We start from the raw sequence: 144179 nt of genomic DNA on the forward strand, positions 1-144179 counted from the left end.
GATGTTATTTCTGAAGTACATCCAAAAATGAAGAGGACCAATACTCCGCTGTCCACAATATTGTGACCTAGCCGACGGTCGTGGTACTGTTGGATCGGGCATTTATGAAAGAAAAGAAATAGCATGTAGACTCAAGCTGTTATTAGCCGAATTGCTCCAGATAACAACTAACTCTCTCAATCCTGCTCCTCTTTTTTGTCACTGGACAACAAACATTATAGTACAAAAAAATCTTCACTTTTGCAAGCATTGCCCAGATGAGTACTGCAAATTTCAAGCCAAAGTGAGCAGTTGGCACACTTGCGTAAAATAGCTTGCTGGTCAATTAAGTGACAGAATGTTGAGCACTTTACTAGTGTTCACGTTAGCATTAGCACCTAGCTTTGTGCTCCACAGGTAAACTCCTTCGATCGCCTCAACGAGATTCCGGTGCACAGGGTTTTCACCATCTGGGACATTATCAGACATGCGTGGTGTTATAAACAATCAGACGTGTACTTCTTTTTTACTTTTCTGTATTTACAGTTGAGCACTGTGCACAGTGATTCAATGTGACATCATGACTTGGGCTTTGTGACCTTCCAATGTCTTCTGCAATGCACCGCATTATGTGAGTGCTGCCCAGTGTCCAAAATGAGACGCTACAGCGCCAGCACAAGACTGCACTTCTCACAAAGAAATTGTACAACCGCAAATCGTCATTGGGGCATTTTCCTTCTCCTGAATATTTGTTTCATTGTATTGTTTTTCATTGTATTTCATCCCATGACATTTATACAAAATATGTATTTTATGAACGAATAGAAAAAAGACCGGGTGGCTCGGTGGAAGAGTGGGGAGCACGTCCGCCTCACATTTCGGGGTACCGAGTTCAATTCCAACTGACTCCGGTCTTTCTGAGTGGAGTTTGCATGTTCTCCCCGAGCCCACATGGGTTTTCTTCGGCCACTCCAGCTTCCTCCCACACTCCAAAAACATGCATGGCAGGTGTATTGGACACATTAAATTGTCCTTAGGTGTGATTGAGTGCGTAAATGGTTGTTCGTCCCTGTGTGTGCAACTGGCTGGCAACCGGTTCAGGGTGCCCCCTGCCTACTGACCGAAGTCAGTTGGGATAGGAGAGGTGAGTTAGTTGAGGTGTGAGATAGGTGTGTGCTTGTGAGGATAAGCGGCTATTGAAAATGGATTGATTGATTCATGGCTGGAAAAAAAATCATGGAAAATTCAATTCATTTCATGTAATTAAAGGAAAAATGCAATATACTGGGGTACCGGGGACCAAAAATAAGTTATTTTAAGGTACCTATTTTTGTTTTATTTTATTTCTAACAATATATTTACAGTTGATTCCCTATATTCGCAAGAAATTGGGACCAGGCCGGTGAACATTGAAAAAAATCGACGTATTATTGACACTAACTGTTTATTAAGATGTCCGGCCCGCTTGAGGATAGATTTTCATCCATGAGACCTGTTAGCTAATATGAGTTTGACACCCCTGACTATATATACCGTAAAAAAGGGGACTATAATAATATTGCATTCAATGAATTGCTGCACGCTGTTGTCATATTTATGAATGATATATGATGGCATTCACCACACAGGTCCATGGAATTCAAACTCTGTCTGCCTCCACCTTCACCAAATTGACCAAAATCACACTACAACCCGTGCCTATAGTTCGACGCAACTCCAGCAGACATAGGCAGCCAAAACCTTTCATACACTCTTCTATCATCTCTATTTTGTCTTTGCTGGTACTCATTACCAAAAAAGCCAAAGAATAAGCCAAACATCGACTTCTACGGTAACGTCAAATTATTCAACATCAGACATTCACCTTGCAACTAAACTGCAAATATTCAAGTAGTCTCAATTCTTGTTGCCAGAGACAGTCGTAACTAGCAATAAATTAAAAAAACAAAACAAAAAACTCTGGGAATTTACAGCGGTACACACACCTGACGGCGAGGGTTTCAAAGTCATCCCACACAGTAAAAGTGTATGTACGGTATGTGTGATTAAATGGTTGGCAGTGACCTTAGCACGGTTCTGAATGGAGTAAGCAATACAGGAAATGGAAGTTTGTTTTCAGTGATTACATATTACATTCCCACTCAAAGGTAAACATTTGCAATGCCGCTTAAATTACGCATTTGTCGTAATCTAAAATATCATCTTGAAGTCAGACTCTACTACTTTGCATGAAGTTTCAAGGAAATGTTCTTCTGCTGTCAACACAAATGACTTGATTAAGCAGATCTTGTTTTTCCTACGATGTGTGATGAATGAATACATGAATTCACATGAGCATGTCTTCTCCGACCATGTGTGCTTTTTAGACAGTTCAAATGCACACGCTCGATGTCCCGTGATGATAATAGCATTTTACCAAGTCAAATGTTCAACATTTCCGGGCACATCCTTCAGTAGCTCCTCAGATTTATTATGTGCTGCAGACATACTATGTCAAACATGCTCAATCCGGACCACAGGACGCCAACTGGAAACATATTGCGTGTAATGATTTTTGATGAATGCATTCATAAATAAACAACCAGACAGACAAACAACCCCGCTGACAAAATAAAATATTTAAAATGTCTATTAAGTCGGGCAAACATAATCCATCACGCATGATTTAGCGAGCTATCATCATACAATTATAGATTTCAGCCAAGAATACATGAAGATGACAATATGATAGACATATTTACATATTGTGTAGTGCTGTCAATGTTATTTCACATGGCAAAGAGAAACAGATTTTTTTTTTCTGCATTTTATGTGCCAAATGGTGGCCAGTGAACATTGTTCCTACGCAGCAAAAGTTCTCTGTGGTTTAAACCCACTGTCAAAACTACACAAGTTATGTTAATAGGAATTTTTACATTGCCTACACACAGGATAAGGGTTACATTGCAGATGAGTTTTCTTAATGATATTATCCAGTCAAATACATATTCATAAGCCTGGCATTATACTGAAAAATACTGCCATCTTGGCTCCAAATGATAAGTGTGTTCCTGAACAGTTTGAGAGCGCTGTTGAGTTGAGAAGGATATTTGTCAAAGGATGCAACAGGAAGCAGTTGAATCAGCTATGAGGATGATGAGATTAATAATGATCACTTGATGAACTCTCATTTACAGCAATTAATAGATTGCATGCTAATCCCTCCTAATGCATTACTGTAATTTGATAGTGATGCTCCCACCAACACCCCTTATAAATTTTTGTTATAGGGCCTGCATTGAAATAAAGTGGTAGAAATAAATAGTTATTGCAGGTTGTGTCAGTATAATGCACACATTCATTATAAAAATAAATTAATTCAACAAATGGTATAATCCAATGTTGTTTTTGTGTGAAGTTTTTCTTATATCGTTTGGACCAATGATAATGGAATTGTACTGGCGCAAATAAATAAAAAATCCTTTTCTGGCATTTATATAGCCACTAAAAGTAAGAAAAAAATTGATAGTTGTTGCTCAAGTTTCTTAGCTATTAAAAAGCACTTCAGTTTGTAATATGTACATCACACATTATAATAAACTAAAGCTGATAATACATTATTTAACATTATTATCAATTCAGTCATCTTTCCATCTGAATAATTTTTGTTCCAGTCTAGAAGGTTTTTGCTAAATTCCATTGGTGACTTGTGCCTGACCCGATTTAGGGTTTTGTTGAGAAGCGAGACGTTGGTCAACCTATTTTTGCTTTGACTTAGGACTTCAAAAGTGAGAAAAAAGTGCTCCACCATGGCAGGTGTCTCAACTAACTTTACACCAAGCTGTAGTTTTGCATGTATTTTTATAAAATACCCATATAGCTAGAAAATGGATGGATAGCTGGATGGATGGATGAAACACCTAAAATCAACCTTCTTAACCTATTAAAAACTGATTAACATCTTTTGCTATCTGGCTTTATAAATACAAATATATTGATAAAGAGCATCTGTGTCATGGTGTTGTAACATGATATTGTAACTGTGGTATTAGAGTGCTTAATTTATTTTTAATGGTCATTACTGTTTGTTTGTTTTTTTTTACATTTTTTAAAAAATATGATATTTATAGTGTACTTGTGTTTTTCTTTTTTTGGGGGGTGGGGGGGGGGGGGGCTGATATGGATTAAAAGCATTCCATTCACATCAATGAGACAATTAGAGGTTCTGGGTGACAAGGGTGGTCACAGAATTAAATTTGCATCTCAAGACAATGTTGCATTTGTAAGCTCTTATAATGAGTGTTAGTCATTCACAGAAAAGAAGTGAATGGTCTGGGAAAGCCAGAGGGGCTTCAAGCCTCCAAAGCTGTCTTCCACCTGCGATTTAATGTAGTAGATGTCAATTAAGCATGTTATATATGTGACATTAATTACTCCGCACGAGATGAAAGTGCTGCCTCGGCGCTCGCCATTTATTTTCATGTTGATTAAATTGAAGGTCAGGTGGTATTGGATTACAAAAATGATGAGCCTCTTCTTCTTCTTGCTGGGGAAGGACATTTGAGTAGGACTTTAAAAAAAATTGAATGAAATCCAATAATGCTAGTTAATTACCGGTAGTTACTTTACCCCCTATGGCATACAAATTAAAATATGAATCTTATTGTGTCAAAACATTTTGATTTAAGCGTCCCTCCAAGTATCCTTTTCTATCCCACTTATCCTTGTTGTGATGCCCGCCAGTTTTATCTGACACACCTCAGTGAGTGCCAGACAATTTCAACTGATGTCAATAATTTTATTCTGAATCAAAATTTTAAAATACGTTGTTTTTGTTTCCCTGTGAGTGGCGAGGGCCTTATTATCAGTTGTGCAATGCCAGTGAAGAGACATTTTGGCTTTTCTTTTGTGTTGGCCTTTGTGTTGTACATTCAGTGTGTCAGTACATTGTATTTCAAGACAGGTCTGAAAGCACACATTTTGCAAAGGTCATACAAAAGTCATCCCAGCAGCTGTAGGTTTCAAATTGTTAAATATGTTTGAACATTAGTGACCTCATAGCTCAACGCCCGATAAATGTTATTTATTTGCCCGTCATTACAGCCTATGCCGTGGTGATAAAAATGAGATAGGTACTTTTGGTGTTTATAGGGCTGCACGCTCTTATCTTGTTGTATGCGGCAACTCTTGTAATTCTGTCATCATTCACATGGAAACAATGAAGCCCCCAGCAAGGACCACTCTAAATGCCTCTCACCCTGAGAAAAAATTTATAGGTTGTCTCAAAACTGAAAAAGAAGAATGTCCGATCAGGAGGAACACACTGCAATGATAGAAAAGATGATTTTGTGGTTGTGTGAAAAAGCTTTTTGTTCTCTTTCTTCACATTAATCAATGGTCTTCAAGAATGTTGAAATCTGAAGCCTTTGTTGTTGGGGTCGGAGGACTTTGGAGACTGTCCGAGCTGAGTTTGGGCAAAGAGCAATCTATTGCAGGCGACACGCACACAAAACACAAAAACACAGATGGACGATTCATAACTCGATTTACTTAATCAACATTACCATTTTAGACTCTGAAGTCAGTTGGGGTAGACTCCATCTCCCTGCGAAACTAACGATGACAGGCGTAATAGAAAATGGATGGATGGAAAACCTTGAGCAAAAAAAAAAAAAATGGGCCAAGATGGAAGAGACCAGACAAACAGCATTGCTGAACAACGACATTTTTTAAAGAGCTCTGTGATGTGACAACTTAAAGCGACTACACTATTACAGTACTTGTATTTGCACTTTTGTCACGATTAACTATGAAAAAGGTTTCTTAAAACATGACTTGTTCAGTAGCTAATCCTTTTATGATGGTACAAATTTGACCCTTGAAACAAGTGGATTCATACGGTTGTGTTGTCATAACTAATAGTGGCCAATGGCTTACATTAACCATTTTTATTTCCTTTTTATTCTATATTTAATACATCTTGCACCACACAGTATTTCAGTTTGTTTGTTTTTTTAATGGAAAATCTAAATGACTAAAATGGTGGTATTTACTTGTATTTACTGTGTGTCCCCTGTGAAAGGCATTACATGTAGTTTTTGTATGATTTCCTTCTGAAGTCTGTTTGTTGGTAGCTTAAGTGTCTAATGTGAGTTTGTGCATAAAAGAACATGAGGCATGATTTAGACATTTTTTCTGCAGTTAGATATGTCTAGCCACTGCAAAAAGTGCCAATGAAACGCTTGTAAATGTTTAATATTTAACGTTGTAAATATTTTTCTTACCTGTACAGTGAATCATCTGTTCGAAAATGTCTCTATATTCTATATTAAAGGTACAAATTAAAGGCAATGTTTTATTGCACAGCAGCCAGCAAAAATAAATAGCCCTATATGCCTATAAATCACATGCACTTAATTGTTTGATTTCCCAGGCGCTGGCAGCAGATCTCTGGAAGAATTATGGGGAATAAATTGCATGAACACACAATCACGGCTTTTTGAGAAAGTAATGTAATACTGTAGCGGCTCGGTGGATGATTGGTTAGTATGTCTGCCTCCCAGTTAAGGGAACTTAGTACAATTCCAGCTGGCTCTGGGCATCCTGTGTGGAGTTTGCATGTTCTCCCCGAGCCCGCGTGGGTTCTCTCCAGGCACTCCGGCGTCTTTCCGGTCTCGAAAAACATGCATGGCAGGTGTATTGGACAGACTACGTTGCCCTTATGCGTGTTTGGGTGTGTGAATGGTTGTTTGTCCCGGTGTGCTCTGCAATTGGCTGGCAACCAGCTCAGGGTATCCCCCACTTACTACTCAAAGTCAAATGGAATGGGCAGTGACATGTTATGTGAGGATAAGTCAAAAAATGGATGGTTGTACAGTAATACTGTACATTGCAAAGGCTGAATCCACCGCATTTTAACATGGATCACCTTAAAATCATTCTTTATTTTTAAAACCAAAAATGCTATGGAAATAATTGATCACATACATCCTTCACTATAATATGAAATACTCAGAGACGTATTGCAGCCACATACTTTCCAGAGCTCTTTTTATTCAAAATGTATTATGGATGTCCATCCATCTATCCATTTTCTGTAACCACTTACCCACATCAGGGTTGCTGGTGCCATTCCCAGTTGTGTCTGGCAGGAGACAGGGGACACCCCGAACTGGTTGCCAGCCAATTGCAGGGTACACAGGGACGAACAACTATTCATGCACCCAATCACAACTAAGGACAATTTGTACCTCTCCAACACCTCCCCGTGTCACCTGTGTGAGAGAAAATGCACGCCGACCTTAACTTTGGTATTGTTTCCAAAGTTGAGGAAGCAAGATTTTGCACCGAGTCGGTCAAGTAAACAGCAATGTTGAATTTATTTTCTACAATATTTTGATGTTGAAAAGTGGCCAGCATGTGTGTTTGGGAGCACCCAGCAGGACATTCAATGTCCGTAGTAAATAATTCACCCACTGGTGGAACTATTGTTATGAATACAGAGCTCCCACGGGGACTGATTACATAAGAGGAACACATGATAGTTAGTGGGGTCTATTGACGCTGTTTTGCATTTTAATGTTAGTAAAACGCCTTTTTTTTTGGCCCCGTGCTTCACACTGTTGGAATAAGCTTTATCAGCCACGAGCCCCATGAGGATTCAAGAGTGTTACTGTCATATACATAGTACACGGTGAAATTCTTTTTCCATGCCCGTCCCCGAGCAGGCTTACAATCCACATAATAGAACAAATAATAAAGTAGGCGATTAAAAAAAAAACTGTAATAGGGCAATAAGGGGAGTGATCATGAGGCACTAATAAAGGAACAAACTCACATACTGTATATACCATCACACGTATATATGAGGATGATAGTGCGAAATATCATGGCATGCAAAATATTATATAGATGGCAGCTTTCCTGCTCTGTGTAAGGTGCCTGTGTGCATGCGGTAAAGTGACAGGTGATAAGGCAAATAAGTGGGTGAGGGATTTGTTCAGAATCCTAATGGCCTGTGGGTAGAAGCTGTGTACCAGTATTAGGCTCCTTTAGCACGTGCCTGATGGCAACCTGTGTCAAACGGGTTGTGTTGTGGGTGAGTCAAGATGGTTGGATGGACACATCTTCTGTTTCTTTTGTGAGTCTTTTGAACCCTACGCTGGGAACAATCTGGGGAGTCTTTCTCCTCTTTCGCCTGTAGTAGACGACATCCATGATCAGATCATATCACACATTTCTATTTTACATCTGTCCATTTCAAATAAGTTCGGGCCCAGAGAAGGCACTGGCATATCTGGATATTGTTGACTTATGGCTTTCGCTTTGTGTGGTAGAGTCATGATTTACACTTGTGGATCTAGCCACAACCTGTGTTAACTGGCGACAGTTTTCTAAAGTGTTCCTGAGCCCATGCAGTAATATCTTTCACAAAGTTATGTAGTTTTTTAATGCAGCGCCACCTCCAGGTCACCGTCATTCAATGTTGGTCGGGTCTTGGTGCTTACACGTAGAAAGTTCTCCACATTCTTTGAATCTTTTCATGATATTATGGACTGTAGATGATAGAATCCCCAAGTTTCTTATAATTACATATAAATAAACATTGTTCTTAAACTCTTTTCATGCAGTTGCTTCATTTTCAAGTGGTGAGCTTCATCCTATCTTTGCTTGTGAAAGACTAAGCCTTTTACAGGGCCTTTTATAGCAAATTATGGCATTCACCTGTGTCCAGTTAACCTATTCACCACTGAAATGTTCAAAAGAGGTGTTCATTGAGGATTTATCAATTTTCTTGTCTTTTGCTGGCCCTGTCCCAACTTCATTGGCATGAATCAATTTCCAAACAAGTGAATATTTGTAAAAAACAAAACAAAAACATAAAGTTTATCATTTCAAACAATAAACATCTTGCCCTTAGTAAATTCAGTTGAATATGGTGCAAACACTGGTAGGTTTCTGTGAATGTAGCAGCTCTTTTGATCTTTTGCAGGGTTTGTTGAAAATGTCTTGCCTCATCTAGAGATCTCTCAGAAACGTGTGGTGACTTTTGGTGACCTTTTAGTGATTGCTGGTGGAGATCAACAAAGTCGTTACCTTCATGGACATTCATGGCCCTTTAGTGGAATAGGGCTTAAAGGTACAGAATGTAAAATTTAGCGAGTTATACATTTTAAAAGCCAACAATAAATGTCATCACAATGCAAATACATGTGTTCTATCACATCAACATTATTTTATAATATAATCCTTGGTCTATATGGAGGCTGTTGTGTTTCTTTTAGCTACGGAAAGCAAAGAAGGAAACCTTTTCGAGTGAAATTCAAATCGTGTTTTGGATTTCGTTTTTTGCCTTGTGTGCAGCTGAATGAGTGTCTGGTTTGTATGCTGATCACTAAAAACAAAAACAAAAAACAGGAAAAAGAAGGTTTGTATGCCAATTGTAATTAAAAGGCGACGGGAGAGAAAAAAGGGGGGGGGGGGGTTTCTGCACGCAGCATGGAAGAAGGTTTCACATCAGGGCACAATGATACGTTTGGGAGTTAAGATGACTACAGTTATTCTACACATGTGAATTCACCTGAATGACTGACTCTTGCTGTGGCTTCCTTGTTTTGTGTCCACGAAAGCCTGGGCTAACTAACCGATGTTGACATATATTTGCTAGATTTTGTCGATTAAATGCTACTGTGCACTGAAACCAATGGCAAATTGTATTTGTATTCACTTGCTCTCGCACTAGCCTGGCATAGGCTTGCAAAAAATCGTTCTCTGAGACACTGTAGTAGTGCATTTGGTTCACCTCTTTGTATATAAGGGTCTTTCCAGAATTGGATTACATTTTGCCTTAAAAGTCTTGAAAAGTAAACCTTCACTTTACTGATTTGCTTTATATTTATTAATAATAAGTAATCATCAAGTTCATCTTACAGTTCAATGGTACGATTTTTATAAATAGATACATTTACTCTAATCTCAGTAACAGCGTTGTTGGTAATAGCGTTGCAAATCAGTGCTAATAATAGGTTTCTCTCAGATTATAAACTACAATATCTGATTAGCTAGCTGCTAACCAAGCGGCCAAAGTTACTGTAAATAAGAAATAAAAAGAAACTTTCTTCTTTTTCTACCATGCTAAAAAGTTTAAGGGTTACATGCAAGTTATTTTTAGTCAAACAGATGTTTCCATGGTTGCAAGGAACAGGAATGAATGAATGAATGAATGAATGAATGAATGAATGAATGAATGAATGAATGAAGGAAATAATACAAAAAAATAAAATAACATTCGCGATTCATCTCATTATGAATTCAATTTGATTCTGTACTTTACAGGGTGTGGGATAAGAGAAAAATGTCCTTTTCAGAGGTACTCCAACCTCATTTAGTCATTTTAAAACAATTTTCAAGTATTCATTTCTTTTAGTTTTTTTTTTTTCTTGATTTTGAGTACAGGGAAAAGAGTCCAACATTCACACAGCAAACCCAGAGAAACCCTAGAACTTTAAGACTTTTGTGAGCGAACTTTGCATGTTACAATCGTTAGCACATTCAACATGGCGTGTCTTTAAATACGCTGTAAAGCCTATGATGAATAGCATAAGGAAGAAAAATGTTTTCCTTTGAGGGTTTACTGGTACTTGTAACAATAGCACTCAAGCATTAGTTTTTAAATGAGTTTTACAGGTGACATGGAAGACACAAAAGGTAGCATAACAAAGAAACCCTGGTTCGCGAAAGCAGGACACAGGGCACCATACTTTCATACTTCACTAACTCTGTTTTCAGCCAACTTTAATCATTTTAATTTCACAGTCAGGAACTCATTATTTTGACCAGGTAGCTTGAAGGAAGTAAATGTTTGAACATTTGAATTCATATAAGAGTGGCTGCAATTCCACTAGTGCGATGAAGAAAATAGGACGTCTTGTCTGTCTTGGGAACTAATTTTGTTGAATTTAAGACTCAGTCATCCTTGAAGAAATACCCTCCGGTGGATGGTCTCATAAAAGTGGCAATCATAAAAGCAGTGACCCATCATAGAATTAAGAGACAGTTCAACACATAACTTCTGCAGACATACAGCGCAAATTGGAATTCATGTGCGGATTAAACAAACAGCATGATACCTACAGCCACATCTTTGTTAACACCGGGATCGTGTAACAATTTTCCAAAACCAGAGCGGTACGGAATGTTCTGCCTTTACAAAGATAATACTGCTCAGTTAGGATTGACAGTCGAAGGAGGTATTAAATGAAAATGTTATTTGGTTTGTGATGAAACACTGTATCATACTGGAGACTCTACCTCATATTTCTTACTCTGGTTGAACTTAATTGAATTAGGAAAACAATTGAACAAATAACAAATGATTACATAGCGCTCTTATTAAATGCAGTACAATTCTACACCAAAGCGGCTCACAACCACAAGACCTTATATGACAACATTTTACAATTTAAAATGAATTCCTCAGTGATTGGCTGCCGACCAAGCCGGGGATTAACAGGTGTGCCCGTCGTCAGCTGGGATAGGCTCCAGCACACCCACGACCTTAATCAGGATAAGCCGTTTAAAGCACAGCAATGCTGTTTTTCAAATCAGTTTACAAATGCTGGTGGGTGATACAAAAGATTAGTTAGGCATACTCTATTTCTTGACTTGCTTGGTGCTGCACATGTAGATGTTTCCCTTTTCTGTTGCACGGTACTAAAAAATGAAAAACTGCTCTTGAAAGTTTTCTCCAGCAAACTTTAGAGCCATTATTGTTGCTGGAATCATTCCATGATCTTTCCTCCAACCTGACCTTCTCTCTAGCAGACACACTTGACACATCATAAAAACAATGCATTGGGTGTACAGCTCATTTATCAACATTGGCCTCAAAATCAGGACTCTTTTGTCAAGGTCTGATAATTATTTTTGTCATAAATTGAACATTAAATTCAACAAGAGAGAGGGTCTGAATCATAGCCTGTGATAATGTGAGTACAGCATTCCGTCTCCCAAGGGAAGCATTCAGTTTGTCTTTACAAAGAAAGACTGCTGGCTTTGGCATCAACACGAGTTACATGGTCTTAATACAACAACTGATGGTAACCTTGGCTAATGATAGTGTAAGGAAATCATAAGAAAGTAGCAATTACCGGAATTCCAAACATCCCCTTACCCAAGTTGTTTTACATCACCCTTCATTAAAAAAAAAGAAAAAGAAAAAAACTGGCAAAGGACTACACAAGCCCACAGGTCACAGAAATGGATGGCATTTCCTGGTAACTCCCATAAAACTCATTTGGGAAAAGGGTAAAAACCTTTAGAAGAGTTTACAGTTGAGGGATCCCAAATCCAGCATGGGCTGGCTGCAATGGGTGCCAAGCAGACCATTTTGATTATGTGAAAAAAAACAAAAAAAAAACGCTAGTCAATGGACGTGACATGGCATTCCTTTTTATTGTGTGAAGCAGCGCAGGTACGAGAATCCAGCTCATCCTAGTCGTTAGGTCATTCCAGGTCAATAAAAAAAAAAAAAAAATCATCTGAAGCAACAGTGATTGCACCATTATGCACTGTTGAGGGAGGGAACGTAAGTGACTCCTAGCTAATCAAGGCGTTTCCCCTTATTAGTCAATTTAAATTCAACGCAAAGAGAAGCACGCATGGTCTGCATGGCGGAAGGACTCGCTGGAGTTCACATTTGTGGAGGTCTGACTCTGTCTGTGCGCCTCATCAAATCCGCCAGAAATGCCAGAGATACCACTTAGACCTGCTTATAGTGACTTTAAAATCGAGTACGTTATCAAACTGCCAGATGTGACAATGAAAACCATCAAAATTCAAATCTATTCTAATCTGTAAATACGACTTCATGAACTAAACTTGCTCAGAAAAACATTTTTATGCCGAGCGCGGTCTACTTTCTGTCACTAAATTGTCAGCTGCATCGAGAGTGCGCCAGCTTTTCGTGCTGGAATGCCCAGCAAGGTTTGACACAGTCCTGGCACAAATATAAAGATGCGCCCGTATTTACTCTGATTACACGGGCACCTGCCTGTCAATGACGCTAGGGCCTCAGGTGTACAAGTGCACAGAGGACTTTCTTGACACTGCTCTTGTCCTTTTAGCCCTCTGAGCCATTAAAAGACAAGTCTGTTGTAAGGCTTAAGATGGACATAAGGTAACACTAACTATCAGTCTAGAAAGGCCATGAAATATTTTCTGGGTAACAAGCGAAAAGCTGAAACCACCTTGTACCCTTTAACTGTGCCGTTGAGGCTATTGCAATAATACAAAGATAATACGAAGATGCATTTCTTTCTTCCTGCAAAGATTCGGTGTACCACATGCACCATTGTCATATTCATGCATATACTACAACGTATTCCGCCACAAATGTCTATGAAACACAATGTCTATGAAACACAATGTCTACCTGTGCCAAAATCGAATTTACCACAATTGCGTTACGCCACTGGTATCAATAATTCAACGTTGTTCCAACAGGCACAATTTTAAATCGATTTTAAGCCACCAAACTGTCAAGTGTAGTGGGGAAACACCCTCAGATGGTCACATGGCGTAGTATGGTCAGACAATGACAAATTTGTGTGATCATCTACTCTGATAATGTAATATAAATAATGTCTGCGACATGGCATAGCTATCACAGCAAATTTGTTGCTTTCCTGCTCATTTATTGGGATGAAACATGAATGAGATATAAATCAAGGAATATGAAGCATGAAACCTGCAGATGAAAACAACGGTGTTGAACCATAAAAATGTCTTTGAAATTTTATTTTCACCACTAAACCACACCAAATGGCAAATTATGATTTAATTGACAGAGAAAATCTTAAATCAAATGTCCCATTGTGTTGAAAAAAATACATACATACATGTAGCAACAGTAAAACAAGCAAACTTTGGAAGTTGATGCCTCAGGAAATGAATTGTAGGCCTGATAGAAAAAAAATGATAGAAAAAAAGTGCTTAAAAAATTGGGCACTTTTGCCCAGTTTCATCTGTTGAAGTCAAACCTGCACCGGATTCAAAAGTATTTAAAGTTCCGATGATGTTCTTACCTGCTGTTGGAATTTACTTCCCAGTGGCCATTCAACGTTTCAGGTCAATATCTTGTTCCTCAGGTACTGGTTGTTCGGACTCCTTAAGAGATGAATGTGCCAAAACCGTTTGCGTTTTGCTATGGAATTAGGGCGTTCAACTCGGCAACATTAAAACAGTTGTAACCTAGTCAATTTTCTATCTACCTTCATGTATTATGTGCTATTTTAAAGGGAGTATAGAAAACATCTAAAATTGGAACTATATCAATATCTCACTTCTGGTATGTGGAGACATAAGCCTGATTTTGTGAAAACGTATCACGTCCTTTTTTTATATTTTAAAAATGAGGAGAACCATCGTTAAAGTCCTGCATGTTTCATTATTTAGGTCTAATAATTTTTAGTTTTAAATCGGATTTGTCACATATTTGAATTATGATTAATTATGATTCATCAGTTCACCCCAAAATATTATTATATAATTTTCCTCCAAGTTTGGTGAGTACCTGTTACAGTATGTGTCAATTATTTTTACATTTGTTGTTGCTTCATTACTAGCGTTCTTGCTAGCGGCTGCATCAAAAACGTGTTTTTGGCTTAGACAGCACGAGACCAAATATGAATTCAATTAGGAGACGAATGCTAGAATATTATTTAAAATGTCTTGTCCATTTAATTAGGATAAGATAATTAAAAAACATAGCTACAGTTTTTTTTTTTTCCTTCCATTATTCCTTCGGGGTAAATTGTTTCCAAAACATCAGTAACAAAGCATCAGGCAGGGTGACTATAATAACTTTATTACTGGAACCTGATGAGAATCCAATTTTTACGTTCACATATTAAAAAGCAATTGTAGGCTGTCTAGTGTGTTAAAATGTGTTCCTCTTCCATGAACGAGTTCTAATATTTCTATGCAACATTAGAGTTCACAGTTGAAAATGTAATTTCATGTGAATGGGGACATTGTTTAGGAGGCAGAGTGCAATACACTATATAGCACATTATCATGAAAAGACATTGACTGTAAGACCTACAGTACCGCTAGGAAGTTCATTAAAAGTTATAAATAGCTATTGATATTTTTTACCTCATTTCATCCATTTTCTGAACCGCTCATGCTCACTGGGGTCGCAGGTTTTAACTTCATATAATGGCGAATAAAGCAATGGCAGTAAAACCTTCTGCTGCATCTTTAATGGGATGTCATCTGTGCCATATTGGCTTCATTACACCTTCTAAATTAGGTGCTAACTTTCGAAAAACAGAAGGACGGCGTTGCACGGATGTTCTGCTCGAAAAAGAATGTGCAGTGACAGATGTAAATCAAAATTTCATGCCTGCCAAGCGAGCGCTGGCCCCTCACAGTTTGACTTTACAGGAACATAGAGAAACCCAATCATGTTTCTGGACGTTTGCCGGCAGGGTTTTTGCAATTCTGTTTTTTTCCCCGTCCTCTGCTTGTTTTTGCTGTCTGCTCTAAGACCGCCTCCATCAACTCGAGGACATTCTCCATTTCAAGTAGCTGACAACATATAGACTTTTTTCCCCCCTTGATTTTGCACATAGAGCGTGGCTGTATTTGTACCTTGTTGTTTCTCAGTCAATACTGTGCACTGCTGCAATATTTCACCCAAACAAATAACCCCAATAATGGGCTGCAAGATGCAGACCACAACTCTCTAATCAGCATTCTTCTCTTGGCTAAACACAGCACAAAAACATGGGAAAATTGCTTTTCATCAGTCATTATATGACAAATCAGGGAGTAATTACGATATCTGTCAAACTTGGATCAACAAATCATTTGTACTGTTCCTGGTTTTTTCATTGTGTTTTGCATTTGGAAATGTTCCCAGTGGTCCCATTGGAGAGAAACGTCATAGTGAATGCGAACATCAATCAATCAACAAGCATCATCAATCAAAACAAGCATTTGGACTTGTCAGAAATGCTGTAGCATCTTCACAAGCAAAATGAAAAATAAGTACTACCTGAGAGCAAATACAAGGCAATGACAATGACATGCATGACAGCTGGGATGAAACAACATCTGTAGTCAACTGATTAATGGTATAGGTCGTGGCTCATGCTCAGGGAAAAAAAAATATCACCTTTTTATAGATTTCAAATGCGAGCGCGTCAGTTAATCCTGTCTGACTCAACACATGCCCAGGTGTCCCCTGTGCAGTTTATCTTCGGCGTTCAAGGAAACACTGAAAGATGGCAGTAGAAGGAAAGCAGAGGAAGACGGCAGATGATGGCTGATAATGTTTTCCTAATAGCGTAACAGACTTGACCCACACTTACCACAGTCCCCATAGGGCTTGCCTCAATTCTCCTTTTCCTATTTTGGTTTTATTTTGGGAGTCTTTTTTTTAGGTGTAGAACTGTAGACTCCTGTCTAAATAAACCAGTTTGTTTCAACACCAGTGACCCACATTCAGTTAATACTGTTGTCAGAGCTATTAAAGTCAAAAGGGAAGTCACAAAAGAGGATGGAAAATGGGAAAATATGCCATCAATTTTATATGCGCCTTCACATCCCGTGAAATGTGTAACTCTGCAGAAATAAATCCTGTTTCTTTTCCCCTCCTTAACTCACATTTTCCCCATTGGTTTTTCCTTTAATTACAGTCAATGCTTCGTAACCATATTTCCCAGCATGTTTTCCAGACAAACAATCCATCTTAAATATCGCATTTGTCATAACAAATACACAACGGATTTATGATCAATGGCACGCTGTTATGAGTTCCAGTACAGGAGCCGATGATCATCATGTTTTCGATGACGCTGTCAAGACTTTTCAACATGTGTATTATTGGAGTTGAAGTCGGTAATTGCGTTGCACAGTATTGCATCATACAAAGTAATATTTTGGTGACTGAAATTGTAAAAACCGTTTCAGTTTGATTCCACCAACGTAACCTGATAACATTTCAAAACATTTAAGGGTCTTCGAACAAAATATTTACATGAGCTTGTATCAATAATTGCATCATAAATAAAGGGTGAGCCGGGATGCAGCTTTAAAATTGATCATTCACTTTGGATAAATGAGCATCATCCAAACTGAATGGGCATTGATATTTGTAACTGATATGACTGCACTGCTATGACAAAGGGTGAAATAGCTAACTATTAAACCTGACAATATTTATCTGCCTGAACACATTGATTGGGTAATAAACTCATCCTTTTTGGCACAAACTGTACTTATACTGGAGAGAAATGTTTCCCTACTTCTTCATATTACACATAGTACTTTATATAATTAACACGATATAAATGGGCAAGTAAAAAAAAAAAGAAGAAAAAACTGTCCCTTACTTTACAGATGACATACTGTACAGTGTGTAACAAATGGGGCAAGGTATCAGCAGAGCTGATTTGTGGTCAGTTTGTAGATTGGGTCATGCCCAAGTAACCTGGCAGACGCCGCCATGCCACGGCTCCCGTGTCAGTCACAGTAATAATGAGCTCCAAAAATATCTCTGTGCTCTGCTCTGTCCACGCAGATATATTTGACTCGCTTCCCCAACATTTCCTTCAATGCAGTGGAGAGGAACGTTTCATGAAGCCGTTTGTTCTAAAATCACCGATCTGATGACAAATTCGCCCCAAAACGTCACTGCTCGTCTCATAAAGACAGGTGAAACGCTACACTTCACATTCTATCGATCCCGAAATGGTGCACGTGCACGGCCTTGCCTCATTCGCCAGCGAATCCATGGTCTCCGAGTTTGAATGGTAGCTCAGATAGTACTCTTGCAACTGCGAGTTAAGGTCCTGCTCCTGCTTCCGGGTCTTTTTCCTGCGCTTGTGTTTGACTGAATGCTGCTGCAGTTGCCTCATGGTGTTGGGGTAGTGCCTCCATGAGACATAAATAACCAGGAGGATCAATGAGACTGACAAAAACAGGGCTACTGTGCCTGCGATGATTTTATGGAAAGCCATATGTTCAAAGGGTATCTGTGGGAAGGAGGAAGTAAACGGGTCGGGTGACGGAGGCGGAGAGGAGCTGACGGCTGCCGGCTTCACAGTCTGCCTGTCTGTCTTTTCGGGCCAGATGGCTAAAGGCGGTAAGGTCTGCTCAGGGGACTCACTCGCGGCCGGCTGCGTGTCATCGTGGAAGAGAAGGTGGTGAGACGTGGCGTTTGCCAAGGGGCTTGAAGTCAATGCAACCGGAGCAGTGGTACCATTCACATTAGACAAACAGGTGGAAGAATTCCCCACAACGTCCACAACCCTCTCTCCCTGCGCAGACTTGGGACTGCTGCATATCATGCTGATGTCTTTGGCATCCTTCAAGGTTCTGAGCCACATCATGAGCGGGCAGATGCTGGGTCTGCAGTCCCAGGCGTTCCCGGCCAGGCCGATGGTGGTCACCGAAGTCCACGCCGCCACGGCTTCCACGGACACGCTCCTGAGCTTGTTGGATTCCAAATTGAGCGTTTGTAAGTTTGGCATCGATTGAAAAACCAAGGGATCCAACGCTTGGATTTCATTCCCCGAAAGGTCCAGTTTCTGCAATTTAAGCCAGGTCCAAGGTACGCCTTGACTGACGGCTCGTATGCGGTTCCATTGCAAATAAAGAGCCTGCAGGTTGGTGAGGCGAGGAAAAATGTAGAAATTAATCCGAGAAAATTGATTGTGCTCCAGATGAAGCTCTTTGAGCCGAAACAGTCCCAAAAAGGTTGTGCGGGTGAGGCTCCGCAGCCGGTTGTATCCCAAATCCAGAAACTCAAGACTACGGCATTCCAGGAAGGTACGGACTATAATCTGTTTTAGCCCATTGGATCGCAGGTGGAGATTCTGGAGCTTGCGCAGGCCAAACAAATGCGCTGGCTGCAGAGACTGGAGCTTGTTGTAGGATAGATCCAAATTCCGCAGGTTCGGAATGGCGCTGAACGTGTTGTTGTGCAGGTGGGTTATTTTATTGGAGCTGATAATGAGTTCTTTCAGCCGCCTCACACCGTGGAAGGCTAGAACGTCCACGGCACTGATGGAATTGTGGTCCAAGTAGAGCCAGACGAGCTGATTCAGATGCGCAAACTGGTAGGGCATCAGCACCAGCAGATCGTTATAGCGCAGCGACAGGCCTTGACATCCCGCGGTGATGTTTTCCGGAATGTCTCGGAAAATGCCTGATTCGCAGTAGACCAGCTTGCCTTCGCAGCGACAACTCGTAGGGCACATCCTCTCCCCCTTGCTGAGCAGCAGCCAGAAAGCCGCCTGCACCACAACACATGAAAACCTCCGGCCCAACATCGCAGAACCTGTTGGGGGAGTAAAGTGGGGCACGAGCAATCAAAACAGAGCCATGCTTTTAGAGAATTTGTGCTCAAAGACATTTAAATAAGTAAAGACAAGAACTTCTTTATCCTTTAAACGTCGGATGTTGAAGTGAAAAAACGTGTGATGTGCAGACCTGCTTCATGAAGAATTGATCACAGCGGTAACTATTTTGAGGTAGCTTACGGTGGCAGAGCAACATCATTAAAATCAATAGCAGTCATGGTTGATTTACCGGAGAATAAAATGTCACTCAGCAAAATCCACGTCAAAATAGTTCGAAGAACTGTCGGCAAGTAAAATGCACATAAAAGGTGTTCACTTACCCATGGTTTCTGAGGGAAGGAGTAATGCTGTGAAATATATGGATGAAGAGCATATTAATCTGTGCGCAGATGTGGAGAAAACGCAGCTCGAAGAGGATGGGACACACTCAGCACCACCTGTGTCTCCGCACACACAAAGACAAACACAGCGGGAAGTTTTATTCCACCGCGCTGCGTCGGAAATTTTCAAACGCGCAAAGGGACACTCTCGCTGGCCTGGTGTGTTGTTGGCCGCCGCTTGCTCTGCCTTCTGTGTGCGGCGCAATCATCATGTGGCGCGCCGATGGAGGGGCGTGCAGGACCATTTCTCTCTCTCTCTCTCTCTCTCTCTCTCTCTCTCTCGCTTTCTCTCTCTCTCTCTGTATAAAAATGTCACAAATATATACAGCAAACGCCCCCACTAAAGAAAAAAACATTCTACCCCACACTCGCTGCAGTGTCTGTAAATAAGATCATTATCAATAAAACATGTCAGAGTATACCAAAAATGGTGTACTTTTTAACATTAACAAAAGAAAAAAGCAACAACAAATGTTCAGTTTTCATGGGTGTATATACTGTAGGTTTGATGTTAGTCTGAAAGAAAAAAAATAACTTAGTGCATCAAAGTGCCTGAAATAAGAAAAACAATTTTTGAACTAGAAACAAACTGATCCATTTGAGGTTGAAAGAAAATACTGAATCATTAAATAACAATAGACGTAAATGGATCAAGAACATTAACATAGGAGCACCAAATTCGCAAACAACCTGAAGAAAAAAGCTAAACACATTTTGGTGACCGTTTTCTATATTGCATTAATATTTAATCTAACTCAGAAAAAAAAAAACCTTGTTGACAGCAATTTAAAAAAATGTATAAGAGATTTAGGGCTACTGATTTACTGTCATTTGGATCTGAAAGATTTCTGGTCACATCTGACCCTATTTATTTATTTTATCATTTACATATGCATTACTGTGCCACACAGGCCATTTTTCGGAGCTTTTAAACATCAATAAACCATTAAAACTTGTCATTAAATGTGATGTTGTCAAATCTTAAACAAATAAATAATATTTTAAAATCAATATCCACGAAATTTTATGAAGTCCAAAATACAAATCGCAGTGTAAGATGAGAAAAGTATCATTTTATTTATTTACTATTAATTGAATATGAACATAATAAAATGACACAAACATATTAAAAATGAAACAATAAATAAAGTAAAGGCTTGCACTCACCAAAACAAACGGCAGTCACAATCGATCAGTCTTCAATAACTCACAATTTTTCTTGACCTCCTCATGCCCTCTTTCTCTTGGCACTGAGCTGTACAGTGCATCCACTCCGATGTTTTCGAAAGCTTTTTTAAAAGCACCGTAGCGCATTGAGGAGCTCTCTTTACCTTCGAACTGAGATATACAATGCTGTATATCCACTTGGGTGTTCCAAGAAGTTTTTAAAAGCACCGTAGCGTGTGTCCAGCCGTACTTTGGTGTCTCATTGCTGCCTTGGTTAAACAGTTGAAGTTTGCAAATCCAGTGTAGCGCCAAACACCAAATCGATCCTTTGCTAACAAAAGGCATTCCCAGCAGAACTATTTGCCCGGGTTAGCGTCCCTGGTAGCCCAGTCGGAAAAATGGCCAAGTCAGGACAGGTTTGTTAAGAGCTACGCTACGCTTTTAATGCAATCAGCCAAAGCCAACACCGCGTAGCTTGGTTGTTTAGCGTTGCACCGCCTTCCTGCAGTGAGCATCCACTCACGTCAAAGTGAGGCCTCTAGATGGCGATCTAATGACTCGATTGGGTATTGCAGCTGTCTATTAAAAATATGGGCCCGTTTACATGTGTTTGCACATGACACAGAAGGCCCACATTTGTTGAAGCGAAGGCCCAAGCGCCTCCAGGAGCAGGCAGATTACATACAGCCCCAGTGACAGAATTTAGCTGAAATCTAATTGGCAAAAAAACTCCAATCTAAAATTACAACACAAGGAGGAGTGTAACCAAATGGAGGTAACATGACATGAAAAAAACAGAATATGGAGAATAATTTTATCATTTAAAATTATATAGTAGTAAAAATGAATGTAAAAAGGAAATTTACTGTCATTATAGTTATTTTAATTATTATAGTTTATTGTAGTTGTGATAATTATGTTATGTTATGTTATGTTAGGCCAGCAGAGAAGGCCTTGCTGGCCCTGACGGCCCACAACTGATACGTATATATATATATATATATATATATATATATATATATATATATATATATATATATATATATATATATATATATATATATATATATATATATATATATATATATATATATGACTTCTATTTGCAAAGACAGACAGCATCATACAATTAATAGGGAAATCGACATGAAATTGTCCTTGATTGAAGTTTAACCGCTGCCTATCTTGAGTGTATAGACCTAACCTTTTGTAGTCAGGAACCCCTTTTGGAATGTAAATTTTCCAAGCACCACCGTTGCAAATGTTTACGCAAACAAAACCAACAACAAAAAAATAATTTAAGCCAAACATAAGTGCCCTTTTTATTCTCCAATATATTCAGTTTGACAACAATATATTTGTAACTTTTCAGCGATACCAAAGTTTAGATAATAAATTGCAAATTGCACACCTTCTTTTAACAAAGTGGGTCAATTTCTCCCTAAAAGGTTGCTGCCAATTATTTAGTCAAAACCAGCATTTAAAAAAAAAAAAAAAGCCACTTTGCTGGCTTCAGTGCCTCGTTAGCAAGCAAGCGTAAACACTACAAATTTAAAAATTATTACATATATCAAACTAGTTGAATTGGTTGCCATAGTAAAGAGTCATGAATACTTTGACAATTCAGTATAAAATGAAATGAACACAAAAATATATTTTTTTCATGAGTAAGCTATTGTCTTCCGAGGCGTCTATAGGTGTACCTAGGTGTACCTAGGCGTAGGTAGCAAGACAGTGCATTATCAACAGTGGCCAGAGGCAGAAGCCAAATAAGGCACAAATCCGTAACTGTTAAAAAAATCAACTAAATCAGCTCCAAAACACGCAAATTATTTCACGGACCCCTTGCAGACAGGCCACGGACCACCATGGGTCCGCTGACCCCATTCTAGCAGGAGTGTTGGTTAAGAGAATTTGTTGAAGAAGAGAATGGGTGATGAGCAATTTCCTACAGCAAAAAGTCATTAAGGAAACAAAGGCTTGCACTAAGATGCAGCTTCCTCCCAGCTCGACCAGACCAAAAACAGAACCTTGATTGAGTTCAAATACCGACCACAGTCTCCAGGCTTCAGCTCCAAACAAAATTCAAAGCTTGTGACCTGCAAACACCTACACACACCTACAGGTCCAATTATTAATTCAGTGTACACTATCCACACGTGATCAAACATCAAAAAGACAAATACCAAAAAACACAGGCACAATTAAAATTATCAGTGCCTCACCGCTCAATGTTCAATATGTACAATATAAAAATATACTATTTGTTATAGTAAAGGATTCACCACAGTGAATCCAGATGGTAATGCATGATCACATAAAGAAGTCCCAATAATCAAATTTTACTTGCATTTGCACAAGACGATTTTTTTTTAAACAGTATTTAATGAAGTCAGAAGAAAGTGTGTTAAGTTAGTAATACACTCAAATTCTTCGCTAAGTGGGCAACTTCATAATCTGAAATGCACCAATTATCTGCAACCCTTATGAATTATTAATGACAAAATTGTGTGGCAGTTTGCTGTATCCACTTAAATGTGATGCTGACAACACATCCATCAGGCTGCACTTTGAGGCATCAGGAAAAGCCATAAATACACAATCATTTAAGCCTGAAGAGACGGGAACCCTGGGAATGGAATCAATTTTAAGAGGCAAGTGAGAGTGAATTTGTACTAATCTCATGTTTATTTTTCCATACTTGGCTCATTTTGCTTGAAGCTACAGTTGGGAGTACAACGGGTAGCTGTGTGCTTGTATTTGTACGATGTGGTAACAGCGACACCTTGTGTGCACGGATAAAATGTTCTGCTGAGCTGAACTAGTAAATCAGAGACCCCTGTTCTAAAGCATTGAGACCTGAATTGGCGATTGTACGAAATGAGAGAACAATGTAGTTTTGTTCGTATCGGGAGTTGCGATTCAATTCATTAATGCAGCATATTTGGAGAGTAAGTCCTGCAATGTCCGTGTTTTACCAAAAAAAACAAAAAACAACAACATTCAAAACTGTGCTGAACCATTAACATGTATTTCCCTTATGTGGGTAAATGCATTTTAGATTTAATATCCAAGATTTAAAAAAATCTAGTCACCACTAGGCTTCAATAACTGGCAAATTGTGGTTTTATTGACACAAAATTTTAGTTTTGAGATGAAGGCCAAAGAACCGTTTTCGCCCAATTTCATCGGTTGCTGTTAAACAGTCAGATTTGAAAGTGGTTTTCAAAGGATTTTCAAAGGACTTGGCAACGTTCAAATTTCTGTATCTTGGTACATTTTTGGAGCTCCCTCCATGTTTGATTTATCATTTGGAAGACACTTAAGAGTAGAATTAGAGTATATCATTATCACATGTTTTATTATTAGAGACATAAGCCTGATTTGGATAGGGCTGATTGAATGGAATGTGATCAGAGAAGTACTGTAGCTGGGGGAAAGTGAACTGGCTGAAAGTGACAGACAAAGACATATTTTTCAGCTGGGAATGTCTGAACGAGCGTGTCTTACCTTGATATTCTTATACTGCTGTTAAATACATACAGCAAGACCCACCACCAGCTGAAAGCTTAGAAATTCTTGGAGCCTTCCAACAATTTCCTAAACAGATGAATACAAAGTATAAACTGTGAGAATCAGTTTCAGTTGCATTGGTATGTAATTTGCTGATTGTTGTTATTGTTGTACAGATACCGGTAATGCCTGGCCCTATATAACTGAAATTGATGCTGTGCTTTTGCAATTTGGTACATTACTATACATAATTATATGGCGATCGAGCTTTGTGTTTTTCCACTTTTGGTTATCGGCAACTTGACAGCTGCATTTGGCTCGTTGTGCTCATTGTGTGTGACTTATTGCTTATAAAACTGGTGCTATATTCCATCCCATTTTAGCAGCATTTTGCTTTTATTCGCGCATATGTATAGCAGTATGAGGGTTTACCTCAAGACATTAGCTGTTGGCTAACTTCAGGTTTGTCGGCTAGTGCTCATGGAACCAAAACATAAGTAGCTTTCAATTTAGTATTGTTTAATCACACTAAGAAATTGCAGTCTGTAAAAAAAAAATAAAAATCACCTGTATCATTACTACTACTACACCTACACTATCTTAAAACTAAAAAAAACAACAAGAAAATAATCTGCTCACAAAAAAATCACTGCACACGAGCCCAAGCCATGAATTTGTCCATGGAGGTCTCCACAGGAGCTGTTACTTTTTGTTCCTTTTTTTTTTTTTTTAAAGACATTTCTTCTTGGGCCCTGGTGCATAACTTTGTATCTTAGGAATCCGAGAGGAACAACTTTCTTTTTCATCCCTTGTCATATATGTTCTAACAGGAAATGACCCTGCAAGACCAAGCAATTTTAAGAGTAAACCAATGAAATGCAATTCAGTGTAAGCAGTTGAACGCACTCCTTCCAAGATGGCTAGTGAAAAAAAAAATGCGCGGAAGGGATGAAGGACTGGATGTAATGTTGAATGGATGGATGGACAACATTGACCTTAAATTGCCTGTATACTTCTTTGTAAGAACAGTTCGAAGAAGGCCATTTTTGTGCCCCATATGCATGTTCAGAATGAACTTGAGAACCCCAACTTAAACCCCTTCAAAACTGCAACAAAAGGGGTGAGAAATCTGACCTACAGTATGTCGTATTGTATAAATGCATAAAAATGTTCAGCATGTTTGCTTCCTGTAGGTGTTCTGATGCATGTGTCCATCATGTGCGAATGCATTTTTTGGAATAGTCTTTCAACCATTGAAAACCACTGTGGGAGGCAATCTAAGATCAATCCTTATATCCTTTGATGCTTAAAGAAGGTGCTCCTTTGTGAATGTCCAAGCAGAAGGATTCTGTATTACTTCAAAAAAAAAAGCTTTCATGATCTTTTTTTTTTTTTAATCGATGGCATCTCATCTTTTGTGTGAAAACATCCAAAATTAACTGAGTGCGTGCACATCAGAGACTGCTGTGGGGAATTTACAATGCAATCATCTTCAGAGAGGTGATAACGGCTATCTATAACTGCCAATAACAGAAGCCTATGAGAGCAAAGGAATGCATGACACATCACACTTCTTTGATATGTAGCACAATTAACCTGTTTCAACCCCATTAAGTGAGATCAGGAGGTGAATTCACCTTTGCTAAATGATGTTAATGTAGACCTTCCCAATGTCACAGAGTGGATAGACAGAAGAAGCACTCAAAAAGTTCATTTTGAATGTGTCTCTGTGCACAGATTTGATTCTGCTGTGCATGGCTATCACAGAGTCAGTGATACCATACAGTATATTATACAATTGAACAGGGACACCACGGACAGTATCCCAGTTGAATAAATTCACACTCTCTGTACTCCTTTGAGGGAGTCTTAAAAAAGCCTTTAGCTGGACAAAATGTATTAATTTAAAAGATATTTATGTCTTCTTGTTTGTAGTCAAGTGTTAAATAAGTATTGAAGCCTTGATAAATATTTCAGCCGTCTTCCTTCTAAAAAGATCAACAATGACAGGAATAGCGTTTAGTCATGTTTTTTTATTCCTCCTCTTTCCTTCTTTGCAGACGACTCTCCTGCGTGCATTGAATGCCCTAACCAAGAACAAATGTTCATACAAAACAGGCAGCAGCAATATGTTACAAATGTGACCGGTAATGGTCCCGATGAGCGAGGGATTAAGAAACTGGCACACGTTTCATGCTTAGCCCATACTATTAATTTAGCTTCTCACAACTTTATTATTTTTATCTTGTTTGTCATAGATGTTCTGTTATATATTAATATTTCAAATATGGACAATAGCGGCTTGGCGGAGCAGTCGTTAGCACGTCCGCCTCACAGTTTAGGGAGCGGTTCTAGCTGGTGGCGACCTTCCTGTGTGGAGTTTGCATGTTCTCCCTGAGACCGCGGGTTCTCTCCGGGTACTCTGGTTTCCTCCCACACTCCAAAAACCTGCATGGCAGGGATATTGGACATCCTAAATTGTCCTTAGGTGTGATTGGGTGAACGAATGGTTGTTGGTCTCTGTCTGCTCTGCAATTGGCTGGCAACCAGGTGTGGGCCTACTGCCCAAAGCCAACTGGGATAGGTACCAGCAAACCTGTGACCCTTGTGATGAGTGGCTCTAGAAAATGGATGGATGGATCTGGGTGATAGTTTTTGAAATAATATTTTAGTACAGAAATTTTTGTGAAATAACAATGAAACTTTAGTTTAGTTTAGTGGGTTTGAGAATTTGGTAGATGTGTCTCCGCTGGACATTCCTGCCGTGGGTTCCCCCAGGTGATCTGCAAATAACAACTTTTAACTGTGCAGGTGGTTTAATGACGTTCTGGTCTATTTAATGGTAGCAAAGGCATACAGATTTGGCGCTATGCAGAAAAGTGTGGTGAGTGTCACTGTATTTCATTCAGGAATATGAAAAAAATATTGGGAAAAATCCCCCAGAAGCCATTGAAAGAAATGTCATCATTAGCTCAATGACTAGTCTAGAAAAATGCCAAAATAGAGAAAACCTCATCCATGCGCATAAGCACAGCGTGCATTGCGCTTCACTCACGTTGACCATGAAAATAGGGCCCGTGGAATATACCTAACATTCCTTCAATTACCTTATTATTTGTGATACAAAAGTCAAAAAATCATTGATTACCTCTAGAATAATATTACAGTGTAGCACTTCGGTATTGCAACAGTAGTGTTGTCTTTTGCACAATGCAGCCATTTTTATGCAGCATTGTGTGTATAGATATGTCAAATACTAATACATCTAACCGTGCATTTCAAGGGCACAAGGAAGTGTTTATTTAGGACTGTAATAGTTGTTTCACTTTCAATTGAAATGTCAGGGTCACTTGTTTTCATTTCACCACCTTCCAGGGAGGAAGTGTATCATCTCATGCATGCAAAACATGTTTAGTAGAAAACACAAAATTTGGGGATTATCATCTTTTATCCACTGTGGCAAGAAATAAAGATGTCTTTTAACAAATCTTGTGTTTCAATAGTATCTAATCCATATTTCTCTCATTATTTTAATAAAAGCTGAGGTGCCCCCGCGTCTAGTGCCGCCGCGATGTGGTTTCATCAAATAAGATTAAGTGCTAATCATAGACTCCCAAAAATAAAACTGAATACGAGATGTATCCAGGACAGCGTGATATTTCAGCGTTTCATCGTCAAAAAAGCTCAAGAATTGTTCGTGCCATCTCTAGTCAAGCTGGTGTTTGAAGACACATAAAAAGCTTTAAGAAGTTGATCACAGAACTGTGGTCAGATTGGAATCAAGTTGAAGTCATCAAGTCATGGGTTCAGGCGCGATAACGCTTTCTCTGCTCCAGTCAAAAGGAAGTGAACGCAGCAGTCTTTTCCCTCTTATTGTCGTTCGGGGATTAAGGAACAGATGTTTTGGCGCAACCCTCTGTGTGGAAATGCTTACCTGCTGTTCACACATTTTGTAAGTGTAATTCAGTGGATAATTAGTTTACATATTTAGAAACCAGGTTCAGAGTAAATAAGACCCGCTGTTACAATGCCTGCCTTTTTTTTTTTGCTTTAATTATTAGACTATTTATACAAGCGTGCTCCCTGTTTCTGTGGGAGTCATTATTTTGGAAGAAAAAAAAAAAGAAAAGCAGGTCCTCCGTTTCCTCTATTATTCAGGGCTCTGTCAGTCACAGACAGTCATTAAAGTTTCATGGGAAGCAATTTGGTGGCTGAGTTATTTGCAAAGTGAGATGAGTGCACGCGGTGACACTACACCTTTGTTTGTTGTGCCACGAGCTTGTGTTCTCCCCATGATGACAGAAGGCAGCAGTGCTCATCTCTGACAGGGTGAACTTTCCTCTGATAGGCCCTGAAGGGGAATCTTCAAAGACAAACCCAGTGAGGATGGATTAAGCTCAGTTCACGCAAGCCAAAACCTCCAAATAACAATTTCGAGCAAATTAGGTTTGAAATAAGTGTCCTGAATCATCATAACCTTTATCATGGAGTGGTATAAATGTAACTAAACTCTATAGTGCCCTTTAATGATAAAGACAGTCATGCCTTGTCCACATCTGCCATGACTGTACAAAGAACCACTGATTTAAAAGTGGGTCATGACAGATTAGTTCCACAACGTAAATAAGAAGAGATCCAGCGAGAAGCCGGAATTTAAAGGAACTTAGTGGGATGATTGCACGGCAACAGCATGCTTCCATCCGGAAACATGGGATTATCACAGCGAATGATAATCTTGGACTGCTCGCTTCCATATGTCATTTGGAAAATAGAAAACGTATAAAGACCGAAACAACGATTGCTTTGATTTGTGGATAAAGCGGGTGCAAGGCAAGCTTGCGATTGACACACTTGAATTGAAACCGAACACTGCACAGTACATTACATTTTTATACAATGACGCATACAGTATACCTACATTCTCACGCTCAGTTATCATTTACAGCAAGAGCAGAGTTGTGCTGGATTCAGCCATTATCTATGAATAAAAAATTGAATGAATTTGCGGAGTAAATACCAAAACATATTAACACGTAAACATTTCCACCACACTCATTGAATTTCGATTGGTTACAAGTACCTATGGTTCATGTGCCCAGAGTTGGACAACTTACATTTTTTGCAGGCCCGACATTTGTCTCCTTTTTCCGTCATCGTCAGTCCGTCATTGTTTTTCAAGACAGGCGTCAGTCCATCAGTTTTTATGCCCAACTTTTCGCCACCACTAGAGGGCGACATTTGACTTTTTTCTTCTAATCAGTCATTTATCACGCGCTAGTCTACTTCTGTCTGCACTTGCACTAATTCTTTTTTCTGTTTTACTATGCACACTTAAAGTTAACACCATGTCTGTGGTTTTACAGTTACACTTAAGTGTAACACAAAAACAATGCCAGACAAAGGTTTTTAACCCTAGGCTATAATACACCATCATGTTTATTATCCCACACCTGAGGAATGCAGGAGATGAGAGTGCAATGAGCAATCGTGTCCACTGGATGGCATTATCATGTTTTACATGACACTAAATTGTCGTTTCTCATTTATAACTGCCTGTCCTATAACTATAGAAGACGGTTTCATTAACATATGTCTAAATTTGTCTAAATTTCTTGTCACATACACTACAAGTAAAACAAAGTACTGCTGAGTTGGAATTTACGAAAAAAAACAAACATCTAAATGTCTATCCAGATGATTACAACAACGGATGAAAATTGCAGTTCCGATATTTTTCATTCGCAGTTTTTCTAGCATTCCCGTCATTCGTCGGTCCGTCAGCAAAATGGCTTCTGTTGGTGATCGACGGTCAGTGCTGATGAAGTGCCCACCTCTGCATGTACCTATGAAATAACGTATATATATATATATATATATATATATATATATATATATATATATATATATATATATATATATATATATATATATATATATATACAGTATATATATATATATATATATATATATATATATATATATATATATATATATATATATATATATATATATATATATATATATATATATAAGTTTAAAATTAACTTTATTTCACGTTAGTTTTCAACGTAGCTTCCGTCAATTTGTGTGCCTTCTCAGACATCATAAATCAGGTCTTTTTTGGGGTTTGCTGGACAACACATTTCAAAATCATACCATGCATAATGGAGGAACAAAAACATACACACTATAGCACAGGTTTGAAGCACAAAAGTTGCCATAATGCTTCTGTATACAGTGGTAGTGCCATCAACAGAATAGGTGCCCTGAAATAAGATGTGTGTTTGTGTGTGTAGTAACTGAGCTTTCCCATACAGTTAAATAACACATCCAGTAGCGGCAATCTAATCATTGGATGCCTGTGCTATGTTACATACATCACTTTAATTTTTTTGTTTCCACTGACTATGAACTATAGGCAGTTTGAGCGTAAATGTTCATTAATGTTCATTACCAGCAATTATGTTTGCCATTAAGTTATGAAGGGAGAGGGAGTCATTAGAAATGATGACTTTGACCCCGACTCAAATTCCCGTTGAACATTCACTGCAACCTTTGTTTATGCATGATCGATTTTACTGTCAGCAGGTAACAATACACAGTGGAGTGTGTAGGTGTGCTTTGTTAGTTTTTTGCTGCCATGTATGGGTTTTTTTTTTTTTTTTTACGATGATAAAAACCCCTTTTGAGTTTAGCATCTGATGATGATGCAGCAGTTTGAACAGATAAGCCCACTTCACTTTCACAATCTACTTCATCCAGCTATGCAGGGAGATCTCACAGCATTCCCAGACCAGCCGGAATACATTTTGGGGCATGACTTAAATAGAGGGTGGATGCGGAAAAGCTAGCAAATTTCAATTCTCATGTAGGCCGCACCTTTTTGCAAATTTTGCAGATCGGTCTGCACCAAACTGGGCCTTTTGGAATAGTCTTCCTGGTTCAAAGTTACTATTGCTTGGGCAAAATTGAAAACCTGGCATAGCTGGTCCGACATGATTTTGATGAGTTTGGGACGCACACAGACCGCGCTTTGTGAATGTGTTGATTTTCATCACATTTTATTCACTCCTTCCCTTAGGACATGAAATCCTCCTCCTCCTCTCATTCAACCTCTTGATCTGACCGTGGTCATAGGTGCATGGTTTCGACTGCAAGATGTCCACCGGCTCAACGTATCGCCATCTTGTGTCCACAGAATTAACTAAAAACTTCTGCAGATGGTACAATTCAGAGGTGTATCAGAAGTCCAAAGAATGGAAATGGAGTTAGTGTTAGGGTTAAAACACTTGTAAAGTCAACTATATTTGTATAGCCCTGAATCACCACAGTCTCAAAGGGGTTCACAGGTGAAAAAGAAACAAATAGCCCAGGAAAGGAAGGAAAAACTCAAAAGCCCCATCTGGGGAAAATAAGAAACCTTTAGAAGGGACCACAGGTGGGAGGAGCCACCTTCCAGGCTCCCCAGGTTGCACTAGATGCAGAGTGCTAAAAATAACACATTTTGCCAAATTAAGCAGTAAGTGTCCAGTGCAAAGATGCCTTGACGGCACGTGATCGGGTAAGATCCTCCTCACAGTCACAGTGGGTCTTTCCGAACAAAACCCCCATCGATCGATCGGCGTAGGTCCACATGACAGAATTCAATTTGTCTCCAACCATCCAGCATAGAACCAAACCAGTAGAAGTGGGCAGGAAGGAGAAGAAGGAAGCTTCAATTAGACAGACCCATTAACTAAATGCTTGAGTATAGAAATGCGCGCATGTAAAAAGCCAGAGATCCATCTGACATCTTGTAGCATTTTATACCGACAGCAGGCTTTTGATGCAAGACACGGGAAGTCCAGAAAACAATACGTCAACGTAGTCAAGGCGGGTTGTAAAAAACGCATTCATTTGTTTCATCATCGCCAGGAGACAGAATAGGGTACATCTTGGCGATATGAAATTCTCGTGATGTCCTTACCATGCATTTGAAAAGAGAGAGTTGAGTCGAATATCACGGCGAGGTTTTTTGCTGAGCCACTTTGGGCAACAATACAATCATCTAGATTCAATGTGGTCTTAAACACATTCTGATGATGAGCAGGGTCAGTATTACTGGGGTTGAGAATCAGAAAATTGGAAGACATCCATAGTTTAATCTCGGGAAGGCAGACCTCCAGATTACAGCTTTTATTCATTAGTTCATTCTAAAGGCATGTATAGTTGGGTACCATCTGCATAACAATGAAAAGTAATATCATAGTTGCATATAACATGACCAAGCGGGAGCATGTAGATGTTAAACATTAAAGGACCCAGTATTGACCCCTGCGGGACACCACACTTAACGGTAAAGATTCAGAGAGACACCATGAGAGACACGATGCGTCCTTTCCTTGGATTGGAGTGCGCTAAGATTTCTCATTACAATATCTTCCAGGAAGCTCACCAAACAAATACAAACCGAGAGATGTTTAATCAGTAGTCAGTGATTCAGGATATGTTCATTTGATGAGACACCCGCCAGAGGCAGTTCCTCATCCAGCAAGAACAGCGTGATTTGGATTGGAAGCAGTGGTGAGAAAAGGAAAGGGAAAAACATGAACCTACCATGAATGTGATCAATTCCTGTAGCCATGTTTAATGTTTTTTCTCATCTGCCTCCCTGCCTGAACAGCATTTTGACTTCACTTGATTCATTTCTTTTAACGTCTTAATTATTTCATATCAAAAATAAAATAGTTGCTATTGTTAGTTCATGCAAACAACTCTTTCTTTTTAAACCTAAACATTCTTTTTAAAATGGCATACTACACACAGGCAAGCTAGTGGTGAGATTAGAATCAAGAACATCTGAAATCTAAGGCAGACGCATACTCAACAGTCAACCACCACACTATGCAATAAATTCAACATATGAATGAAATAAAAATGCTATAAATACATTTTGACAAAATATACTAACATTTTTTGCTCAAGGAAGAATTAATTTGTGTCTTTTCCCCCTAGCTTTCGTGTGCAAAGAGGTGTGCAATGTTTGAGTCTGTAATATGAACTAAAGACTTACATAAACTTGTTTTTGTATTTTTTTTTGACATTTGGTAAAAGCAAAGCACAATAAATTATAAAATTAAAATAACGTATTACAACAGCTTTAAATATGACGTTGAGATAATTTCTTTTGACTTTCAAAAATGGTTTAGAATGAAGTCAATATTTTCAAGTTAACGGAAAGAATTATTTGATATACAGAATACATTAAATATTGTGCAGAATGAAACACTTGATTTGCATCACCTTGGTAATTAATTTAAAGGTGGCTACACTTGAATGATTTATTTACTGTACCCAAGACACAGCTTAAATATTAAGTGTGATGCATTACAGGTTGTTTCGTTTTGAAAAGTCCATCCAACAATACGTTTTTTTCAGCCAGTTGACTGAACAAGTCGTTAATAATTTGGTTCCTTTGCTATTATATGTATCTATATTAATAATCAGATATCCATCCATCCATTATCTTGACAGCTCATGCTCACAAGGGTCACAGACGTGCCCTGCTATCTTTGGGCAGTAGGCGGTATACCCACTGAGTTGGTTGCACGCCACTCGCAAGGACAAAACAACAATTCACACTCAGAAGCACACCTAAGACAAATTAGAATGCCCAATATACCTACCTTGGATGTTTTTGGAATGTAGGAGGAAACCTGAATACCCGGAGAACATTTCCAGAAGCATGGGGAGCACATGCAAACTCCACACAGGCAGATGCCAGAAGTGGACAAATAACCAATACACTGTGAGGTGGGCGTGCCCCAATGGGTAGATAAACAAAATACATCTAAGTATATATAAGTATATACAGTACATAAAAGTTTCAAAATGAGAGGAGAATTAATTGATTGAAACAGTTGAACACGCATCTATGTATTCGTAAAGTAGCTCGTTTATAGGATGACAATCAATCAACCTGCTTCACAGATTAAAAAACAGATGTGATTCTCCCAGCCAATTAATTAAGATACATGTTGTGATTATTGTAGAATAGTTGGTCAATGACTACTGTGAAATTACAATTAATGTTAGGGGCACCTCCAGAGATTTGAGGCCTTGTGCAAAAATTAAAAGCAAAATCACACCTGTTTTCTGAGGTTAATTGTTTGACATTTGTATCTTTAGATAGTATATTCCGCAACTACAGAAAATACATCATGTAACACCATAAGTTTTATGTTATGCAGCCCAAAACCCCGCCCCCCCAAAAAAAACATCAGTCACCAATGACAATACGCAACTGTATAAAACTAAATAAAACAAAATAATTACAAACCATGTTCCAATGAATTTGCTCTTGATTTGAAAAGAAATGCGTATTGTTCCGGTTAGGGCATTAAAAACAATGAAATTAGAATTGCTAGAGCCTGTTAAAATCTCCCATACCCATAAAAGTTCTTCTCGTATCACCAGGGGTACTCATAACCCTATTTGAAAACATCTGCTCGTGATATCTCAGTCTTACTTCCACTACTACGAGTGTCACATGTGCCCTATTTGAATACAATTAACTCTTACTTGTAAACTATTCGGCGAACTCGTTAGAGTACGTGGGTACACTAGTAGGATATGTATCAGATTCAGTAGCGTCCTGAATCCTACTAGTAACACTAAAACCAAATTGTCCTTTTAGTGAGCAGAAATGTCACAAGTAGATTGCATTTGAAACATTAGTGAGACACAACCGTTGTGTTAGTTTGCTGAGGCGTGTTATTTGTGAGGAAAAAAAAGCGTACTAGTACATGGACCTTAAGTTGGATAAATTGGACAGACAATCAATCAAGACATTCATGTGTGGAAATGAACAGTGACCAGCAGGGGGCACTTGAGGGCTAAATATTGTGCACGAGTTTGCTCCGCGGGGATCTCCGCCGACACGATTCCTGTTGCTACTCAACTGATTCATTCTTGATGACACGGTCATCGGCTCTGATCCGCGCCGGGCTGCGTTTTGACGCTGGTTGTGGCTCAGCTCAACTTGTCCGGCTGGGAACACACTTAATTCTAACGCCTTGCGTTTCACTCGTGCAGTCACCAATTTGTGTTGTGCGACATAATTAAGCCAGATTCAACAATTGGCCGCCGGATGTTGAACCATCTCCTTCCCCGAGCCTGGCAAGGCTTCGGGTTTCGGCGCTCCAGGGGCTCTGCAACGTGGCCGTCACAAGTGGGAAACATCCAGATCGTCTTTTGCGGTAACCTAGCAAAGTAAAGTCTCACTTCTTCTGGAGCCGCTGACAGGTGTGCGTCTGCAAAAGTGCGTTTTTGCTGGCTTCGTGGAACATGTGGAGCTCGGACGCATGCAACAGAAAGCTGTAACATGAGGAGGAGCCGACACCGCGCAAGTATGGGTATGTGCGCTGTCCTTGTAAGCTACTTGTTACATCCGTTTTATTTTAACTTCATGATGCTGGTATATTTTTTGCACTCACTGAGGCATCCCTGACTGATGAGGGGGATTAGAATTTTGGGACATGCTGAGGTTTGCCACTCCACAGGCGTTTGAGTGATAACATGTTTTGTTTTTTCCTCGCTTTAGAAAACGACTGTTGCACGCATTTGCAATCAAAAGAAGAAAAAAAAACAATAATTTATATCCTCTCTCGCTCACTGTATGTGTGTGTGTGTGTGTGTATATATATATATATATATATATATATATATATATATATATATATATATATATATATATATATATATATATATACACACACACATACAGAGAGCGAGAGAGGATATAAATTATAGTTTTTTCTTCTTTTGATTGCAAATGCATATATATATATATATATATATATATATATATATATATATATATATATATATATATATATATATATATATATATATATATATATATATATATAGGGCCCTTTCACTTTTTGGTGCGTGACTTTTCCCAAATCAATCTCCGTGTTTGTGTGTGTGCATCTGTGTGTATGTGTGGTATGTGTGTGCAGGACTTCCTGTGCTTTGCAGATGGCTGGTATTCATAGCGGTGGTGCCCGCATGGCTGCTGGCTGCTCCGAACCCCACACGTGAGCGTCCCTGCCCACAGAGCTGCAGGTGTGATGGCAAAATAATCTACTGTGAATCCAATGCTTTCCGCGACGTGCCTAGCAACGTGTCAGTGGGGACACAAGGCCTCTCGCTGCGTTACAACAACCTGATGAACCTGAGAGCCCACCAGTTTGCGGGCCTGGCTCAACTGGTTTGGCTGTACCTCGATCACAACTACATTGGCGCTGTGGACGGCCAAGCGTTCCACGGCATACGCAGACTAAAAGAACTGATTCTCAGCTCAAATAAGATCACGCTGCTCAAGAACAACACTTTTCATGATGTTCCCAACTTGCGAAATCTTGACCTCTCCTACAATAAACTGCAGGTACTCCAGCCAAATCAATTTGTGGGCCTACGGAAGTTGCTGAGTTTACACCTGAGGTCAAATTCCTTAAAAGGTGTCCCGATGCGTGTTTTCCTTGAATGCCGCAACCTGGAATTCCTAGACCTTGGCTACAACAGACTACGGAGCCTGACTCGCAACGCCTTTGCCGGACTCTTTAAGCTCATTGAGCTACATTTGGAACACAACCAGTTTTCCAAGATCAACTTTGCTCATTTCCCCCGCCTGACTAATCTGAGGGCGCTCTATTTGCAATGGAACCGCATCAAACTGCTCACCCAAGGCCTGTCGTGGATGTGGACCTCCCTGCAAAAGCTAGACCTGTCCGGAAACGAGCTGCAGACGTTGGATCCAAGCACGTTTCAATGCCTGCCCAACCTCCAGACCCTCAACTTGGACTCCAACAAACTGAACAACGTGTCTCAGCAGACTGTTGAGACTTGGATCTCGCTCACCACCATCAGTCTGGCTGGTAATCTCTGGCACTGTAACCCCAACATATGCCCCCTGGTGGACTGGCTGAAGGCCTTCAAGGGAAACAAGGAGTCCATGATGATCTGCACAGGGCCGAAAGAGGCACAAGGAGAGAAAGTCACCGACGTGGTGGAAACGTATAATATTTGCACAGTAACGCCAAGCCCCATTACCTCTACAAGGGCGCCTCTCACTTCTGCATTTCAAACAGAACCGCTCCCCCTTCCCACCCAGCCTGAAGTGGACAAGAAGCCGGCGGAGAACAGGACAGCCTCTCCCACCCCTTCCCAGGCCTCTCCCACCGTTCCTTTACCAGACTCTGAGTATGTGTCCTTCCATAAGATTATTGCTGGGACCGTGGCCCTCCTCCTCTCCGTGGCCATAATCCTGCTTGTTATCTATGTTTCGTGGAAGCGCTACCCGAGCAGCATCAAGCAGCTGCAGCAACGCTCCACGGTCAAAAAACGGCAGAAAAAGGCTCGGGAGACTGAGCGCTCCTTTAATTCGCCACTGCAAGAGTATTACGTGGACTACAAGCCTTCACACTCCGAGACAATGGATGTGCTGGTTAATGGGACAGGACCTTACACATACACCATCTCAGGCTCCAGGGAATGCGAGGTATGACCGTTGCCCTCCAAAAATCCATTTCCACTGCGAGGCATGAGAGGTAAATTTTCTAACAATCTGTGGAGACAAACACCCCTACCCTCCTGCCCTTGTCTGTTTTGGGATAAGGAAGTAAAGGTCAGCGCACTGTGATTTGCTTTGCGATACTTTAAATTCTTCCGAGCAGTGTTTCTGAGTCATGCGGTTTTACTGCGGGAACATAATTTCCTATTAGTTGCAATTCAAGCGGCGGCTCGAGTTCCTGGGCCACACGCAAAGTAAATTATACACAAAGCAGCTTAATCTTTCATTCTTGACATAAAAGGGGCTATTGATGGATCTCGGGCTTGTCAGCCAGTGTGTTATTCATTCCCAAATGGCTGCTGTCCCCCAATGGAATTATAAAAATCTATGGGATCAAGTCACCGTGCAGGTGGTCCTCTGCTATCCTCTGCGTTTGCTACTTTGGTGGCAAACGCACCCAGCATGTAAATCCCCATCTATGTGTTCTGTGGTGTTTCATATGTATATGAGTCCAAAGTGGCGTCCATGAATATAATCACATTTATTTCGAGCATTCCATTCTCCAGCAATGCCTATTGAATTCATGTACTTGTTACAGCACTCATCGTTGGGATTCACTAAATTCAGTCAGTGCATCCCAGTGCACGTCGAGGTCGCAGTCAAATGAGGATGAGCCGTTTGCGTTTCGGACTCAATAGGTGCCCTTGCGTTCTAGTGAAAAACCTGTTTCATTGACGATTTAACTCATCATACACGATGCGCAAGCTAAAACCGGTTGCCCGCAGAGTAGTGTTTATTAACGCTAGGCTCTCTTGTGTGAGTGACTTTAAAACACTGGCACATACGATTGAGACAGAAAGCCTTGGCGGGAAGCACGGATCGATTTGCTCATGCTTAATTAGGCCCTTTTTTTTTTGCATGTGTTGACTTTTTCTACATGTACGACACATTTCTTTTGTCTTACTGCCTATCATCGAGTTGAGTGTGATATAGAGCTACTGTGCAAGGTATGATTGATGTCAACAGGGACTTGGCTGAGCATTGGCTGGACAAATCTTACTCAATCCTTATTTCGAGACACTATCGCAATATATTCAGTAAACAGTGACGTTACATATTGGAGCCTTTAAACCACAATGCAAATGGTGTGATTTAGCTGAGGTGTGCAATGTAGTTTCGGATGTGCAAAAATATAAGTAATTGGATACTTTAAGATTCGAACTAGAACCAATCACATTCAAAAAGAAAACACACACACACACACACACACTAGCTGTCTACTTCGGTAGTCGGACAGTAGCTCAAAATGTACCCATGTGGCACACGTGACAGCTAAAACAATTCAACTGTAATGCAGGTAAAAAAAAAAAAATATGAATAGTAAATATTACTTAGAGTATACAGAAAAGCTGTATAAAAAGCAATTCTGTTTATTTTGAGGGATTTTTTGCAGGTTTTTTTTTTGTTTTGTTTTGTTCTGTTATGTTTTCTCCAAAAGTTAGATCGCTGTCTATAGCCCACTGTAACAGAAGATTTCAGTATACCTTAAGTGATCGACAAGGATAGCTGTGCATTTTGCTTTTTATTTTTATTTTTTGGCATGTTCAAAACGGGGGGTTTCTCCTGTAGTTTGGCAAAGAGCTTTTCCATACGACTCGCCACATCAGCCCATTTGTTGCTGTCAGTAACCATGGATCCAGTCGCAGCTGCTTACTTTGAATTTGTGTAGTATTACAATGGTGTTTATTTGAGCTGCTTCTGTGGTAAGCAAGCTCCTTCTTAAAAAGAATCCAAATGACTCTACCTTGATGAAAGGTGCCGTCAGGTCATTTTTTTAGAGTTAAATTCACAATTCATCTTACTTTCATGCGCTTCTATTTTCACGTCTTGCTTCTGTCCCTGAACTTGCTAGATTTATAAAAATGGATCTGCATACAGAAACGTTACAGATCAGAAATGAGATTGATGCAATTAAAAAAATGTGAAACAATGGCTGTAATTAATTGATTGCAATGATTTTATTTGTTAATCTGAAGGCCTAAAGATTTTAGCAATGTACTAATGTGGTGCTTTTGGATATGGATGTCATCACATGTCAACAAACAATGAATAGCACCAATATTAACGTTGACCACACTCAGGCAAATAACATGATTAGCTTCATGACTGTCATTTTTATGTGTTGCTGGGTTGTTGTCTAATCTGCCTTTTAGCTGTGCATGTGGGTTGTTACATGTGTTCAATATAAAAACACAGTTATATGGGACATGGGGTAGTTGAAAGTGCATGTAAATGATATCACCTCATAAAATGTAGAGCGTTAATCAAAGCATATTCTGCCATGCCTTTTCACAGACACGGTGGCTTCTATTAATATGACAGAGTAGACGTAGGTACACAAGCTGCTAAATCAGCTCCTTGTCAGATATCTGTGGCAACGCATTTCTCAAATACAAGGGATGCTTGGGGTAAAATGGCCAGCTTTTCAATCTTGCAGCTTTCATGTGTGACTGCGGCATGGGAGCATTAAATGGCAGACCTAATGGGGCTCCTGCTCACTAGAATAACTAATAGCCCATCAGAGGTAAGGAGCCGCGACTTCCTTCAGCTTTGTTATTCCTTGCCCTCTACAGCTCAAGGGAGCAACCCAAGCTGTTAAAGATGTAATGGGATTTTTTTTTCTCTGCCAGCGCCACATTTGGCATCAACTATTGGAAATGCACAAGCACACGGAACAGAAAGAGACTGTCTTAACATGGGCAGGTTTGGTGCTAGAAGTACGCTTTCGCCACATAATACTGCATCACCCAGTCCCAGCAAAACCTTCTGATTCCTTTGAGGGATCGGTTCATTGACCTCATCCATTGACCTGTGAGTCACAATGTGAGATATATGATAGCATACAAAGTACGTTCAACGGCTGTGTCCCAATAAAGACCATGAAGGTAGCTCTTCACAAAAACGGAATCACACACAGGCAGCCAAGATGGATGAAAGTGAAAGAGATGTCAAAGTCAGAACCAGCCCCCCCAACACACACACACTTAGCAAACACATAGCTGAGATTTGAAGAGGAAATTATATACACTGAAATCGAAGGCTTTTTTTTCCATGACCAAACCAGTATTTTCATTCAAACGTTGCCATGGAATTGCACCAGCAGGCCGGCCTGCACGCTGAAAGCTTAAACAGAACAATGTGAATCTGATCAACACTTTGAACTGCGCGGGATCAACAGTCTTGCTGAGGCACATCCACTCCCGCACTCACAGTCTAGTTGTTGTCCACCCACAAATCAACCCCTGTGAAGGTAGCGCAGATAATCGAGAGAAATGCCTTAGTCACAGCCTGCCAAGGTGTTTGTTAATGCTTGCTATTTCTTTCCAAGTATACAAAGTGAGACGTGTTCTGCGCAACGATAATTAACGTGAGAGAACAAGCGAGGAATGCCACTGCTGTGAACAAAACCACCGGGAAGCCAATTGGCATTAAAATGAAAGAAAATGAATATGGAAAGAGAAGGGAGTTGTTAACCTTTCAGGTAAAACAAATTCCGCCGTTCTTTCGAAGAGAAACTTTTGGGGGATAGTCTTATTTGCACAGCTTTCTGGTAACATTTTTGGTCTTTGTCATATGTGGGTAGTAACAAGTCCTGGATAGAGTTGACAAAATTGCACTTACCGCATTTCACCGAGTACAAGTCGAACTCTCTTATAAGTCAACCCCACCTTTTTTAACTTCAATTTGGGGGAATTTTACAAAAACATGATTATAAGTCTACTCTTCCAAGGGTAGTCATCTTTGGACCCATCCAATTTGTTTGAAATGGAGGTCTTCGGAGATGGTTTGCCGATCATCTTATGGGATGTTCTTTACCCAAGTGAAAACTGTTGTGAGATCAGAGCGCGGAAGGTTGCCCTTCGCCGTTTCTCCCCCCACATGCCGACACCCATCTCGGTTTCAAGCACGTGTCCGAGGGCTGAAAAAGACAAGTCAAGAAGTCTTTTCCTTTTCATAATGCATGAGTCCTCCCCAAAAATGATCCACGCAGCCTCGTTGTTGACAACAAAGAGGCAATTAGGCGGCACTTGACATTTTTGCGATGTCCAGTGCAAACGCTCTCAAAGGATGCACACTATATCGAATTAGAAGTACGATATATATATATAACCATTTTAAGCCTTGTAAATTACATGATATTATTTCACATTTGAATTCATGTTATTCAAAGATATGAAGAAACCAAATTGTTGCTGTTTTGAGTTATGCGTTCATAAGTCAATCCCCCCAACATGGAGATTGAAAATGAGCAACTCACAGAAATATGGCACGTAAGAATAATAGGACTCAAGAAAAAATATCAACGAGGCCACGGAATTTATTCATCAAAGTCGGTTCGTCACCACATTAGGATAGGGTAATATTGTGGCCTCGACATTTAAAACAACAGCAACACATGCGGTGTAGAACAAATTCAATATTTTCCTTTATTCACCGATATGACTGAATGAAGATGCTTCCTGTTGAACAAGTTCATTGATAAATCATAAGCTTTTTAGTAGCTATGTTTTATGGTACTAAAGTTACACTACAACCAAAGCTATTTTTTGGAGTTCATGCTGTCAGCATCGTGCAATCAGCAACACGCTTTCTCAAATTAGACATGGAACTTTGGGAGGCTGAAATGTCCACATTTGGGTATCGATGATAGTTAAATGTGAAATTTTTCTTTTTGTACACCAAAAGAGTGAACACAATCTTTATGTGAGACCAAAAGTATGTTTCCTCTTGAAACTTAGTATTAGTCACCCTCCATCTAATTCTTTAACTATACTTGTATTTTTTTCAGCATTTATCTGCATCCATCCATTTTCTAGAGCTGCTTTATCCTCACTAGGGTCATAGGCTTGCTGGTGCCTATCCCAGCTGTCTATGAGCAGTAGGCGGGTGACACCCTAAACTGGTTGCCAGCCAATCGCAGGACACAGATAAACGAACAACCATTCACGCTCCCAATTTATTTTGCTGCATTCCACTTTTATTTTTATTTTATCTGTTATTGCTTGTTTGGTCAGTTTATTTTGGTTTGTCTGAGAGACATAACGGGCACTGTCACATGACTATGTTTCACCAATCATAAGCAATGGGCTGATGTGCATTCCTATATTTTACTCTCTTATATAATCTTATTAAAAATAAAGGATAAATCAAATGTTGCTCCACACATATTTAGTATTTAAGTATTTTTTTTTGGACTATTCTTAGGTTACGGTAATCTTATTTGCGTATGACTGTATTTTTGGCTTCTTTGCCCATCTGTAGTCGTTATGTTAGCAAAGACGCAAAGCAAGAAACAAAGTGTAAGGGACAGACTTTTAATTGAATGCACTGTAATTCCTCCCATGTCGCACAACTCAGCCAATGAAAGCGCTACAAGTAAGATGATATTGAATTTTGTTTTAAACAATAAATCTTGTTCAGAACAAGAGTAACTCAGTAACTTGGTTTACTGTATTTAGTTTAGTGTTACACAGATAATTTAAATGCCTCGTTCATGCGCCACTATTAATAAACAGTAATGTTCAAAATGATATATAGTGTTATATAGTGTTTCAAGTTCAGCACGAAATAAAATATTCCGAGTATTATATAAGTTTTTTTTTGTCAATTGGTGATATAGACAATAATGCATAATTTACATGATTTCTCTGACCTCTGTTTAAGAACAACTGAGGTGGACCCCTTTCAATTTTTAGGGAGGACCCTGTGTATATCAACTGGATTGACGTGAAGGCAAACTGATTGTATGGCAAAGAGTTACTCAAAACACAAACTCACTCGACGAGATTACAGGACCATGTGCAGTGAAATGACAAGGCTGTGACAAAATAAAGAGTGATGTCAAAACAAGCCCTGACATGCTCTCCATTGTTTTCCAATCCTCTCACTTTGGTGAGCTTTGATTTATTCGAGACTGCAAGAGGTCCAAGATCCAAGTTCGAAAAGGAAATTGTAGCAGAATAATAGCAACCATTATTTGAATCACCCTAAAAGAATATAATTGTAGGCCGGTTGATGAACCGGTACCGGCGTTTTGCCTCCTTCATTAAATTGTATGGAATCCGGTTTCAGAACAATGGCTAGTTCCATTTGTCAAACATAGCCATTTACCAGTCACTCATTTCCTCCAGCACTATGTCAGCCTATGCAAATGTAACTTGGTATTCGACATTGCAATTTTGCAGACGTCTCAAGCGTGACTGTACGTGCGCGTACCCGTGAGTGTGTATGGTGCGTGATTTTATGGGAACTTGTAATGAGCAGGGAACAAACTCTGATACAATTGGAACACTTTATTTTTTCCCAACCGCAAAACTCGGGTATTTCAGGGAACCTCCGCAATGTGTGCGTTCCATGGGCCAGGAATTAGTTTATTGTTTGGTCCCTGGGCACGAGCTGCAAGCTATGACTGAACTAAAGATCAGTCTTTCTGAAATTTCAACCTTGGCTCGCTGAGACATTTGCTTGTACCCTGCCAATGCAAAAATGCAAGGAATGCAGGCACCCTCATGACTTGGGGAGTTGAAGTTGGTTTTGCTGGTTTGATAGAAGACTTTCTGGAAAAAGGATATGTGCTCTTTTGACATGTCTGTGAGCTAAGGCTGATTGATTTGTCCTAGAAATATAATCTCGGATTTGTATACATATACGTTTACCGCAAAAACCAGATTAACATTTTTAAACTATCATTAGAAAAAGCAAACGATTGAGACTTTATTCAAGATAAATTTAGCTCTTCTGCCCATCTGGGATTTGGTTTACATCCCCTGATAGAAAAGATTTGCCCCCAGCATTTACTTGCATCAAATGTCATTGAAATAATGAGAGTAGAGTTCATACATTTTCTTTACGGGTGATGGAAAAAAAGTAACTTGCTGTCTTTGAAAATTGAGCCCAGTATGATTATTAATCCCAGAGACATTTGTTTTCATTTTAAATCCAATCAATCGCAGGTATTTATTAATATTGTTTTTTTTTGTCATTTTTATGTCTTAGACAAAAGGTGGGCCTAAAAATGTCCCGTTTGCATTAATTCATTTCAATTAGAACGACGTGGAAGTCTGCAAATGGCAAACAATCCATGGCTTATTTGCTTGTTTTTCCTTTCAAAGGTCAGCTGGGCTAGGCTCCAGCTCACCTATCAGCCCACTGATGGCATGCAGTACACAAAATGGATGGATGGAAGTTGCCATGGGTCACGAAAAGATTAAGTTTGACTTTGGGGGTTGGCTATGTATATTTTATTTCGATATCATCTAATGTTTGAGTTAAAAACAATATCATTGGTGTGAAGGCAGAAAAATACCAAAATGATAGGTGAATAATGCTAATTTTTCACTTGCATCTTTGTTGTTGAAATTGCATACTTTTGTTCCCGCCATGTTTCGCTTGTCATGTGGTGATATAAAAATAAAGACACCCATAAAAAACGTTCAAGCGGAAAAGTACAAGATGTTTTGCTCCACAGGGGCTGTTACTCAAGGAAGGACAACATATAAAACAGTAAAAATGTGTTTTCTTTCTTCAATGCAGATTTGAATAAATTTGCATTAGAACTACTGTAGCTTACAGCTCATTGTAGCAGCAGGTCCAATGTTATGAAAGCTACAGTTAGTCTGTTTATTCCCACTTTTAAGTCCGATTCACATCAACTCCCCCTGCATTTATTGGCTCAAAAAACATGTTCCCATGGCAAGATATCTCTCCAGAACAGAATGATGAGGCTTTGATTAAAAATGTTGCAGAGGGAGTCATTAGCAGTAATCAGACATCGGCACCTCACAGACCGCATAGCTGCATCCGAACAATTCCACTCTTGAGCTGTGTATGATTCCGAATATTGTCAGACGTTTCCTTCAGAGGTGTGAAGTCTGCTTTTCTGAGGAGGTGGAATGTATTCAGCAAAGTGAGAGTCTACAGTAAAAGTACAGTGAGCTGTTCAAATTGGAAGTGGGACTGCTTCCTTACTACAGGCTTCACTCACGCAGCTCATGCAGTCAACTAGTATTTTTGTAATGATGTTGGAACTAATAAGGTGGTGATAAACACTACATCTGCCACTAGTAATAAAACATGCAATAAAGTTACTCCATGCTTAAGCTCATAAAAGTGTTGCCGTTCGCTCTAGGTTAGATGTGCTTGTTTACACCGTTGGTTCGATGCGATGCCGTCGGTGTCTCTGACCGATCATTACTCACTCGAGCGGGCGAGCGATTGTCGCAGGTGGATCCACCGAGGACGCGTCTGGCTGCAAAAGGAAAAAAGGAATCAAAGTCATTGCTTTGTTAACCTCCAAACCTCCGTTTGAAATTGAGGTCAGCACTGATTGACAACATCATTAACTCCGCAAAGCAATTGATATTAGACGATTACCTAGTCCTTCACTTAAAGCCAAGATCAAATTAAGCTGTCCGTTCTAAACAAATCATGTGAGTCCGCCGTTTGCGTCGGTGCAAAGTTTTCAAGGCCACATCGCCAAGACACTGGTGAATCAGCTGACACCAATTTTCTGATAATGAAAATGTGACACTCCAGGCAGTGGAAAGAGAGCATTTCAATAATCAACTGGATGATGTGGGCAAAACAGCATCCCTCAAATAAAACATCAAGAGGCTTGAGTTGTAATTTGCCCGCAGAACAACAACTGTGTTCTTATCTGCATGGAACACTGCAATCATCTAGAATTAAAAAAAAAAAAACAAACAAACAAAAAAGCAAATCAGATTTTCATAGTTCAATTTTTTATTTCTTTGGCTTCAGGATAAAAAAACAAAACAAAACAAAAAAAACGATAGTCCAGTGCAATGGGAGTGCAGGATTCACAGCCAATGCGTCTTTAAGCATCAATATCATATATTGATGCTTAAAGACGCAAACACAATTTTAGTGGTATACAGCTCTCCATTTAAATAACTACATTCCCTTTTATTTGTTCCATTATTTTTTTGATGGGGGTGGGCACACGTTGGCTTTACGCCAAATGTTTGCGCAGTCATGTAACCATCCATTTTCTATACTGCTTGACCTCAACAGGGTCTGCTGAAATGGAGCCTATCAAATAAAGGGAACTTGATGTGTTGTTTCTCTTATAAATTATTATAATACAAATTCCTTCAAGGGTAAATATGGTAAAGAACTGCTGCACCTTTTGAGCTGGATGCTGGGGACATTCCTAGCTCAAGAGCACTTCCACTTTGACCAGAGAGCAGAGCAACATCTCCCAACAACTAGTTGACATTTTTACATTTGTTAGCAGCAGGACTCACACCACCAACTCCCATTACAGATGGGCTACTGCCGCCATCTTACAGATCAGTTGGACTGAACTTATGTTGAACGCTGTACAAAGCAGTCAGACTAAAATAGTTGAAGCATAAGGTCAAATGTTTTCACAATTTCCAACAGTCGATGTGGGCAATGAGGTTTTTCTTTGTCATAACTAAAGTTCTAAAAATGTAAAGCATATTTAATTCAAGTTGTCATCAGTCGCATGACTCTCAAGGCCCTATGGCGCGGTCCAGAGTCAAAACCTATCTACACATGTATTATTTGTTTTAAAAGGTTAGGCTAAAGGAGGGTCTGGTAGCTGGCATAGAACGGCTGACGTAGCATCTCAATAAATCCACTGAGGTTATACTTTGGAGTGATGAAGAGCTACATACATGCCAAGAGGTTTCTGATATTTTAGTCAGTCACAGTCAAAGTATTCGAAACACCTCTGATACAGCTGCTTATAATGCCAAGGATAATAGTCCACTCTTTGTAAAGACTCGTTTTTACTAGTGATATTGGCTTGGCATAGACTTGGTTTAGAGCAGTCTTTCTCAAATGGTGGGGTGGGGGTGCAAATACAGGGGTTCCTCGAGTTACGACGTGGATCCCGAATTTCAGTGTAAGTCGATAAATGAATAACAAATAAAATAAATAGAATACTCTATACGTACTGTACTGCAAAGTATTGTCCTAATCTGTCGCTTTTTGCCCCCGTTTCGTCGAATAAACTTTGTTCTTGCACCACATTTTATTTTGTGGAGAACTCTTATTTTGAAGGGCCGGGCAACCGGAAACAGCGCAACGGCCAGGTGCGCGCACGCATCATTCTGTGACAAGACGTGCGGGCGTGCCCGTGGCGAGAATGGCAGAGGGGAGTCAGGGTCAAGCTCAACCGTACCTTTTATTACATCAACAAAACCCAAAAACGGAACATAGCAATCGAACGGTCTCTCTTGCGCGCAACAACTTGTTTGTTGGCCTTTCACCATTTTTAGACCGCTTAATAATATCTAATTGCACTTTCATTGTGACGGCCAGTTCTTTACTGCGAGCGTTGTTAACCTCAAAACATCATAAGTGGAGACTGTCGTAACCCAAGGACCCCTGTAGTTTTCCTTTTATCCATTTTAGACTAACCTGTATAAACGCTGTAAAACGGAAAAAACAGTTGTTGAAGCTTGATTTTTTTTTTTTTTTTCCTTGTTAATGTTAAAAAGGATACAGTTTTATGTATACTTCCAGAATATTTATGGTAGGCGCGAAATGTGTCTTTCCTAGGGGGACTTTGTTAGACATTAAGTTATCTAGGTTGCAAGTATGAACCACTTCTGTAGTACAAATCATGTATGTAATGCACACACTTTGCCGACTTTCAGTGGGCTGTCTGTTGCTCGTCAAAAGGCAGCAGTCAAAAACAATTGACATGGCAATGAGTGTATCCACTTGCCCATAAGAAAGTTCATCTTCAACTTTGTGGCTTTGCAGCACTTTACGCCGCTTGATTTGGCTGTTTGAAGCGCCAATGTCTCATCCACTGAAACATTTCCGGTGTGCAATAACTTCAGAGGAGCACATCTAGTTTTGGTGTCAGGCACGCTGAAAGATTGGCTCGCAGCTTTACAACGCAATTCAACGATCCGTCTTAAAAGAGAAATGCATTATAGAAGAGGCAGTGAAACCAATGTGTCCACTGACAGGGGCCTCAATCGTGTGTAATCCAATTCGCCGCCTTGATACGTGGCGAAGTGAGCGAGGGCTCGTGTGGCTCTCGCACGCTCACGCACTGCTGTGGCGGTCGAAGGCGGCGGGCCCACTTCTCCATCTAGCATCTGTTGAAATGCATTCAGGCAAGCAGCGGGGATCGCTAACTGCGCTCCAAGCAAACGCAGTGATGTTGGGAAATCACACCTGGCACGCTCAGAGGAAGAGTATTAAAGCTTGCATTTCCCCCAGTAAACTACGGACCAAACCAAGCGGTTATCTCTTCAACGAAAAAGTATTTTCAGCAGAATTACGCGGAGTTCCAAAAATGTGGATCCCACATCACGCGGCATGCTGTCACAGCGCACGTATCAGTCAGCAATCATGACCTGCATTTCCCCTGATAATTTTCCTGCTCACTCAGTCACTGATTCTTTAGGCTTAAATGGGATTTGACAGCTTATCTGCCACTTAACGAAAAGTTTGGATTCGCAGACAGAATTATTAATGCAACCTAAAAATACTCTGCATAACAAGATGTTTTGTCCAAATTCATTTTTTAACTCTGCTTGAAGCACTTCCAGCTGTTTCTTCCTTATTATTTCATATCCATATGATTGATTTAATTGGGTTTATTACATTACTATAGCGGAGCTGCTGTTGTTCTGCCTCTCGAGGACCATTCACTCACTGCGGTGGGGCTCTAAAGGTGAGAAAATAAAGTGTAGAACTATTACACCTCACTGCATTAGAAGAGGTTGAGAATTGCACATTTGTCTAGTGCGGTTTTAAGACTATGACTGCTCATGTTGGAACTCAATCTTTTCCCACTCTTAATCACCACTTGTGTCATGTCATCCATAATGGCCGTGCGGGGAAAAGACAAATAAAGACCAACAAGGTTCTACTGGCTGCAGAAAAATAAAATAATAGCAAGATTTGAAAATGTACTGCTTAATACTTAATTCTACTTGGACTTTGCTGGTGGAATTGCATTTACTTTCCCACCCACATTATGTGCCCCTTGTCATTAATAATGTTAAAATACAATAAAAACGCTTATTAAAATGTTCAAGTGAAGGAATAAAGTGTTTTGTTCGAGGAAGGTTATAGCGCAAGAAGTGAGATTAAGCGTAAAATGGCAATTTATTGTAATCACGGGGAAAACACGCAAACGCCACACAGAAACGCCGGAGCTTCCAAAAGCTTAGAACAATGAGGCACTTGAGGCGACAAAAGGAATGCAATGGCACCACCGAACATACACTATTTCAGTTGACATTAACGTCAACATACTAGTGTTGCTTCAAGTTTGCATGAACAGTTAGCTTTCGAGGGTTAATGTTAGCTTTCAAGGGTTAAAAAAAAAAATGCAGCAACCCTGTGACCTCTGTGGAGATAAGCGGCTCTGGAAAATAGATGAATGGATGTAATGTGAAATAAAAGAGCTTATTTTCACACAAAAAACATCAATTAGAATTTTAATAATAGACACTAGAAAATTTATTTAGAAATGGGAACGATTTATTTGATGCCTGTGTCAGTAGAGCCAATAGACATCCCGGACTAACGGGGCAACACCAGAGCCGGGCAAAAAAGATTGGATATTGGCGTGTGCACTTACTGTTCAGCGCTGTTAAATTGTCATACACTGCGACAGGCTGGCAACCAGTCCAGGGTGTACCCCCTACTCCCTGAATACAATTGGGATAGGCACCAGCAAGCCAGACGGACGGAAAATGGATAACTGGATGAAATTGTCATACTAGGTAGAATTTAGCATTAGCTAAAGTAATAACACAGCCACTGGTCACCAGATTGACTAGTGATTCATTTTGTCATAAATAATTTCAGGTGAAAATTTATTGTATATATCATTTCCAGCTAAACTGAAGTGGTGCAGTTTTGAATCGTTAAAATCTGGTCACTGTGAAGGGAATCATATATTAGGTTGTTGTCATTATGTTCTTAGTTCATTGTTACCCATTTATGCAATCCTAGTTCATCTTGACCCTGTCCTTAGATAGAACTGTTGACGCACGAAAGTGTGAGCCGGGACCTTGGCCCAGCTGCCGGTGGCGCCCGGCTGGCTCTTTTGTTGTGTCTTGTAATCTGCTATGCTTCTACTCAATAAAAGCCAGGGGGGGACGGCTGGGCAGTGGAAAACTAGCGTTGGAAGACCCACGAGTTACATTTGCCCAAGCTTTTTCCCTATGCCGGCATAGAAAAGTCAATCTTGGCTGGTCTGAGTTACTCTTTTTGCTGTTTAAGCAGCTAGGCTTGTCCTAGTCTTCTTTTCTGAGATTTCTCTGACAGTCACCTTATTGCGTTCCTATAAGCGTTGTCAATCTGTGCTTCTGCCTTCCTTGCAGACAAGCGATTGGGGTGGCAAGCGTCTCTCTTTTTCTAGTACCAACAAATTAATGAGCAATTAGGAAATTGGTGTTAATTGGACGCTAATGCTCATCTGTGAACCCTGGAAATCTCAGTGCACCACAACTTACTATACTGGCTGACCATATAAAATTGAGAGCCAATAAAAAGTCCATTGCATTATCACTAGTGCAAGAACATTGCATCATCCAGCCAACAAAATACACAAATATCTCCACATTAACAACCTTGCCAAACATGATCATAATATTATATTGGACACTCCAAATTGCGTTCAGGGGTGTTCATGAGTGTGAATGGTTGTTTGTCTCTGTGTGCTTGGTGTTTGGCTGCCAACCAGTTGAGGGTGTACCGCGCCTGGGATGGCAGCTGAAATCGGTTCAAGCATTCCGGCGACCCTTGTAAGGACAAGCGGTTGAAGAAAATGGATGGATAGATGCCGCCCTGAAAAAATTTGGGCTTGACATGCTTGAATTGCTGTGTCAAAGTTGTGCTTTTGCTTCGGAACTTTGATGATCACGTCATTAATGGAGAAACTCAGAGTGGAGGAAGGTTAATTAGCTGCACTGTTTTGTAATAAGGCAGCCTTAAAAACACATTTTCAAAAATAGCAAGATAACAAAACATATTCACAATACTTGCTTGTTGAATTTCACAGTGGTTGGGTAGCAACGCACTCCAGAGACCCTATTATTTGGATACAAAACATTAAAAGTCAACGCTACATTACATGTATTCTATAAAAGATGAATGGCAATATGAAAAGACGCTTCATTAAATATCGCAACAGTTGTATTATTATTATTCTAATAAATAGCTTTATAATATATAACCCTTATTTATGTTTCTTTTCCATGCAGGGCCATGCATACTAGCGCTTCAAAGGTTATCGGCTAAGAAAGGTTTATTTAGAAATATGTGGCAGAAAACCTTTAAACCCTTTTGACAAGATACATTGCACATGGAGAAGACACAACATGCATATCTTAAGACAACAGACCGAATGCTGCAACATCCTTTCATGCAGCTGTTGTCGTGAGGGATAAATCAGACCAGCGCTTCCCTACTCTCTTGTTCGTTTCAAAACAGAATATCTTCAAATGTATACCGCGTGACCAAAATCACATCATGTTAGTCCGGGTTAAATATTTTCACGCACCAAACTCAAATGCGGTGCATCAGTAAGTAATGGAATGATAATTCAGACAAATTGTGCTCATCTAGCACTTGCACAAAGGAAATTAATCTGTGTAAATGTATTAAAAGAGCATTCTAAAGCTCCTCTATATGAAACTTGTCAGAAAATAACTACTGTTATGATTCAACTCTATAAAAACAGAATGAAGTGAACTTAAAGGTTAGCCCACAAGGGCTATAAATCCTTCCCAGTTATGGCAGTCTAAGTGCAGGAACCATGACTTACTGTGACTCTCCAGTGCTTTCTCCTTGTTAATGTGGGTTGGCCAGTTTTACTAATTGCAAATTCGGTGCAGTATTAAGTTAAATGCGTGTGCAAGAGGGGAAACGCAGGGCTCAGGAGCACTGATCTCCACCGATATCAATGAGAGAACAGAGAGAACTAGCTAAAATGAAGGAAGATTTTTTTTTTTTTTTTTTTTTTACCACAGGCAAAGTATCAAAATAGAACCTAGTCATATTCGAAAAAATGTTGAATGGGACTTTTCCTGTTCAATTCAAATTGATGCCAAATTTGTCGCGTGGTTCAAACGTATCTCTTCACCTTGCACACAAAACAGACGTTCCAGCGAACTCGATTCATAGTTGTCTGTCGCCTGTTTTGTGTATGCAGAACAATTTGTTGTTTGTGGATCAAATCTTTTCTTTTTATTCATGTAAACTCTTTTCCTTCCAGGTTGGAAAAAAAAGTAAAGGTTTATGATTGGGAGTGTACAACTCCAATAGTTCACTGTATGATAGCACAAAACATTACAAGAAAAACTGTAGTTGGCTTCCAGCACCTCCTCACCACAGCGAGTCAATTGCATAATTTATTTGGCACAGATTTTGTGCTGGATGCCCTTCCTGACACAAACCTTCTATTTAGCCAGGCTTGTGATCGGTACTGGAAGGATCCGGTGGCTGGGGCTTTGCAGTACTGGCTTGATATCCACTTTTTCTGCAACATTTAGCAGTAGCATACATAATGTCATTTCAACTGAAAGACCTTGATAGAGATACATTGTGATTATTTAGGATCAAATTGGCCGTGCGCTACTATTTTTTCAATGATCAGTTGGTGGAATTTCTGCTAAGTAGAGGAACATGTACAACACTATATAGGAAAATGCTAACTAGCATCATTAAACATGCAGATTTAAAAACAAATCAAAAAATGTCCTCCTTTGAGTTGTCTGTGAGCTGGAGGCCTCTCGGTGACAGGTGGGTGTAATTAATTGGTCTCCAGTCAATCACAAGGCATATGTAGACAAACAATTCAATTTAATGCCTTCAAGAACTACAAAAATGGCAACACTATAAGTTCAGGCTTTGTAATTGCATACATCACTTGCTAATGTTTTAGAATTGAGGTTCTCTAAAGTAGACACCGTTAGCCCACATTTTCAAATGAGAATAGTTTGAATTTCTTGACCTCTTCATGTGTTAGAGACCAGTTTCAAAAGGAAATGTTTACAAATCATATTTGTTGAAATAAAATAAATAGATGTATTTATCTTTTTTTTCTGAAAACGCCAACCATTAAGCAAACAAAATTGTCATAAATTTGGGTTCAGCTGATCATGTCATCTACACTTAATTAAAAGGACAGTGTGTAAGATTTAGAGCGTTTTTCAATATAAGGGAATATATTAATGATCGTAAATTTCAAAATCTTGCAAGAGAATGTGTTTTTAATTACCAACACTATGTTTTAAATATAAGTGGATCAGTGCTAAATACATAATATCTTTCACTACATGATATGTATATATATATATATATATATATATATATATATATATATATATATATATATATATATATATATATGTACAGTTTCTTCACTCAGTTACATAATATCCTCAGAATGTAAGTTTATTCTTTTATTAGTGGTTCATTATTACTGCCTTTTTTGCTCTATTACTGTTTTTTTTTATTGCCTGCCTTATTATTTGCTCGATTATGGAATATAGTTTGCTCGGGAAAGTGAACAGATTATTATTTTATTATTATAGTATTATTATAGTTTTTTTTGTTTGTTTGTTTTTGTTTTTGGTGTGATATGCATTGCACACAGGTGGAGGGGGAATTCATTTAATTAGGGTAACTAATAAGTCAGCTTCCACTCGGAATGCTAATGTAACATTTTCAACCCAAACAAATGCATCAGTCCTACGTTCAGGGGCATTTCTATTTTCATTTTTTTGTCGCAGGGCTACCCAAGAGCCGTGTAATACACTGATCGAGTGTTTCTGTAATAAACATGTAGAATGTACCAGATGTGGCTGGGCAGGCATCAGGCAAATAAGAAGCCTGGGCTCGGTGCTGGCAAAGAAATGAAAATAAATTTGGACCATCATAGACAAAAAACAATAGTGTTTACAGAATGTGAGGCTGCTCATCCAGGCAGAATTAGATGTGCAATGACTGAGCGGAATCTAAACAGACGTCAGATTTCAGGCTTTTGTCTCTTCAACTCTCCATTCCCTTCATACTCCCACTCCATGTTTTAGTGCAGGATGCTTTTTCTCCCTCTCCAATCACAATCTCTTCTAGGTATTTTTCCTGACTAGGAAAAATAAGCAAAACGAAACAAACCAGGTTACAGAGTCTAGATGGGCACGGGGTCAGAAAACTGATGATTGTCTGGTTTTGACCATAAGCACAATGACTGTTGAAGCACTGGACCTTTACATGAGTTTAAAAAAAATAAAATAAAAAGTACTTTGAAAATGACCGCAAAGGGAATAGAAAAATAAGACAGTCTTCCGGGAAATGAGCAATTCACTCTTCTGCCTTATCGAAAAAATAATTAAAAAGAAATAAAACAAGGTAACTGAAATTGAAACTACTGTGTGTAGAATTTGTTGTAATACTGCAGATTTATTGATGGTCTTCAAGTCTAGAACCGCAAAAAAATGGACACCCTTCTCTGATTTTTATATGTTAACAATCAAATACTCAAACATGAAAATTCTCAGTACAATTTAGAGTCACAATGAATTTTCTGGAATAATGACCAGAAGGTCATATTGTGAAGTCATCAGAAAGACAAGAAACACATTTATCCATTCTGGCTGCTTGATAGCCCGTATAGCTAAAGCCACACTAAGTTGACGTCATTTAAAACAGAAGAATGAAAGGTAACAGAGACATGTCTGAACAAATATGCGAGGATTCCACAAAGCATTCCTTGGAGGGATAAATCAGTGGGGGAGATTCTTTCAGAGACAGGGGCACAGACATCTCATCAATTGGAGATCAGTACTCTGTATTGATCCTGCAACTCATGCGTGTTTGACAAGAGTGAGACCTCTGTGCTTTTTTCGGAGCACAGTCAATCCTAATTTCCATAGAGCTCAAAGGTGTGAGCAGAAGCAGCCCCTTGTAAGGCCAGAGAGGACATGTGGTTGCGTTGCTCTTAATGTAGTATTCACCCTGTTTCCCTTTTTCTTGATCTGACCTTTATTTAAATTCCGATCGATCAAGAGCAATGTTAGGTATTGTAGTTTGTCGTATCTGTAAATCGTAACGCCCCGCCAGAGATGTTGTGTCACAAAAGAGACCGGTTTCCCCCGCAGTGCATTTTCTTTCCCGCAATGCATTTGTTATTAGTATTTCTTCATTACCTCATTTTATTTTAGACTGTTTGGTGATACACTTTGAAATGTGTTTTTCCTCTTAGTTTTCGTGCTGCAACCCAATTGAAAAGTGACACGCATTCCTGATGACTATATTTGCCAATGTGCTCATGCAGGGTAAGAATAACAGCAAAGTGAAGGACATTCTCACTATTATATTTTCTCGCAAGGCGTGCAGTTTTTTTCCTCAGTTCAGTTAAGTGGCTGATTCAAAATGAAAGATTATTCACTCATGAACTTCCCTTTCATCTGACTAATTGCATTACAAGGACATTATTTTGTTGGTCATTTTAATATTAACAACAAAATTGTTGAACAGGATGAAAAGCAGCAATAACTGGCCCTCTTTGGATGAGTCAACAGTTCAGTGGTGGGCCGTCAAAGGCAGCAAGGCCTTCTCTGCTGGCCTAACATAACCTGAAATCATTATCTTAACCATAATAATTATAATAACTACAATAAAAGTCCATTTCATTTTAAATTCATTATACTATATATATATATATATATATATATATATATATATATATATATATATATATATATATATATATATATATATATTAGTGGCGAGGCGAAGAAACCACACGTCGCTGTGCTAGTGGAGATCTTTACTCTTCGCATGCCATCACAAAACTGGTACAACAAAGTCCAAAACAGCAAAGACAAAGCCAACAGGTTCAAAGCATCAAAGGATCATAGCGACATGCCTACTGGGTGAGAGACATGGTCCTAGTGTCCGCCACAATATATATATATATATATAATATATATATATATATATATATATAAAATTATTTTCCATATTTTATCATTTTCATGTCATATTATATCCTCCTTTCAGTGTTGTACTTTTAAGTTGGAGTTTTTAGCCAATAAGTATTCAGCTAACTTGTGTCGCCAGGCTGTATGTAATCTGCCTACTCCCGGAGGCGCTAGGGCATTCGCTTCAACAGTTGCGGGCTTCTGCACGAGCGCAGATGGATATGTAAGCGGTTCGTATAACTTACTAGACAGCTGTAATAGCCAACCGACTCATAAGATCGCCATCTAGAGGCTTCACGTTGAAAGTGACGTGAGTGAATGCTCACTGCAGGAAGGCGGTGCAATGCTCACCAAGCGAGCTACACAGTGTTTGCTTTGGCTTTGGTGTAGCTATTAGCTAACCTGTCCCAACCTGGTCATACTTCTGACTTGGCTAGCAGGGGCGTGAGCTATCCCTGGCAAATGGTTCTGCTGGGAATGCCTTTTGTTTGGTGTTTGGATCGATTTGGTGACACCAAAGCGCGTCTGGACACACGCACTACAGTGCTTTTAAAAACTTATGGGGACACCCAAGTGGATATGCAGTATTGTACATCTCAGTTCGAAGGTAAAGTGAGCTCCTCAATGCGCTACGGTGCTTTTTAAAAACTTTTGGGAACACCCGAGTGGATATACTGTACATCTCAGTGCCAAGAGAAAGGGAGCACAAAGAGGTGAAGAAAAATCGATAGATATTGAAAAGACTGTGACCGCCATTCATTTTGGTGAGTGCAAGCCTTTTCTTTATTAATGGTTTTATTTGAATATGTTTGTGTTATTTTATTTTGTTCATATTCAATTAAGAGTAAAGAAATAAAGTGATGTTCTTTTTATATTAAACGGCGATTTGTAATCTGAAGTTTGTAAAATGTTGTGGATATTTATTTAAAAATGTTTTTGTTTGTTTTAAGTTTTGACAGCATCATGTATAGTGACAAGTTTTAATGGCTGATGCGGGTTTATTGACGTTTAAAAGCTCCAGAAAATAGCCTGTGCAGCCGAGTAATGTGCGCGTGGAGAGCCTGACATCACAGAAAGCATACGCATGTGTGAAAGTCACAGACCGCCACTGCAACAGTTTGAACATCGCAATATTGACAGCCATAATTTGAAGTTTCAATACTAATCTTTGAATGTCCCTCCAGATTATGCGACGTGAACATCGATGATGTGAAAAAAATCTCTCGTTTGGCCACGTGTCAGTAATGGCGATGATTTGTCTCATAGCCGCAGATTGTGAGGAGGATCAAGTGTTCACTCGAAAGCTTTGAGCCTGATCTCATTAAGTTAATGTTGCCTAAAAATTTACCAGGCCAAAGATAAATAACTTATAGAGGCAAGACAAAACATTTGATTTCAAAAATATATATATCTTTACCGTAATGTTTACCTTTTATTTAAAGTATTTTTGTTTGAAGAGCTTTGGAACTACTATGGAAATACATTTATTGTTTTGTTGAATCAAAGATAGACCTGTGGATTAAATATATATATATATATATATATATATATATATATATATATATATATATATATATATATATATGGGCCTATTTACTAAATTTTAATCCTGAATCCAAAAATTGTAGCGTGCATTTGCGTTCGGCCCCATGACCTCTGCTCTGTACACCTTAAACAATCGTATCTTCCTTCAGAAGTCATTTCCGTATTCAGTAAATCAAGGACATTTAAAGGAAATTTACTCTCAGTATGACTAAAACTAGCTCGCAAAGTCTTCAGAAGTGTGTTAGACAACAATAGTGAAGACCAAGGAAAGCACCAGACAGGTCAGGGATAAATGTGTGCAGATGTTTAAAGCTGGGTGACGTACCGTATTTCTCAGAGTAAAAGTCGACCTCGCGTCAAGTCAATTGACTTCAAGTGGCTGTGCACTGCACACATCAGGCTTTAATGGAAGCGTAGCAAAAAGAACTCAACTTTATTTACCAGTATATCGCACTTTAAAACTGGCATTGCTGTGTACAAAGTGCTTTACACGAGCTGACAAGCAATAACAAACACAATGAAAACAGTGGCATACTACAAATGAATTTAAACAATCAACAAAAGAATACAAGGTAAATATAGTAAATAATATCATGTAAAAATGGAAAATAAAAACAAGACAAAATGGAATACTCATCACGATACATTGAGCCTCATGCTGAGCTGAAAGAATAGAAATGTGTCTTTAGATGAGTTTTGATGTTGGACATGAGGGGGTTTGCTTGACATTTAATGGAAGGTCATTCCAAAGGGAAGGGGCAGACACGGAAAAGGCGTGATCCCCTCTGAGGCTCCGCTTAGTCCTTTGCACCTTCAGTAGCATCTGGTCTTCAGACTGAAATTAACTCCTAAATCTAAAGGGAGGTAATGTTAAAAAGTGCATAAAAAAGGCAAAACCGCAAAAATGAGAATAAGGTGCTTTGGTCAGATCAGACCAGTTTAATTTTTTGGGGCCGTGGCATCACAAAACCACACCGATTGACCCTGTGGCCATTTTTAGACTTTTTCACCTGTGAAGCCCTTTGAGACTGTGATGATTCCCGGCTATACAAATAGACTTGACTAACAAACATTTGCAAGCCGCTGAGCAAATGAAAAAGCTGCGAAAAGCATGTGGTTTTGTAATTTTACATTCATTCTTTCATTTTTTTTCACCAACTACTTTACAATGGTTCACACATTAACCATTCAGAGGTGCAGCCTAAGGACAAACAAGGATCTGAAAAGAGGTTTCTTTGGTTTCTCACCGTTTTGTTCAATGTAAGTCCAGTATTATTTTAAAGGGGCCGTAACATAGAAAGTCAACTTTTTGGAGCTTTTAACAATGTTCCAACATTAATTTATCACCCTAAATACTTCCAAAGTGTTATTCTCCTTCATTGATGCATTTCTAAGCATTCCTTGTTTATTCTGTGCTCTCACACCGGCCCCACCCCTGCAGATGTAAACGACTTTGAAGTGCATTTCTGACGGCAAGAGCAAGACAGGAGCAATTCGTAATTCCCCTACACATCGCCGCACCTCCAGTGCAAGACAAAATACACGCCGAACATCCATGTCTTATAGTTTCATTTCAGTTCTGAGGAGGAGAGATTTTGCAGATCAGCCAAGTAAACAGTGTTTTATTTCTTAGCCACACTATTTTACTGTATAAATGCTGAAGTTGCCTAAATGTGTGTAATGGAGCACACAGCCGGACAATTAGCGACAGTAGTAAACAATTCACCCGCGGGCGGAACTATTGTTATGAATACTGGGTTCCCACGGGGACTGTTTTAATATGAGGAACATATGATAGTGAGAGTGGAGTATTGATGCCGTTTTGCATTTTGATGTCGGTAAAACACCTGTTCACACTGTTGGAATAGTCTCCATCAGCCGCAAGCCTCGTGAGGATGAGGGCACCCGGTAAGAGGCGCGGTCTCTACTAACGATTCGTTTTACTTCCTGGTTAGGAAAAGGAATTAAATCGGCAATGTGCCAAATGTAATTTATAAGCTCATATCACACTGTGGAAAGAATAAAATACCATGTTGTATGCCCTTTAAGATGGTTAAAAGGTATTTGACCAGTGGTGGGCGGTAGGTTTCTGACCTGGCCCTTCACTGAGCACCCCAACCCACCCCCACCCTGAGCTTGTCATCAGTGCAGGCAGTGCCGGGCAGATTGAGACGGGCAAGAATTACCGTTCACTTTCCTGTCGCTGATTTGAGTGAGAGCTAAACCCACAGTGCTAGCACTAAAATATACAAATTTACCTCGACTCCGTTGCAACGTTCAATTCCAAAGCATAGGTGCAGGGAAAGGTGGCTCGACCAAGTATTAACACATAGGAGTTGACTTCACATGCAAATATTTTCAGAGATGTATTCGCCTAAAATGTTGAAAACCCCGCACGAACCCTAAATCCAATGAAGTTGGGACAAACCAATAAAAACACAATTAAATCATTTGCACGTTCTTTGCTCTACTTTCTATCTACTTTATGTTTAATTGAGTACAGTACAAAGAAAAACATTTCATGTTCACAATGTCATTGTTTTACTGGGGTTATTATATGTACTAATTTTGAACTTAGTTACGTTGTCTTGGCAATAAAAGTAACGGATATATATACAGTATAAAGTCTCTGCACTGATATGCTGGGCCCTATTTTTGTAGCCAGGCATCCATGCTCTCCACATGCAAACTACTGCATTTTCATTTTCATGTTGGCCAAGTCTCGTTGACCGTGTTGGCAACATGTTTCACAATTTGACAGCCCAACGTGTGACTTGTTATTTGTTCCGTCAGACTGAGAACATTATGTATAATTACACAAGCACAGGCACACACACACACTGCACCTGACAATTTGTCGACAGAAAGCACACTAGGCTTTAAACTCGGCAAAAGTAGATCCAAGTTGTGGTGCACGAAGTGTAGTACGATTTTGATGGGTTCAATCCAGGCACAGTCAAGAAGATTCTGCGCTCCACGAATACGTGCGGTGGGTGTCATCAATCTTTGTATGAAATGACGCATGGAACATATTTATTAGTCTCAGCTTTACGTCCATAAATTGTGGTTTTCAAAACACATACTCTACATCATTGTCATTATTTGGTTCTTTTTTAAATTCTCATTTAAAAACTGTGACACATCACAGACAACCCACATTGTTTGGTGTTGACAAGAGGTTGTTGCATCTCACAGCTGCCCACACACACACACACACACACACACACGCACACACACACAGAACAAGCACAGTATGCATTTGAGTCATCTTAACTCAACTTCCAGCTTCATCTATATTTTTTCATCAGTTATCTTGTTTTCTAGGAACTATTTTAATGAATGAGTAGATGGATGCATTGTAAAGGCCCAGATACTGCAGTCAGCACCCTTTTCATTTTTACCGTTTAGGTTTAGCCACTTGAAATATATATTAGAGGTGTTTGTCTGTCTGTGATGTCTAAGAAAATTGATGAAAAGAACAAACAGTGCAAATTATTAGAAGTTCACAACTATTTTGTGGCTCTCATATTCCAAGAGAAGCTCATTTTATAAACAACTTCACAATGAACATTTAATAAATGGAACCCCCTTATTGTTTTCCTGAACATGTTTACACCCACACATACAGTAAATACCTGGTTGATATTAAATGTGTGCTGGATAAACAATAAGCATCACACCCACACAAATCACAAGGTAACATGTTGATGCTGTGACTGCATGCTTAATGCCTGTCCACAGTGATGCCCTGCTTAATACCAATGCCCCTGGGAGCGGCTCCAGTCATGGACATGGATGATGTGGGACAATGACAACATTTATTGTCATTGTCGTAGTCCAAGGTATATGCGCTTATTATTCAATAAAGCACAAGCAAATGGCTACACTGTGGCTGCAAGTGATGCAAAAGCACAATAGAACATGGAAGCATGTCATACAAATGAATTCTGAAAGACTGAAACGGCATCAAAGTATTTGCATTGCATCAAAATGCTTGGCAATACGGTTACTACATAATTCACAACATAACTGCTTGAAAAGCATTTTGAAGAGCAATGAAACTGAAGTAAAACAGTGGACGAATGATATAGCAACGGTCAACAAAATCCAAGCGACTTCAGGCCATATTGTTAGCTCCACTGTCGGGACTGTAGTCATGCAGATCTTTAAAATTAATACACTTCAGACCTCGAACATTTAGGCCCCATGTGAGGTGTTGCGGGAAGTGTGTTTATTGTACTCACCCCACAGCTTCCAGTCATGAATAAAATGAACAGCCATTCTCTAACACAGTATGTTGTGGGTGGGCCTTTGTGAAAGGTGAAGGTTCCTTGCCGAAGCTCAGCTTGGCACTCTGCCTACATGTTTGACCCTTGTGCTGTTTTGTCCAATCCTTTGATCTTTACATCAAAGGGAAATCACTGAAAGAAGACAATATGGAGCTGAAATTTCACCCAGCCGGTGGCAAAATGTCAAATTTCAATATGGCACAACCAGTGTTTCCTCTAAGCTGCGCGCGTGCGCAATTGCGCCCTGCTCGCAATTGCGCACTGCTCACATGTTCTCAGCGCACAAGAAAAGCTATGCTGCGCACGTTTAATGCCATGGTGACACGTGCAATATACATCACACTGCCATGTCTAAAACAATTATTGCTCAAGACATAAAAATAATAATAATAACAAACTTGTTGAAACAAACAATAATAGTTGTGATTTGTTTGGCAACATTGTGCGAGTTGAGATTTCTGGCTGCCTGGTTTACTTGTATGCTTTCCCAGGTTCAAATACAATAAAATATATATATATATATATATATATATATATATATATATATATATATATATATATATATATATATAATCCACAGGTCTATCTTTGATTCAACAAAACAATAAATGTATTTCCATAGTAGTTCCAAAGCTCTTCAAACAAAAATACTTTAAATAAAAGGCAAACATTACGGTAAAGAAACCGTCTTCTCTAATCTCCGATCAATCTCAACTGCCTCTGTGATGCTGGCCCAAGGCTCTTAAAGGGCCAGTATTATGCACCTTTCCGTGTATGTGTGTGTGCGTGTGTGTGTGCGTGTAGTGTAGTGTAATTATAAAATGAAGCCATTTGGTGTGATGCTACACTCATGCTGAAAATGGTATGGCCACTTCCAAACAACATCTGTCTGACATGGATCTTCAGCTTCAGTTGTAATTTAGAAAAAGGATTCCAATCTCTTTGTTTTCACATCATGAATGCTTTTACATCGGAGGCGTTCAATTCCACCCATGACCTGATTTCACAGGATGCATGAGAACATGAATATCGTAAACACTGAATGGCGATGACAGAACAAGAAGTCCAGATTACCACTCTCCAGGCATGGCTCGGTGGTAGAGCGGTCATCTCCCGGCCGAGAGGCTGTAGGTTTGATCTCCAGACCATTGTGACCAAGTTAAAGTGTCCTTGAGAATTTGGCTCCGCTATTGAAGTGAACTAAGTCACTACGTCACTTTTTTGTTCAGTGGTATCATCCGATCTATACAGTTAGTTTTATCCACACTGGGTTTGTGGACCCCGGGAAGAATAGTCCACTGCACGGGTTGAGACTATTGGGGATCCTTCAAAAGTCCAAAAAGTGGGCAAATACCACCAAAGAGTCAGTCAAGTCAAGGTTATTTGTAGGGCTTCACAGGTGAAAAAGGAATGACAGATACTTACTTGATTACCAAACCTTTTTACAATATATTGTGAAAATTTCCAATTACGAGTCAGTCCAAATGGACCAAGACTTTCACATCACACCTTAATTTGTACACTCTGCTATAATTTCTGCGCGGCCACCCTATCAACAAAAGGGAAAATGTATTTCTCTGATTTCTGCAACACTATTCTGTATTTTTGTCCATCATTACTGCTTCTTTTTGCAAACTATGCATACCCTCCACCCTTTCCCCTGTTCATCTGAAGTTCACTTGTTTTTTTTACTATGGTTCTGAGGAAACCATTTAATATCTCTGAGACCCCTGTGGCCAGCATCCATAATCATCTCATTGCCCCATGAAATGAGATCGCTGGCCTTATTTGAACCAAGGTTCACCAGCACCATGCCTCCTGCATGAAGACACAACTGTTACTAAGTGACATCCATTGGTAAGAGGCTTGCAAGCACTGAACACTGAACAAGAATATGAATGCAGTTGTTTTCAATCCAGACCTTTAATAATTTGAAAAGCGGTCTCACTTTAGTACATGCGCAACACAGAAAGTTTAAAGTTGAATGAAATTCTCAAATTTTCTGTGTAATCCTGCTGTTCTTTTGCTTTATTATAATTGACTATTTTCAGCATGATTGCAATGAAAACGGTCAAAACATAGAAACGAAGCCAAAGGTGGCCTGAAAATATTTGTGTACAGTGCTCTACTGTATTTGTATGCCATTTTGCCTTAGAATATGATGTAGACTGGACATTCGCTATTCTGGACATGATTGCTGCAATTAGACTTTGCAAAGAGTTGATGAGAAGTGACTCAGGGAAGCTGCTGTGATGAAAGTGGCTAGAGTCAACTAAAACCCTACAAAACAAACAATGTAATTCTATTAGTGCAGCAACTTTAATCAGCTTTGTCTGCCTAGGACACAAGTTGTTCTTTTTACGGTCTTCCCATTGTCCGGGCTAAAAATAAGGTAGCGGCTTTCAGGCGAGACCTCTTTGGGAGTTAATGTGATTTGTGAATGAAGTAGATTAATAGTCAGCCCTTAATCTGTTATCAGGGCTCTGATGTGTGCATTGTTGGATTATCAAATGAAGCTCACTGAATATTGTAATTATTTAGTATCCCTCAATTTTGCAAGAGCTTTAGGAGATACAGGTGAGGCGTGTCCTAAAAAAATGAAAGAAAACAAAAAACACAGAGAAACTGACACATTCTTCTTTGTCAGATTAACCAAATATTTGCACTGGGACAAAGAACGCGGTTCTACAAGGTGACCTCCGGGGACATGCTGTCAGGCTTCTCAAGGTGATAGCTGAGGCACGAAGCTACCTACATCACGCATTATGACTGGAGTCTGGATAAGAGTCATTTATCTTAATAAAGCGGACCATCAAACTGATGTGGCTACAGAGGAACTAGTTAAGCAGAGGAAGGCACACAAGGAGACAGAAGAGAGGAGCACGCGGGGCCATGGAAGATCATTTTAGCTGAAACCAAAATGCTCATTTGTCCTCCGATTAGAGCACGGCAAGTCTACCTGTAGCCATCACGAGAGAAGAAAAGCCCCAAAGCACATGTTCATTTTCACCCAAATATTGTGCATAACAGAGGCCGGGGGGGTGCATGATTTACAATGTCCTTTATCATTATGTGACATACGGTACTTTCGGAAATGCCATCATCTTCTACTCATCTGCCATGGCAATGATGCATTTCAAGGTGCCGGTGGTTTGTCTATAATAAAAACCGTGTAGTTGGCGCAGGCAGGGAACAAACAAGGACAATAGCATCGCCCACCGTCTAACAATTCATTGTGATGAGGAAATCCAAGGGAAAAAAAATGTTGACAACTAATCTCTTGCGAGCGCCATGCAAAATCACTACAGCGATGACAATGTCTGGCTGAAAGCCACGATGATTAGAATACTGAGTGAGTGATGAGAGATGCATGGCAAAAAAAAAAAAAAAAATGTGCTGGGTGTTACCTGTGGCTCTTCATGCAACCATCTGCTTCATCTCTCATTTTTAAGACAGCTTGACAATGCAGCAGCAAATATAACCCTAAGTGGGTGCAAAGTGGTTTTCTTGTTAGCGCTTCCATTGCAGCTGCTTCACAACAAATCACTTTGAATGTTTGCTAATTTATTCAAGCTGTCATGCTGAAATGACCAAGTCACACAAATGCTTGAAGGAAGTTCGACATGGAAAAAGCCTGGAGCCATCTAATTTTGACCTACTAGTTTACTCAGGGGGGATGGTTGTTTTACGAATGCTTGCTACACTGTCGTGTGTTTAATTCAATTATATTTTCTGCATTTTTAAAAATAAGGTTTGACAATGTGGATGACGTAACTATGTTATATTAAAGTGTTGTCAAAAGAGTTAACAAATTACTTGAATTAATATCAATATTTGATTCATCTTTTTTAATCTCGCCTAAAATAAACATTTTCCTGAACTTGCCTTTCACGAGCCTATCAGGTCATGCCAAACACAATGACAGCCAATCAGTGTCCACTCTCGGGTGTTATTGACCTTTGTTTTCCAACCCTCAACAATTCATGCACAAAATCCTACAAAAACAGATGGAATCAACATACAGAAATCATTGTTAGAGTTTAAAGGACCTAGATCATGTTTTTTTTTTCTACTTTACACAGTTAAATATAGACGTATAAATTACATTCGGCACATTGGCGATTTAATTTCTTATTAAGTATGAGGTAAATGCAACCAATATTGCTAAACAGAAAGCGAAATGTCTTGTTTACTGAAGCCGTAGCCGTCTTACAGTGTGGCTGCCTCGCCTTCTTTATGACGTCGTCCAATGCCAGCCAGCCACAAAACATTCACCCATCTATCCGTCCATCATCTTGACAACGTATTCACACGAGGGTCGTGGGTGGCTGGAGCCTACCCCAGCCAAGTGAAAGAAGGAGTTTTACTGACATTAAAATGCAAAACAGTGTCAAGTGACCGTTCGCACTAAGAGTTGTTTTTCTTATCAAATCGGTCTCGTTAGAAACCCGTATTCATGACAACAGTCCTGTCCGCAGCTGAATTAGTTACTCCTAACATTAATTGTCTGACTGACTTTTCTACGGTAAAATGTTGTGACTAAGAAATGAAACACTGCTGTTTACTTGGCCGACTCGGTGCAAAATGGTGGTCCTGTGACACACAATGTATTGAAGTTATGAATAGTGGATGATTATGTGCAGCGACATAAAAATACGTTGTCATGTAGCACGCTCAACTACTACTGTATAGTCTTTTTGACTACATTTTTTTCCTTCTCCATCAAAGAGCCCCCGTAATAGAAAAGTGGGTTCAGGTTCAGTGGCTTTTGCTTACTGTAGCACTTAGAGTAAACATATGGTTGGCTTCTTGGCCCTTTTAAAGTAAGGCGTGTCCAAAAGAGATCAAACAAATCAGATTCTCCCCCACCCTTGTAGCTCATCGCATCGGCTGTACTGTGTGTCCGAATGTAAGCATGTTGATTCTTCAACTAATCCGATGTTTGAGGGGAGATCAGATTTAGAGCCACACAATGATGTGTGCGCTTGTTAGTGCATGTGTGTCAGTTATCTGGTCAATAGTAAAGATTTGATGTCAGAGAAGACACTTAAATGCAGTGTTCACATAATGAGAGTGTACAACAAATAAAATACACGAATACCCTCAACACACTGTCTTCCACAGCATGAGAGTTAGACATACAGCCCATTCTTTTCAGATATTGCCATGGCAACTGGACTGGAGTGAAAAGCTCGCACTCTGGTGCTGAGAGCTGTGGCTCCACAACATTCGCAGTCTAAACAAGGGGATATCTATGCAGTACGACACTTTAAAATCCTGTAAATTTATACGGAAATGTGCCAGGAATAGTTACAGGTATAACCATCAAAAGTGTACCCTCTAAGATACAGTACATAATAGCATCCTTTTTGCCAAGGAGACACAAGTACTGAAACTATACATAAGTGTGTCTAGAAAATCAGGAGGCAGAGCAGGAGGTTGAAGGGATGAAGATGCTGAGGATCTCTTTGCAAATGTCCCGGATGGAAAGGATCAGGAATGAAAACAGCACACAGGGACAGCACATTTAGAGGTTTGTCAGACTGAGATGCCCAGAGGAGAGATAGTGAATATATTGATAGAAGGATGCTGAGTTTTGAATATCCAGTCAGAAGACTGAAGGGAAAAGCCAAAAATGGAGAAAAAAAAAAGGATAATATTGTTTAAAGACTAAACTCATATAATTAATAGTAAAAACATGTAGACTAAGAAATATATTATACAACTGTTAACTGTTGAAAAAAAACACAAATTTTTAATTTCACTTAGAGATGGAAAAATGTACAAATTATCTCATTTTAAACTATAAATACTGTATAAACATGTATTTGTTTCAGGTGTGTTAACAAGGTAAATGTTGGGCATGTTGATAGTAAGACACGCATGCAGGTATTGGTAAAAAGAGTCTAAAATTTCCGACGACTTGGGCAAGTTGTGGAAAATCGTTTAAACAAAAAAGTAATGATTTTTACTTGTTTTTGTGAAACCCAACCTTTTGGTTCAGAGGCAAATAAAAGGCAGAAGAGGAGAGCCTCTCATCAGAGCGAGATAGAATGCATTGATCTGTCCGCTCTCCTTTCTTCAGAAAGTCAAATGTTCGGACTTCGGTTGTGTTCTGTCGCCTTTTGATAACTCGGGACACCAGGAATTAGGACATAAAGTCACTTCCTTCTTAAATGGACTATCGGGAAAATTATTTATTATGTATTTTGGAGCATTTTGAATACCTTATCCAAGGTGCATGCCAAAGAAAAGGTCATTATCAGTATAACTGTCGTTGCTATTTTCTATACTGCTAATTAGTGACTGAGGGGCTACACCTCTGCAACATTTCTCTACCTTCATAGATAGAGTCTGAAAATCCTCCCTTTCTCAGAGTCCTGTATGTGCATTCTGTATATTGTTAAATTAGTATTATGTGCGTTGTCTTAAATAGAGAACACACAGATAAAACGTAGCATCATGAATCGCTCATCCCTCATATGCGTTCTTTTTTTTAAAAACACTCACACAAAATCAAGTCAATCTGCACATCAACCCTGGTATTAATTTGTTTGGCAGGCAGGCAGTCCTCTAAGGATTTGATCTGACCAGAACGAGAAGGAGAGTGAATATTAACCTGTCTTTGTTTTGTTGTCTAGACTCCCAATGAATGCCTTCAGTATTTATGGCTCAGTGTTTTTATTTTATGGGATGGTTATGGCTGTTTTGCTCTCAGAGCGCTGTCCATTGCTCCTATGTGGAACAAAATGGTTTAATTTGAGTCATGTATTGAGAATCTTAGTTCAAGGTTAAGTAGAGCATATTTGTTGCTGGGGTCCCCAACGACGGTGCCGACGCCCAGTAGCGGGCCATACATCATTAATACTGGTCGCAGTGAAAACTGGAGAAAAAACAAAACAAAACAGAATTTCAATTACATGCAGCTGCCCCACCAGTGATTTGATTCTGAAAAATGGAAAGACGTCATCTCAGCACTTCAATTGCCTCACTCCAGTAAGCCTACCAGCTAAACATACCATCAAAGTGACAAACCTACCAAGCTTCTTTAAAAGTACAGCAAAATAGGAAGAGGCAAATAGCAAGTCTCTTCATCACAGCCAAAGATTTATGAGTCACTCTTTTTAAAGTGGCAACCGGCTTCACATGTCATGTTCTCCTCACCTCCAGATGGGACCATCATGCAGCTCTCCCACTGAATCTCCTTCCTGATGACTTCCATCTACCCATTTGCTAAAGCACTTGTCGTCCTCGGGCCATGAGTGAACTGGCGCCTATGCCGGCCAACTCACAAACTCAAGACGCTTTTCACTGCGCAGGCCCTTGATTGAACACACGTGTGAAAAGCCTAACATCGCCTTTTTAGTAGGTCAGCACACCCCACTATTAGCTTCTCTGCATGACCAATCAACCCACCCTTTATCCAATGCTTACATTCATTGAGTGTAAGTGATTACACATGACTGGAAAGTGAGGCAAAAAGAATGGCATATTGTTTTTGTCGTCTCAGATGCTAAATTACCACATAAACATCACCAAGGGGTTATATTGGGTGTGTGTGCGTGTATGTCAGTGCCCCCCTCAGTTTCGCTCGCAAATTACCGGCAGCACCGTTTTGTGTGTGCACAAAGCGTTATTCAATCCTGTAGCCTCCAAAAGTTTCATAAGTCCATCCGTCACAATTTGGGCGGTTTGTTCGGTACCCAGTTTAGTTCGTCCAAGGAAGTTAGAGGTCAATTCTCCATTATCAGCCATTATCTTTGTCAGTGGTGGGCACTTTGATGCACTTGGGTTTTTTTGATGCACTTTTGTTTTTTTTGTTTTGTCAATTTTAAAAAGTATACAGTTTTAAGTATGCTTATACAATTTTTGTCGATAATAATCTTATTTATGGTCGGCGTGGCAAGAGGGTGTGTGCGCGTGTGTGTGTTTGTGTGGGTTGGGGGGGCACAAAATGTTTTCTCTTTCCTGGGAGCTGGTTAGAAATGTTGCGACCAAAAAACCTCATATTGAAAGTGAAATAAAATCCCCGATAAGCCAAAGCTAAAATTGAATCCTTTATATGCATACATATATTTAACTGTAAAAAGTTTAAATATCACCATACGGGTCCTTTAACATAAATTCTACACTGACCAACACTAGGCAAAACTTCTTTTGTGAAAATAACGGCTCTGCACATCGTCTCAGATATAAAATATTATATACGGCTCTCATGATGATGCTGTGCAGATTCACACTACTACAAACCACCAAAAAAAGTGATCAAATGGTTGTAAACACCTTGCTGACAATATCAATCACTAGTGGTAGTATGACCTTTGTATAGGCGAAAATTTGATAGTGACAAGAAATGTGATGAGAAACCTGTTGAAAAGACCCCCTCTCAGAAAAGCAATTGCAGTCTTTATGAAAACACTTGCATGAACCTAAATAGTGTGCAGATACTGTGATATCTTGCCTGTCTAACATAATATTGACATTATCTCTAAAGCAACCTACCGGCTTAACAATTAACATGAATGGAGGTGATTATACCATACTATATTATCATTAAACATAAGTCTGTCAGTCTAGCACTCATAATTCTTTTGTACCTGCTGTACAGTACTATCTTTGATTTGCTACATTGTACCCATGTGGAACAACTGAGACTGATGAATGAAATGATTAGGCCTTGCAGTGGCAGACTGCTTAGCACGTCTGCCTCACAGCTCAGAGGTCCAGTTTGCCCCGGCCTTCCTGAGTGCGGTTTGCAAGTTTTCCCTGTACTCATGTGAGCCTTCTTTGGGCACGCCAGTCTCCTTCCACATTCTAAAAACACGCATGGTAGGTTTATTGGACTTTACAAATTGCCATTTGGTGTGATTGTGAGTGTTAATGGCTTTTAGTGTCTGTGTGCCCTATGTTTGACTGGCAACCAGTCTAGAGTATCCCCCGCCTACTGCCTGAAGACGGCTGGCATCAGTACCAGCAAGCCAGCAACCTTAGTTATGACAAGCAGCACTGAAAATGGATGGATGGATGGATGGATGGATGGATGGATGGATGGATGGATGGATGGATGGATGGATGTTCTTCTCAGAGTAGGCAGGAGAGGTTGAGTCCTGGTGTACCATATTCTGTGCCACCATTTGTTGAGGCGGCCGACAGATGCTATGGACTTAAAGGGATCAGTGAATGTCATGATGACAAGCCCCAAAGCTGTTGATGAAGGACACCATCAAGACAAAGGAGTCATAATGGGCCTTTTTGATACCGAGTACCCCAAGGGATTCAGCTCTGGCGCTTGCTGAGGCAGAAACTCCGGCGCGTGAGGAGTTTGGTGAGGCCATGAAGAACAACTTTATCTTCTATCTAACTTTATCCAACTCAAACAGCTTTCAAAAATATGTGGTCCAACATCTGGCGTCTCAGGAGGAGGAAGCAGTGTATCGTGGTGATGGGTACTGCTTACTTCAACTTGTGAATCAGTGGGGAGGATGCTTAAGAGAGCTCCTCAGTTCCACCTTCCCATGAGAGCTGAAGTCTGGCGCATAGACACTGGAGGGGATAGTGCCTCTGGACTGGCAGACCAGGGTGCGGGTCCTCCTTTTTGAAGGGCCTGTGTCTGTCGCAGCCTGTCCAGCCATCTCATTCCCCTTCTGTCCAACCACATCAACTGAAACAGCCAATCACCACCGGGTGCAATCAGTTATTGCCCTTCTTCCTGCCAGTCCCCTCCAGATCATTTATTTTCTGCCGGCATGGACTCTGACCTTACCTGCTCCTGACTACCTGAATGCCCACTGCCCTGTTCTGTCTGCCCAGATTCTGATCCTGCATGCACCCGATTACCCAAATGCCTGTTGTCCTGTTCTGCCTGCTTGGATTCTGACCCTGCCTGCACCTGACTATCAGCACACCTGTTGCCCCGGTAAAAAGACTTGCTCTGCCTGATTATTACTCCGCCAGCCCCTGATTGGATTCTCTGCCTCGGCTTGACTTCATCTACCTGTCCCCTGCCTTCCGAATCTCTGTGTACAAGCCATTCGCTGTTGCTAAACCGACCCAGTATTGCTGCTCTTAATAAATGAGCTGTTTTCCACTCTTATTTGGACTTGGGTCTTCTCTCCAATTGTGTTGGTATCATGCAAATTCAAGTGTTTGGAACTTTTACCTATCACCCCCAAAGTGCCTTTTTTTTCTCTTTTCAACCATCTCTGAGCATTCCTGCTCTTTGCGGCACTCTCGGTACCAGCCCTGCCCAATCCGAGAAAACAACAGATTCCTTATATTGTTACGTCAATAAGTGAAAAGTCCAAAGGAAAGGGGTCCAGCAGCCTAAAGGTGAGAAGCTGGGTGTAAGAAAGCTAGGGGAATTACTTCAGGGTATAAATAAAGTCATCAAAATAGTGTAGCATATTTCATAGGATAAATAGCTATTGGGCCAGATGTGATGTATAATCATATACAAACCTATTGTTAAGTGTGTAATGTTTAAAGTTATATGATACAGGCCCTTCAAGCGGGGGGACAGAAAAGGTTTTTCCAACTATAGAGGTATCAAATTCCTTGATAAGGTCTCTTTTGGCATGCTGGAGAGGATGATCCTAGGGAAGTTAAATCTCAGATTGAGAAGGAGCAGTGTGGTTTTTGTCCTGGCCCTGAAACAGTGGACCAGCTCTTCACCCTTGACAAGGTCCTTCAGGGTGTGTGATTGTTTGCCTAACCAATCTTCGTGTGTTTTGCGGACTTATAGAAGGAGCTAGACATTGTTGATTGTAGGTTTACATTTGTCAACTGAGCGTAATAATACTTTGAGTTCCTGAATTTGATTTCATTAGTGTGCAAGATGTGGCCAATGAGTCTAAATTTGGATTATAGAGATTTTAAAGCCAAGAAGTGACATTTCTTTGACCAATTTTCGTGCTGTAATGTAAAAAGTTAAAAAAAAAAAAGCGCAAGAAACTAAGAAAGAAACTAAACATGGGAGGGAGGCTTACACTGTTCATTTTCATTCAAATGGTAATTTTGCTGCAGTATTTTTTTTTTACATCGGCACACACACAAACTATTCATTTTACAGTATGTTAGATGGTTTTATACATTTGTGCATGTGATAAAAACATCTGGCATATGATCAAATTGGATTACTGAAGGTCCCCATGCAAAGGGAAAAAGCCTATGTAGCAGATTTATTTTTCTTGTCATAAAGATTAGCAGAATGGCATCGAGGACATCTGTATTAGTGCTCACAATGCATGTTAGCAAATGAAATCAAAATCTTGCTCAACCAAACATGCATGATGTATGATGAAAACCCAAAACTTCAGTATTGATGAAATATCAAACAATACAAACTCAAAACATATTGTATGGCATTCAATGTGAATTAATCTATACAGCTATCTTCTTTGGCACCGTATCGGGGTGATGCATATCTACATTCCCCAGAAAAAGCCTAGTGTCGATTCATACATAGTCCATCCAGTAAATAAAAGTAAATCTCAGCATGCATTGCTAACACTGATGAGCAGAAAATAGGATGAGCAGCATTAGGCGATGATAAATCCCCACATCTGTGGGATTATGGTTATTTTGACAAATGCTTTAAAAGGAAGATGTAATTACACAGTGAATATTAAAGTCACTAAAAATATATTTGGAACATTATAGCACTTGCTGTATTGCACCGAACAACCTTGTGGTTTCGTCTACACAGTATATTTTGTCAATGATTCCACTTCCTATTCTTACTGAGCCCACAAGGAGTTATTTAACAATTTACAAATGCTAAAATATTGTCTTTCAAGGAAAGCGCAACATCCATAATTCTCCTTTTAAAATGTTCAACGTTATAGAGAAGTGCAATTATAACAGTTTGAAAAGTGTGACTGAAGCTATCATTTTGGGTCGATATGAGGATTCCAAATGATGCATTTGAAATGCTGCTAAAAATTCTGTGTGCACTGCCCTCTTATAATTTCATACAACACCGATATTCATTTTTGTGTGACACCATTTCAAATGAGTTTAAAAGTTCGACATGTTGCCTAAGGCTTATCACCTACCACGATGTCCTTGGGACGGAAGCTGAGATGCACTGTTTTTGTTTATGGGGATGACGCGTGGCCAGGGTGCAAGGTAGTTTCACTTCCTGCACTTTTCTGCTGCAGGCGGAATAAATGAAAATGGCATCTTGTTCTTGGAGATTTGCTAGCAAAATGTCTCATCAATGGAACACAAGATAAGACCGGGAAATTTGGAGAAATATGTGAAGGGCTTCCACTAAGTACTGTAAAACAACTAGAATTAGTATAATGGTGAATTGTATTTTCCTTCCAATGCTTGTCAAAATATGTGCTCATGTGAAACCGGGTACTGGCACAAAAAGGTTGGTGACTGCTATTCAGTGCTGAGAAAGATTAATGACACCATTGGCTCACTTTGTCTACTAAAATACTACGACTAAACAAATTCTGGAATCATTCAAATTCCATTACCTGCGTCTGACTAGTCTTCATAGCATTGCAGTTCAAACAAAAAAAAAAAAAAAAATCACTGAAAGAGGTCAGCACCAACTGTCATAGGGCGCCAAAATGACCCCAAAGCACTGAAATGAGTTGAATGGACTTTTTGTAAAGTGATATTGCAAGACTCTTTCTTGCTACTGTCTCCAAGTCAGCCCTAAAGATGATTTAAGTCCCACTTTGCATTGCTAAATAGGACATGTTTTTCATAAATAATTCGAAACATACCATACCATTAAAGCATTGGTATGATGTATTTGTTAGATAATGATCCTCAACAATTGTTTTAAGGACTCTAGTTCAAGAAAATATTTCTCAAATTCACACTGTGTAGTAAAATATTCAAAGGCTTGAAATAGCACGGATGTTGAGAACCCCAAATATGACGCTCAAATATGCACATGCACGCATGCCAATTTCATCTATCTGTACTCTTAGAATGAACTACGTAGTACTTTTTGCTTAGTAGATGCAATCCTACGCAGAAGTGCCCAGCCGATCATGAGATCAGCTTCCGCTTTTTTTTTTGCATCGGAACTCAGGTTTGTGCCCGCTGAAAACCTCTTACACTACGTAGTTTGGAGGCATTGATTCCTTGGGAGCCTTTTGTGACACTTCATGCTGATGTCAGTAGCAAGTGCCTGCGGGGGTGAGTTGCGTTTGCTAATGACGAGGGAAAGTGATGTTCAAACTCAACGTGTGAAAGCCTTTACTCCCACCATTAATGTGCAGATCAATTTGATCAACAACACGATGGACTAAAATTGAGTTTACATAGAGAAGTAAGGTCCTTTAACAAAAAAATGAATGAATGAGTGAATGAAAGAATAGCTTATTTTAATTTCTGAGAACTTTTTACCTCTAAGAAATCGAAGTCCTTGATCAGTCACTTAGGCTGAAGGGCACATGCAGAAGCAGACTTCGGGTGGGGGAAGAAAAAAAGACATGCATTATAAAATCTTTAAGGAATATAATGGCATTTTACACTCTGAATGTATATAGCAGCACCTGAGAAAGATTTTTGTCTGAAGCTCTCATAAAGAAAAGATGCGTGTGATGCCAGATGTCTTTTTTATTACCTTGGCCACTCGCCAGTGACTCACTATAGAATGACTTAAGACGAACAAAGACTTTTGTTTGATACTGTAGCTACTGCAATCAAGACATTTTATTGAATTCTGTATGTGTGTGTAGTATACACCTATGTCGGGTGGAACCTCTTCAGCTAAAGTTGTGGATGTGATGATTATGCCTCAGGCAAAATTGAATGTGGGCATCTTTAAGCCCTGTGCAACTGTTGGCAGCTGTCCAGGGTGGAACCGAATGACTCACCTCTCTGAAAGGTCCTCCCATAATGGCCAACATTCCCCTATATTCCTAATTAAAACCTAAATGCACACTCTGCCGTCTTGGCCAAAAAGGCTTTTATTCTATTTGTACTAAGATGCACAAGAGTACTGCGGCTCTGTACACACTCGGTCGTCTTCAGACTGACTTGTAGGAAAGGCAAAACAATGTCATTTAGAAATGTGAGTGCATGCAGTATAAAACAACACGCTCCTCAATTTAATTTGACTATTTTCCATATGAAGACGTTTTACTCGTGAGTGGACGCGCTCATATCGAAGCCCTCACCGAAAGGAAAAAAAAGTGTTGATATCGCTGAGGAAAACACAATAGTTATTTCTAAAACACATACACGCATGTGTCGCAAATATAAATGCATCCCAGTCGTCAACCGATTCCCAGCTACTATGTAAGTCAACTGAATTTTTTGACATTACTGAGGCTTTTAGAAAGTCAGTCACCGATTTTTATGCAGTGAATTTACCTGCTCACATTTGGCAAACATCCGTACCCAAGGTGATTTACAAGTTAGAAGAATCACTTGGACTTCTACAAAAGACCCTGCAATATTGAGTACTCTGTCACACAAAGTGCAAAGGGATCAGGTAAAGATGTGAACAGTAAGTGCGAATTGGGCATGTTCCGCAGTTAGACGTGCTCTAAGATATCAAGTGTCAAGAGATCATTGAATATAGAGTACACTCACACTCTTAATAGCATTTGGCGGCTTGACTGCTGTTGTGCTTTCATTTCTGGCGTCGGTGCCATCCCTCAACTTTTTCCTCTGGACAGTGTCATTGGCGAGGCCATAGCACGTTAAGTGTTACTTTATTGAATCAATTAAAAAAATTAGTTACATTTTTTAATTAAGAAAAAAACTGCACAATGCTAAACAGATGGAAGCACTATAGGTTCAAACGTTTGGTGGTAGAAATAGTGTATTATATGTCACTTTAACTTTAGCATACAAACACACAGGGAAGCACATAACTGGTACACAAGTACGCGTGTGACAGAAATCGCTGATGTGTAACATCTTGTGCTTCACCTTTGCGCACCTGACTTTCATCCATGACAACCGAGCCTGAACTGAACCAATGTTTTTTCTTTTTTCTTCAGAAAAGTCACAATGTGCCGTGGCTTGGAGCACACTTAAATGGTGTCCTCAGCTAGCAGACAAAACCGGTGCGTTTGATACAAGATCGTAAATTTGCAGTTGTCCTTTATTTGACAAATATAAAAAGAGCACGTGAATGTGGCACTATGTTATGGCTAATAAACAAGCTAATCGAGAAGCAATAGCTAATTGCCCCTTGCTAGGTGGCGAGATGCACTGCTGGAACAACGCGAGCTCTATGTAATAGTTTTCTCCTTGTCTTTCATAATAAAGCCAAGCATGCATCTCATGGCTTCCTATCCTGAGGATATTTGTTTGTTTACTGAAGCTCAAACTCACTGTCGGCGCTGCGTATCATTCTTGTGATGGTGTGAAGGAGACCGTTCATGTTGTCACGCTGCAGTGACAGAGAATTTTCTTCTGATTTCCTTGGAATAGTTAAACTGGGTCCCGAATAAAGTGCGCAAAGCATAACTGAGAGACCTGTGAAACATTTTGAGGACGCAATAATAATAACACTACGTCGCTGTGTGCACACAGACAGTGCACTTAATGTAAGCGCGACACTGAGAATGACATTGAAGCAAACTTTTTAATATAAGAAAGGGTGCGGACCAAACAAACATTATGTCGTGGTAGCTGTCGTGTCTCCTCCGCCTTACCGTTTTTGTTTTTGTCTGCAGTAGTGAAGACCGTCATTACAAGAGGGCGGAGCAACCAGCTGCGCACAACTTCCATTTGTCATCAAGGGCTTTTTAATTGCGTCCGGAACAGGGGAACATTGCCATTATATTATTATATTATTGTATACGCCAGATTCCACACCAATGGCTATGTTCTTCAGTGCTCTTTTTTTCCCTCTCAATTTGTCAGACTTTGCTATTACGAGTTATGGTCTTTGTTTGCACTTTTACAGTCTGAGTAGTTTTCGTGTGTGTTTGAGTTGTTACTTTGCGTCGTTCTCCGATTTGGATCCGCTCGCCTCTTTCGGGTGAGATCTGTTTGCGTAGACTCATTTTCCCCATGTCTCTTTTTTTCGTACTTTATCCGACTATTTCGATATCATGAGGTACGTGTGCTTTTTGGTAAATAAACCTTTTGTGAAACTGAGGGACTCCGATCTGTGCGGGTGTCCAATTGTCCTGTTACGCAGAGTTACGGGACGAAAGAGTAACAAGCAAACAACACAGCTGAGAATTCGTTACCATAACACCTACAGTCATGGTTTTATCCATTAAAATACACACTCTGCCGCACACCTACAAGCAGGCACATAGTGCCTATCCAGGCTGTCTTCGGGCAGTAGGCGAGGCACACCTTGAATAGGTTGTTAACCAATTGCAGGGCACACAAAGACAAACAACCACACACTCACAAGCACACTTAAGGATAATTTAGGCTGTTCAGTAAACCTACCATAAAGCAAACAACAACAACAACAAAAACATTTCTTTACCCGCGCTTTGAATTAAAAATTAAAAGAAAGCCTAAATGGCAGAATGACATGCAGAAGAGTATTCCATGTCTCCCATGCCATTTGTGCCATTCAGCGTGATTGCATGTAGATGTATGTATAGGTCCCCTGAATTTAACACTGATGGGCAAAGAATACTGCTCATTTTCTCAGTAACAGCACTTCGGGTTACTTTATGTCTTCTCTGGATCACAGCCGGTATTCACGTGCAATGTAGAAGCTACACAGACAAGGCAAGAAATGTTGAAGAGATAAAGGTTTGAAGTGCATTGCCAGCTACAGTTGTCGAGCAAGTGGAAAAGGGCGATTGCTTCAACCAAACACATTTATATCGACTTCACCACTTACAGCCTTGACTTTTACGGTCCCATTAATTGGGGAAAACAAGCCCACGATGTCCTATTTCCTCAACAATTTGTAGAAAGGAAGCCTAGATAAAGACACACGGAGATTTACCTTATTTTACGTCTGCGTATTTACTTTTCATTACTTCTTTGAAAGTAGTGTGCAAAGTTCAGACGTAGACAAAAAGGTGCCTCCATCTAATCTTCCAATTTAAACAGCGAGCAAACAAAGCCGGACTGGAACGCTGATGGCATTGTGAATCTTGACCAACACTAGATACAGACAGAATGGAGAATCAAATTAGTTTAAAGTAAATCCCTTTGTGGTTTGAGCAAATAATCCAGGACAGAATTTTTAATAATAGATGTCCCTCTGCACATTTGTGATAGCGAGCAGTCATTTTTCCATGAGGGGCCTTTGAAAAGCCTCCTGAGACTTGAACGGGGATGACACTGGAACAAAGAACAAACAGTATCATGGATGCAGTCATTCATAGTCTTCGTTAAAGAAAACCACTATTTAAATAGCTGACTGGCTGACTCCAATGACGCATTGATTCTAACATTATATTTTAAATTGTATAATGCATTATTATATGTCTGTGATTTTTCTAAATCTGATTATCAGCTTCTTTTCCTTTGTCCAACTGTCTGTTACTGTACGTATTGTGTGTCGTATAGTGGTTGATGTGCCTATACAAAGTACAGTGGTTTGCTTAAAAATGAAATTTGCATATCGCAGGCATAGGGCCAAAACTTCCTATCATGGTGGATTTCATATTTTGTGAAAAATCTGTATTATTGGTCATTCTGTATGTGTGGGTGTTATTTTTACAAATTATTATCGAAAGAAGGGTGTTAAAAAAAAGGCTTGCTTTTTTCCCTATGCAATGATAAGGATTGGACAGACTCGCCATTTTTTGGGCTTTCCCAAAAAGCAATGATTAAGGAGATACAAGTATTCAGCTCGATGCCTGCGATATGTTCTACTGTGCAAAAGTCTTGGGCACCATTAGGTCTGTTGTTACAGCAATGCCGTATGGACCATATTATTATGTATCTGGCTAAAATTGATGAATATGCTTGTGTAGCATGCTGTAAAATGGTTTATAAGACCACGGATGACAAATTTAAGTGCCATTTACTTGGGGGGAGCCATACAATTAAGGTAAATTTTTTACATTAAGACAAAGCAAGTGAAACGGCATCCATTGATCTAAAACCTTAATGACGGCTATCCAATTGGCCATTGCAACAACTTAGCCAGTGGCAGCCTACGACTTGAAGAGGATGATCTATTATTCGACACATCCTGTAGGAACAGTAAGCTACATACAGTATGCCATGATGAGGAGGTGAGTAAAGTAGTTCAGCAGCTGCAGATACAACACACTTCTGTTCCATTCAACCGATACAAATCCAAGCTGACTTGCAGGTAAACCTAAATACCCCCGTGCAGGAATCAGCTAAGTGGTAATGTAATAAGCACACTTTTCTAAATGGAGCCTTGATTCCATTTCAAAGAGGGCAGAAAGCATGCGTGCACTCTTGCTCAAGGCTTTTCATCTTGCATATAAATCATTCGAGTTGAAAGTTGGTGTTTGAGCAGCACATATTTCAGGTCTTGGGGCGTGCTCCGTATCACCAGTCAAGACTGCATTAATGACGGCCCAGTGCCATGAGCAATTGAAGCCAATTTCAAATCTTCTTGGAGTGGATAAAATGTGGAAATGGAGGCTTTCCCCACTGAAGTTGAGAGCTCATGGGTGTGCCTCTTTCCTTTGTGCGCTTTCTGGGCTCTTCTAGAGTCCGCTGCAGTTGAGAGCCGTGACGTACAGTTGTGAGCCGACAGTGCTGGACTTCTGCCATGCTCACCTGCACGTCAACCTGGAGCCCCGCATTCAGGAGATGGACGGTCTGAGGTTAAGCGGCTACCAGCGGGGCCCGGTCACCGTCCTTCCCCCATACCGATTCCCTCCGCCAGTGAGCAGCGCACACTATTAAATGGTCGACAGACTTTACAAACAAAAAAGGCAGACTGTGTGGATGCGTAGTGGTAATGGGGAAGAAGCAACAGAGACGCTCAATCTTCCATAGACGATCCAGGAGCCAGGGTAATGAGGATGAAATATTTCTCCATGGAAATACAGTACAAAGGTGCACATTCGTATTGATTGATGAGCTTCGGACCCATCGAACCCTCAATATCCTCAATTAGCCAAGGAGGCTGAGCAGCGGCTTGACTTTCAATGTTCCACTCTGCTTCTTGAGGAGTATTAGGAATCACTTCAGTGATTTGTTAATCCTATTAACCATTCTGTATTTTCGTCACTTCTCCTCGTCTGGGTACCTCTGCTGCGTCAGGTGAGATCATCCATTGGAGAAGGCTATAAACGCAACTGGGAAACAGCAGGGAGAACTTCCCATTTCAAGATTTATGCTGCCTTTTTTGTTTGGATATTATTATCATTATTCCTGCCATTCACATGTCCCTGTACAATTTTCATTTGCACTGAACTAACCGCAAATGAAGAAGTCAAAGAGCAGACGCATTCATGCTACATGTACAGCCGCACGCCGTGCCAGAATATAGTTCATGGGCTTTTGAATTTCCCAATGATTTGTGAAGTCCATTGCATCATAATAAACTGCACAGAGAAGTAAGCGTATTCAAAAAAATCAACAGCAAGTACAGACCTTGTCTCACTTGAGCACTCACATACTGAGTCAGCTTTTCATGAATTCCGGTCTGAAATGTTTATTTTTCCTGCCCAGGTGTGTTCTTATCGTGTGCTCACATATCTACATGCGTGAAATTTTTACAAGATGTTACATATTAAATGGAAAATAAATTGTGGTAAATCACCTGCATTGGTGTTATTCATTATGATCAGTGACATTAGCGCAAAGAGTCTTCTATTTGGACTGTTGCAGAGTTGATTAAGACTAAAGAGCAGCGCTCAACATTTAAAGGGCACACTCTTCTAAAGTTTATGTGAGGCAAAGACACTCGTTGACCATAGCATTAGGTACACCTGCATTCAGAAATTCAGAGAATGATATGTTTTAGAAAGTCTCATTTGAGAGCATGAATGATTTTTTTTTCTTTATGAGAGATGATGAATAGAAATATTTATTCAAGCGTACCTAATGTTGTCGGTGAGTACAAAGAAAGACCTCGGAGTTTCAAGGCTGATTTTTTTATTAGTTGTTGTTTGAAAAAAAAAAAAAAACTCAACCCTTAACGACTGTGCTAGATATGGATTGACATCAGTGCTAGGTTCTGCTTTTCCGGATGTGGCCAAAGTTATCTCCTTGGGAAACCAATTTTCTTGGCTTATGTGGTAGAGAGGTTGTCTCCCAGTCCAAATGTTGCAGGATTGAGCCTCAGCCCCGGTGAATACCTTGAAGTGTCCTCAAGCAAGATATTGAACCTTCAGTTGCACCAATTGCTGCATCGTCAGACAGGACAACATTAGAACGCGAGGACAACAGTGGAGTGCTTGAGTACCTTGAAAGTAGAAAAGCACTGGACAAGTAAAAGACAATTTATGAGCAAATGAAGAAAATTGTCATATTTGTTGAGAACTAAAAGCAGTTATTTGTTTATTTATTTCTTTATTGCTCAAGCAGTAATAGTCACACTCACTGAGCAAACAAACAATGGGCTTTTCCATGAAGTCAGATTGTAGTGCGCGGTCGAGATTGATACTCTGCATCTAAGGAATTAGGAGGGTCATGTAATTTTATTGGATTGCACAAAACGTAATTTTCCGCTGCAACAGAAGCTGCACTATTTAGCATGCTGCAGCTCATTGGCTGAGCAATTCAATTACTTCCACAGTTAGTTGATATTTATCGTGAAAAAGCCTACCCTCCCCCCCAAAAAAAACAAACTGCTAATGTCTTTTTAATGGCAGGAAAAAAAAACACTTTATTAAACTTATACCACTATATTAACTTAATTCATTGATAACATGTCTGTTTTTATGTCAGGGAATGGTCGTATTTAGTTTTTTTTTTTTTTGCATATTCTCTCAATTTCCAACCACCTCAATTTTTGCTCCAATGAATTTAAAAAACAGAATGACCTGTGATGCTAAGAACCTGGTAGAACGTTCTGATTCAGGTTTTTTAATGTGCAGTAGATGGTATCCATCTCATAACAACATGACCTCTTCTTCACCTCCCATGGTATCAATTGAAATACAAAAGTTCACTTCCATGCCTGGATTCATCACGTTCAAACGCAAAATAGTGTCTCGCCCCTTAGTATAAACGGGCCCCCCAACCGGTATATCTGCTAATGGCTAAAGTGTTCCGATACATGATATAATCATGCTGCTTGAGGATTTAGTGCTCGGAGGCCAGAGCTATAGCCGTACACGGCAGTTTGAACAGTTTAACGACACTGATAAATTGCATGCTGCACTCACTTCGAGTGTTCAGAATAGTGTTGGCTGAGAAATTGAGGACAGGGAGAAGCAGCAGATGCTGCATTGAGACTTATGTGTTTAAATGAATTTATGCAGAATGGCTAGTGACTCATGATACTTCAGTCAATAAGCGTTTCTGGAGCCATTCTGACTTTTAACCACAAAATGAGACATAATCATCTCCCGCAGCTCATTTTTAATCAGCTCTGTGACTCATAGACAAGATATTTTCTGTCTGGAGTTTGCCCAAACCAGGTGATGTGGAGAAATGATTTTGCAGGTAATCAAGAGACAATGTTGCTCAAAACTGTCAAACTGTGAACGTTAACTCTATATAAAGGAATGAACTGCAATGCCCCTTAGAAAAGTTGGCAGACAGTTGAGTGTGTCCACTTCTCTCACAGGCTTGAACCTCTGAAAATGAAAGTGTCACAACATGATATTTTATTCGTGTTTGCATTGTTTATTCACCTGACATTTTATCTATACTGCTTCTTCATACTCTAAAAAGGTTGGCACATTTTTGGGAAGCAGACACAAACTATTTTCTTCCTCAGTGGAGCCGTCAAAGTGAGCCAGACATTGTAAACACTCTAAAATATAAGGGAAGGTTTTCTCATTGTGGTCCATTGATTTCATCTAATGAACTAATTTCGGTGGAATTTAAGATATCATCAAGAGAGTGCTCTGCAATTCTAAGACTCATAAAATCACATTTTTGCACCCACTAAAGCGCATGCTTGCTCAAGGGCCTAAGAATAAAAATTTGACTCGGCACCAAATTGTAGGAGTATGTAGATAGATAGGCACTACTCTCAAGAAGTTTAGCAAGATTATCGTTTCATTTGAACATTCAGGGTGAACCAAAATGCACCTTTACAGGTTGTTTTCATTTAACCATCTCGGAATGCAAATGTCCACCTTTTTAATTGTTTTATTTCCTTTTTGCGTGTCTTGCTGTTCTCTAGCAAGTAGCTGAATGGCAAAAATAGACCACTACTTATGCCTTTCACCGACGCTGTTAATCTGTCCATATTCTGTTGCAACCTTCAATTGACATGCAAAGTCCAACGGCCACTTCTGTTCCAAGCCACACGGTTTTGAGGTAAATAATCTTGATTGGTTGTTTGGTGTTTCTTGGTCTCAAGATGACAACAAGTGTGAAAAGCATGACGAAAAGGAGTTTGATCTCTGGACGTTTAAATACCAATTGTAATATAAGCAAGAGATGTATCAAATGCGTCTTGAAAATAAGCCTAAAGTGTTCTGTGTTTTTGTGTTTTCCATCCTGCGTATTCTTTTCAGGTTCGCGAGGAGCTGAAGCTTACCCGAGCTGACGCCGACAACATCAAGGCAGTCTACCTCTTTGACTGGTTGGCAGTCAGTCACGGGGCACATAAGAGAGACAAACAGCCATTTGCACACAAGACAGATTTCTTCTTTGTGAAATAATACTGAATTTCAGGGTTGTGCTCTTATTTCAGGATTGAGATGCTGCAGCTGGTACGCAGTCACCTTTAGCATCTCCCTGGCCCAACTATACTATATTTCTCAAAGTGTTTCTTAAATCATTCTCAAGGTAACTTACCTTTCTTGCCTTTCAGGATCAAAGTTATTGTCGCTGCTTTAATTGTGCCAATGAATCAGAGCCCTGTTTGTCTCATTAGACGCAACTATAGAGATAGACTGTCCTCAAAAGGTCAATAAATGTACACCGCCAGAATGCCCAATTAGCATGCAAGTGACAGCCGTTTGCATTTTGGCTTGCAATAAAAATACGAACGAGCAGATTGCTGAGCTCCAGTTTCCTGTCATTTATGGCGAGCATGCTAACTAAACCCCAATGTGCTCACAGTCTACCTGCTGTAGATGTAGCCCAAGATCTCAACCTATCATTGACTAAAGATGACATATTTTGCAATTATTTAATTTGGATCGAGGAAATTCACGCTCTCAACAGGTTGGACGTTTTCTAAGGTAAGCTAAAATAACTGGCATGCGCTGAGCCACATATAGATTTCATGAAGTCAATGTATCTTTCAATTTGCGGTCTCCTTCCCAAATAGAAAGCATGATAGAAAGATATTGCCTTCTAATGCAGAGCAACTCCCGTACCTGTGACCTCATGCATCGCTCCCCTGGTAAAGCAGAATCATCTATCCAGTCAGACTCATTTGGACACAGACAACCATTCACACTTCAATTTGCACTGTCGCTGAGTTGAAACTGAATCCACACTATATGCGCTGAAGCCGGGGACCATCAGTGACGTGTGCAAATTTTAAATTCTATTAAAATGTACACAAGGATTGAGGTCTATCGTAATCAAACAGAGACCATAATTTTCCTTCAATCCACAGATTTCCTGTACAGAAAAGAATACACAAGAGAAAAGACAAGTCGTCCCACTAAAAGCAGGATTAATGATCCACATTTGGTAGCGGTGCAACAAGGCAAAAATTGTTTCCTTTCCGTGAGCGTTAGGAAACATCATTAGAGCCTGTTTGTTGGCTGTAGCCTCTGCAATTTCAGCCTGCTGTCTCAGCTCTCGTGGCAAGGAAGTGAAGGTAATAGACCATCTTCATGAATCCGTCTCCTTAAGTGACACATTCCAAGTTGAAATTATCACAAATATGATGGATTGAGACGTAGTTAAGGAAATGGTGCCCGTGCTGTTTACAATATTGCATATATTTGCAGGGAGAAGCACACACTTTAGGACAGCTTGCACAAGTACTGCTCTATGATAAATTCAAGTTTAATTTCTCTCATGAAAGTAGTTACACAATTTTACGATTTAAAAAAAAAAAAAAAACTTTTAATCTTCATTCAAACAATAAAACTATTTTCCTATTATAAGCCGCACCGGCATATGAGCCGCAGCAACAAAATATGAGCAAAAAAAATATAGATAAGCCTAAGCGGCACTGGAATGTAAGCCGCAGGTCATAAAATGAGGTATTTCTGCAAAAAGATGGTACATGGAAGTTTATCATTTTTTATTTGTTATATAATTTTTGGGTAATTGTCTGCCAACAGCCACATCCTCTTTTTCGCAGACTGAACATGCCTGCATGTTTAGTCCCAACATATTTATAGAAAATGGATGGATGGATATTTTCAACGCAGAATACTGTTAGTTAAATAGCAGTTCAAAATCAATACTTCAATAGCATTTTTTTTGTCTCCCTTTGTTTGATAGATTAGTTTAGTGAACATAAAAACCCATTGCACATCATTCATATATATACAAACATAAATACATAAATAAAATCATATATACTGTGTACTGTATATAACATTTACACATCACAAATTTACCCAAAATGTTATACATTCTCTCATTCAATTTAGACATACATTTTGTAAACTCTTTTTGAGCACAGCCATTGATTCACATCTTTTCAGTTCTATTTCGTAGCTGTTCCATAAATTGAAACCTCAAACAGATAGACAGATTTGCTTGCTGGTGGCTGGCAAAATAATAATAATTAAAAAAAAAAAAAAAAAAACCACACAGATAAGCCTCACTGGACTATAAACCGCAGGGCTCAAATCGTGAGGAAAAAGTCGCGGCTTATAGTCCGAAAAATGCGGTAATTAAACTAAGTATCTCGACATTCTCAGTGTGCGGGCAGCAGGTATTCGGATGAAGGAAAGAGGTTGCTAAGCAATCTATAAGGATCTAAGAAAAGGTCTGCAAGAGACACGGTGAAGACAGAGAGCCGGCAGTTGCTGGGCGAATTGCAAGTTGACAATCAAAGCCATATCACGCTGAGCTGAGAAGCAGAATGAGAGAGGCTGAGTAAAGCTCTCTCCAATCTGTCATTATACGTGGCTGCAAGTTATTGTCAACAGCGAGCAGGTGACATTTAATCCTGCTTTCCATCCCACACTATATATTAGTCAGTCATCGAATGTTTTATCCAAATTTGGAGTGACAATCTCAGAAGACATCACAGTCCACCGAGGACACGACACGCATCTGTGAATGACAAATAGCTGAAAAGGTGGCTCTGCGCTATCTGCTCTGATTCCGTGCAGGACATGTGAAGGAGATGGCCTGTTTGGCTTCCCACACACACTGAGATAGAGTGGCTCCCCTCTTCCCCTCTACCAAGCTTCCCGATTGAATGATGGATGTTGACGTAACGGCGCAAAGGTCTCACACTTGACCACGGACTCACACTCACCTGGCACACGCAGTGTGAATTTGGCTTTTTTTCAGGTAAAATCTGAATACACAGGTGCGGCGGTGTGCCCCGAGGAGTGTGCGCCATGAGGAAGGAGGGAGGGATCGAGACTCGCTGTCATGTCCCCGCAGCGGCAGCCCCACCGCATCTCTGCCAAGGCGCAGTTTACTCTGACAGCGCTGTCCTTGCATCCCAATGAGCTGCATGCAAGAGATGGCTAATGTTACAGCCTCTTGTCTTGTATCCTGGGAGATGAGCTCAATTAAGTCAACATAAGCACCATTAATGGGAATCAAAAGAGAAACGGGCCTTTCATTCGGCGGCGGCGAGAATACTAACGCGAGATGTAACGGACAATGAGGCGATGTGGCAAATACATTTCGCTTTGGACGTAATTCTTTGGTAATTCTTTGGTTTTCGTCGATCATCTTGGATTGGATGAGTAACCCCCCCACCCTGAAAAGGTTTTACACGTTGAGGTATCCATCATGTGCGATCATCAAGAACCATCCATCCATTTTTCTTCGCCGCTTATCCTAACTAGAGTCGCGGGCATACTGGAGCCTCAGCTGTCTCCGTGCAGTGGGCGGAGTTTGCCAGCCAATTGCAGGGCACACAGAGATGGACAACCATTCGCATCAGAAACACACCTAAGGGCAATTTGGAGTGTCCGATATACCGAGCGTACCATGCATGTTTTGTGAAAAGTGGAGCAAACCAGAGGACAGAAAGAAAATTCACTCATGCACAGGGACAACATGCAAACTCCACACAGGAAAGCTGGTGCCGAAATCGAACCCATGACCTCTGCACTGTGAGGCGTGCATCCGAACCACTTTTTCACCGTGCCCCTCATCAAGAACTCAAGGCTAAATAAAAAGATGGACGTCTCCTCTTGATCAAGTTTAATCAGTCAGTGTATTCATTTAATCATGAATGGATTTAAAAAAAAAAAAAAAAAAACAACGGATTAAATCGGGATGCTACTTTTAGAACAGAATCTGATGAGGTCTTTTTGTTTTATTTTTTTATTTTGTAATACAGTATACCCGTGCCAAGGTAAATCCAGAAGAGACATTATGGTAAGGTGAACTGCCTCTCCTGGCTAAGTGATGACAAGAAACTGAAACAATTTCAATGCTTGTGTCCCTCCCAACTCGGTAGGTTTGGTAACATTACTGTAAAACTAATGTCATGATTCAAAAATGAATACTAAATTTTACTTTTTCTGTGAACTAATCCATTTTGTAACTAATGCATGCTTGCACATAAAGCTAAAAAAATAAATTTCTCCTAAAGACGGTCAGGTTTTGATTCCCTCCCCCCAATATGTGTCATTTACGCTTCAATTACATTCTGCATGATAATGTTTTGCCTCATTGTACTTGTGTTACCTTTTAATTATTTGCTCTCCTAATTAATCTATTACTAAACTGTGCCTCTGCCATGCTGACACGAGCTACAATTAATTTATTCTAAAAGACTTTTTTTAATTGCAGTTTTCTGCCGCACCAGCCTGGCTCTAAAAGCACAGTGCAGATATTATTTCTCCTTTAAGACTGTTAAATGTTTGTTTTCTCATCTGTCTCTGCTCAAGTGTGTTGCGTGTTTGTAAGGCCCAGGGGCAGTGTGTGTATGGCTGTAAAAACTGATTTATTAAATAGGTTTCTTCACAACAACTACAAATATCCAATGCAATGCTGTATAGTGCGAGTGTGTGTCTGATGGCACATGGCACCAATGATGAATTCAATCTGGCAAAGCGACCAGACACATCCATGCAGCTTTGAAATCATTTGTTGTCAGTTAAAAGAGAGGTGATTACGCAATGAAAAAATAGCTTGAATGGGAGTCAAGTGTGCATGTACTTGATAGTATTTTGGTGTCAGACAATTGATCTTTTCTGCAAGTACAAGGGAGAACAAGCTGATAAATCAGTGCAAGCCAAAGCTGCCACTAAAACTATTTTGCTCTGAGGTACTAACCCACTCAGGTACAGTGACACCACTAAAAACCAATTATTTAAATTGATATATTGATGAATGGCAGCCAATGTTGGGGCTAATGTATTACAAAAGTTATTACCAAAATACAATGTAACAAAGTAATATAAAAAGTTAGTCAGTTACTGACAGTTACTCTATCCTGTAACACATTGCAATACGGTGATGATTAGCTGTTAAAAAAAGAAAACACGGGGAAATTGACCATGTACCTTTTCAGCTTGTTAATTGAACCAAATATCCTGAGTACACGTCAGTTTCTTCCTTGACATCATTTTTAGCAAATGTCTCCACGAAATGAGATTGGAAACGTCATCCCATTTCCCTCCAAAATTTGTATCTCTGCATTAAAAGTTATCCTCAAAAGATACTCATTCAAAATAAAACAATGGTTGCAAAGTTTGGATTTTCCCTTACAAATGTCAAAACCCATTATTTAAAAATGAATCGTCAATTTAAAGAAAAAGAGACGATGCAGGTAATACGAATTTGAAACATAATTTATTTTGTAAGTAACTTGACCAACAATGATGGCAGCACAGCGGCCGAGTTTTTCACATCCTCCCTGTCTTCCTCTGCATGGTCTGGCTTCCTCCACAAACCTTAAACATGCAAGTTTGGTTAATTCAACACTATAAATTACCCAGAGAAGCAAATGTTTTTGTTGTTTTGTTTACATCTATCATGTAACTTTTTACAGTATGCCTTCGGTGGCTGGACTTGTTCCCAATTGAGGCTTTTGTCATCAGTTAAAAAAAAATGAAAGCAACTCTGAACTAAATAAACACACCCATACACACACAAACAAACGCACTGTGAGCATTATTTGAGGGTCTCAATTATTTATGCTGGTTCTTAATCTGATGCTTTTAGTCTGAAGTTTCGTAAACATGCGAGTTCTTCATTCTTAGAATCCATTTTCACAAGGTGAAATAGCTCACAAAATCCATTTTCACCTGTAAGCCAAGTCCATTCTGAAGAGCCAAGAAGAAACTTAAAAAAAAGCCTCTGCTCAAGCAGAAGAAGCAAATCCTTTGTCTGTTGCATTGTATAATCTATTAAGATGTTCCCACACAAGCTGCACTCTCACACCTGCCAGCTTCAGAGATCACCCACACAATATGTGCATTTGTCTGTCTGCCCTGACTAACAGCTCAACAGCTACGCAGCAGGCTGTGACTGCCTCCACGGCCACCAAGACCTATGCACATCCATCATAATTATGTACTGCAGCGACTGAAATAGCAGCTCTTGGTTCTTCAAGAGGAATGTTGCAGCATTCTCGCTCAGTAACACTTGCAGCACAGAACATTTGGAAAACATCAAAGATGTACGGAACTCATCTGTCTCAAATGTGTTTTTCTTGTTAGCTGTGTGGGAGAGGTCACCTTTCCTCGAACAATTTGACTCATTTTCAGAGGGATTTCAAACTGGGCTTCCCTGCCAGCATCATATCCACTTTCTCAATTGCATCTGAGACTCAGTTAACCTACAGGCAGCCTGCTCACATAAATCTCACAGCCCCTCAGAAGGATCTCACAAGGTGCAAACACACATGGAGAAAGCTGACAGTACTTTTTCATTAAAAAAAAAAAAAATCACTGAAATTAGCTTATTACATATTAATGACCAGCCTCAAAGCTTATGGCAAAAAAACCTTTGGAAAAATGAGGCAAAGCACCATTAAAGCTCCCTGACCCCTGGGAAAAGGCTTTGTTTTTGCCATGCAACCTGTAATTGCAATAAAATAAGGATTGGCATCATTGTTTTTTTTTAATCATGCACTGTGGGATGCACTTGGCTATTTTTTTTCTGTTTTCGATTAGTCTGTAACCTGTATAAACGCTGTAAAAAAAAAAAAAAAGAGTTGACAGTTGTTGAAGTTTGATTTATAAAGATTTTGTCTTTTTTTCATGTTAAACTGTATACAGTTTGAGGCACACCATTACATTTTTATAGGTAATATCTTATTTATAATAATGCTGATAATAATATCTATAATAATAATAACTCAGTCAGCGCGACATGGGGGCGGGAAAAGTGTTCTCTTTCTGAGGGAGGGCTTCATAAAAAATAATTGTTAAGCACTGCCTATTCAAATGATTAGCAGGACATTAGCAAGGTTTGCAGAAGCCTGATAATGACAGATATTTAAATCGGGTGTGTCAGGTTGTTGAGGGGAAACATCCAAAACAGGCTGTATTATGGCTCTCGAGGACTGGATTTAGCCACCTCTGAGATAGATGCCCCATGCACTTCATTCCTGCCTTTTGCAATTACATGTCAACGTTTACGTTAACTTAGAAATGAGAATGGCCTCTCCGTCTTCTGTTAATTACAACTCGTCAAGCTTTTGTGAGAACAATGCTTTCATAAAGCGTGGATTTTTAACCACCACGGAGGCAATGATTAGTGGTTTGGGAGTAAATCCACAACGTGTTTAGCTGCTAACTAGCTGGTGCGGTGTAAGTAGCACCAAACTCGCACTTTCCATGCATAGCAAATTCATTTGAAGGTTTTTTTTCCTTAAAGATGGTATTATTCCCCGTTTAATTTTCCTGGGATCCCTTTTTCTACTTCTACAAGAGAGGCATAATTGTTGACTTTTGATTTGCAGACTGTCCGTGGCATCCTCCAGGATAACATGCGCAAGGTTAAGTTTGAGGCAATTTCTGACATCGAAGGCAATGTAAAGGAAAAGTGGAGGGGAATGGTAACTATAATTCATAAAGTTTTAACTCCTTGGAAGAGGAAGGCTGGATGAAACTCGGGGGAGATTAAGTGAGATTAAAAATGCTTAATACCTGGCAGGCTCATCATTGGGCAGCATTCCATGAAGCAGTGACACCAAAGGTGACATTGATACGAAGAGTGGAGCTGTGACACGCTGTCATGTGGGAGTGGGGCTTTTCTGCCGCATTCAGCATGAAGAGAAATAAAACATTAAAAAGTGGTTATTTGTACTGGTTCTTGGAGTAAAGAGGAATCTGAAATTGTTTTTTTTTCCTCAATAAAAAAAATCTTAAAGTGTACTTCATTTTCATCTTTGACTTCATTGTATGCACTGTACATTGCAAGACAATGTGTTTCAATATAATGTCAATAAAACTTTTATTGCTACACTATCATCGAAGGTGTTTATAACATACCTGTACTGGTTAAACATTGTAAAACAATTTGACTATGAGAAATACATTTTTAAAACATTTGGAATGATACACATCACTTAACCAAACTGTCGGAAAATAGAAATTTACCATTCCATGTTGGAAATATTTGCATCCATTACAGTGAAACACTTCCTACTTCCTTTCTAACCTTTTTACTGTACATAAAATTGTGTTTGCTTCCTGTTTCCTCATCTGAACTGAATATCTACATGATAAATAGAAGATATTGGAGTACTACCTACTTTGCCTACTGTAGTAGTACCTACTGCCTGAAGACGGCTGGGATAGGCACCAGCAAGCCAGGGACCCTGTGAGGATAAGCGGCTATAAAAAATGGACGGATGCATTTAATCATAGTTAGTCCACAATTGTTCTTTATAGGGAGCAGGAATAAAGACTGCATTTCTTCAGGATATCCATCATGCAGGTTCTTCATTCAATAAATTATTTAATAAATCAACAGTTGTATTTTTTGTTCTGAATTCCCACATACTGTAAATGTAAGCGTTGCGTTTCATCGGCTAGGGCAAAGATTGCCCATGTTCAATTTTCTTCTCAATAATGTGCCCTTGAAGTGAATGGGTTTGTAAAATTGAAAATATGAAAAAAACATTTCGGCGTGATAGAACTACATTTGGTACATTGAGAGCAAAGTTTATGTCCTCTTCTAAGCGATTTCTGGGGTACAAAAATCAATATGTCTTTGGCGGCATTTCTACCAACATGATGAAGGCGGTCGACTACAGGTGGAGGGAGCAGGATCACTTGGGAATCAATCAGTTTCAAAATATTTCATCTGAAAGGGGCAAAATACAGGGCACTGAAAGGAGAATGAAAAAGTTCAGATGTGGTGGAAAAGAGTGTCCCGTCTTGTTTGGCGGGGTCAACCGAAGATTGGATTGGAAATGTAAGTAGAATGTCTTGGAATTTGTGTGTATATCAGGCAATCCTACATTTATTTATTTCAGTTTTGCTGCATACATTTTTGCAGTTATTATAAATTGAAAAATCGTGATCATCCTTAATCCACTGGTATAGCTGGTATTAGTTTTGACATAATCTCAAGTGAAAACTGCGTGTTTTTTTCTGCATCAAAAGTTTCACCTTATTTCCTATCATGACTTGATTATGACAAGAACGGTTCTTGTGAGTAACAGTGCATCCAATGACAATGTCTCACTATTTTATCGCTAGACGAAATATCTATTTTAATTGATGCAAAGAAATTACCTTATGTTTAATGCACAGACACATACAAACACACACAGAAAATGCAATAATTTTTACAGCATTTATCAACATGCTTGACAACATTTTCCCCAACAAAAACACAAAAACCAGAGCACAGACACAGCTTTCACACAACAAAGAATCCATCACAAACACTCCAATGGCAAGATTGGTTGTTTACGTAAAAGACGACACACAAATGGAATAAGAATTAGTATTAATTGGCACCAAAAATATACGAAATTTAAAGTAGAAGAAATGTGTGCCACATGTTGCAATGACGATGCTTTCCACTATGTCAACGACCACATGCAATGTGACAATTAGCTCACTTTGCATGAACTAAATTGCTGACTTTGGAAATAGATAAGGGAATCCTGTTTGTGCAACAACAAACTGGACCCATTGTGATTCCTTCCCAGGTGAGATTATTCATTGCAGTCGCTGGTGTTGCACTAATGACCAGTTTTGTCCCAAACTGCATCAATGATTTGAACCATGTGCCAGAAAAGATATCTTATTGAGATGATTCTCTAACAACCTTTCCTTTGAATCCTTAATTATATTTCATATTCATTATGGATGTGCAAGATTGACTGCTGACATTTTCATATTAGGCCCTATAGTCACACTGGCAGTTAAAGGGGCCCCAGGGGCGCAATAACCCCTTAATTCTGAGCCTGCCGACTTTTCTTGCAAGTGTACAATGCTCCAGTTGCAAAAATGAGGGCTAAGCAAACACGCATGAAAAAAACCATCTGGGCAGTATCTTGTTTAAGTTCGGGTCCTCAAACGATCTCCCCAATCAGGGGTCTCCAATTTTTTTTTTATCATCACTGATCGTTAAATACTTGAGGTTTTTATTGTGGGCACTAAAATCTCCACAAATTACTGTACATTGTTTAAAACAATCATATAACTAATTACAAATGCTATTAATTTCAATACAAAATGTTAATTAGAAGCAAATGAGTACTTATCAATGCAAAACCTTTGCGTATGCTAACATATACCGAAGGGAAACACCTGGCACAAACGAAAATGCTAATGAACTAAACGCATACAAGGCAGCACTATATACCACGCTGAAGCTAAGAACTAACATCAGCTGGAATGTTATCCAAAGTCACAAGTTTTTGAATCCACAAACAAACTACTGCTCGGTATATTATCATAAATGATAAACATTCTTACCTAGAAAGTACAACATACAGACGCTTGTGGGCCGGATTCCACAGAGAAACAGACAGCGACACCGACCGACAGCGACTGCTCTCATTTGAAGCCTCACTGTCTTTCCTCACGACAAAATGTAATATTAACATTGGCCAGAGGAGGTGCCAAAAAACAAAAACAAAGAGCAAGCCTAACAAAGAAAAATGTAATGAACTGTTAAAGAATAAACTAAATAGGTCCCAAAAAATAATTATTTCGGGTGAAGCCTATGCAGCCCGGTACCAGTTGATCCACGGACCAGTACCGAGCCGGGGACCAGCGGTTGGGGACCTCTGCGTTAGATGTCATAATGTAAAATATTACCATTTTTCTGTCAATGCTAAATTCACGATTTCACACCAAGAAGTCAATACGTAACCTGATACATGATTATTTCAGTACATTTTTGTGATGTATTTGTTTGGTGTTGTGCGGTGACATTTTTCCTAGGTACTGTAAATGGAAGTATTTCCTCTGGGAAAAATCAGTTGCAGGACGAGGCTTAAAAGGCGACTTTTGCTTTTGAAAAATGCTTCATGAAAAATAAATGCTATTATTAATGAGAAAACACAGAGATATAAACATTGGCGTTAACTTGTTCACCGACTAGCTTGCTAGTTATGAGTTATCACACTTTGTGCTGTTATATTGCAAATGCAATTAGCTGGAAACTGTATGGCTTATTAGTTTCTTTCATTCATTTTACGAGCCTCCTCTTTACTAGGCTCATTGGCAAGAAACATATTTAGACTAGTTGGGCTGAATAGAACATACAGTATTATTGTAAAGAAGGTTTTGACAACTTCCCATTGAAGAACAAAATATAAGGCCCAGGGCCGCTTTTTTCTATACGCGGGGTGCCACATAATTACATTGCAACATCAGTGAGTGTGCACACTCCAATATGCACGTAACATGACATTAAAAAATTCCCCCATACACAAAACACCGTGTTCGACCCCCCCCACAACTCCCAGCCACCCACACACCCACACTGATCTGAGCTACATGAGGATGTATTAAGTGCATGTTTGTAGCGATAATAACTTTAACACATAGGCACATCCTTTGTATCTAGTAAGGCGTTTAAAAGCCATACATCTGCTCACCTTGAAATAGTTGAAAACGATAATCTCCCATCTGCTGTTGCTTTCACTCAGCTGTGCCACTCAATGATTCTCACCGAGTGCCACACTAATGTCCTCATACAGGCACTAGCACGTGCATAAAATATCAGCGTGAATCCAAACATGTGGAACTAATGTTCATGGAGAGTAGCTCTCATTTTATTGAATTACTTCACATCCATGAAATAACTATTAAGTACATTAGAGTGGGGGAACTTCAAATCGGAAAGGATATTTCTCACTTATGAAGCTTCAAATCTGTCCATCCCTGCTTTGGAGGCCTAAAATTAATAATATGTTTCCAAGGAAATCCTGTTAGCGCCATTTAATCCGGCTCAGACTGAAAGTCTTGAAGACTGGTCTCAGAAGCAGTTGAAGGATTACCTAGCATCAATCATACAGACAACATGGGTCTCTTTTGAGTGGATATTGCAGGAAAAACATCTCTTTTGGAATGACGGACAGAAAATTTGTCATCTGACCTTAACTCTTCATTGTGCTCATCACACATGTTCAAGGCTGTCACTATCAAATATTTTAGAACCGATTATTCTATTGGGCGGTGCGGTGGAAGACTAATTAGCACATCTGCCTCACAATTCAAAAGATCACGGCTTCAATTCCAGCTCGCCCCGGTCTTCCTGTGAGGAGTTTGCATGTTGTCCCCAGGCTCCTTTAGGTCTTCTCCAGGCACTCCGCTCCCCTCCTTCATTCCAAAAACATGTATGGTACATGAGTTGGGTACACCAGATTGCCCATAGGTGTTATTGTGAGTCTGGATGGTTGTTTGTCCTTGTGTGCCCTGTGATTGGCTAGCAACCAGGTGTCCCTTACCCTCCATCCATATGGATAGATGGATATTCTATTGATTGTTCCATTGATCAATCTAATAATCAGATACATGTTTTATTTTGCACTAAAGTCTATAATTAAAGAAAAACGTTTTTTTCTCAATTTGGGTGACTTACAATTGCAATTACGCTTGTATGTGGTAGTAAAAAAATAACAACAACAACAACAAAGCCCTATTTTATAAGAGGGATCGATGTTGATTGATCACCAACCTCTTTGAAACTGATTCAGTCACTGTTTCAATCATCATTTTTCTAACGTAAAATCAAACGTCTTATTTTAATTAAACACAATAGATAAACAACTTTGACTTCAAAAATCAGATAATTGTTGTCGATAGGCTGAAATTGAAAGATTTTGATCATTTTAAGTTAAAGGCTCTACACCATTACTAAGTTATCAAAATAGTTGAAAATTAATTGATAATTATGTACTTGTTGCACTCTGGCTTCCTCCCACACTCCAAAAAACATGCATGGCGGGTGTCTTGGACATACTAAATTGCCTTTACGTGTTAATGGATGCGTGAATGGTTGTTGGTCTCCGTGTGCCCTGCAATTGGCTGGCAACCACTTCAGGGTGTGCCCCGCCTATTGCCCCAAGTCAGCGTGAAACAACTCCCACAAGGTGAGATGTTTGACGAGGTTGAGTCCATGAGACGAGACGAGGTTTTGCAAAAATACGTACTATAAAATGAAGCTTAACATAAATTTTACACTTTTTCTTTTTTTTTCCCACGGAAGAGCAAAATTAACGATCTGGTGTGCAAATGTAAATATTTAATTTTTAAGAAGGAGAGCCAGGCTCATTATTCAACTACAGTTGAGATCTCTCCCAATATTAAATAGTATAATAAAATGCATACAGCTCATGTCGGCTGTGGTGTATGGCCTTTTTTTGTTTATTTTCAGGGTTTAAATGTAGTGTAATTAAGTTGACAAAATGTTATTCAGATAAATTTAAAAGAGGAAGTAAATAGTTTTGCAGACACAAGCAATCACACCGCACACAGCAGATGTTTCGACGCGCACTGCTACACTGAACTCAAACAAGCCATTTAAATTGAGTAAAACTGTTACATGCTGGTAATGAAGACAATGTATTAGGTATGAGTATGAAAATGTGAAGTTATAATCTGGAGTGAGTTGGTCATTAATTTGAAAAGTTCACAGGTTGGGAGACATCTGACTCAGCACATTTTTCCAGCCCACTACTTATTATTTAATTAAAATCATAGCCCTGAGCTCATGCTGATGCTGTTACATATTGTATCTAGTGATGTAAAATTCACAAATGAACTGAAACCTTTGAACGGTTCTTCACTGTGAACGATGGGACAAGTACTTTAAGGAGCTGTTCAAACCCCCCCCCAACCCACCGGCCCACCCTCGCCCACCATTCACTTCTACAGGGTGTGACATTTGCAGAGCATGTCATTTTAGCATATTAGCCCTTGCAAGGATCTTCACCCATCCTTCGGACTTTCTTCATCAAACTGAATCAACATCAGAGCTTTTGAATCAAAATCTGCAGTAATTGCCTCGAACCACAACCCAAAGAATGGAAAAAGTATCGAATTCTAAGTTTCTTAACTGTATCCGCCGCTATTAACTAAAGGTGCAGAAATGTTTAGTCCTTCACCTAATACAAGATTATTATTTATTATTTCGGGCGACAGAATGAATCCAAAATGTCTGGCACAATTCTGGAGACGGGCACAAGACAGATGTGCTCGGGGTGCAGCCAGACAGAGCAATTTCGTTGACAGGTGCAGCTTAGTGCAGGTAGGTGGTGGCAGTTTGCACCATCTGGACATCAACGCAGCCAGCACCAACCGCGCACTCAGAGCCGCCCCTCCCCACCTGACTCGCATGGAAAGTCCACATATGGTAGAAAACGGGAGGACCCTCTACTTCACCCCGAAAGAGTCTGATGTGCTTGTCTGGGAGTTCGAAGCGCGCAAAATTCAAATTATCGAAGTAATTGGACTGGCAGTAGCTCGGCACAATGCTCTGCTGCCTACCTTCACGATTAATTACGGTACCCTTAAAATTCTATACAATACATGGGGTTAGCTCAAACAATGACAAAGTTACAGCAATTTGAACGTCGCCAAGTAGAAATCCCTAGTTTTAAGAAAAGCACATTCAAAGTTTTGCCACATTCATCTCTCAAATATCAACAGCAACCATTACTCTGGGAAAAAGATATTGATTCAAAACTTTCAGGAAGTGTTGAATGATGACGGAAAAGTAAATTCCAATAGCAGGTAAGGACATCAGCTGAGATTTAAACACTTTCAGATCTGGGGAGGTTTGACATCTCAACAGACGAAATGAGGCAAAAATGATTCTTTGGACTCCACTCCAAAACACCTTTCCCATTAAGCTTACAATATATGCTTGATGCATCATCTGCCAAAGTCAGCTTGTTTTACTGTCGCCACCTGTGTGTGCATTTGTATTTGTTACAGTATGTCAAGTTATTGCAGGGGCAAATTTGAGTGGGGATGTTTGTGTCAAAAGATAATTGGCCAATTGGTGTGGCCTAGCTGGGACAAAAAAAGTTTTATCATGGATATCATATCCCAAAACGAACTGGGATGCATAATGAAAATAACATTTTGATGGTTCAACACAGTTCTGTTTTTTTATGTTGTGTTTTCCACAAACATAAAAAGTAAATAAATCAACATTCCGAGATTTACACGTCACAACAAATATGCACATGAAGTATGGTGCAGGGAGACTGGCATCTGAAATGATAAATGTGGTCCTCCTTTCAACCTCAGGTTTCATATGTCAATTCTTATTTTTGATTTACATTTTATCCCAAGCAAATAAGCATAAATGTCATCACTTTTGATGGTAGCTCTACAATGTCCCAGACTAAAAAAAAAATAACATTAGTTATGTGTCATCTGTGGTAGGTAAACGTTATGAGAATGACGATGAGGAGCGATCAAAACATTACTTTTATTTTGATATTCCATTATTATAGAGTATATGTTCAAAAGGCATTTCAAAACTTTTAAATATATGGATGTGTAACTGGATGAACTGTCATTTTACTGGTGGAGCAAATGCTACATCTATACCTCACAATGGTAGCTGCCCCTTTGAGAACAACATCAGCCAATCAATCATCCACCAATCATGCTAATTAAGTCATCAACTTTTCAACACAAGAACATAAGGCTACCGCTGACAGGTTGGTAGCTAGCTCTGTAAAATACCGTATTTCAAGCATCTACCATCCAAGAAGCAAGCACCAAGTTATTTACTGGCATTCAAACTAGAAAAAGCCAGCAAGTCTTCTTCCAAAGGGGAGTTCCTCAAAGAGTGCATGGGAGGGACCACATATATTTTATTTCCCGAGAGTGAAAACAACATTAGAAAAAAATATCTTATCCTATAGGTCAGTGATTTGCTGCATTGAAGTAATAGACAAATACTTAACTAGCAAGCTGAATTAAAGCAATGATATATAGTAGACACTGCTCATCTTTCAATTTTTATCAAAGGGATTCATGAGAATTTCGAGATAATGGAGGAGTTTTTGAAAATGGGATCCCTGAAAGGAAAAACACAAGGAGAGGACTTATTTAAAAGCATATGAGCGGTCATACAGAAGCATAAGTTACCTTTGAGTACACTTGCCAATGTTAGCACAGATGGATCACCAAATCTGACAGGAAACAATGTCAGGATGCTCAAGGGAATTTGGAACAAGAAGGAAGAGAACAAGCAGGAGGTCAATTTCCTACATTGCATAATTCACCAGGAAGCCGTGTTCCAGCCTGACCACGTAGTGAAGCCAGTTGTGAAACTCGTTAACTTTATTCGAGCGAGGGGGCTTCACCATCAGCATTTTATTCATTTTCTCGAAGAAATTAAACCTGATCACACAGAGTTACTTTACCATTCAAATGTCCGCTGGTGGGAGCTCAAGTGGGAGATTATTTCATTGTTGGAGCTGCTTTAGAATACTGACATTTTTCAGAAGATGAATGAGACAAATTGGCTTTGTGATTTAGCTTTTACTGTGGAAATACTGACACACATGAAAGAGCTGAATGTGAAGCTACAAGAACAGTTTGTGCATGAAATGCAAGCAAACATCAGAGCCTTCAAAACCAATTTGGTTTTATTTTCGTAGCAAATACCAGACGAATCGTTTGCTCATGTTGTTAAAAAAAAGCCAAAATTTCCAAACATCCAGAGGATGGCACAGTGAATGCTTGTGTTGTTTGGCTCTACATATGCGCGTGAACAGACCTTTAGTGTGATTAACACCAACAAAGCACCCCACAGATCCCAGATGAGTGATGAAGAATTGTTCTGAGAATTGCCATAATAGGATTACCACCAGACTTTGATGCACTGGCTAAGATGGTGATCAACAACACGGTTCGCATGTACTGATAACAAGTGCAGGGTTTTTTTGTTGTTTTTTTTACATACATATTGTTGGTCAGTTGCTGACCTGGCCCTGTTGTCAAATTTCAAAAGTTAATGTGGCCCCTCAGCTATAACTTTGCCCTGACCTGCCTTTAAATGTAGCACAGAGAGGGATGCAGCTTGCGCAGTCTGTGTTGCAAGAAAATACGGGTAATGCGCTCACGCAGAGTACCGTACTTTCCGCACTATAGGGTGCACCCTCAATTAATGACATATTTTAAAACCTTTTCCATACATAAGGCGCACCGCATTATAAGGCGCAACAGTAGAAGCAGCCAATTTTTTTTTTAGTAGATTACAAACCAGCTGACAATTGCATTCACTCCCAAAATGAATAAACAACTGTCTTATGTTTTATTTTATTAGTATTTCCGTGACAGTTTATCTTTTAACAGCAAGGTATAACATGTAGTGCAACATTTATGTAAGGGAACTTTTCCTTCAGTGCAATTACAATATAGTATTACTCAAGGTAACAACAATGATAACTCAAATAATAACTCTACACTCTCAATAGCATAAATAACTCAATGTCAATATGACCAACATTGTTCAACTGTAACAGGAACACACAAAAGAAACAAGTAAAGCTTACTTTATCAGTTCATTCCCCTTCTACGAATCCCAATCTCAATATTGATCCATGTATGAGGCACATCTGATTTTAAGGCGCACCATGAGCTTTTTTTTTTTTTTTTTTTTTAAAAAGGCTTTTAGGTGCGCCTTATAGTGCGGAAAATACGGTACTTAAAAGGAAGCACATCGAAACGCCATTGTTGAAGAGGTTTGCTTGGCCGCTGCTGATGAGCACGATCACTGCCATCCACACCCTGATAGCACAGTCAAGTGGAAAACGCTGCCCATCTTTTATATTTTGCACCTCAAATTAGACCTGCTTTTTGGTGCTCTAAATCTTTGTCCAATTTTGTGTCCCAACGATGCCTGATGCAATTTGAGTATAAATACGCCAGAATGCCAATGAAGCCATAAAGGGGTCTGCCACACAACAGGCTGGACCTACGCCGCCATAAAATTTGGGATGTGCTTTTTTTTAGTCCAATCTTTGTTACCAAAATGTCAGAAGCGGAAGTCAGAAATGTGCAACACAGTCTGCCAAATCCTCAAACAAACAAATTCCCAAACATGGAAAACTTGACTTGCATCTGCACATAAATTGAGTCATACCAGTTTTTTTGCCGAGCGCATGTGCGCCAGGCTGCCAAAAAAGGCTGCCAATTAAATAGAAAAACAACGTGTGTACAGTTCTGCACATTGCAACTTAAGGTCATTCAAGGTAATATGCAGCAAATACATAACTTTTTACCTCTCGTCCACTTGAAGAGTTCATTGACGTGTAAAATGCATTAAATTTAATCAAGCATTTTCGCCTTGTGAGCTTGATTAATTGAAAAGTCATCACTCCAAGACATATACCAAATGACCACATTAAGTGTTCACATTTGACATCCTTCCAGAAGGAGAAGTGCCTCAGTCTCAGTGGACTCTTACTACCAGCACACAAATACTAAGCTTATGTAGGTGGTTGATCTAAATTCCAAAACAAATCACTGTCACTGGTCCAAATTGTTGCCGGATGGATTTTTCATGTCAGGTGATTCTATTTTTGTTCTTACTGACTTTAATGATCTTTTACAGCATCGGTAGCGGCTTTTATTTATTCTTTTATCCCACCTTGGGAAAATATGTCCCTTGTTAGTAGGAAAGCTGGTAGAGGAGACAAAGATGAAGAGGTAGAAGAAGATGGGGCCCTTTAAGATTCTCTGTCATCAATCCCCTTAATCTACAAAATGAATGAGAAGCTTCCCGCCAACGAGATAAAACAAGGACTTTGCACTTCCTGCCCTCCGTGTTCACATGAATCTTGCCTCCGTATTTTACAATTGCCAGGCATTCATCGAAACTGAGTGGTTCTAATGTTACAACAAAAGGCAAGGAATTACCCCTAGCTTTAATAGCAGTAAACTTTGAGGGAGAGGAGCCATAAAGATCAGTATAAACACAAAGAGTAAAAAAAATAAAAAATAAAAAAAACTTCAGCGAAGCCTCCAAACTAAATCAAAATGCAAAAACACCAAGATAATGACTCCACATTAAACGCCATATCTGGCAAGACAACACTAAACACATAAAAATGTGTTTTGATATGAGTTGGGAAAGTGAAATGCACTAATTAAGCATCAGCAAGATAAAGAATAATGAAGCATACAGTACACAAAACGGAGAGTCATGCAACAAACACTCCTCAAACTTGCCCTTCTCTGGGAATGCAACAGGAAAACAACATATTTTGACATTTTATTGCTACTAGGTTCTGGGATATTATTTTTGTAACATTTTCAAACAATTAGCAAATACTGTATGGGTATTTACTACTTATAAGTTATCGAGCATAACCTTGTGAGTCCAGCCCTCAAATCGCTCGTCAACAGTGCCATTGAAACGATGCCAATCCCTATTTTATTGCAATTACACTTCTTATGAACAGAACAAGGCCTTTTCCATAGGGTCATCCAGGCCCCGCTGGCATCGCCTCACATCCGCTTAGGGGTCCCCCGTCCCCCACTATTTGAGAAGGACTGCTGCAGGGTCAGGCATCTGGCCAATTTTGTAGACTTTCAAAGTTCAAACAAAATATTCAATCTGAACGCAGCTAAAATTTCATGGGATTTAGAATCGAAAAGACAAGATTGGCATTGGCAATCATACACACAACATTTGCAAGAATAAGGTCAATGTATTCGCTACATTACTCAGTACTCTGATGAATAATTAAATAAAAATTTTGAGAAGATGCCATATTCAGTGAAATCTTCATCAAACGTACCATAAGTGACGCTGAAACCACAGTCGCATTTTGCCTGCTAATTCAACACAGTTGAGTAAGATTGTTATTTGTTTAAAAATGGAACGGTAAAGAACTGCAGCTGTGGCTGGCTGACAGCAAGGGAGGAGGTTCATTTTTGCCTTGTAAACTGTCTTTGAAAAGTAGTTTGACGGCCGTTGCAAGTTTACCGAGCACGCTCAGTAAATACGGCAGTCAGCAACAGCTGGTTGAAACATGTCACACTCCTGCAAAATTGCTCACTGGCAAGAAGGAAAAGATGCAAAAATGGCGCCCTGTGAGTAAGTGCAATGTTTTAAAAGTGTTTTTTTTTTTTTTTAGAAAAGATACTCTTGAAATTTGAGTGAACCACATCAAATAAAAACGATATGTACATTTACAGTAACTATAACAGAAAGGGGTTACATTTTGGGTTTGTTTTTATTTAACAAGATGGAACTGACTGAACTAACATGATTGAGGGAAAAAAAAAAACAATCATTGTTTGCCTTCAGAAAACGAACAACTACCCAGATATTTGAGGTTGGGGAATCACTTTTCCCAAAACTTGAAGGAGGGGAGCTGCATCTACACTTTCTATGCCAACAACAGCATGTTATGCCGCAGAGGATTTTGAGGCAGCTCTATCTTTTCTAGTGATTCCATCCGGAGCAAATTCATCAGTCTGGTTTGGGGCTGACAAACCGGACAACACAACACCACAGAAAACATTTCAAAAATCATTGTAATAAATATCTTTGCCGCTCAGGAAAGGGTATTGACGATTCCTAACGCGGGAGCAGAGTTTGTGTCCTGGTGCGCCACCCACATAAATAACACGTAAAAGAAAAAATCGGTTCAGCAACTGTTGATTTGTTCACTGACCCATTACACTGACTGACTTCAGAAAGGAGTCTACACTTGCACACAAGTGGAATGCCCAATTTATTTGTAGTATGTGTTTCAATAAGCTTAGAGTCAAAGAGGTCATTTGCATAATTAGTATGTACACTATGAAGGAACTTGCTTTGCATCATAGAGGGCGACCAGTGATGACAGGTAGTTTTAAACAAGATGGGAAGTGTGTGAGGCAACTCGCATCCTCTCTGCTTCCGCATGCTGAATATGTTTGTTGTGTCATGCAAGACAAACAGTTATTCTCAAGTAGTTGCTCATCACACAAAGGGAGACATTTTGGGTGTGTTGTAAACCAGCCATAGAACATTTTAGAGGTGCCACCGGTTACAAAAATATAGACGTATGACATTTCTTTGGTAGAAATGCCAATGTTAGGAATGGGTTTTGTATTAACACTTGTAATGATTGTCATTAGCCCCTAATGAAGCCATTACAAAAGAATGGTGAGAGGATTCTTAGCATTCTCCACTGGCCAAAACATCTCAAGCATGCATGCGGACCCCAAAAAGTCACAGCATCTTCTTGTAATAATATAGCAGGTTGGTGGTTCATGCTTCAAAATGGTTAGGGATTAATTTATATTGCAAATATTTTTGGAGCGAGATAGATGGTGCTTAAAAATGGTTAGATATTAAGTTATACTGCAAATGTTTTTTATAGGATGGATGGATGGATGGATGGATGGATGGATAGATAGATAGATAGATAGATAGATAGATAGATAGATAGATAGATAGATAGATAGATAGATAGATAGATAGATAGATAGATAGATAGATAGATAGATAGATAGATAGATAGATAGATAGGCAGACAGGCAGACAGACAGACAGACTGGAATGACAGACAGACAGACAGACAGACAGACAGATTGATTGATTGATTGATTGATTGATTGATTGATTGATTGATTGATTGATTGATTGATTTTATTATTATTCACCTGCAAAAGTACAAGGGAAGGAAACTTTGAATTAACAAGCTTGAACCGACCAAGAAACCTACAAAATAATTGACTGACACAAAGAAACAGATGGCAAGGCCCATCGGGATGAGCAATGCGGGACTCTCCAAGGCCTTAGAAGAGATAAGGTTACATGAGGGGAGGATGGAGTAGGAAAAAAAAGTCTGGAAAAAAATGCCTGCACATACGCCAACATAAGACTTTTTGGGAGTTTCCCAGGAACTTCTGAGTTTATTTTTTTAATTAAGCTTTTCCAAGTTTCCAATTAGGAAATTTAGGGTTATAATGAAATGCAATCTTCCAGGTAGCACATCTATAAATTCATATCAGTTGTGCTCCACTAATTATGAGGCAAAAATGCCATTGCCATTTTTTTGGCCAGTGCACCCCTGCCGTGAGCTAAAAGTTAAGAACCAATAATATAGGATCAATATGAAAGAGTATTTTGATACTTGTAATTGTTTCACTATCCTATTAACAGTAGGTCATATATGCCTTTATGGCCACATATAATGGAACGAGCCACTGAACAGATTGCAGTCGATGGAGTGCCCACCATAGAGAATGGCTGGCAACAAATGTAATTCATGTACAAAATAATCACTTTTGAGACCAAAAAAAAAAATCAGTTTGTTAAATCATTAACATTGCATTTTCAAAGAGAGCAAGCATTATAACATACCATTTTAAACAAATAAAGTTAAACAGGCACAGGAACATTAGCAGATGTGGAGCATGGACTGAGCAATGTTATCCATTTGTGTAAAAAATATTAAATTTACCTAACTGCTACAGGGTTTGTGGCCTGGTATGTACAGCGGTTAGTACATTTTAAAATTAATGTTAACTATATGAATGCATTAATTTTATTTTCAGTTGGACAAAGTAAATGACATTCAAAGAAAATTTGAGTTTTAGTAACACATAGCAATGTTTTCCTGGTATATTGTCTGAGGAAGGGGTTGGTGCCAACTTATTGAAAACCATAATGATAGCAATGTCACTTTAACAATGCAAAATTATTTTCACACGCACACACAGACACTCACCTAGATTATTCAATATTTTTTACTGCAATTTATTCTGTGTATTTTTTTTTCCAAAGTTTGCAAACAGCATGCCAATTGCCTGTATAGTCTGAATTCCTCACTAGCCTTAAAATATTTACAAGAAGCAAGCGATTGTGATTCTCTTTGAACGTTTCTTGTTTGTGGTACATAAAATTGCCTTATATTGTCCCACCGCAAGATTCATTCAACTTTCACTTCAGGAGTCACCATTTTTGAGGATCTGGACGAGTAATTCAAATAGCATAGCGAATACAATTTAGATTCCTGTATCGTTTGTCAATATGAGCATTCATTTAAGAGAAGATCAGTGCAGTATACCTTGGACAGCTTATGAGCCTTGCGTTTTGCAGGGAAGTTACGTCAGTACCGAGAGAAGCCCATTGTGCAAATAAATAAATAAAACGCATATTTACAAGAGTTTGGGAGGGGGTGGTGGAGTTTTTAAAACACGTTTTTACTCGTTTGATGGTGTATGAGTTGAATAGGCGTCTAAAAACTCCAGACATTGGAGATTTGCCAAATTCTACGGATTTGTCTTTGCATGTACCAGTCATAAATGGGGTTAATGTTATCGTTCTGTATACACAATTATATACATACATAGCATGCGGGTTTGTTGTGAGTGTACTTCTCACCTGCTGTGTGTCTGACGCAAAATCACGCAACTCCACATAGGGAGAGATCGTTGTCGTAGAGGGGAAGTATGGAATGCACTCCTGCTTCCTTTATCCACTGCTAGGCTTTTCCTTTTTTTCTTGTACTTTTTTAAGCTTTGATTTGTGCTGTAGGCTTTGTTTGTTTATTGACAAATACGATGCTGGTTGTGATTGTAAGTTGCATTTTTTCCAATAATGTTTGTGGAAAAAAAACTTCTCTACTGCCACATAGTGGCTTGGCATGATTGTAAATTAATTTAAAAGTGCACTTAATGTTTGTGTGTAAGGCATTGCAACAAACGAAGCTTCAGAGAAGGTTTTTTTTTTTTTTTTTTAACACACGAACGTGGGAGAATTATGCTGGTTTTTATACATGTAGACAAGGCCTGAGAGCCGTGTGGCATATATGTGGGTGGGGGGGAGAGAGTGCAAAGAAAAAAAACAGCACACGTTATACGGGTTGAAGAAGTGCTTTAACAGCTAAAATAAATCGTGTCCTTCAGTGTGAGCCCTGCGACGGCCGCTACACCGTGGACCTCCACTGTTTTCCTTTGTGTTGCTGGGCAATTATGTCCGTATTCTTTACACAACAATGATGTTTTCTAATGCAGCGCCACACGTGAAATCAATGGTCACGTTTTGGCTACAAGGCATGACGCCTACATATGGTTATGCTTCAGATTTTCTGAATCATTTGATGATCTCAAGGATTTTGGATGGTGAAATCTCTGAATTCGTTGTACTTAAAACTGTTGGTTTATTTTTCTCCCGTTTTTTATTTTTTGTTTTACATAGTGGTGAATTTATGAATAACTGGATCTTTCAGAGAGAGCTCCTAAAATGCGCAAACATGACCCCCATTTCCAATTAATCTCTTCACTTGTGTAATGTTCTATGCAGGTGTGTTTTTTAAACTTCTTCAACTTCCCAGTTTTTGGTTGTCCCTGTTCTAAATTTTGGGGAATAAATTGAAGGCATCAAATTGCAATTCCCAATGGGAAAACATTTTCGATTCAATAAAGTTCATCATTTTAAACATAAATAATCGTATCTGTAGTGCTTTAACCGAAAATAGGTTGAAAAGCATATGCAAATCAGTATATTCGGTTTTTATTTGTGTTTTAATGTCCAAACTTCATTGAAATTGTATCCATCACTTTGTTGGAACTACAACATCACTATGATGCAATGAGATATTTTCCCTGTTTTGAAAGCTTCGCTTGTAAAGTTTATGTCACCAATGGATCAAATGGCTCTGAAAGAAAAAAACATATTCTAAGATTGCAGCATCTCAGCTTTATAGTCTATTTTATTGTTACGCTTTACTCATTCCCAATGCACCCATCAACATTGTTTGCTGCAGTTTTATTTTCAAAGAAGAAAAATCCATATATGCCGTAAAAACAAATACCAAACAAACAAACAAACAGATGGCATAGACTCAACAAGCTGGACAGAATGCTCTCCAGAACAAGTGCAGTCCAAAAGAGAGCTCAATAAAATAAATAAAACTATGACAATGTTTCTGGTACTTCCTAAATAGTTATAAAATGATTAATCATAGATTTGTACGGTAGCATGTTTGTCTCAGCATCAAGTGTCTCATGTTCGAACTCAGGCCTCCCTACATGGAGTTTGCATTTTCTCCTGGCTCTCGCATGGGTTTTCTCTGTGTTCTCTGACTTCCACCCACATTCCAAAGACATGCATGTGAAGTTCTTTGAAGACTCTCAATCGTCCATAGATGTGAGTGTGAAAGTTTGTATACAGTATGCCCTCCATTGACTGGCAGCCAATGGGATAAGCCTACGTCTCACTGTTAGTTGGTACAGGTCCCATGTCAACTGCCATATTCATTCAGGCAAGCTTGAATTGAAAATTATATGTATATGTCTTTATTTATTTTGAAAAATGCTTTGTATAAGTGTTGATAAGAATAGGGATACCATTCTGATTTAGCAGAAGCATTCAAGCCAATGAAAACACTGAGGTTCACAGAAAATGTTTAGATTGTAATCCTGTTATATTGGGCACTCTGCGCTAATAAATGAAATCATCTGCTGCAGCAGGCCTGTTGCCAAGTTGACATAAATAAATTAAGCAACAGATTTACTCCAACCTCCTTCGGCGATTGCACCTGGTCTCTCTGAGCAGAAACCATTTTAATTCCACTGATAAAGAGCTCAAAATAAATTGCATTTTTCCGAATTAATTTCATGTCCATTTATTTATTTGTATAGTATTAAAGAGATCAATTAAGACTTATCCTCTATACAGTATCTCTGTGAATTTGTAATTGAATGACTGAAATTAGCATGACAAAACGAATGATAATTATGATGACAGACACTGTGGGAAGTAAAGCCACCACTCAACATAAATACAAGAGTGGATATTTCTAAAATGTGCTGGCTGTGTTTATTTCAATGAAAGGAGCCTAATATGAACAATATTTGCTGCGATCCAGTGTAGTTCTCCACCACATCGCTCTTCTATTCTTATATGTGCAACTATTTTCATTTTGGGTTGTTCTTTGAAGTAATATTGGCCACGCGGCCAGCTCAGCTGGGCGAGCAGATGTGCTTGAGTGGAAGCAGGACACCCGACAACACGCACCCGTGGTCGTCAGGTTTCGCCAGGCACAGGGGATGGAGATGCACACGCAGATGGAGTTCAGCTGCCTCGCCTGCCGCCCCTTGGACCGCATTCTGGTACGACCGCGCCGCAAATTCATGAGCGTGCAGGGCCCACCTCAAGGTCCCTTGACCTTTACAAATAAATAAATACAATCAAAAAGATAATGGAAATGCTTATTAACTGTTTGCTTATTCATATAGATGCAAGGAAGCAAGGGTGTGGCTGTAGTAGAATAAAAATAAAAGATGCATGAATTTGCAATATTTTACAAGGGTCAATTTTTAAACAAAACAATAAGCCAAAACCCCAAATTAATAGAGTGTTCAAGGATAAAGATCTTAGCATGCAAGGATAAAATGGGCATGGGGCATGGATGGTTTTTGAGTAGTTGGGTTTTAAGAAGTTGAATAAATGCTGTTTTGAAATTGTTTTAGTATTCATTATGTCACAGTCAATCAAAAATAATCTTGAGGGTCAGGACGGTCTACAAGCACTTTCTCAAACCCTTTACCACTTCTGAAAGGTGTCCCACAGGGTTCTATACTTGGTTCAATACACTTCAAGAATTACAAAAAATATATATAACTTATGCTATTAGCAATTTACGCATTTGTGCAATAACAGTAAGAAAGTATTTATACTTAATGTATACGCATATGTTGTCAGCGGTGCACTTGTACGACATAATGAAAGGAGCTTGGAAGGCACATGGTGAGAGGCAGCACTTAGAGGAGTCAGACATCATAGAAATATAGTTGTTCCTACTTTATAAAACATTGAATAGCCATTGTGCCAAAGGTGTCGTATACTGAAACTGTATAATCATATACATTTCAATAATTAAGTATGGAGCCTTGGTACAGGCCCCTAAATGCATGCTTTGCTAGAAATATCTGCGGAACTTACAGTACATGACTGCTTGGTTACATTTGAAACATAAACGCACCTCTCAAGGTAAAAGCACATTAGTTTATCTTTGCCAAAATAAATCCACATTAACATGTTCTGCTAAGCTTTTTAACCTTAAAATGACTGTACCCCAAATTTTACCATGTATGTACCATAAGCGACAAAAACTTTCCTCTGCAAGCTAAACGCGAGATAGGGCACTATCATCTTATTTGTCACCATGGTTCCCTTTGACACCCACCTCCGTGAAGTGTACTCCATGGACAATTGGCCCCTCTCTTCACTTTGCCACCAAATGCACTGCTGTATAAAACACTCATTGGAAAGACTCCCCTCATCTTGGCCCACTATTCACCATTAAGGCCGTGTGTACTCTCTAGTGCAGCAGTTTAATAAATCGAGTCTTTCCCAAAGGCCGCACTACTTTTGGCTGATTATGCCCCGAATGACTGGAATAGCCTGCAACAAACAGTAAGACTTACTTCATTCATTTCAATATCAACATTTTAAAAGTTAGTGTGGAAAAAGTGTACACGATAGTTATACTTGTTTTTTTACGAGTCGTTAACTTATACTAAGGTGCAAACTACCGATACTGCGCTGTACAGTGTTTGTTTTTTGTGAGTGACTGTGTGTGTGTATGTATTTCTTTAATTTTGCTTGGTTCGACTCTTGTCTGATGCCTCTTGGCCAAATGAGCATCTAAACAGACTTATCATCTCTCCCCAACGTGGTGCTCGCCAGGACTTGTTTACGGTATTAATATCATGGTATTCCTTTTAAGGCGAATCATAAACGTGTATTTTCCCGCAAATTTCTATAAGCAATAGTTAGTCCGCTATGTTGTCCATTCGTAAAAAAAAAAAAAAATAAATAAAAAATTCCGAAGATACGCGCTGTGCAAAATCTGTTCCACATGTATTTGGCGCAGAGGGGCGTGGTTGCCCAAATAACGTCGTTTTGACGAGTGTAGTCGGGCGGAGGTCAACCAAGCCAACATTTGAAGACAGAATGAAAATAATAAAGATGGATGAAGCAAAGTGAAAGACATTATGCAAGAAACAGATGTAAGTATGAAAATGAATGCTTATTGTAGATATGGCAATTTCTCTTTTCTTTTTTTAAAGGTTGGATGGTTTTGTTTTTAACTTCAGTCAGATTGTTACGGTGGCCCATAGCTTGTATAGTGCACAACATGTTTTTTTATGTTTACAGTATGTCCGAGACATAGATTTGCTTGAGTGAAAAGTCCCGTTGTGAAACATTTCTGGCTGAAAAATGATTTTGTTGTAGAGTTCTACTGTAATGTTGTTCAAACACAGATGCGTTTAGAAAATTTGGCTGCTAATAGGGAGATGAAAGAAAGAAAAAAAACGCTTAAACTTGAAAACATACAGTAATGTAAATAAAACAATGAAATAAATACAAGGCAAAAGACTAGACCGTTTTGACACGGTCAAGCACTTTAATTGATTGCAGTGTTTTGGTTAAGTTACTTCCAAAATAGATTGGGGATATATCTATAACAGACTACCTTACAGACTTCCTCAATTCTGTGCATTCCCATGAGGAAGCAGAGTCGGTGGACTCTGAGGCTCTGGAAGCTGCGACGGTTTCCTGGTTGCCTTGCGTCTGCAAAATTGCGTGAACATCGGGGATCGGTGTGCTGTTCATCGTTTTCAAAAAGTGGAATCAGATTGTGTCTCAACCACAGGAGATTCTCAGTCCTCAGCCTCACTTGAAATGTCTATTTAGAGTTTGTGGAATTTTCAAATTCTTCCGTCTAGAAGGTGAATGTCAACCTCAGGAAAAGCAACATGGTTTTCGTCCTGTCCACGGAGTTTTGGTCAGCTCTACACGCTCAGCCGGTTCCTCGAGGGTGGAAATTCTCCAACCAGTATATGTATGTTTTGTGGACTTTGAAAAGGCTTTCAACCTTTTCCCTCTGTGATGAACGCTTCGATATACACGAAGCCAGATATGGGTTGGTCGGTCCCGCTACAAATGAAGTCAGCATTTGGTCTAAATTACCAGCATTAAATTCGATTTTTGGGGTTAGACACCACCCTCTCCGTTTTTTACCGATGGCGCATAGTTCTGTTGGCTTCATCAAGCAACAATCTCCAACTCTCACTGGAGTACTTCGTCGCTGAGTGTGAGCGTTTGAAAGTAAAAAAGTACCTGAGACCATGGTCCACAGTCGTAAAAATGGGGAGTGCCCTCTTCAAGTCCGGGATGAGATCCTGCTTCAAGGGCAGTTGTTCAAGTGGTTTGTGGTCTTGTTCATGAGTGAATGTAGAATGAAAATGTATCGACAGGTGGATCGATGTTGTGTTTGCAGGGACGTTAACTTTGTATTGTCTGTCATAGTGAAGAAGGAGCTGAGCTGAAAAGCGGAGCTCTCAGTTTACTGTCCAAAACATTGCTACCCTCACCTATGGTCACAAAGTATGGGTCATGACCAAAGGAACATGATCATGAGTACAAGAAAAACTGAATTTCCTCCCCCGGGTATCCATGCTCTCCCTCAGAGATAGAATCCTGGGCTGCTGGGAGGAGCTCAGAGTGACACTGCTGGTCCTCTTCCGCATTCAAAGGAGGCCGATGAGGTGGCTTGGGCATCTATTTACGAAGCCTTCTGGATGCCTTACAGCTGAGGTATTTCGGGCACGTCCCACCTGAAGGAAGCCCCAAGGATAACCCAGGACACGTTGGAAGGACTATGAATCCTGTCTGGCTTGGGAACACTGGGGAATGCACAACCCCTGGAGAGAGCTAGAGAACGTGGCTGAGAGAAGAAAGAGCGGGCTTCCCTGCTGGAGCTGCTGACACAATGACCCGAGTCACTCTAAATGGAATATGATGGATGGATGATCTTTGATACATGCTAAATATAAATAAATTAATTGATTAAAGAATATGTTTGTGTGTGTATGTGCATGTGCATGTGTGTATGTAAATAAAGGATTTGATCATCTGTGTCATAAAATATGTGAATATTGCATTGTTTTGATTGGCAGCCGATGAGATCCTTGAATACACATTGTTTGAATTATCTATAAGTGAACAAATTTGATAGCATGCTCTTCAAATGTTCACACAACCTTGCACTCACAAACACACGCTTGCCAGTTATCAATGTCTGGAAGAGTTAATGAGCTTGAGCTTAGGTAAGGTAGGTAAGGTAGCAGTCTGTTTGAGCAGGGAACAGCAGTGGTGGAGGCTCTCAAAGTGTGGAAGGATGATGCCATTTGGTCACTTGTTATCCAGGTATATTACTCCAAGGTCGCTGTGTTATTGCATCCAGTCTAATTATGTGAAGTCAAAAGCAGTCATTTCACATTTGAATTTGTTACGCTAAGCAGGGACCCTTGCCATCAGAAACACCATTTAGGGTGGCAAATTCCTTGCAAACAATGAAGTTACATTTGTGTGGTTAAAGAGAGTGTTAAAACGGGTGTTCATGTGGAGGGGGGCACAAAGAAGTATATCATGTGATAATCGGGAAAATCATTATAAATCCATTGCTAAACTGAATTGAAAAGGAGAACTTTTTTGAGAAAAGGATCCTTCCAATTAATGGCCCAAAAATTACACATCTCGTGTGTTGTGTGAAATGACTGTACCGCATCATTCACTTCTTTCAGATGGATGGGTCTTTTCTGTATCAACCGAGAATGAATGCTCATCTGCACACTTGTCTTTCACTCTTTCGTCGGATCATTTCATGCAGACGTAGTTAAACATTACCAAAACAGTCAAGAAAACATTTGTTGTCTTTATTGAGACAGATGTTTGTGTTTGTATCGTGAGCTTAATTACAAGGGTAAACACTTTTCTTCTTTGTCCTACTATCCACAAATGCAGCAAACATGAAATAATGATCCCAAGTGCATTACATTTTAATTATGTCATCACGACGTGTGAATACAAAAAGTTAATCTGACAGATTTGATTATTTTTAATGACCTCACTCTGTTTAATAGCAGGATTTAGACACTGCTTTAAAAAAAAAACCTTGTATTAGGTGGGTGACAATTAAAACCACAAGCTATTTATAACTGAGATTGTGTGTGCAATTTACCTGAAAAGCCAACGTACTTATTTTGCATGGAATGCTGACCTTGAATATTTTCAAACAAACACAACCCTGCGAGTCAGCCGTTAGTTAAAGTCCTTGTGCCGCTTTCTTCATTACAAACCAGAAATATGTCATCGCAAACATGAAATATGTGATCAATCTCCAATTAATTTGAGATTCAGGCGCAATGTTTTCTAACCACAAGCATTTTAGCTCAAAGGTTTTAGTCAGGATGTGCTATCATTTGCTTTGATGTCATACAAGCATAACTTTGTTATGATCTAGTGATGTATAGCTTTAGTGATACCCATATCCTGTGACATCAATACCTTTGACAGATTCACGCTTATCGGGACACCTCAATGCTATCCGATGGGTCATCTTGAAATTGGACAGGTGAAATAGTATGTCATTCTGACATAAGGACAATGGGAACAGGATGAGCATTCATAGCAAGAAAAATTGAATTCAGGTGAACCTACTGTATTTTAGCAGGGAGGAAGTAAAATGATGGGGAAAATAAAACCTGACTGTGTCTCTGCAAAGACTTTTTCAAATGGCGAATGGGTTGTGCTAAAGGGTTATTTAGGGTAAGGGCTTCAAGCTAACAAAAGAGAGGAGGAAAAGGTCTTCTGCTGCAGGCTAGTTGGAATTCCATTTTCTTTCCTATGGTACATACAGTACACATGAGGAAATCTTCTTTTTTCCCACCGTATCGACGGTTATTGGTTCCAAAAATGCCAGTACCTGAAAGCAAATTCTAACCAAGAGGTCTCATACTGCAGCATAAAAAGATGGCATATGAGTCTTTGTTCTTTAAAGAATAATGAAATGCTCTTGACGCGTTACCATGTCAAACAGCATGAGGACGAGCAAACACAATTCGTCTTTTCAAGTTTTCATACTCATATTTGAGACAGTTTACTTGACTTCTCTTTTCAACACTCATGTAGCTATAACCAAATCATTGAATGGGGACATTTTAGAGGAAATGTGCTTTTTAATTGGTTGTAAAAAATTGTTCAGTCTCGGAAGCACCTACCCACGCATCTAGTGTGATAAACAACCAAAGAAATTGCTGCCTAACTCTAGAGATGTGTCTGTTTGCCTGCCATTTAGCATATCAATAGATTATATAATAGCAGTGCAGCTAATTTCATATAGCTCCATCCATGACTTGGCAGCTATGCTGAACAAAAACATCTGCCATTTTCAAGCTACCGTGTTGGAGCCTAAAACAATGCTTTCAGCCCATCTTCACGGTTGCTTAGAATTGTCTTTGAACTCTAAGAATAAAGATCAACTCACCTAGTGGCAAGGCCCTAGCCATGACCCTGTTTTGTTGTCATGGAAAAAAAATCCGTACTTTCCATTGTAGGTAGGATGAGCAGTGGCTTTGCAAGAAAGAAAGAGAAAGCTAAATTTCAACCATCCACTTTCTATAGCCGCTTATCCTCACTAGGGCAAGCTTGCTTGCTGGTGGTATCCCAGCCGTCTTTGGGCAGTGGACGGGGGACTGCTTGGACTGGTTGCCAGCCAGTTGCAAGGCACACAGAGAAAAACATACATTCACACTCAGAATCTCACCCAAGGGCAACTTGAATTTGTCCAATACACCTGCCATGCATGTCCTAGGAATGTGGATGAAGAAGACCCACACGAGCACAGGGAAAACATGCAAAGTCCACACCAGAAGGCCGAGCTGAAGTGGGGGGTCCTTCAGAATTCAAGTTTCAAGAGTTTTATTGTCATATGCGTATTAATACTACACAATGAAATTCTTATTCTGTTCACTTACCCAAGCAGACTGCATTCCACAATCGAGCAAATAATAAAGAAGGCAATAAAACAAACAAACAAAAAGCAGTAATAGAGCAATAACAGTAGTAATAATGGACCAATAATAAATGAATAGGCTTACATTCTGAGCATATTATGGAGTAGATGGTAGTGGAATAAACTGTATACATATGAGGATGAACGTGCACATCTCATAAAATAAAGATTATGGCTTTAGCAGATTTACTGCTTCGCTTATTGCGAGCGTTTACCAGCCTCCATTAACTGCGAAAAATGAGGGAACAGTGTATTTTAAATCGCGGGTTCATGAAATGAATGTCCTTAATGCCCATGCCCATGTGTGCTCATGAGCACAAGGTCTGTGGTGGTACTGTGTTGATTTGGTAATGGTTTAAAAAGAGATGATCATTTTTAAATATTAAAAAACTCAGCTCCCAGGATAATGTGATGTAGTTCTTCACTTCTAACAAAACTGATAATAGAAATAATTGTTAGTAATAGGTGAATTTCTCTTTGAGAGACCTAATAGAAAAATGTAATTTAAAAAAGAGCTTCATTACCTGAATCAATGACGAAGCTTTCACACAGCAGGATTAATGACTCTCGTTGGATTTTTCAGGTACAGGACTGTACAATTCAGCATAAATAAGTTTATCAGCAGTCACGTGAAACAGCGTATCAATCTTTACTTTATAATTCTTGTTCTCAATCGGGTCACAGGTAAACGAAGCCTATGGTACAACATGACAACGTGTAACATTTAGACTTATTCATCTTGAGAACCCTCTGTGAATTTGATGAACTAATGAACTAATGAACTATATATATATATATATATATATATATATATATATATATATATATATATATATATATATATATATATATATATATATATATATATATATATATATATATATATATAAATACTGTATAGATAGATAGATAGATAGATAGATAGATAGATAGATAGATAGATAGATAGATAGATAGATAGATAGATAGATAGATAGATAGATAGATAGATAGCAGTGTCGCTAACCCTAACCCTTATATATTTATAACGTTTTACATACAAGTTTTGTAGGTGCCGCACAATTATGCACTGAAAGCAATGGCAAATTGTACGTGTAATTGCTCTCTCTCTTGCTCACTTGGCATATGCTTCGAAAGTATGGTCTCTCTGTGACAACATAGTGTGCATGCCGCATTCACGTAACAACAGTAAACAACTGTAAATTCTTCACAATGCATCTTTAATGCCCTTTGCTTAAAGGCTAACAACAAGTCCACATAGATGCTAATTATTAGCCTGTGTTATTATTGAGTTTTATAATTAATATTACAATCCGGATAGAGTAGGATATCTGTTTGCTTTAAATACATGTCTTTCATGTGTGAGGAAAAATATATATATATTTTTTTTTAAAACTCACAGGTCCGGTCACTTGTATAGTATCTCAACACCAGGGACTTAGCTACATGGTGGTCAGGGTTGGTCATCCGATTGAAAAATTTCTGGCTACCGCTGCTCAAGGCACCACTATAATTTGAGCGAGCCCTACATCACCACATTGAAAGGGTTTATTTATCGATATAGTTTAGGAAATGTGACTTAAAATGCATTATGACTTTAAAAGAAGAAGAATGTTGCAAAAATGCCTGAAGTTTAGAAATACAGTACATACATTTTTCCGCGTCAGAAAATGTAGACCTCGAAGTAATTTGCGAGATTCATCGATTTGAGCAAAGTACAAAAGACTATTGACAGCAAGAAAAAACGCAAGCTACTGAATAGCACAGATTGAATGTGGCAGCAGCTTTCTAGATGAAAGGCAAGACCCTAATTGTCGAACATTAACTTGGCTCTTTTCATTTCAAGGTTTGCCGTTGAGGTCCTCGTAATGTTTTGCCACAAGAATGATGTGAATCTGCTGCTGTGATATGCAGAATCCTAATACCTTTTATCAATCTTGTTACTGTATGTTCAGGATTTTTTGTTTCTCACTCCAATGAAATTTCACTCAGAGCTGATAAGAATTGTGTCGTGACTGTTTAACATTACATTACGTGTTCAATTTCCGAGTTGCTTGTTTGTTGGTAGTTTTATGGTTGTTTTGGTTTGAAGAGATCAAGCATGATGAACGGTTGTTTGTTTTTTCTTTTTTTTTTTCCTTTTTTTTCTTCCACAAATTACAAAAGGGTAAACCCTTTCACAAGCATCATGTATGTAACATCCATTTTGGACCATTCTTGATTCAATCAACAAGTGAGGTACCCATTTGATAAGAACCTCGTACTGAAGTTAGCCAGGAAAAGTGAGAGAAAGTGAAAAATATGCATCCATTCAGAAAAGCCTTCTGAACTCATCTTTTATTAAAGAACTATTGACGAGTTCTTTGAAATGTGCTGCTTGTGAGCTTTCATGCCAATCTCTCTTTAGAGGTGTTGAGGCATCGAGGCTACACCTGACACCTGATTCTGCAACCGACACTGACAAATGTGCTCCATTGAATTTACTCAATTTTATATCATCCATCAGTTGCTCAAAATAACAAAATCTGAATGAAAGTACATTTACAAGCGGAATGTACCACTATTTAAAGGAAGTACCAGGATCCATATGATTTTACTGCGTACAACCACCTGAAAAAAATACTACTGAGTGAATTCAACACACCAGTTTTTTAGGGTGTATCTACTCAGGAGACATTGGCAATGCTGTATTTATTGAGCAGCCGCAATGTCAGAGTACAGCTTCCATCTTATAAGATAGTTTTGTAATGTCATATAATGTTAGGTCACAAAGTCTTTACACGGTTGGCAAGCAAGCTAAAGTGATTCCTTGCTCCGAGCTTCATGCCTGTATATTCAAAGCACTGACCTAACTTCATTAATTATTACCAATGGATGGAGAGTGTAATATTCACCTCGAACCTTTTTTATATATGTTGTTTTTTTGGGGGGGTCAACAGTGTGAAGTGATAGGTTTGATTGAAGGTATTCTTTTCGGGTTTAACCACAATGTACACCAAATCGATAACGAACTAAAGTTTTTATCCAAGCCTCTTATCCTCACTTGAGTCGCTGGCTTGCTGGTGCCTAAACTCCGGGAATATGCAGGGAATACCCTGAACAGGTTGTCAGCCAGTTTCAGCTATACCCTTTATTTAACATGATATCAGTAGTGTAGAACTGCTACCAAGAAAGTAATTGTGAAGAAGAGACAAAAACAAAAGTAGGGACAAAGACAAAATTTCATTAACAGGTAGAAATTCTGAATAACATTTTCTTTATTAAAAATATTATTTGGAGGGTGTGTGCGTATGTGTGTGTGTGTGTGTGTGTGTGTGTGGGGGGGGGGGGGGGGGGGGGGGGGTTATGTGAATATTCTGAAGGTGATGTGTCTGCTCTTCCTTTCAGGCCGCTTGCCATTTGAGACGGAATCAAAAGTGTTTCTGCCGGTTGCAGTCAAGCAGAAAACCCAATTTTTCCTCAACTGCAATCAACCATCCATTCTACACAATTGATATGTTAATCAATTCCTCCAATTTTCCCTAATTAGGTTAGACGGGCTCATTAAAAGAGGCGTGTGCTGATTCTTCTTGCATTTGCCTCACAAAAATGTCAAAACTGTGATGTTTAAATATTGTTTGCTTGTATGCTTTCTCTGGAGATATTCCAGCTTCCTCCCACATTTCATAATGTGTCTTAGGTTAATTAAAGAGTCATTCCCCACAAGCGTAAGTGAGAACGTTTTTTTGTTTATGTTCCCTGTGATTAACTGGCGAGCAGTTCAGGGCCACCTGACATGAAATCAAGCTCACTCATATGACCCCAAACCGGATAGACAGTAGGAAAATCAAGGAATGAGTGGTCATAAATAAATTTTTATTCTATTCTATTAAATTTTTATTTCATAAGAGAAAATGAACTTTTAACACATTCTATGTTTTTGTTTTTCTAAATATATATGTTATGAGCCACACATAAATAGGAATGTTTGACACTTACATTGAAACCACTCAATGCTAATTACCACATCGTCCATTTGTTTTTCTATGTTTGTTTATTCTTTTCAGTATATGTTTTCTGTCATAATGGTATAAAAACACCCACTTCTCATCGTTCGAGGAACGCACACAAACACATAGGAACAAATAAAGTGATTGGACAGACAAAACACTTCCGAGAAGAGAAAATCTGCAAAATAAGAAAACAACTGACATATTTTTTGTCAGCCTTGTCTAGCCTTAAGTGATTTCAAGGAAGAAAACAAAAAGCACTGAACATAAACCTTGTGAAAGAGGTGATTGGAATGAAGGTCAATTCAAAGAGATCAAGATCTTTGCTCAAGTGACATTCTAAAACATGGACAGACCATGGCATGTCACTCAACCGCATCCTCGCGTTACATTAAAAAGCTTGTTGTACTTTGTCTGTCTGTCCTCAAACCCATTAAATCCTCTCGACTAGATTCACCGGTGTTTGTTTTTCATTCTGCTTTATCAGCCCTTTCTGTGTGTGGGGTGGGGGGCAGGTATACCATAGACAACAATGGAAACCCGCCAAGACATTAAACTGGGCATTTTAATTGGCCTACCTCCCATCTGCTATGAATTGACATTATAAAACATAATCTTCACATCGGAGTCCATTGAATCTATTTTTACTCATGTGCACCTTACGGAATCAACGAGGGCATGACCATGTCCTCGATGAGAAAATGGAGAAAGAAAGATGCAATAAAAGCAAAGTAAATCCCTTTGAAACCGCTTGGCAGACGGTAGCTTGATACACCTCAGGCTGGATATTAAAAAATCTCAGATGGGCTGTCCAACTGACAACTTAATCCATTTAGAGTCTGAGAGTAAGCAGCAGGAAGCTGAGTCAGGGTCAGCGTACACAGAGGTCTGTCATTTCTCACACGAGGCACAATAAGTTTACAGTATCTCTGCTAATCTATAAAACACACTTGAGACACAAACAGCCGAGCGGCAGCAGGAGGAGAATCCAATCATCCCGTTGATATCATGATGATTAAAAGGTGCCTCGACACGCAAACCTTCACAGATGGAGGTCAGACAACAAGTGCTTGGAAAGAATGGTGAATGCTCTGCCTGTTTGCACACAGCAGGAGTGATGGACCATGCAGAAACAGTACGCGCATATTATATTATTATGCAAAATGCTTCAAGTGGGTAAGGTAGGTAAGATGACCTTTCAAAAAAAAAAAAAAAAGCGCGGTTCAATGTGTTAATTAAAAAGGCCAAGTTCCGACCAGGCAAAAATTTCAGCGCGGGGCACAGTGGTCCTTCTGACTTTCTTATTACCATTGCAGGTTGAATAGAATAGGTGACATTTGCAATACATTTCACAATCAAGTTCTGGTGTGCCTGTGACATGAGAGAAGAACATTTGTGCCGGGTAACGAGAAAAAAAGCAATGTGACTTCTAAACAATGACTCAACTGCTGAGTGGGACGCCAGACATTAGAAAAGCACTTGAATCTCTTCAATCTGTTAAGTGAATGCATGCTATTAGATATTACTTATATTGACAGTAATGTCAGCAAAATTGTGTTTGGCTGAACTGCTTGATCTTAAGCAATAACAAAAGCATCATTTATTTAGGATACTAGATTTTGCTTATGTGATGTCACCAAAGCTGAGCAGGACTTCCTAATTCTGAGTAAGAATGTTCATTTATCATTGAGTGTCCAAATGCACTAAAACCAGAATTCAACAGAAAAATGTCTCAAGCTATTGTATCAGAAATTCCAGTAGTAGGTGATTGACCATTTAAATTCCAGAATTATTGCATTAAACTGTGATCTTTATATTTTGAAATCATGTGTCGAGTTTTCAAGTGTAAATTGTTGTAAATTTCGTAGAGTTTGGAAAGAGAATACACTGACTGTTTTTTGGACAATTTAGGAAAATCTTTAATATATCCAACCCAAGCAACTGCAGCTGGTACTGTTAGCTCACTGTGACTCATATATTGACAGAAGCATTTACAGACAGTTTAGGCTTTGCAAAGAATGTCAACGCTGACAGGTGTCAGCCTAGTCAACTGTGTGCGCTACTTTCACAGTGAAATTGAAGGATAAATGCCTGCGCCGTGAGCACGCGCGCGCGTGTGCGTGTATGTATGTACGTGCGTGCGAGCGCTTGTGTGCGCAAAAGCTCATTAAAGTGGATTAAATTCCTGACAGTGAGTTGACAGTACCATAGTGCCATCTCCTGGATTTTTACCGTCCTGTCAGGACGCCAAACCTGTAGAATTTACACAGCCAATATTACCCATCCATCCATTTCCCAGAGCCGCTTATCCCCACAGGGGTCGCAGGCTTGCTGGCGCCTATCTCAGCTGGCTTCGGGCAGTATGCAGGGGACACCCTGAACTGGTTGCCAGCCAATCGCAGGGCACACAGAGACCAACAACCATTCAAGCACCTAATCACACCTAAGGACAATTTACTATGTCCAACAGCCAATATTAGGAGGTTATTGTTTTGTAAAACTATTGCTGTACATAGCTGATTGGGAACTGATTACTTTTGATTATTTCAAAGCGAGTAAAATGTATGATGACTTAAAGATATTCTGTGGTTGAAATAATTTGTGGTAGGTGGACTGTTTTGGACAAGTCAGAAATTGAGTAACGATTAGGTGATTCCAGGTAGGTTTTTGAACGTGGCACGCCTTTTTTTTTTTTAGATATAAGTCTTGATTATATATATATATATATATATATATATATATATATATATATATATATATATATATATATATATATATATATATATATATATATATATATATATATATATATATATATATATATATATATATATATATATATATATATTCTTTTTTTTTTTTTTAAGAGTTTCACCATTCGTATATTTTACGTATTCTTTTCCTACATCTGAATCGAAGACAAGGTTACGATGCACAGTGGTGTACCCTAAAAGATCATTTAAAGACCACTCCATTTACCTTTATCATTAGAGTCCCAGAGGACTCATCCCATTTCACTTAAATATGCACCAGCAAGCCTGCGACCCTTGTTAGGATAAGTGGCTCTAGAAAATGGATAACATTTTTTTGACAACTTGCACTTATTACAAGTTACTCTACAATTAATCAACAAAATACTGATCGCATCTAACCGGAGTTCTTAAGCATTAATTCAATAGAACATACAGTGATGATGAAGTATGATAAAATGTATTCAACATGAGATATGCCACGAAATAAACTTCATTGGTACATTATCGCGTGTAAGTGGACGATTGTTGCCCAAAATAAAGTTATGAGGGAGGAGAAAACACGAATGCGTCACGGTGACGTAATTTTCAGTCGACTGGAGGAGGGTTGTTTGAAAGCGAATAACTCTTGTCGCGCTGTTTTAATATCCTAAAATACATGCATTAAATGGCGAAATAGAAGTGAATTATTCTGTTCGATATTTTAAAGCTAGCGATCTTCTGTAAAAAGTGTAATGACTTACACACGAGCTAACGTTGAGAAGCAGTCGCTTTGGTAGCTTGCTAGCAAGCTAAATATTATTATCTGCTCAAAGACTCGTCTGTGCTTGTTTATCTTCACAAAGAGACCGCAGCAAACATTTGGAAGGATGGCGAGTGTACATGAAAGTTTGTATTTTAATCCGATGATGACCAACGGTGTGGTCCATGCTAATGTTTTCGGAATTAAAGACTGGGTGACTCCGTATAAAATTTCCGTGTTGGCGTTACTGTACGAGATGACATCGTCCAAGACCACTTTGCCGGAAAGAAGACGCCTAAACAAGCTCATCTTACCTTTACAGCAGGTAGTCTTAAAATACATAGACACATTGCAATGTGCAAAACTGGGAGTGACTGAGGGTGCATGTTTCCATTCTGTTGCAGAGCTCGGATCTGTCTCTTGACCAGTTCCTCAAGACAGTGGGAGAGTGTTGTCCTGAGACTGCATATTCCGTCAAAATGAGGTTTATTCGAATCACACCAAAAAAGCTGTCCATATGCCTATACAAACTTTAATACACTTCCTGAAATAGTTACTGTATTGCGTTTGCATGTTCTTCCCATGCATGTCTGGGTTTTCACCAGGTACTCGGGTTTCATCCCACATTCCCTCTAAAAAAGCATGCATGGAAACTTAATTGAAGATTCTAAATTGTAGATGTGAATGTTTGTTTGCCTCTCTGTGCCCTTCAATTGGCAAGCAGTTCAATTTGAAACCCACATCTTGCCCAAAGGCTGATGGGAGGGACTCCAGGACACCCACGACCCTAGTGAGATGTGATACAGCGAATAGATGGATGGGTATTATTGATATAGTAGTACTACTAGGACGGCATTGTGACCGAGTGGTTAGCACAATTCCGAGGTCCCGGCTTTGATCCTGGCTCCGACCTTCCTGTGTGGAGTTTGCATCTTCTCCCTCATGGGTTTCCTCCCACATTCCAAAATCATGCATGGTAGGTGTATTGGACACTCCAAATTGTGAATGGTTGTTCGTCGCCTGGCAACCAGTTGAGGGCCTTCCCTGCCTACTGACTGGAGACAGCTGAGCTAGGCTCCAGCAGGCCCGCAACCCTAGCCATGATAAACGGTCACAAGTATGCGGTCACTGGGATAAAAATAGCTTATCCATTGGTTAGCAACAATGAGCCCACATTATCGCTCATTGTACAGCTCAATTTTCATGATGGCCATTACACAACGTTTGCATCCGGCATTGAGATTTAGTTTTTATCTACACATACAAGTTCAGCACATCGTATACACACATTTGACTTTTATCGATATTGAAGCAAAGCAATTTACTTCAAAATCAATTTCAGAATCCATCGCTGGTCTCCTCAACAAACATTTGCTGGTTACAGATAAGCAACCGTTTAAAAGTTCATTTAGTGATGGACAGTTTTATAGTCTAACTGTGGGGGAAAAAACACACAAAGCGCGGGCAAAACCTGCAAAATAGACACAGGCGAGTCTGAGATTTAAACCCGGGATCTGATAACGGTGAGGCAGACGTTAACCACTTGGCCTTGGAAATTGTATCCGAAAATCACAGTTATCTTTTGACCGTATTTGTCAAAAGATTTGTCTCTTCATAAATCTGCTGCATTGTTTTATTTTCAAAGGCTTCATGAAATGGTCGATGGAGAACTGAAAGACATGGAACATTTCTTTTCTACCCTGCTCACTCCGTTCACGGCTTTTGATTCGGAGGCGTATAAAACCAGTGTTGTGGGTGGGTAGCAAAGCGATGCAAAAGACAAAAAAAGGGTGTCAATGGAACTGATCAAGCATTTGTTTTCGGCTTCTCCTGTGTTTTAGGTCTTTTCATGAGGCACATGCTCCTGGCCTATAACAAGCTTTCCTTCAGTCAGGTATACAAGTTGTACAAGTCCCTGCAGCACTACTACCACAGTAACTACTCCAAGCCCACTGAGGACCAAGTGGGTTTGATGGAGACGGCTGTGGACAACTCTGATATGGATCTCACCAGCACTGAGGATACAGTTGGGGACCGACTAGACACAGAGGAGGGGGAAAACTCTCTCAACGAGTCAGAAATTCGGTACATCTTATCTATTCGTATCGCTTCTGTTTTGATGGGACTGAGTGCTCACTTGTATAGCTGTGATGTTATTTTAGGCCTGAAAACACTCCGAGTCGAGGCCCCCTGTCACAAAAACAAGCCGAGTACTTTCTTGCGAGACAGGTGAGTTTCTGACTTCAGCGATTTGTTTCATCCAAACTTGCATTCGTGTCATGCGTATTTGCCGTGTGCGCGCGTCCTCAGGCGTACCTTCTGAAGAACGACGAGAACAAAGCCCTGAAGCCTGCGTTGCTGCAGGAGGAGCTCAACAACATGCTCAAGTTTAACCCAGATTTTGCTGAGGCGGTGAGACTCATAATCTTCGACCTTACAGCGTCGAGCCCTGGATCAGTTCATAAATATGTTTCTCTCTCCTCAGCACTATTTGAACTATCTGAACAGCATCAGAGTACAGGACATCTTCCTCTCTGCTCACAGTCTTTTACATTATTTCGACCGCCTCATCTTGTCCGGTAATGAGGGTAAAAGCAATGGGGAAGAAGGCTACGGCAGAAATCTTCGCTATGCCACTCTGAACTTGGCCAGCCTTCACTGTCGCTTTGGGCACTAGTGCGTACAAGAGCAATTGAACTCAGTGGACACGTCTTTAGACGACCTGAATGTTTCCTTTTCTGTCCCCTAGCCAGCAAGCTGGTCTGGTTCTGCAGGAGGCCATCCGCATCGCCCAAGAGTCCAATGATCATGTCTGCTTACAACACTGTTTGGTAAAGCCAACTTGTAGATTTCCCACAAATGTGTCCTTGTACAATTATTAATTATGAACGTCATCGACTTTCCTTTTTCTCCTATACCTTACGTCAGAGTTGGCTTTATACACTGGAGCAGATGAAAGGCTGTGACAGCACAGTTCTAACCGAGGATTCTGTTAAAATGGCAGTACATTTCTGCCTGCCGGTGAGTACGTTATGACCTGAAACAAGACTGCTACATGCCTTATCTTAATGTCGCATTTTGATTCAATGGAACAAATTTTGATGTGGTCAGCTCAATATTTAGTGACGCACCAACGACTAAAATAAGTTAAGACGCTGTTTTGCCTTGCTGAAAAAATAATGTGAACTTTTTTTTTTTTTTCCAATTACTGACCAAGTCAAAAAATAATATTTGAGTCTGCCTGAAGAAGGCTGGGATTGGGCACCATTAGGCCAGTGTTTATAAGTAAAGATAAGCGGCTAGAGAGAATGGATGGATGTATTTGTTTAACCTTAATGCATCAGGTAAGGCAATTGAGAGCAGATTCTTATTTGCGATGCTGACCTGGCAATAACAATAAAAATACATTGTACATGGGAATACAGGTTCCTCCTCAGGAAACATTAAAAGTGTTTATCTATGACGCTTCTTAAAGCTGCCACAATGTACATTACGTGCCTTAATATCCTCACATATGCTGAATTTGATGGATGGGACCACACTGGAAAATTACGGAAAGCAGTAATTACGAGGCAAATGAATTTGTGGGTGCTTTTTTTTTTCTTTTCTATGTGTCTCCAGTAATCAGGGTACTCTATTTGTAGGACAATTTTCACCTAATCGGATGTATAGTCAATTCTGGTGTGCACTGAAAAATACTTCCTTTTTCTTACTCTTTGCAGCATGTCTTGGTCAGTATTTCCAGGGATTATTGTACATGTAAATAGCACAATTTAGCACAGCCCTATGTAAATAAAATACTTTCAGTTTAAAATCTCTAAAGTTAACAAAGATGGATGACAAAACCCCACTTCCAAGTGTTATGGCAACAACAAACGGGCATCATGGGAATTCTTTTATTTGTCAGCCAAATACCATAAAAGCTAGTTTATTGAGCTCACTGGCCTATAAGCTGTGAGGAGGAGCAGTGGAGGGAGGAGACAAGAAGCTCCAAGGCTACCTACCGTATGAAGCGACAGTGAGTTTGGACAAGATGCGAAAATGCTGTTGAGAAGAAAGTGACCTGGGCACAGCTTGGGCTTCAACTCGTCAAATTCCTCATCCAGGGAGTTTATGATGTTTTCCCAAGCCAGTCAAATTTGTACACATCAGGCAGAGCAGACACCAGCATGCCCTTTATGCTCCCTGCGACCTTCCATCGTGCCCGTGTCTTGTCCGATAAACAAGCAGTGCTACTGGCGTATGATAGTTAAATGATCCAAAACTTCCAGTGAATCCGGGAACATAACACATGATGCGTCCAGACTAGGCATCAGTAGATGTAGGTGTACACCAACAGGCACTTTTAAGACTATTAATTATTGTGATCCGGTGTTTTTTTACATTAATGCAGTGCTTTTCAATTATTTTTCGCAAAGCCCCCACAGGAGAGAGAAATTATGCACGCCCCCCTCGTGTTGCAGTGACTACAAATGAGATTATTACCTTTGAAAATTGTGTAGGTATATCTAAAAGTGTATCCCTTTTAACATTAACAAGTCTAAAACTGAAATAAGAAATGCATCAAATTGACTGAAATACAAAAATATGTCAATCTTTTTTTTTTTTTTTTAAACTAGAAAGATTTTTGACCAACGTAACCGTATGGTGCTGGAAAAAATAAATCAATAAATAATAAATGTAAATCGGTCTGGAACATTAAAACAGGAGCACCAATATCTTAAACATTTTAACGTAAGAAAAAAGATATAAAACATTGTGCTCATTTCTATTTTATCATTAAATGTGATTTGGGGGGAAAAATGGACTTTGACACAGAGAGCGTCAGTCGTCCCCTTGGTGGCGTACAATTGCACTTCACCCCACGAAAGCAAAACCCTTGTACCCCTTTTGTAAATGCTATGAGGATTGCGTGAGGAAGTAAGCATGCGTTCCTCTCCTTGCTACAGTACCTGGCATCGCTCGGCATCCAGTCTTTGGTCCAGCAGGGGACAACACAGGGTAAAATGGCGCACAAGTTGATGGATGTGCTTAAGGACATAGACATCCTGCACTGGAAGCACAGCCTATCGGAGATGATCGAGATAAGTTTGGCTCAGACTACATCCATATGGAGGATGTACGGCAAAAGGTCAGATTTGTTTACCTTCTGAAATGCCGCGTGATTTACGGCGATCTTCGCGGTATAGGGGCTGAACAAAAAAGTCACATTACATTTGACTTTTTGTCAAACAAGGATGACTCAAATGTGCTGTTTCAGCCAGTTACATCGTTACAGTTGTTCTGACATTTCAAAATCGTTCACATCTTCCTGGCCTGCACATGCAATGACGGACGCTTTTAAGCGTACGCATATGAAACGTTACAAACGTCCAATTTGTGTAACGATGATTACACAATTGCGTTTTAATCCATGAAGATGAATCGTTTTGTTGATATTGTGTTTGCGTGTGCAGCACCATGGCACTGCAGCAGGCCCAACTGCTTCTCCACATGAGCAGCTTGGAACCGGTCAATTATGGGGTCCAGCAGAACAACACCGAGGCCTTCGCCGTGGCTCTCTGCCATCTGGCTGAGTTGCACGCTCGGCAGGTAGCACTTTGGACTTGTATGCTGTACATGCGATGTATGCCCTGCTGTTGCGTTGCTCATGTGCACAAAGAGAAACAAACAGACACAGCTGTTGGGTTACCACGTTTGCTTTTGTTCCAGGGTCTCTATGGTGCAGTTTCAGACATCCTCCAGCATCTGAAAGATCAGTTTCCTGCTCACACACAGCACGCCAAGGTGTGACCTCTCACTCGCGAATCATCCATCCAAAAATCATGTCCTGCATTCAGCTTGTCTTATTTTTTTCCTTTGCAGCTCTGGATGCTGTGTGATCTAAAAATCCAGTTTGAGAGGCACATGATTGAGGGAAAATACAATTTAGCGGATCAGCTAGTCACTTCTATTTCTGCTTTAAATAAAACAGAGGGTCTCTACAGGTAAAATCTGAAAGCGCGCGTGAGCTTATGTCTCTCAAATGGAAATCAAATTCTCTTATTTGTCGTTGCCAGGAAAGTCCAAGTTTTAAAGGTTCTCAATCGAACCACCCAGGCTTACAGCATCTTGCAGAGGCTGCAGGTCCACTGTGAGAAGAACAAATGCACTGAGATAGGCATCAGGTAGATAGACAGACACTGCGGTATCGCAAACCATATCCCAGTGCAAACCTCAAAACCGAATGGGTGGCTTTAACGTTTCGTATCGTTAGAAATGGTGTGATACTTTTAGTTTAGTCCTATGACAAAAGTCTCACTTCCGTTTCCTGCAGAGTCATGCTTTCTACGGCTGAGCTGCACTGGGAGTCCTCTGGCTTCTCCACGGCCCTTCCTATCCTCTTCCAAGCTTTGGCTCTGGCCCGACAGCACCACCTACAGTCGCTGGCATCAGAGACCCTCCTTCACCTGACTTTTACACAGGTCATTCCAAGCCCTTTTGCTAAATGTTGGACACGTTGCAGTGTGTGACACCACTTTTTTGCCCCCCCCCCCCCAGTTGATGTTGGGCGTGCCTGAGCAGGCTCTTCTTGTCTTGCATGAAGCCATTGAGTCTGTTCTGGCCCATGGGGCGCTGGTGGACAAAGGGCGCGCCCTGCTGCTGGCAGCTCGCTGTCACATGGCTGTTGCTGGATTTTGGCCGAATAGACAAGGGCAAGCAGGTAATACTATATGCCTCATAACAATTCCTATGAGAGAGTAGCTCTTAAAATAATTAGATGGCAAGCGCTGTGTGTTTATTGTTTGTGTGTTTTGCTGTTTTTTCAACCCTCGGCATGCATGGATACGGAGGAAGTCTTTGTCTTAAAATTAGTTTAGCGATGATTGGGCACCGTGACAGTAAAAACAAAATACACAAGAAGATTGTTAATGTATTTATATATTTGTACTAAGCATGGTAAATATTTCTTAATGTACCATATGTTCAATAAGTTGTTTATAAATAAAATAGTTTGAGTTTACTTTTAATACCGTGACATTGTAATATTCTTGCTCAAGGTTATCATACTGTCAATCTGATATTAGCTCAAGCGTAGTCATAAGTAATGTTTTGTTTTGTGTTTTTTACCAAAATTGTCCTATTAAGAAGAAAAGAACGTACAAGTACACAACGCCATACGCACGGTGACAAGACAGCTACTGGTGTGTTAAACATCGCTTTGAGTTGTGCCTTGTATTAGTCCAGCACGAACCTTAAATACAATGATTAATTGCAGTATAGTAGTAGCACAAGTAGTGAGAAGTTCTACTTGGTGCGCCAAATTGTCTCACTACTGAAGACAAAGAGCATAAAAGTACATGGGCTACAAAAATCAGGCATATGGAATAGATGCTCAAGCAGCTTTCCATAATGTGCTGCCTTTCTCCCTGCAGATCTGCAGGTTGCGGTTTCTTCGGTGGACATGTTGAATGAAGCGGCAATTTATTTCTCCAAGCTGAACTGCAAGGAGCACCTGCGAGAGGTTCACTACCTGCAGGCTCAGCTCTTCAATTGTCTGGGACAAACATCACGACGCAACAAAAGTGCCATGCTCTTTCGCCTCTTGGACCAGGAACTGCAATCGCCGGCCCTGCCGCTCTCTATGCGCCTCTAACTGTCTTTGAGCAAAGAAGACATTTTGACTCTTGAAAGGAAGCCCGAACCAGTCGCTAGATGGCAGTAAGGTGCTGTCCTGCTCCCAGCCCCTTCATTTTGGCCATTCATTTATATCAACGAGAGGAGAACGGGAATCATCTTGTGTTGTGTTTCTGCATACACCAAATGCACTGAGTTTTGTGTAGAACCAAGCCTTCCTCTGCATACCTTCTAAAACCACAATTTCTTTCTGTAAAATGATAGCGACTTGCCAGACAATGTGGTTTTCCTATCTTATGCCACAACAGTAACCCAGGTCTGTCTGACTCTGCTAGATATGGCAAAAGTTTATAATCAGCTGTCATCCTGTTGTGGTTTCAGCTGCGCTGCTTTGATGAATGGAAGTAATCTTACAGTTTCACTGGCCTGGATTATTCACGGTCCGCCAGGAGAATACTGATGATGAATCCACAGGAGGAAAATGTGATTCCATTTATAATGTAGAAGGCCTGCCATGACATAACGAGACACTGTCTGGATTCCACTTAGCTTTGACACCCTGTGTGAGGACTGATGACATCTGTTTCTCAGGCAGACCCCCCCCCACACACACACACAAATATAAATAATAGTTTTGTCAAAAGTTGAGGATGATTCAGTTATTCGTCTAAGATGTACGAATTGGGAAACACCATAAGCTCTTTAAGCACACTATATGAATACAAATATTAAGACAATTATTCAGATTGGGCTACGCCCTTGAAGGACCTGTAAAGGGCTGGGAAATAAATTGCATGAATTCAATTAATTCATCATTCTTAACAAATTGAAGACTTGAAAATTAGCTAAATTGCCATTTTGCAAAAAATGGCAGAATATAATATGGATGAGAAGGCATGTTTACAATACGGACCAATTCGTTGTGGTGTTTAATGGGATAGTCTACTATTTAGCTATTTTTGGCAGTGAAAAGTTGATGTTTTGTCTATAATTAGCTCTTTTAGTACCAGCCTTTTAGACACTCCTTTAGCCTAACACTTGAACATATATAAATCTATACCAGGAGTTGAATGTCTGGGCTCTTCAAAACTTAAAAATGGGTTGTTTTTATGTACAATTAATGCTTTTAATAACGCTTTTTTTTTCATTATTCTTTTGCAGTTGGCTGAAAGTGACATTGCATGTGCTGAAGGCTCAAGCAATGACCAATCACAGTTCAGCTCATGAATGTCACTTGGCCACAGGTGAGTCATGATTGGTCTTTAACCTGAGCACAGGCGATGTCAGTTTCAGTCAACAAATGTTTTTAAAAGTTTTAATTGTACATGAAAATGTATTGAATGATCAAATTAATCAGAGACAAAAGTATTCAAGTTTTACTGCTAAAATGGACTGTGACTTTAAGCAAGTTATGGACAAGCTAGGCATGTTAAGTTTACGTTTAAACTGATTAAATCAGTATCCATTATTTTTGTCTGAATATTTTCTACAGGATTTTTTTAAATTAAATAAACCTTTAAATAAATGTTTGGTGGCTTCATTGCGTCCATTAAAATCACAGTGGTCCAGAATGATTGAAGATAACTTAGATTTTTTTTTTTGCCCTCTATCATGCAAATTCAACACTGGAGATTTTAACCATGTGAGAATGCAAATTTTTCAATAAAAGCAACCCCTAAATTATTTTCCCCTCCTACTCATTGCTGCTTTCATATTTGCATACTTGTTCAACAACGTTGACATCAGCAATAGCCCCCACCCACACAACGCCACACGCTGTCTGCCATCTGTCTTGTACAGTAAAATCCAGAATTGAAGCGGACAGATGCCAGCGTTCTCCCCAGTCACCTCAACGATGACAACAAACTGCAGTCCGGCCGTAAGTAACCACCAACGAAGTTGACAAACATGCAAATGAGGCGGTTTCTGATTCTTTGGTTATGGCGGGCATAGTGAGGGTGTTACTAGCCGGGCTTTATCATCACCCAATTTGGGCTGACTTTGAAAGGGTCACAACATCATCAAATATAAATGTATATTCATTCCTATCCATAAATATATGTATGTGTGTATGTATGTATGTATGTATATATATTTTTTTTCTTTTCTTTTTGGGGGGGCGCTGTTTATGTACAAAAATCCTAAAAATGCGATAATAGCAAAAGCGACTATGCTGTATATTTAATATATATACACCATTTCAATTTCAGAAATATATAAATATTATGTATTCATGATTAACTTCATATATTAAGTCATAATAAGGGTATTCTGACTTTTGAAGGTTTTTGCATTATTGGAGTCCAGGCTAAGATGATCATCGAAATCATTGAAAGGTTTGCAAATGTCTGTAAGCATTTAGAAGGGACGGCAACGTGTCATATTGATAGTCGGCATGTTTTGATAATCCATGCAATACTTTAGCCTCCTAGTGTTTTTGTTTTTTTTTGTATGCATTTCTTTTGATTTGACTCTTCAAAACCATGAAAAAAGACCAAATTGTGTCAAAATTCCCCCCGGAATAGGATTAAGGTAGTGTATTTGGCTCAAGTCCTGCCTTCTTGTGAATTTACTCGTTTCTCCGGTCAGTTGCTGACATGAGAACACAACGATGCACGACTTTTGGGAAATTAACAGTTGCTCAGAGTTTCAACGAAGATACTGTGCAAAAGCAAGCCAGGAGATCAATAAGTACTCATCCAGAAAGGCCACTTTTCCAATATTTTTACTACTTTATTTATATTTGCTACATTAAACTTTAATGACAAACCCGGTCACAAACATAGCATAAAAGCAATGAATGTTTTAGAAAAATATATTTGCAGATGCTTTCAACATTACATGTACTTAACAGCAACTCTATATAAAAATTATAATTTACTGTAAAGAAATAAGTTAATGGTTGTTTTTGTGGCAAAGAAACAACATCATTGTTCATCTTCAGCAATCAGGATAACATTACAGATCAGAAGATATTGGAGGACATTTAACAGGCAAAGAACTGGAAGTTTTGTGAAGAGCAGCTGCATGCAAGTAGAACCGCTTGCTGTGTTAGATGGCTAAAAAGTAGTGTCAAAACACTTGTCCAACATTCATTGTCAGTTATATTTTCACCAACATTTCAACTAAGAAGGTGTATTTTACATTAATGCTGAATGTGTATTTTTTTTGGGAAACGTACGATACATTCCAAATAATGTAAGCTTTACTCAACATCCTTAAAAAAAATTAAAAACATCACCATATTCTCTCTTAAATACTGAATAACATAGGTGCAAGTTCAAAACAGACCTTTCACAACTGATGGAACGTCGTAAAAAAAATAACGGCAGCAATGCTGGATGTTTATAGTTTGTCTCTCAGAGGTACCCTGGCATGCATTTTTCTGAGCGGGGTCTGGAACCGCATTAATATCCGGCAGGGTATCCTCCTTTCCTGGGGTCCGATTCTGCGCAGAGATGCTTTCCCTGTCGCATCACCACCTGAACCACAGAATCTGGATTCCTTTGGAGCTGTGTTGCGTGGTTCTTCCAGATCAAGCCTTCTAGGATTCTCTGGTATAATCACACACACGCATAGATGCATGCCAGTCTTGTAGTGTGTGGTTTAGCAAGCAGTTGTTTATAGCACAATAAATAGTGCCATTGTAGGCCAGAGCAATCATCTTTCATTATTCTTTTGTTACTGTAGAGTGTATGCCACGTTAACCAAGTAGGTCTATGACATCTGAAACAGTCATAGTTTCCAATTTCTCTTACCGTATTTCTCCGTGTACAAGTCGACATCGTGCAAGTCAACCCCGCTCCCCTTTTTTTCCTTCAACTTGGGTGGATTTTATGAAAACGTGTGTATAAGTCTACCCCTGACTTTAGTGGTTACACATATCATTGCCGTTCAATTGAAATGCATGGTGTGTGTTATTAAAATGATGAAATTCCGCTACTTACTTACTAGACGCATTTCTTTATCGTATATTGAATAGCACACTTGCGTTTTTTGTTTTGTTTTTCGTTTTTGGCCATCACGCTCACATTTTTATCTTTGAACAGACAAGTCAAGCCGTCTTTTCCTTTTCATACTGTAATTGGCAAAGTCCGCTGGACAAATTATCCACGCATCCTTGTTGTGGACAACAAAGAGGCAATAAGGCGGCGCTTGAAGAAAGTGAATTTAAAAGTGCAAATGTGCTAAAATGAGTGCATACTACAGTATATTGAATTCGAGGTGTATGTAATTGTTTTAAGCCTTGTAAATGACATGATATTGCTAATTTTGTATTTGAATTAATGCTATTCAGACACAGATATGTGGAAAAAATTGATCTGATTCTGATGCAGGTATGTCGACCTCCCCGATACAGGAGTTGAAAATGAGGGGAAAAAACTAGACATACACGGAGAAATACAGTAATTTAATGAACGAGAAATTGTGCAAGAGACCAGGTGCCATTTTAGCATGTGTTATCTTTCCTCACCTTTTCAAAGTTCTGCTCCACAATTGTCAAGTTTGGATTGAGCTGATTGTGGACTCTCGGCTCCGTCACCGCTTTCCTCAGGTTGTACTTAAAAAACAAAGAGTTCAGAATGACCTGTTCACAGGACAAAAAGGAGCATGGACTGTCAGGAAACTACGTTAAAAGAATGAGCCCTCATCTTTGCGACGCATGGGTGCGGTCCTACCAAAGCAGTAGCTGTGGTAATTTTTGTGCCTCCAGACGCTCCCACAACCATTTTAACTCTTTTATCTTTATCAAAGATGATTGTGGGAGACATGGAAGAAAGAGGCCTTTTTCCTGCAACAGATGATCATAATGCAATATGGTGACTGATTTATTTCAGAACATCTCTCTCGGTTTTCCAAGGATGGCAAATGCGCAAAGAAACAAAAAAAGCACATGACAACCACGCGCATTTCCTGACAATTACTGATAGCGGACGGATCTCACCTGGTTGGATGAAGTTGTTGGGCGAGGGAGGGATACCAAAACCATTGGTTATATATGGAGAGCTGAAATCATCCATTTCATCGTTGAAGATGATTCCAGTTGATCGAGACATGACTTTGGAGCCGAAACTAGTTGCCCAAACAAGCATATCAATTTAGCAACAACATAGTTAAGACCCAACATTATTCATACTTTGGCCATTTTTTAAGCTAAAAATGACAAGCGTTATATTTTTTAAATGGCTATATTCATATAGTTTCACATTTTTACCAAACATATACCAAAATTGCTCATATCAATACTGAATGAATGCATATCTATGCTCTATGCAATTACTTTGAAAGTGCCAGATCGTTACGACGTAAGGATGCCAAAACAAACAAAATTGAACTCACAATATAAACTATCTCAGCTAAAGGCTAGACAAAAAAAGAAGACATTTAGTCAACACACATTCAATTTAACCTCCATTTGGCCAGTGTATGAAAAATGTATTTTTTTTTGCTGCATGCACTGTTTTGCAAATCTATGGCCACAGAAATACCCAGACTGACACTGTAGGTCAAACTGAAGTCAATGTTAGGATTGATTTTGCCAAGGCAGATAAGAACCCTACTAGAGATTAATGGTGCTGGTGACTGCCACGGCGCTTCCGTCTTCCGCTATCACCGACAGATGAGCTGTCCCGTGGTTGTCTGGTACAAAATAATCCGGCTCATAGTAAATGTCTGGATGAGTGGTGTCGTCTGTAATTTTCTTCCTTATGCCTTCAGCAAAGAAGGCCGATGTCATGTTTTGGATGAGCTGCAATGAGCCAAGACATTTGCAGTTTAAAGACTAAGAACACAAAATTGAAATGTTTTCTTCATACGTGATCGGCCGAAACAAAAACTATGTTTGTATCCAGGCCTTGATATTAAGACCTTCCACCGCACCAAATTGTGGGAAATGCTGCCATTCCCACCAGCAATATTTCTCAAACAGTATCCGAAATAATAAATCGATTGTAAAGTGGGACGACATTTCTCATGGGGCCTGCTTGCTTATTGGTTTGTTCTGGGGTTTTTTTTGGAGTGTTCTTTTCACAAACTGTTATTTTGTGAAAAGCACACGATAAAAATGGATAGGTCAAATTGACCCCAAAAATATCTAGTTGGTAGCTATGTGTGCCCAATCCTTTGCTTTAAACGACGATACGACTTGTTCATTTTGAGCAAGATAATACTATATGTAATGTTACAACAAGTTACAAAGTGTACTCTCCATAACCAATTTCATTTTTTTTTTATAACCAATTAAACGGCACCAACCGGGCTGGTCAAATTCCTAACAAGCTATTAGTCAGCGTAATTAAAATCATTGCGTAACCAATCGGTTTTTAAGAGTGCAGCAAAAGCATGAAAGCTTACATCTGTGATATTGAGAAATTGTGGATCCCCGAGTCTGCTCCTCTTGGCATAAGCAAAACGGAAAGCCTCTATGATGCGATGATACGTAAGGGTCTTCATCTCAGCTGTTGAAACGCTTGTGTCGGTGAAGTTGTAACCTGCAAAATATCAATGGGGCAAAAGTCCGTCCATCCAACCGTCATTATGCTTTATCTGGAGTCGGCTCACATGGGCAGCAGCCTCAGCAGGGAAGCCCAGACTTCCCTCCCAACTCCCAACTACTCCAGGAAGATCCTCTGGCAATCCCAGACCAGCCGAGACACATGTTCGCCCCAGCGTGTCCTGGGTGGTCCCCAGGGCCTCCATTTGATGGGAGGTGTCTGGAACACCTCACCAGGGAGGCGTCTGGGAACCATCCTAACCAGATGTCCGAACCGCCTCAACTGGCTCCTCTCAACACGGAAGAGCAGCAACTCGACACTGAGCCCTTCTCGGATGATCTCTAAGGGAGAGCCCAGACACCCGGCGGAGGAAACTCCTTTCGGCCGCTTGGATCCGGGATCTTGTTCACATCTTGTTCTTGTTCTCTTGGTCACAACCTACAGCTCGTGCCCTTAGGTGAGGCCAGGAACGTAGATCGACCGGTAAATATAGAGCGTCACCTTTCGGCTCAGCTATTTCTTTGCCAGGACAGACCGGTACAGAGTCTGCAGCGTAGCGGACGATCTACCCATCCACACGGCGAGCTCCCATTCCATCCTACTCTCACTCGTGAGCAAGAACAAGCGAGGACCATGTTTCTCAGATTTAGAGGTGCAGGTCAACAAAGCACATGTAGACCGGTTTGGTCAACCTCCCATGCACCCTCGGATCCTGCCGAGGATATAGAGCTTGGCCACAGTTCCATGGCAGGAACAAAAACCACATTGTTCCTCTTAAATCCGAGGTTCAACCTCCTGACAGAACCTCCTCTCCAGCACCCATAAATGTACTTTATCGGGGAGACTAGAAGGGTGACCCCTCTATTGTTAGAACACACCCTCTAGTCCCCCTTCTTAAAAAGAGAGACCACCCGGTGTGCCAATCTAGAGGCGCTGTCCCCGATGCCCATGCAATGTTGCAGGGGCTTGTCAGCCAAGACAGCCCTACAACATCCAGAGCCTTTAGGAACTCCAGGCAGATCTCATCCACCCCCAGGGCCTTGCCACCAAGGAGATTTTTGACCACCTCGGTGACATCAGCCTCATAGATAGGAGAGCCCGCAAACACAAGGATGGTTGACATCCTTCCCAATGCAGGTCTACACAAAACCAGGCGACTCACCATTGACTATGTTGAGAATGAGTGCCAACACCGGGCCACTTGAGGGTGCATCCGGAACATACACGGTGTATTCGCCAACACTCAGTTTTAGGGGATTTTCATTTAGTACTGGCTGGTACTCCAACAAATCATCCAAGGTGATAATCCCACCTACAACAATGATGGAAATTTCATTTGTTTTTTTGTTTAATTTTATTTTTTTTCTGTACATGCACATTGTTTTCCATTTTTAATAGTGTAATAAACAAGACCTGCTGCCTGGATGTCATCCACGAGTCTCTGCGCCATTGAGCCATTATAGAACACGTTTGGACCCTCTTCTGCTATTCTTTGGTATGTGTCTGCCAGCTTTGGGAATCTTACCATGTTATTTTCTCTGAGAATGTTTTTTTGTGAGTCGCAAAACACTTCACTGTAAGAAAACAGGAAAAAAAATGTTTTCACCATGCAGCGATGTCGTCGGATGAGTCAAACGAGGACTGATCCAACGGAATACATATATCGCGACTTGAATGAATAGAGAATCACTACCAAAGGGTTTTTCTTTTGCTCAGCATTTATTTAAATATCCAAATATGTCTATATCCCAAGCTACACAGTATTTTCTTTGGAAAGTTAAAAAGCAACGCAAATAGAATTTCAAAATTCGTGCTGCCACCTATTAAAATGCGTAGATGATGCTTTCTCCTCACCAAAGGTTAGGGTTTCCTTGAATGAAATCCTTGCTTTTAAAGATGGCATGAGCCAAGGCTTTTCCAATGGGGAAGCCTCCACGGGCCAAGGCGATGCTTGGCTCAAACAGCTCCTTCCACGGCAGCCTGCCATGTCTCTTGTGTGCCATCTCATAGCCGCGAATCTCCCCGGGGATGGCAATGGACAATCCGCCTGTCATGTGCAACCATTATCAGTCTTTTGAATATTACATGTCTATTCATATATAGTGTACTATACTACTGTATGCCTACAGTTACAAGACCAGCGATACTACTGCTACAACTCCAACTGTTATATCACATGCTGCGCATTTGAATAAGGCCAATACTATTCCAGTCATATTGAAATGGTACATAAAAGCTGCCTTGTGCCACCTTGTGTGGATTCTGCAAAAACTCAACTGTCTGCATTGGCTGGGATTTTACCTGTACGGGAAAGTTGTGTGTTGTTGCCAAACATATCCTCAGTGGCTTTCTTGGGTGCTGTCTCCCTTGCATCAATAGTTTCAACACTCCCTGTTGAATAGAAAATGTAAGGAAAGGAAGAGTTAGTTTTACTCATTAAACATCACTAAGGCAAAACAAGTAATGAGGAAGACCCACCTGAGGAAGCATTGTAGATGACAAAGAAGACTCCTCCTCCAATACCCATGCTGTGTGCATTAAAAAGGCCTACACAAAGCAAGGCAGCAATAGAGGCATCCACCGCTGAACCGTTCTTCTTTAAAATGTCCCTACAAACATTCAAGAAGTTCGTAGCATATGCACAGATCATTAATCGTGCATTAGATAAACAAACGCCTCCTTACCTTCCGATTTCCGAACACCTGCCAGCATCAGCAGCGACAGCGGCATTTAGGAACAAGTGGCCCGAAGGAGCTGTCATGTTTTTCTTCCCCATGCTCATGAAGAGCAACAGGCCGACAACAACCACCAGAAGGACCACCAGGCCAGCAATCAGAGGCTTTGCAACCATTTTCCTGCCGCGTGAATTCAACAATGTCCATTATGAGATATCTATATAGTTTCTATATGCTGTTCATTAGTGTCACAGGTAAGCTGATATCTATCCAAGATTACTTTTGGTGAAAAGTAACATGCTGCAACTACCTGTATTGATCAATCCCCCCCCACAATCTGAAGGTGTTGTTATAACTGGTGACCAAAGCCCCTTGCCAATTAAAATAATGTCATTCATGTTTTAAAATGGGAATTTTTCATAATTTTTTCCTAACCTCATGACTGGTATCTACAAAAAAAGATTAGAATATCACAATATCTATGTTTCAGTTTTAAACTATCTGACTGATTGACTCAATCCAAACCAAACGCCATTGTTTTGAACCAGCACAATGGGAGTGTACTTGATGCCGATCTCAAGGGATGTACAAGTGTACCCTCGGTTGTGGCCCCCGCAAGGATCGATGTCATCAGTACCAGTGATGCTAAAGTTTGTAAGTCAAAGTGAAAACACAGTAACTGGGATTTGAAGAGAGATGTGGGCCTTTGCCTGTGTTATTTCTTCAGCCAGCAGTGGCATGTTTGCAAGGTCACAATCTATTTCACTTATTCTACTCTCATCTCACACCAATTGATGTATGTTAGACTGCACCAGTCTTGCCGCTATTTGTTATTCAAGCTTCTCAACAGCATGCTCCCTTGTGTATTACCTCTTAATTCTCCGTCTGCTGTTCATGCTGCTGCAGCTGCTGGGCAAGACTAATAATGCTGCGGCTGCTGCTGCTGCTCCTGCTGTTGCTGCCTTGATTGCATCTAAATCTAATCACACTTGTCTTGTTCTGAATCTCCCAGGTTCAAAGTCCGCCACAGAAATGCCAATGATCATTTACAACAGAAGACTACATACAATTCACCATCTTTCATTACTTGGTAGCTCCTGCGACTCACCTCTCCCCTAATTTACAGGCTCTAGCTCACCCACTTATCAATCAATCAATTGATTGATTGACTTATAATAAGGACATGCATAATATACCGTAAAAACAATGGATGGATAGTGTAAGTTATTTTATATCCATATGTGATGAAGACTTTATTGTGTGTGGATGTAAATGTGGGTGAGAATGGTTGCTATATGTGTTGCAGTTGGCTGATGATCAGTAATCAATCTCTTGCTTTTGAGAATGGGCCCACCGTTCGGGACACTCACAAATTTCCTGTTGGCCACCGGACCTCTGTAGACATGGAAACCAATGGTTCACTGTGCTGCCTCACAAATATTTTCTGTCATTATTCTGAAACTGAGTGAGTCCTAGACAAGTAACTGGGCACCGTCGCATTGTATGTTTTTTGGTTTGTATTTTCTATTCTTACTTTAAAATAATTACATTTAGTTATTATCATTTTGTTTCTTGGTTTACTTTGTGTTAACTTACTCTGTTATTACATGACCAATTTCGCAAAATGCACAGCACTTTGTACACACCGATAGCTGTTTTAACCCTTGTGCAGTGTTTTGACCATTTTTCGGGCATTTTTTTCAACATCTTTCTTGCAGTATTTTAGACA

At 39.6% G+C, this 144179-nt stretch overlaps 4 protein-coding genes and 2 long non-coding RNA genes across 10 annotated transcripts; 3 read left to right on the plus strand and 3 right to left on the minus strand.

The window, feature by feature from the left end:
- Positions 1-13915: 13915 nt before the first annotated feature.
- Positions 13916-19891, minus strand: lrrtm4l2 (leucine rich repeat transmembrane neuronal 4 like 2). Its single transcript, XM_088433102.1, has 2 exons — positions 19649-19891; positions 13916-19306 (listed from the first exon to the last, which is right to left on the minus strand). The coding sequence occupies exons 1-2, from the start codon at positions 19650-19652 to the stop codon at positions 17688-17690; spliced, it is 1623 nt and encodes a 540-aa protein (XP_088289228.1). The 5' UTR covers positions 19653-19891; the 3' UTR covers positions 13916-17687.
- A 15462-nt stretch (positions 19892-35353) lies between these two features.
- On the plus strand, positions 35354-82451 carry LOC148430039 (leucine-rich repeat transmembrane neuronal protein 4). Of its 5 annotated transcripts, none has more exons than XM_088428508.1 (3): positions 35354-35781; positions 36391-37931; positions 81391-82451. In XM_088428508.1, the coding sequence occupies exons 1-3, from the start codon at positions 35751-35753 to the stop codon at positions 81586-81588; spliced, it is 1770 nt and encodes a 589-aa protein (XP_088284634.1). In that variant the 5' UTR covers positions 35354-35750; the 3' UTR covers positions 81589-82451. The 5 variants fall into 5 exon arrangements, with proteins under 5 accessions (XP_088284634.1, XP_088284651.1, XP_088284643.1 ...); XM_088428525.1 differs by having other exon boundaries at positions 36391-37980; positions 81391-81539; XM_088428517.1 differs by lacking the exon at positions 81391-82451 and adding an exon at positions 72601-72895.
- A 413-nt stretch (positions 82452-82864) lies between these two features.
- Positions 82865-89516, plus strand: LOC148430040 (uncharacterized). The gene is made up of 2 exons (XR_015867686.1): positions 82865-88182; positions 88268-89516. It is a non-coding gene; the product is annotated as an uncharacterized LOC148430040 (long non-coding RNA).
- Positions 89517-90698: 1182 nt separating this feature from the next.
- LOC148430041 (uncharacterized) lies at positions 90699-108892 on the minus strand. The gene is made up of 4 exons (XR_015867685.1): positions 108700-108892; positions 93629-93694; positions 93021-93127; positions 90699-90818 (listed from the first exon to the last, which is right to left on the minus strand). It is a non-coding gene; the product is annotated as an uncharacterized LOC148430041 (long non-coding RNA).
- A 16634-nt stretch (positions 108893-125526) lies between these two features.
- On the plus strand, positions 125527-134936 carry anapc5 (anaphase promoting complex subunit 5). Its single transcript, XM_088434438.1, has 17 exons — positions 125527-125989; positions 126069-126148; positions 127310-127419; positions 127506-127749; positions 127827-127893; positions 127975-128076; positions 128150-128340; positions 128414-128495; positions 128593-128685; positions 130614-130795; positions 131121-131256; positions 131377-131451; positions 131530-131651; positions 131724-131831; positions 131981-132128; positions 132205-132367; positions 133080-134936. The coding sequence occupies exons 1-17, from the start codon at positions 125792-125794 to the stop codon at positions 133298-133300; spliced, it is 2322 nt and encodes a 773-aa protein (XP_088290564.1). The 5' UTR covers positions 125527-125791; the 3' UTR covers positions 133301-134936.
- A 1123-nt stretch (positions 134937-136059) lies between these two features.
- ggt1a (gamma-glutamyltransferase 1a) lies at positions 136060-142770 on the minus strand. Its single transcript, XM_088426926.1, has 12 exons — positions 142460-142770; positions 142254-142384; positions 142077-142166; positions 141630-141822; positions 141189-141349; positions 140938-141087; positions 139636-139772; positions 138843-139030; positions 138227-138354; positions 137961-138073; positions 137756-137869; positions 136060-136835 (listed from the first exon to the last, which is right to left on the minus strand). The coding sequence occupies exons 1-12, from the start codon at positions 142624-142626 to the stop codon at positions 136689-136691; spliced, it is 1719 nt and encodes a 572-aa protein (XP_088283052.1). The 5' UTR covers positions 142627-142770; the 3' UTR covers positions 136060-136688.
- Between the last annotated feature and the right edge of the window lie 1409 nt (positions 142771-144179).

Source organism: Hippichthys cyanospilos, chromosome 1, assembly GCF_059441005.1.
Source record: "Hippichthys cyanospilos isolate Australia breed blue-spotted pipefish chromosome 1, RoL_Hcya_1.0, whole genome shotgun sequence".
Classification (NCBI taxonomy): domain Eukaryota; kingdom Metazoa; phylum Chordata; class Actinopteri; order Syngnathiformes; family Syngnathidae; genus Hippichthys; species Hippichthys cyanospilos.

Coding starts and splice junctions, on each gene's coding strand:
- LOC148430039 (XM_088428508.1), top strand. CDS start 35,751: ATGAGGAGGAGCCGACACCGCGCAAGTATGG. Junction 35,782..36,390: donor CCGACACCGCGCAAGTATGG/GTATGTGCGCTG, acceptor ATGTGTGTGCAG/GACTTCCTGTGCTTTGCAGA. Junction 37,932..81,390: donor CAGGCTCCAGGGAATGCGAG/GTATGACCGTTG, acceptor GGGCTCTTCTAG/AGTCCGCTGCAGTTGAGAGC.
- anapc5 (XM_088434438.1), top strand. CDS start 125,792: ATGGCGAGTGTACATGAAAGTTTGTATTTTAATCCGATGATGACCAAC. Junction 127,894..127,974: donor AGTACTTTCTTGCGAGACAG/GTGAGTTTCTGA, acceptor GCGCGTCCTCAG/GCGTACCTTCTGAAGAACGA. Junction 131,452..131,529: donor CTCACACACAGCACGCCAAG/GTGTGACCTCTC, acceptor TTTCCTTTGCAG/CTCTGGATGCTGTGTGATCT.
- ggt1a (XM_088426926.1), bottom strand. CDS start 142,626: ATGGTTGCAAAGCCTCTGATTGCTGGCCTGGTGGTCCTTCTGGTGGTT. Junction 137,870..137,960: donor TTACCACAGCTACTGCTTTG/GTAGGACCGCAC, acceptor TCCTGTGAACAG/GTCATTCTGAACTCTTTGTT. Junction 136,836..137,755: donor TGGAGCAGAACTTTGAAAAG/GTGAGGAAAGAT, acceptor TGATTATACCAG/AGAATCCTAGAAGGCTTGAT.